Below are 144,179 nucleotides of genomic sequence, written 5' to 3'. Positions count from 1 at the left end.
AGTATGGGTAGAAACGTCCGGACAGACGGACGAACAGACGGACAGACGGACATGGCTAGATCAAACTCTCCTAGTGATGCTGATCAAGAATATATATACCTTATAGGGTCGGAGATGTCTCCTTTACTGCGTTGCAAACTTCTGACTGAAATTATAATAGTCTCTGCAAGGGTATAAAAATCCAAATTATGAGTTAAAATCTACTCAATATATATAATTATTTAAAAGGTTATATATATAAAAAGATAGAAATATATATTTTGTATATATATAAAGCAGATATCTGTAAATATATAAAGAAGATATATATTATATATTTTTATATGTATGTATGCAAGCAACGTATTACTAAATACTCTAGACATCAAGCCTAACACCCAGCCTGTATATCCCGAGATACCCATTACTTCATTTGTCAAACATAACATTAACACCCAGCCTGTATATCCCGATATACCCATTACTTCATTTGACAAACATACCGTTTCAGAGCCTACTATAGGAGTTATTCAAATTAATCAGACATAAACATTTCCCGTTAGACATAAACATTTCCCACGCCTGTTATCAACAGTCCCCTTATTATAAACATTTCACACGCCTTTACCGACGACAGCAGACATAATCAAGAGGTAAACTTTTAAACAAAGGGTCCAGCATGAGAACCCATTCATCAGCATAAAAGCTTTGAACAATCCAAATTTAATAAACAAAAGATGCAGCCTGACAACCCATTCATCAGGCCACCATTTCAACCAATCGAAATCTTCTGATCGAATTCCACTTTCGCTGTCACCGATAAAAGACATAGTTATACGAATAATACAATTGTAAAATCAGTTAAAAATTGGGAATCTAATTATAAAGACTTAACCAATAAAACTCCACTGTATATTAAAATAAAAATCGCTTTTATTATACTTTTGCAGAGGGTTAATTAATTTCAGTCAGAATTTTGCAACGCAGTGAAGGAGACGTTTCCGACCCTATAAAGTATACATATTCTTGATCAGAATCACTAGGAGAGTCGATCTAGCCATGTCCGTCTGTCCGTCCGTTTCTACGCAAACTAGTCCCTCAGTTTTAAAGCTATCTGCTTGAAAAGTTGTCTTACTATTCCAGGTAGTATATAAGTCGGAACGAGCCGGATCGTGACGACTATATCATATAGCTCCCATAGGAACAATCGGTAAAAAATACCAAAAATAAGTTATAATATTTTGTTTTATAATTTTTTTTTTTAGTTTTCCGACATTTAGAAATGGTTAAATATTTTAGAATTACGGTTAAATTTCATTAAAATCGGACGACTATATCATATAGCTCCCATAGAAATAATACAAATATATAAAATAACTATCTAATAGCTTCAATGTTTTTTAGACATATACGCAAGTAAATCATAATTTTAATGTTTTTAAAAATGTTTAATTCTTGCAATAGCTGCAAGGGTATATGAACTTTGGCTTGCCGAAGTTTGCTTTCATTCTTGTTTAATATATTTTAAAGTGAAAAAAACTAATTGGCGCAGCCGGTACGATACAAGTATTATCCTCGCGATTGACTACCTAAAAAGGACTTCAAAAATATATTTATTTGTATTTATTTATTTATTTTTAATTTATTTTGCACCCTAGCACTATGAGTAATTTAATTCTTAGTTTAATGTGCTAGTCACGTTGTGTTGTGATACGGAGTTATAATATTCTTATTCTAGATTACAATTTCTTTTAATATACAATTAACATAGATTTAAATTTGCGTTAAAATTGAGTTAAGTTAGATAGAGTTTGTGGTGAAGTGTGCGGTTAGGCTTAATTTGTACGTTTGGGCGTTTTTTATTGATTTTATGGGTGCAGGAGTTGAGTTCCAGAGACGAGCAGAATTTACAAAAAAATTTGCCTGAACTGGACAACCTGGTCCGATTTACAATTAGATTGTTAGTTCTTTGAGATGCACTAGAGCTCAACTCAGAAAACAGGAACGTCGGTTCCCTAGTGTGGATAATTTTGTGGAGCATTGTCAGAGTTCTGCGCTTTATTACAGATTTAAAATCCAAATTATAAATTTTATTTGCGTATTCAGAAACTTGTCACAGGGTATCGCTTAAATACATATCGTGCGATGTTATTAAATGCTACATTCATTTTTCAGATAGGTCTTTGCGACTAATAGTCTTAATTCAGGAGGAAGATACTGCTGGTTATCATTAGTTGTCTTAAAAGTCCGTACGTTTTCCCCTACTGCTCTGTTATGTGGTCGGTCCAGGTTAGGGTATTGTTGAATGTTGGGTTAGCTGCGTTGTCGACATAGGGAAGTGTCGTGTGGTCAATTCGAATATGTTGTAAATTATCTGTTTTAATTTTCTTCTTATAATTCATCATGCATTTAGACTTTTTGGGGTTTAATGCTAGACCATTAGCTCTTGCCCACTGACTAATGCTTTGAAGGTCAGAGTTTCAAGCACAAACACAGTCATTAATACGACAAAGAGAACAATTTACGTACAATTGCACATCGTCAGCATATTTGTGGACTTTACAATGGGGCACTACAGTCGTAAGATCATTTATATACATTGAAAACAACATTGGCCCCAGAACAGATCCCTGCGGTAGTCGGTAGAAGTCGTAGTCGGTAAAAACAAAGACGAAATAGACGCTGACACTACACATTGATGACGATAACTTAGGTAGGGCGATATAAGTTTAATAGAGGAGTCGGAAAATTAAGTTCGTCAAATTACTGCAGAGAAACGCATGGTTAACTGTATCGAACGCTTTACTAAAATCGTGAAGTTTTAAGAGTGTAGCCTGGCTGTTATCAAGTTTATTCCTGATATTCTTTTGAAATCTTTAGTATGGCTGTTCTGCATTGTACATTAAATTGTTTTGCTGCATAAATTGTTCTATCTGGGATGCCAATATTTGCTCAAATGTTTTGGAGAGAGATGGAAGAATAGCTGGCCTATATTCATTCATTCCCGTAGGTGTTGGAATTATCTTCGTTATTTTCCATAGTCCAGGGAAGGTTGAAAATGTTATTGCAGAGTTAAATATATGTGTTATAGAATTTTTACTTATTTCGGATTGATATCGTCCAAGCCAGTGGCGTTGGATTTCACTTTTAATATTGCGTCAAGGACATCACATTGAGTAAAGCTAAACCTATTATCACAGTTGGCAGGAGTTGTCATGTTCAGGTACAAGTTAGAGACTGATCCAGGTACGGGGTTTTTAACAAAGATATTATTGAGGCTGCCAACATCAATGTGTGGTTGATGGGATTCCTCCTTGTTCCTAGGGTTTACAAGACTGGCCAAGTTTGCATGGTATTAACAGCTTCATCGAATTTTGACCTGAAATGTACATTTTTAGCCTGAGTTATTGACGTATAAACTTTCGTACGCAACTTCCTGAATTTTTCATACAAAGCATTTGTCTTACATCGCTTCCACTTCTTGTATGCCACATTTCCCATCTTTATAATTTTATTAATTTGTAGGAATTAATGGTAGGAAGGACTTCTTTCGTAAGGGAAATAAACTATTAAAAATTTGGACTATTTGGATTAGAATTTGTCAAGCTGAGAGTCGACCGAGGACATGGAGTAGATTGAGTTCCAATCATACAAATAAAACTCAGTTGACTGATTGGTCATATCTATGATTTTAAAGTCCCTATAAACTATGGAAAGGTCATTATACTGCACGTCAAGATTCTAGGTTAGAAATATGAGGTCATGTTTTGAGAATACCAGAACTGAAATTTTGATATAAAAGGATCTTGGAGTTGTTATTAACAAACAAGAAAGGAAGCAAACTTCGGCAAGCCGGAGTTCATATACCCTTGCAGCTATTGCAAAAATTAAATATTCTTGAAAACATTTAAAATTACCATTTACTTGCGTATATGTTTAAAAACTTTGAAGCTATGATGATCTGCAGCTTAATTATTCGATAGTTCCTATGGCAGCTAATTTATATCGTTTTCCGATTTTAATAAAATTATTAGCGTTATTCTAAACTGTCAAATTATTAACAGGTCAAAAAAATTTTTACAAAATAGAAAACACATAAACCGGACCACACATTAAAATCTATATACAACAGAACAAAATCAAAGATAAATGAAATTGACAAAAAAGACGTAATATATAAAATACCGTGCAACGGCAACAACAACAAAATATGCAACATGATATATATAGGAACAACAAAATCTAAACTAAAAACTAGACTAGCACAACATAAATCGGACTTCAAAGCTAGACATCATACGAGCGCGCAAAAAACAGCACTCATGTCCCACTGTGCCAAGAGTAATCACTCACCGAACTTCAAAGAGGCGAGTATTTTATCACAAGAACAACACTATGCCAAACGATTCACCATAGAAATGCTACATATCATAAAAACACCTACACACGGATGAACTACAAAACGGACACTGACAATTGCGCTCATTTATATAGACACTTGCTAGGGAAAGAAAAAATTAGTTAACAACTCCACGTCACCGGACGCAGACGTGTAAATTAAATGTATGTCAAATGTAAATTGTTTTCTTTTTGTTAAAAATATTAAAATCGTTGCAATTATTTTATAGTTGTCCTGAAGACGGTTGCCGAAGAGCAACCGAAATATATTGACAAAATTACCAAAATTGAAATAATTTTGTGTTTTTTTCAACATCCTGACCTCGAGCCGGCTAACAATTAATATAAAATAGAAAACTTAAATTTGTTTCAATTTAATTTTTTTCTAATTTTTCCCTTGTTTCCATGGGATCTTTATGTTATAGACGTCCGATTTTAATGAAATTTAGACCGAAATTCTGAAATATTTAACCATTACTATAAGTCAAAGAACTCAAAATTAAAAAACTGCAAAGTTATAAACGGACGGACAAACAGACGGACGGACAGACGGAGAGAGCATCCTAGTGATGCTGATCAAGAATATATATACTTTATAGGGTCGGAAATGTCTCCTTCACTGCGTTGCAAACTTCTGACTGAAATTATAATACCCTCTGCAAGGGTATAATGTCTAAAATTATAATACCCTTTTCAAGGGTATAATGACTAAAATCGTAATACCCTCTGCAAGGGTATAAAAATACGTCCAATAGTGTTTCAGTAGTACTCGAGAAATGAGTCGCGTGTCTTGAGTTAACTAATTGTAGTCCTAGCGCTGCCATGTTATCCGAGTGGTGATGCTCGATTAACGTGTTGCTGTTTAAATCACCTGCTAGAATTATATTAGGGTATTGCAGACTTAAATTTGGCAACAGATCAATTTTATCAGAGTAGGGAAAAGTTCTATTCGGTCTGTACAGACAGCCAATTAAGATTTTGGATGCAGTTTAAGCACTAGTAATTTAAAGGTAAATGTAATCAATAGCACTGCCATCCTGTTGGCTACAAATAAAATTTGTGTTAATTCTTTTATGAATATAAATTGCAACTCCCCCTCCATGGCCATCACGATCAGATCTAAATAAATTATATCCACAACACTCAACAATAAGATCAGACATATCCGTAAGAAACCATGTTTCTGAAACACAAATGACATCCACATTAGATTGAACAAACATATTTCTAAATTCATAAATTTTCTTAGTTAAACTTTGGGCACTGATGTGATATGCCCTAAGCCCCTTATGGCGATTACTAAGGATGTTTATCATTGCATGGCTGCTAGACCCTGATAATTCTAAGTTGAGTTCAGCGCTTATCTTAAAACTGGTATAGCAAACTAAAATTGAAGCCTATACACCACACCTAGAATTTCTAGAAATTTACTACTAATTAAAAAAAATTAAAGATCATTAGATTCGATTACATGTCACGAATGGAGTTTTCGGGTACTGCGTCTTGCTGAGTAGTGGCAACAGACTGGTTGGAGATAGAACTCTTTTGTGGAGCCATATCGATAAGTTTTTGAAGACATTCGATGGGGATGGCTTCCCTTCCGGCTTGATGTTTAATATGCACCAGACCCCTACGGGAAAAGACTGCTGCTAGCCGCCAAAGTTTTTTGAGATGCATCGCTCTTTGAAATTGGAGTAGTTTTGAAGAGTAAGTTGCTCATAGACATAGAACGGCGTAGCAACCTCAAAGCCCAAAAGCTGGAGATTTAGGGGTTGCTTATAAGCACGACGATATATCTTGTCGCTAATATTTTCCATCTTTACAAGGACAACAGGGTACACAACAGTATTTGGAATTTGGCTTCGAACTCTAAATATAGATTTTTTCCTTAGCGCTGGTGTGATTCCAAGTGAAAAACAAAGCGTGTTCAAAGGGTCCGAAGATTCTCATTATCTACAAATGGAATACCATGTATTCGTTGATCGCCTGCGACATCGTTTTTGGCTTGGATCTGAAGACTGTTTGCAATCTCGCTGGATAAGTTTTCGAACTTGGAGGTAAGCTCTTTTACAACCAGCATCTCACATTGAAGAGCCAGAACTCGCTGATTTAGTTCAGCTGTTAATGCATTAGCAGCAGCTAATTCTTCTTGGAGAACGATTTGATTCGTCCCTCGGATTCTTTTCATCTGAAGAGCCTGCTCATCTAAACGCTGGTTAATGAGGACCATGAGAATTGAGGATGGTGCGTTGAGAGTTGAGGTGGGTACATATGATTCTCGGACCTTTCTTATCAGTTCAGTAATGTTTGAAATTCCAGCTTCCATTTTGGCTTTTTTTGCATGTCCACCCATATTTATGTAAATTAGTTAGGCGGTTAACAGTAGCACTGCTTTATCTGCGTTGAACTGCTTGCAGTCGAAGGGGTACAACTGCTTCAACAGCCAATCGTACTGTAAACCGACAGCGCTAAACTCTCATTAACTCCGAAGACGCAACTAGATATAATCTCTCACCAAACAGTTGCACAAACAACAAACCAAGCGTTTCCAGGTTATTTTAAATTGATTTTAGGCCGTCGGTAACGGGTCAATTGCAAGAGTTGCAAGTTATTCGCGTGGCGACTGATTTCACAAACACAGTATCACTCAAATTGACTTATAGGTTGTTTTGTTTACACGGCTTAGGTGAAAAGCTTGACGGGGGGTTTTCTTGACGTCTGCTCTCTTCGACTCTCTTCTATCCGCAAAACGAACTTTTTTAAAATTATTGTGAAAAAAAAAGTCAAATCACGAATGAGGATTTCTACTGTCTAATCCATCGATAATAATCTAATAACTGATATAATTAGTTTAAACAAATATTTAAATTTTTTAAACAAAAAATTTAAGTGTAAAAATGTAACTGCCATCAAAATCAGCCGCAGCCGCAAAAGCAACACAAAATCTTACAGACGTGAACATGAACCATTTTCTTCTGCAACTTAAACTGATAAACAAATTTAATAAAGGAAGTCGACGAATTAGTTTACCATTATCCGACAACATCAGAAGCCCAACATCAAATTATACAAGCAGCCATCAGAAATCTTCTAATAGGACGAGCCCGAACACTGTTGATGAGAAATGTACAACAGGACTGGAAGGAATTAAGGACTTTACAACAGCGCCACACCTCCCCATCGAATGATTGTGGAATTACGTGAGACTTAATAAAAAAAAAATTTACGTAGATTTGTTGAAGAATTAGAAGAACAAATAAGTAGATATGTTTGTAAACTTAGCTAAGATAACAATGCATCAAACACGGGTTTTGATGTGATTCGCGAAAAATTGCCAGTACAAACGTATATTACGTTGAGCAAATTTGATATATCAACTCCTTTTAAGTTAAAGCAAGCTGCCCAAACTGGAGGATTGTTTGTAAATAAACATCCCAAAACTCTAATGATGAAGACGAATATCCATATTTTAGATCATCAATAAACTTAAACCCAAATAACCAGTCAGACAATATTCAAGGAGATAGATTCCAAAATAGTAGATACCAAAGTCGATATAACAACAATTAACAAAAACAGATAGGAACTGGGGCAATAATAGCAGTTATAATAATAATTTCTCTGGTAAACAATATTATCCTAGATCCTTCCAAAATAATCAAGTAAAAAATACCCAGACTACTCAGAGTACTAATATTCCCCAAAAACGTGCCCGAACCTCAGATTCTGGTCAACAACGTAAGATTGAGCCAATAGACACAATTGAAAAATTTCAGATAACAGCCTCGGAAGAAACATTACCTCAATAAAAATTAAAATTGATAACAAACTATTCTTCTGTCTTCTTATTGATACAGACTCAAGTATAAATTTAATAAATGAAAACTTTTTAAAATATCCAGCTAAAAATATTTTGACAAAAGTCCAAACGATAGGAGAACTAGTAACTTTAGATATCGAATTTAGTATTCCAAAATTATTTTCGTCTTTTCAAATCATTATGATATTCTTATAGGAAGAAAAATGCTAACAGAAACCTCAGCCAAAAATAGATTTTATGAAAATCACTGTTAATCTAAATAATATAGAATTCCCAATGGTAAATATAAAGAGGAACGTAATCAAACTTTTTCAAGTATATTAAATGATGACGAATATATTTATACCATGCAAACTGACTTAACGAATAATTAATTAAGAGACGATCACTTTAATAATGAAGAAAAAAATGAACTTCATTATTTAATGTCCAAATATTTTGATATTCAGTATGGCGAAGGTGACAATATGACTTTCACGAACGAAATCATACACGTAATAAAAACAAAACAGACCATATAGTTATCCCTACATTTATGACACAGAAGTAGAAAAACAAATTGAGGAAATGATAAATCAAGGTATTTTCAGAAAATCAAAATCTCCTTATTGTAGTCCTATTGTACCAAAGAAAAAGGATGCATCGGGCATTCCCAAATTACAACTGAAGGAATCAAGGCAAATTCAAATATGATTCAAGCTATTCAAGGTTTTAAAATTCCAAACTCTCCGGAACAAATTAAATCGTTTCTAGGCCTTTATAACAGACTTAGCAAAAATCGCAAAACCAATGACTCTTTGTTTAAAGAAAGAAGCCAAAATAAATGTTAAATATCCCAGTTATAACGAAGCATTTGAAAAATTATAGCTATATGCTATAGTCGTCCGATTTTGATGAAATTTAAACCGTAAATCGGAAATATTTTACCATTACTATATCTCGAAGAACTAAACAAAAATTAAAAAACAGCAAAATTATAATTTTTTTTCATTTATTTTTCCGATTGTTCCTATGAGAGCTATATGGTATAGTCGTTTGATCCGGCTAGTTCCGACTTATATACTACCTGCAATAGAAAGACAACTTTTGGAAAGTTTCATGCAGATAGCTTAAAAACTGAGAGACTAGTTTGCATATAAACGGACGGACAGACGGACAGACGGACGGACAGACGGACATGGCTAGATCGACTCTACTAGTGATGCTGATCAAGAATATATATACTTTATAGGGTCGGAAACGTCTTCTTCACTGCGTTGCAAACTTCTGACTGAAATTATAATACCCTCTGCAAGGGTATAAAAAGCATTACTAAAAATTTTTAGTACCGAAAACTATTAAAATGGATCAAGATCCTGGCCTAGTATCCAAGTCATAACAAAACTGGCTACAGAAAGAAAATATCAATATTGAAATCACTAGTAGTAAAAATCGTATAGCTGATATAGAAAGGGTTCATAAAACAATCACCGAAAAACTTAGAATCATAAATACACTCTCAGATGCTGAAGACAAATTAATAAATATATAAAAAGCAACGTATAAAAGCAAATATATTTACAATCAAAAAATAACCCATAATGACACAGGTAAATCCCCTGCTCAAATCTTTTTTTATGGTATGGAACCAAGCAAAAATATGCAAAAACAAAAAGAACATAAAATAAATAAAATTAATAATAACCGCGAAGAACACGAAGTGGATCTTAGATATACCAATGTTGAAAATGAAATGAAACGTGAAGCAATTAGTAAACCCATTCAAAAAGACAGAAAGACGAAAAGTATTGCCAAAAAACCAATAGGGGTCGTAAAGTAATAAATCTCTCTAATCATTTCAGGGAATCTAACAATACTGACACTGATAATGACGTGGACGAATATAACAAACGACCGGCCGGCAGCGCGCACATAAAGTGTTCGTGTGTTTGTGACTGAGATGCATCAAACGACAGCGAAAATAAGTTATTGCTTAAACGATATTAAACAATGTTAAAAACCGACTTGCAGACTCCGATTAAACGAATATCACGTCGGGGTCACCAAAATGACGGTCTGCTCTAAACAGACATAAAGGGCGACTTTTTTTTTTAAGTTTATTATTTCATTTTCTCTTATTATTTTTATTTGTAAGCATGATTTAGAATTTCTTGCAAAATTCCAGGAAGTAAAGAACTTATAAGAATTGATATGAATCCAGATTTTGAATTAAGTGTAAGAAAGATAGCGTAATGCATTTTTATACTTTTTGGGTTTTCTGGCTAAATTTGTCTTGATAAACATTGAAATTGTTTCATATTTAGACGATTTTTAAAAGCATCAATGTATTTTGAAATAACTCTGGTATGATTGCATTAATGAAAATTATTTTGTGTTATTACTATAACTGCTAATTCTTAGGCTGTGATCCTTTTGTAAACAAATCACACATCCAATATTAAAAGAATCAGTGTGATACATTGTTAAAATTAGGCTAAGCACTATCCTCTCCATAACACCAAATAATTCGATTGATTGAAATATTAGAAGATGTTTTCTTTTGTTTATTCGATTTTCTAAAAATGTGGTTTTTCCCGATTCGGATGGTCCACAAATTAACATTGTGAAAGGATGTATAAATTGACCATATATTTGTAGTTAATAAAATAATTTATTCTTTCAGGTTTTTTTATGTGTATAAACTTTATAATATTATCCTAAACTAAACTTCGATTACTTTTATTTCTTCTGATCGCACTTTATTTCGAAGCTCTTTTCGAGATAATTATCAAAACTACAATAATTACAATAAATGAGTTGAGTTGCAATAAATTAGTTAATTTCTCCCTTTTTTAGAGATCATTTCCAAAAACCAATTAAAGGAATCTATTGTATAAGACAACCTGATCGTTCAACTTATTATTTTTTACTGAAGTTTAAACATATGTGTCACCATTACTGCATACTTCGTAATTTGTATTTTCTAAGATGACAAAAGCTGAAACAAATTACTTAATGAACATCAAAGTCGAAATTGTTATACCCTTGCAGAGGGTTTTATAATTAAAAAAAGACGTTTCCGACCCTATATATATTATATATAGGTATATATATATATAGGCGTATATATATTCTTGATCAGCATCACTGACGAGTCGATCTCGCCATGTCCGTCTGTCCGTCTGTCCGGCCCTTTCTATGCAAACTAGTCTCTCAGTTTTAAAGCTATCTACATGAAACTTTCCCAAAAGCTGTCTTTCTATTGCAGGTAGTATATAAGTCGGAACGAGCCGGATTGGACGACTATAGCATATAGCTCCCATAGGAACAATCGAAAAAATAAATAAAATAAAATTATAACTTTGCTGTTTTTAAATTTTTCTATTAGTTCTTCGACATATAGTAATGGTTAACTATTTCAGAATTACGTTTTAAATTCCATCAAAATCGGAGGACTATATCATATAGCTCCCATAGAAATAATAAAAATATATAAAATAACTATCTAATAATTGAGCTGCAAAGCAACATTGCTTCAATGCTTCTAGACATATACGCAAGTAAATCACAATTTTAATGTTTTCAAAAATATTTAATTCTTGCAATAGCTGCAAGGGTATATGAACTTCGGCTTGCGAAAGTTTGCTTTCTTTCTTGTTGTTTCTATAATAGAAATGAGTTTTGAATTAATGTCAATACATGTCGAAAATCGTCGTCTTTTTAAGGCCTTGATGTATCTTTTTATGTATTTCTAATATTTTTTCGTGGAAGTCTGCATATGTGGGCAAGTTTGGAAGTATTACTGAAGTTTTAATTAATTTTTAACCAGTGTTTGGTTTAATTAAGTCCATATAAGCTCGTTGAAAGATAGCAAAGTCTTCGTCATTATTAATCAGCATAACAAAATTGTGTCCACATATGAATTTTATAATAATATCTTTTGCTAAACGGTCAGTCATGTCACTGTAAATTATTTTGTTGATACTTTTGTCAAAGTAGTGAGTAAGTTCGTTAGTGTCTTGGTTTCCTTTTTTAAATTTTAGTTGCTGATTAAAAACGTTAATAGGTCGTTCAGTTATCTGTATGCAATTACCATTATCTTCTTGTGCACTATGCTCTGTGGCTGCTGTAGTTTCTAATTCATCATCATTTTGAAAAACTTCTTCAATTTGTTTCTTTTTTTGTAATTCTTAATAAAGCATTTGCTACGTGATTCTCTTTTCCCTAAATGTATTTTATTTCATAATTAAACTCTCTAAGTTTTATTTTCCAACGTTGTAACTTCATATTAGGTTCATTTATGTTATGTAACCAAACAAGCGGCTTACGGTCTGAGCATATTTTAAAACCTCTTCCAAAAAGGTAGGGGCGGAAATATTTGGTTGCCCATATAACTAGTAATTCTGTTTGATTAGCTGCGTAATTTAACTTATGTTCATTGAAAGTTCTACTGCCGAAACAAATAAACTTACCTTTTGTGATAAAACAGCACCTAATGCATAATTGCTTGCATCTCTAGTTAAATCAAACTTTTTTTCAAAATATGTGAGAATTGGGTCGTTACTTATTAAAGTTTTTAATTTTTCAAATGCTTCGTTATAACTGGGATATTTAACATTTATTTTGGCTTCTTTCTTTAAACAAAGAGTCATTGGTTTTGCGATTTTTGCTAAGTCTGTTATAAAGGCCTAGAAACGATTTAATTTGTTCCGGAGAGTTTGGAATTTTAAAACCTTGAATAGCTTGAATCATATTTGAATTTGCCTTGATTCCTTCAGTTGTAATTTGGGAATGCCCGATGCATCCTTTTTCTTTGGTACAATAGGACTACAATAAGGAGATTTTGATTTTCTGAAAATACCTTGATTTATCATTTCCTCAATTTGTTTTTCTACTTCTGTGTCATAAATGTAGGGATAACTATATGGTCTGTTTTGTTTTTATTACGTGTATGATTTCGTTCGTGAAAGTCATATTGTCACCTTCGCCATACTGAATATCAAAATATTTGGACATTAAATAATGAAGTTCATTTTTTTCTTCATTATTAAAGTGATCGTCTCTTAATTAATTATTCGTTAAGTCAGTTTGCATGGTATAAATATATTCGTCATCATTTAATATACTTGAAAAAGTTTGATTACGTTCCTCTTTTATATTTACCATTGGGAATTCTATATTATTTAGATTAACAGTGTTTCTCATAAAATCTATTTTTGGCTGAGGTTTCTGTTAGCATTTTTCTTCCTATAAGAATATCATAATGATTTGAAAAGACGAAAATAATTTTGGAATACTAAATTCGATATCTAAAGTTACTGGTTCTCCTATCGTTTGGACTTTTGTCAAAATATTTTTAGCTGGATATTTTAAAAAGTTTTCATTTATTAAATTTATACTTGAGTCTGTATCAATAAGAAGACAGAAGAATAGTTTGTTATCAATTTTAATTTTTATTGAGGTAATGTTTCTTCCGAGGCTGTTATCTGAAATTTTTCAATTGTGTCTATTGGCTCAATCTTACGTTGTTGACCAGAATCTGAGGTTCGGGCACGTTTTTGGGGAATATTAGTACTCTGAGTAGTCTAGGTATTTTTTACTTGATTATTTTGGAAGGATCTAGGATAATATTGTTTACCAGAGAAATTATTATTATAACTGCTATTATTGCCCCAGTTCCTATCTGTTTTTGTTAATTGTTGTTATATCGACTTTGGTATCTACTATTTTGGAATCTATCTCCTTGAATATTGTCTGACTGGTTATTTGGGTTTAAGTTTATTGATGATCTAAAATATGGATATTCGTCTTCATCATTAGAGTTTTGGGATGTTTATTTACAAACAATCCTCCAGTTTGGGCAGCTTGCTTTAACTTAAAAGGAGTTGATATATCAAATTTGCTCAACGTAATATACGTTTGTACTGGCAATTTTTCGCGAATCACATCAAAACCGTGTTTGATGCATTGTTATCTTAGCTAAGTTTACAAACATATATACTTATTTGTTCTTCTAATTCTTCAACAAATCTACGTAAATTTTTTTTTATTAAGTCTCACGTAATTCCACAATCATTCGATGGGGAGGTGTGGCGCTGTTGTAAAGTCCTTAATTCCTTCCAGTCCTGTTGTACATTTCTCATCAACAGTGTTCGGGCTCGTCCTATTAGAAGATTTCTGATGGCTGCTTGTATAATTTGATGTTGGGCTTCTGATGTTGTCGGATAATGGTAAACTAATTCGTCGACTTCCTTTATTAAATTTGTTTATCAGTTTAAGTTGCAGAAGAAAATGGTTCATGTTCACGTCTGTAAGATTTTGTGTTGCTTTTGCGGCTGCGGCTGATTTTGATGGCAGTTACATTTTTACACTTAAATTTTTTGTTTAAAAAATTTAAATATTTGTTTAAACTAATTATATCAGTTATTAGATTATTATCGATGGATTAGACAGTAGAAATCCTCATTCGTGATTTGACTTTTTTTTCACAATAATTTTAAAAAAGTTCGTTTTGCGGATAGAAGAGAGTCGAAGAGAGCAGACGTCAAGAAAACCCCCCGTCGAGCTTTTCACCTAAGCCGTGTAAACAAAACAACCTATAAGTCAATTTGAGTGATACTGTGTTTGTGAAATCAGTCGCCACGCGAATAACTTGCAACTCTTGCAATTGACCCGTTACCGACGGCCTAAAATCAATTTAAAATAACCTGGAAACGCTTGGTTTGTTGTTTGTGCAACTGTTTGGTGAGAGATTATATCTAGTTGCGTCTTCGGAGTTAATGAGAGTTTAGCGATGTCGGTTTACAGTACGATTGGCTGTTGAAGCAGTTGTACCCCTTCGACTGCAAGCAGTTCAACGCAGATAAAGCAGTGCTACTGTTAACCGCCTAACTAATTTACATAAATATGGGTGGACATGCAAAAAAAGCCAAAATGGAAGCTGGAATTTCAAACATTACTGAACTGATAAGAAAGGTCCGAGAATCATATGTACCCACCTCAACTCTCAACGCACCATCCTCAATTCTCATGGTTCTCATTAACCAGCGTTTAGATGAGCAGGCTCTTCAGATGAAAGAATCCGAGGGACGAATCAAATCGTTCTCCAAGAAGAATTAGCTGCTGCTAATGCATTAACAGCTGAACTAAATCAGCGAGTTCTGGCTCTTCAATGTGAGATGCTGGTTGTAAAAGAGCTTACCTCCAAGTTCGAAAACTTATCCAGCGAGATTGCAAACAGTCTTCAGATCCAAGCCAAAAACGATGTCGCAGGCGATCAACGAATACATGGTATTCCATTTGTAGATAATGAGAATCTTCGGACCCTTTGAACACGCTTTGTTTTTCACTTGGAATCACACCAGCGCTAAGGAAAAAATCTATATTTAGAGTTCGAAGCCAAATTCCAAATACTGTTGTGTACCCTGTTGTCCTTGTAAAGATGGAAAATATTAGCGACAAGATATATCGTCGTGCTTATAAGCAACCCCTAAATCTCCAGCTTTTGGGCTTTGAGGTTGCTACGCCGTTCTATGTCTATGAGCAACTTACTCTTCAAAACTACTCCAATTTCAAAGAGCGATGCATCTCAAAAAACTTTGGCGGCTAGCAGCAGTCTTTTCCCGTAGGGGTCTGGTGCATATTAAACATCAAGCCGGAAGGGAAGCCATCCCCATCGAATGTCTTCAAAAACTTATCGATATGGCTCCACAAAAGAGTTCTATCTCCAACCAGTCTGTTGCCACTACTCAGCAAGACGCAGTACCCGAAAACTCCATTCGTGACATGTAATCGAATCTAATGATCTTTAATTTTTTTTTAATTAGTAGTAAATTTCTAGAAATTCTAGGTGTGGTGTATAGGCTTCAATTTTAGTTTGCTATACCAGTTTTAAGATAAGCGCTGAACTCAACTTAGAATTATCAGGGTCTAGCAGTCATGCAATGATAAACATCCTTAGTAATCGCCATAAGGGGCTTAGGGCATATCACATCAGTGCCCAAAGTTTAACTAAGAAAATTTATGAATTTAGAAATATGTTTGTTCAATCTAATGTGGATGTCATTTGTGTTTCAGAAACATGGTTTCTTACGGATATGTCTGATCTTATTGTTGAGTGTTGTGGATATAATTTATTTAGATCTGATCGTGATGGCCATGGAGGGGGAGTTGCAATTTATATTCATAAAAGAATTAACACAAATTTTATTTGTAGCCAACAGGATGGCAGTGCTATTGATTACATTTACCTTTAAATTACTAGTGCTTAAACTGCATCCAAAATCTTAATTGGCTGTCTGTACAGACCGAATAGAACTTTTCCCTACTCTGATAAAATTGATCTGTTGCCAAATTTAAGTCTGCAATACCCTAATATAATTCTAGCAGGTGATTTAAACAGCAACACGTTAATCGAGCATCACCACTCGGATAACATGGCAGCGCTAGGACTACAATTAGTTAACTCAAGACACGCGACTCATTTCTCGAGTACTACTGAAACGTATTTTTATACCCTTGCAGAGGGTATTACGATTTTAGTCATTATACCCTTGAAAAGGGTATTATAATTTTAGACATTATACCCTTGCAGAGGGTATTATAATTTCAGTCAGAAGTTTGCAACGCAGTGAAGGAGACATTTCCGACCCTATAAAGTATATATTCTTGATCAGCATCACTAGTAGAGTCGATCTAGCCATGTCCGTCTGTCCGTCCGTCTGTCTCTCCGTCTGTCCGTCCGTCTGTTTGTCCGTCCGTTTATAACTTTGCAGTTTTTTAATTTTGAGTTCTTTGACTTATAGTAATGGTTAAATATTTCAGAATTTCGGTCTAAATTTCATTAAAATCGGACGTCTATAACATAAAGATCCCATGGAAACAAGGGAAAAATTAGAAAAAAATTAAATTGAAACAAATTTAAGTTTTCTATTTTATATTAATTGTTAGCCGGCTCGAGGTCAGGATGTTGAAAAAAACACAAAATTATTTCAATTTTGGTAATTTTGTCAATATATTTCGGTTGCTCTTCGGCAACCGTCTTCAGGACAACTATAAAATAATTGCAACGATTTTAATATTTTTAACAAAAAGAAAACAATTTACATTTGACATACATTTAATTTACACGTCTGCGTCCGGTGACGTGGAGTTGTTAACTAATTTTTTCTTTCCCTAGCAAGTGTCTATATAAATGAGCGCAATTGTCAGTGTCCGTTTTGTAGTTCATCCGTGTGTAGGTGTTTTTATGATATGTAGCATTTCTATGGTGAATCGTTTGGCATAGTGTTGTTCTTGTGATAAAATACTCGCCTCTTCGAAGTTCGGTGAGTGATTACTCTTGGCACAGTGGGACATGAGTGCTGTTTTTTGCGCGCTCGTATGATGTCTAGCTTTGAAGTCCGATTTATGTTGTGCTAGTCTAGTTTTTAGTTTAGATTTTGTTGTTCCTATATATATCATGTTGCATATTTTGTTGTTGTTGCCGTTGCACGGTATTTATATATTACGTCTTTTTTGTCAATTTCATTTATCTTTGATTTAACGCTAATAATTTTATTAAAATCGGAAAACGATATAAATTAGCTGCCATAGGAACTATCGAATAATTAAGCTGCAGATCATCATAGCTTCAAAGTTTTTAAACATATACGCAAGTAAATGGTAATTTTAAATGTTTTCAAGAATATTTAATTTTTGCAATAGCTGCAAGGGTATATGAACTCCGGCTTGCCGAAGTTTGCTTCCTTTCTTGTTTGTTAATAACAACTCCAAGATCCTTTTATATGACAAAATTTCAGTTCTGGTATTCTCAAAACATGACCTCATATTTCTAACCTAGAATCTTGACGTGCAGTATAATGACCTTTCCATCCATTACTTTAGCCTTAAGGTATTCTTGTTGATATTTGCCTTGGCTAATGTGAAATGGCAATTTGCATTTGTACAATGCAAATCCTCTGGCATTTGTATTGAACATATTTCTCGGTTATTATTTTCATGTTATATATATATATGACTGTCTTAAGTGCTTGTTGATCCTATTTGCATAATATATTTTCCATTTATTCGATGGAATTATTTGCTTAAATCTTAGGAAGAAATTTGTTACACTTTCCTCAATATTTGTTAAGATAATAATAATGTAATGTTAACACATATCAAATAAATATAACGTTTAAAGCAACCCAATAACAACCCACAAAATTTAATTAAAACAATTTTATATGAACCAAGTGTGTCAAAAATTAATTAATTACTCTTGTTCATTTAATAGAGTAATTTTTTTAATATTACTAATTAAGATGCGAAGTGTTAATCATAAATCTCCGTATGTGTCCAGTTTATTTGAAGTAAACCTTCACTTATTGCACCTCGTAGTGCAATTAAATTGAATATCAGAAAAACGAATACAAATACAGCCATCAGAGTGATTGATTGATTGATTGATGGTTTGATTGCCTAACGAAGAATTCATGGCCGGGTCAAAGGAAACAAAGGCGCCATGACCACGACAATAACGGCCAAGATTGCGCAGCAGCAACAGCAACAGCATCAGCAGCAGCAACTGCAACACCAGCAGCAACAACAACAGCAGCAGGCAGCGAGCAACATGAATGGTTTTCGCATCACAGGCTATCCAGCTGCTGCCAGCTGCTGACTTTAAAATCATAGATATGACCAATCAGTCAACTGAGTTTTATTTGTATGATTGGAACTCAATCTACTCCATGTCCTCGGTCGACTCTCAGCTTGACAAATTCTAATCCAAATAGTCCAAATTTTTAATAGTTTATTTCCCTTACGAAAGAAGTCCTTCCTACCATTAATTCCTACAAATTAATAAAATTATAAAGATGGGAAATGTGGCATACAAGAAGTAAAAGCGATGTAAGACAAATGCTTTGTATGAAAAATTCAGGAAGTTGCGTACGAAAGTTTATACGTCAATAACTCAGGCTAAAAATATACATTTCAGGTCAAAATTCGATGAAGCTGTTAATACCATGCAAACTTGGCCAGTCTTGTAAACCCTAGGAACAGGGAGGAATCCCATCAACCACACATTGATGTTGGCAGCCTCAATAATATCTTTGTTAAAAACCTCGTACCTGGATCAGTCTCTAACTTGTACCTGAACATGACAACTCCTGCCAACTGTGATAATAGGTTTAGCTTTACTCAATGTGATGTCCTTGACGCAATATTAAAAGTGAAATCCAACGCCACTGGCTTGGACGATATCAATCCGAAATAAGTAAAAATTCTATAACACATATATTTAACTCTGCAATAACATTTTCAACCTTCCCTGGACTATGGAAAATAACGAAGATAATTCCAACACCTACGGGAATGAATGAATATAGGCCAGCTATTCTTCCATCTCTCTCCAAAACATTTGAGCAAATATTGGCATCCCAGATAGAACAATTTATGCAGCAAAACAATTTAATGTACAATGCAGAACAGCCATACTAAAGATTTCAAAAGAATATCAGGAATAAACTTGATAACAGCCAGGCTACACTCTTAAAACTTCACGATTTTAGTAAAGCGTTCGATACAGTTAACCATGCGTTTCTCTGCAGTAATTTGACGAACTTAATTTTCCGACTCCTCTATTAAACTTATATCGCCCTACCTAAGTTATCGTCATCAATGTGTAGTGTCAGCGTCTATTTCGTCTTTGTTTTTACCGACTACGACTTCTACCGACTACCGCAGGGATCTGTTCTGGGGCCAATGTTGTTTTCAATGTATATAAATGATCTTACGACTGTAGTGCCCCATTGTAAAGTCCACAATATGCTGACGATGTGCAATTGTACGTAAATTGTTCTCTTTGTCGTATTAATGACTGTGTTTGTGCTTGAAACTCTGACCTTCAAAGCATTAGTCAGTGGGCAAGAGCTAATGGTCTAGCATTAAACCCCAAAAAGTCTAAATGCATGATGAATTATAAGAAGAAAATTAAAACAGATAATTTACAACATATTCGAATTGACCACACGACACTTCCCTATGTCGACAACGCAGCTAACCCAACATTCAACAATACCCTAACCTGGAACGACCACATAAACAGAGCAGTAGGGAAAACGTACGGACTTTTAAGACAACTTAATGATAACCAGCAGTATCTTCCTCCTGAATTAAGACTATTAGTCGCAAAGACCTATCTGAAAAATGAATGTAGCATTTAATAACATCGCACGATATGTATTTAAGCTGATACCCTGTGACAATGTTTCTGAATACGCAAATAAAATTTATAATTTGGATTTTAAATCTGTAATAAAGCGCAGAACTCTGACAATGCTCCACAAAATTATCCACACTAGGGAACCGACGTTCCTGTTTTCTGAGTTGAGCTCTAGTGCATCTCAAAGAACTAACAATCTAATTGTAAATCGGACCAGGTTGTCCAGTTCAGCAAATTTTTTTGTAAATTCTGCTCGTCTCTGGAATCAACTCCTGCACCCCATAAAATCAATAAAAAACGCCCAAACGTACAAATTAAGCCTAACCGCACACTTCACCACAAACTCTATCTAACTTAACTCAATTTTAACGCAAATTTAAATCTATGTTAATTGTATATTAAAAGAAATTGTAATCTAGAATAAGAATATTATAACTCCGTATCACAACACAACGTGACTAGCACATTAAACTAAGAATTAAATTACTCATAGTGCTAGGGTGCAAAATAAATTAAAAATAAAATAAATAAATACAAATAAATATATTTTTGAAGTCCTTTTTAGGTAGTCAATCGCGAGGATAATACTTGTATCGTACCGGCTGCGCCAATTAGTTTTTTCACTTTAAAATATATTTAAACAAGAATGAAAGCAAACTTCGGCAAGCCGAAGTTCATATACCCTTGCAGCTATTGCAAGAATTAAACATTTTTAAAAACATTAAAATTATGATTTACTTGCGTATATGTCTAAAAACATTGAAGCTATTAGATAGTTATTTTATATATTTGTATTATTTCTATGGGAGCTATATGATATAGTCGTCCGATTTTAATGAAATTTAAACCGTAATTCTAAAATATTTAACCATTACTAAATGTCGAAAAAAAAATTATAAAACAAAATATTATAACTCTATTTTTTGTATTTTTTACCGATTGTTCCTATGGGAGCTATATGATATAGTCGTCCGATCCGGCTCGTTCCGACTTATATACTACCTGGAATAGTAAGACAACTTTTCAAGCAGATAGCTTTAAAACTGAGGGACTAGTTTGCGTAGAAACGGACGGACAGACGGACATGGCTAGATCGACTCTCCTAGTGATTCTGATCAAGAATATGTATACTTTATAGGGTCGGAAACGTTTCCTTCACTGCGTTGCAAAATTCTGACTGAAATTATTAACCCTCTGCAAAAGTATAATAAAAGCGATTTTTATTTTAATATACAGTGGAGTTTTATTGGTTAAGTCTTTATAATTAGATTCCCAATTTTTAACTGATTTTACAATTGTATTATTCGTATAACTATGTCTTTTGTCGGTGACAGCGAAAGTGGAATTCAATCAGAAGATTTCGATTGGTTGAAATGGTGGCCTGATGAATGGGTTGTCAGGCTGCATCTTTTGTTTATTAAATTTGGATTGTTCAAAGCTTTTATGCTGATGAATGGGTTCTCATGCTGGACCCTTTGTTAAAAGTTTACCTCTTGTTTATGTCTGCTGTCGTCGGTAAAGGCGTGTGAAATGTTTATAATAAGGGGACTGTTGATAACAGGCGTGGGAAATGTTTATGTCTAACGGGAAATGTTTATGTCTGATTAATTTGAATAACTCCTATAGTAGGCTCTGAAACGGTATGTTTGTCAAATGAAGTAATGGGTATATCAGGATATACAGGCTGGGTGTTAATGTTATGTTTGACAAATGAAGTAATGGGTATCTCGGGATATACAGGCTGGGTGTTAGGCTTGATGTCTAGAGTATTTAGTAATACGTGCTTGCATACATACATATAAAAATATATAATATATATCTTCTTTATATATTTACAGATATCTGCTTTATATATATACAAAATATATATTTCTATCTTTTTTATATATATAACCTTTTAAATAATTATATATTGAGTAGATTTTAACTCATAATTTGGATTTTTTATACCCTTGCAGAGACTATTATAATTTCAGTCAGAAGTTTGCAACGCAGTAAAGGAGACATCTCCGACCCTATAAGGTATATATATTCTTGATCAGCATCACTAGGAGAGTTGATCTAGCCATGTCCGTCTGTCCGTCTGTTCGTCCGTCTGTCCGGACGTTTCTACCCATACTAGTCTCTCAGTTTTAAATCTAACTGAATGAAACCTTGCCAAAAGTTGTCTTTCTATTGCATGTAGTGTATAAGTCGAAACGAGCCAGATCGGACGACTATAGCATATAGCTCCCATAGGAACAATCGGAAAAATAAATGAAAAAAAATTATAACTTTTCTGTTTTTTAATTTTTTGTTTAGTTCCTCGACATATAGCAATGTTTAATTATTTCAGAATTATGGTATAAATTTTATTAAAATCGGACGTCTATAGCATATAGCTCCCATAGAAATAATAAAATTATATAAAATAACTACCTAATAATGAGCTGCAAATCATCATTGCTTCAATGTTTTTAGACATATACGCAAGAAAATCATAATTTTAATGTTTTCAAAAATATTTAATTCTTGCAATAGCTGCAAGGGTATATAAACTTCGGCTTGCCGAAGTTTGCTTCTTTTCTTGTTTTAAATTCTTTTTGACTTATTAATAATTTGACAGTTCAGAAATACGGTTTTAATTTTATTGAAATCGGAAAACGATATAGCTGGCCGTAGGAACTATTGAATAATTAAGCTGCAAATCATCATAGCTTCAATGATTTTAAACATATACGCAAGTAAATCATAATTTAATGTTTTCAAAAGTATTTAATTAATGCAATAGCTGCAAGGGTATATGAACTTCGGCTTGCCGAAGTTTGTTTTCCTTCTTGTTATTGTATGCATTTAGTTGAGTTCTATCAACTTTAGAAATTGGCTGTTCTGCATTCCCACGATCGCTGACCAAAAGGTGGAAGCTCAGCGCACGTGGCTAAGTGGCAATCAATGCATACTCTTTTCTTCTGTATTTTGTATTATTTTGGGTGTTAACTTATTTATTAAAAGAAAGTAAATATAATATAATGCACACTAGATGTTATAATACGTAATATAAAAGTAAAATTCATTTAATGAATATGATGCAAGTGTTGAATATTTGTATTTTGTTTTAAAAAAGAAGAAGCTGTTGTTCGTATTCAGCAGAACAACCTTATCACTGAACACTGATGGATTTCTTACGACAGTTCTGCTGAACGCGTATGATCACTGATGATCATAGACAAATCATCAATTATTCCATCATGATCAGCAAAAAGTAGCGTAAAAATACATATAACCTATCTGCCAGTCTATATCGATGGTGTAATTATCGATAAGAATAAACAGAAAAATCAGAATGCAAACAATACAAAAATAAAAAACCAACAAAACAAGCATCATAAGCGTTCAGCAGAACAAACTTGATCATGTTGTTCTGCTGAATACGACCATTGTTTTTCATAAATAAAGAAATCCAAATATGTTGAAGCCTTTAATATTTCGAATTGAAATTTACTCAATATATATAATTATATATATATATATATAAATAACATAAACAATTCTTGCAATGACTAAGTCCCGCTCCCTGAGTGGCACTCTTAAATTATTATGTACAATCAATATCCCAAGAGGGCGATTTCGCTCTCAAACTTATGTAAACAAAGTGCAGCACAAGTGTAATTTTTGTCACAAGAATGTAGTCTTAAACTGAGATCAATCGAATAAAGACGTAAAACTAATTTAATTTATTTATTCCCCTTGGCGTTGTCCTTAGTCAACTGACGGGACATTAGTTCGACTGATTAAAATATAAACATTCAACTGGTGCAGTCGGTAGGCTACAAAAAGTATCCGAAAAAAAGAACCTCGAGTGGAAAATAAATTAAATTTTATAGTTCAGTTCTCAAAAAATAATATTTACGCAACACATTTCAAAACCCTTCAACTTGAATTATAATTCCAATTTGGTTGTTCAACAAAAAGTGGAAGATTTAATAACAACATATTAATTTTAAGAAAAATTAATTTATACAAACACATAAACATTAATAGGTAAAATTAAAAATAAACTAAAATAAAATTTGTAATTTACTATAACAAAAAAAAATTACTATAACAATGGCACAACCAGCTATCGCCGCACCCCAAATCGTTGCGCTAAGCGACGACAATATTGGTGAAACTCGTCGGCAGCTAAAAGACATCATGCCATTTAAGGCTGATTCAGAAACTCTCAACACCTTCGTCAGCAGAGTGGACTATGTAATTTCACTCTACTAAACTAATGATGTGCGACAAGAGAGGATTCTTCTGGGAGCCTTCGAAAGGAACTTGGACGGACACGTAACACGTAACATTGGGCCTTCCGAACATTGAAGATTGGCCTACCCTTAGATCGAGACTAGTTGCAGCATTTAAGCCCCAAACACCGAACTACAAACTACTGGAGAACTTCAGGGAGACAATAGAAATCTGAGAGCATTATGCGAATAAGCAGGAAGACGACGTCAAGTACTGATTTCGAAATTGCATCTGGAAGATAACCAGCCAGATTTTCTTATTTATATTCAGGCGATTAAAGATTCCATTAAAATATTGATGAGAAAATTACCAATACAATTATTCACTATTTTGGTTCATCATGATATTACAGGCTTAAGATCGTTAATCACTATTGCACAAAATGAGGGAATATATGAAGAGCATGTTAATTTTGAATTAAATAAAAATCCAGAAAACCGTAATAAAAACTCAAACCCTAATCATAATTCTAAATCACACATATTCATTTCAAATACCCAACCCAATATCGACCAAGTTACCCACAATATTCTCAACCATTCCCATCTAATTTTAATCAATACACGCAATCAGTTAGACCCACCTATAGACAGCAGATGTCTAACAACCAAGCTATGTGGCACGCACCAAATCATTTCGGACCCAACCATTTCATGAATACACAACCATTTACTCACAAAAATCCTTTCCCATAATATTCCAATAAAATTCAAAATCCTCAAACAGCATATTTTAAAGGAAATACATACCCTCAACAACAACAACACTCCACATCTCAAAATACTAACTTCCTGGTTACCAAACGACTAAGACCATCGGGCAGTGAACAAATGAAAATGACTGTTGACGAATTGAAATTTCAAGACGCGCACTTTAACTACAGGTGCCAGGAATCTAGCCCTTGAGGCCGTACTTTCTCAAAATTGTCATTCTATATCCTTTATAAGCATAACACTTAATGCACATGAATTAAATTAGAGTGCTATCGAAAAAGAATTACTCGCCATATTTTGGGCCACTAAAACTTTTCGACATTATTTACTAGGGCGACATTTTCTCATTGCTAGTGACCATCAACCTCTTAGATGAATGCATACCTTAACAGTACCGAATGCCAAGTCACAAAGATGGAGAGCCAAGTTAAACGAATACCAATTTAAAATCGAATATGTTAAAGGGAAAAACAATTCAGTTGCCAATGCATTATCAAGAATTAAAATTGAAGAAAATCATCACAGTGAAGTTACTCAGCATAGTGCAGAAGAAGGTAATAGTAACCTAATAAATTTAACAGAAAAACCAATAAACTATTTCAAAAAACAAATAATTTTTATTAAATCCGATAAAAATAAAGTAGAGCATTCAACAATATTCGGTAACGCCATTACCACAATCCAATATAATGTAATGACACTGGAAAGGGCCAAATAAATTTTACTTGATCATTTTATTCATAAAACATTACCATTCGATAAAGATTTTGAAATCATTTAATGAGCATACCGAGAAATTATTAATACCACTTCTACTAACGTAATTCGCAGCCTCCACCTATTAAAGAATGTATGTTCATACGCCAAACTCAAAGAAATTATACTTCAATCACAGGAAAACTTTTACATCCAGGTATACAAAAAATGACTAAATTATTCAAAGAACATCACTTCTTTCCAAATAGCCAACTATTAATTTAGAAAATAATAAATGAATGCAGCATATGTAATTTGGCTAAAACAGAACACAGAAATACCAAAATGCCTTTTAAAATCACACCCAACCCTGAACCCTTTTCGAGACAAATATGTGGTAAATATTTATTCATCTGAGGGAAAGCATTAGATCAGTTGCATTGACAAACAAAGGATTGGATAGAATGCAGGAACGCGTTAATGCGCATTTTTAATCAGTTAGGTAAACCCAAATTACTAAAGCAGACAGAGACGGAGCTTTCACCATCCTGACTCTTAAACGATGGCTTGAAGCAGATGGAATTGAATTACAACTCAAAACGGCAAAAACCGGTGTTGAAAACGTCGAAAGACTACATAAGACAATAAATGAAAAAATCCGAATAATCAACTCAAACAATGATGAAGAAGTAAAATTAGGCAAGATAAAGACAATTCTTTACACATAAAACCATAAAATAAAACATGACACGACTGAATAAACACCTGCTCAAATATTCTAATACGCTGGGCATCCAATATTAGACACTCAAAATATTAAAGAAAGGAAAATAGATAAAATAAATGAAGATCGACAGGATCATTGACACTAGATACAGAAAATGTGCACTTCAAAATGGAAAATTAGAAAATCCATTTAAGACAAATAAAAATGTATTCACCACTGGCCACACTCAACAAATTCAAATAACCAACACAGATTCCGATCTTGGCTATTTACTCATCTCAAGTATTCCAATTCATGAGAATAAAATTTATAATCAAGACAATGAAGAAGTTAATAATGAATGCATTAAATATATAACAAGGCGAAAAAATCCAATTAGTAATTTCATACCAACACTTTCAAAAGAAATTATTCAATACGTTAAACCAAATACTCTACTAAAATGGAATCCAAATGAAACTACAATCGAACAAAATTGTAAAGAACTAAATGGCGATATAAAAATAAATGAAAGCAAAATTGTTAGAATAAAACACTGAAAAGTGAAAAACTGACGGGACGACTCATTTAAATACAAACATTCAACTACATTTGTATATATAAAGCAGATATTTGTATATACATAGGTGGCCCACGAAAGATTTGAGTTTTAAAATCGCTTCGGCCCAGAGCTCTGCCCAAAATTCTACTGATTCTATATGTATATGTATATATATGTATATATATATATGTATATATATAATATATATATATATATATATATATATATATATATATATATATATATATATATATATGTAAATATATATGTATAAATATGTGTGTAATGCACTCTTATGTCACTTTAAAACGACATAAGTCCGCCACAAGTTATTTTTACACGACAAAATCTCAAGCGATCTTATAACGTTTAGCAGCGACATAATTTCGCCAGTTAATAACGACATACGTACATGGACGGACGGACAGACGTACATGGCTAGATCGACACTCCTAGTGATACTGATCAAGAATATATACTTTATGGGGTTAGAGAAGTCTCCTTAACTACGTTGCAAACTTCTGCATGAAATTTTAATACCGTCTGCAAGGGTATAAAAAGTTTCCTTAAATTAAAATTAGTTTTAAATTTAAATTTAAAACAATTATTAATATTACAGTTATTTAACAAAATAGGAGGAAATTCTTGCCTAAGAAGTTTTAACTTCTCCAAACTGAAAAAGTAGCCGTTTTCGTTGCTTAATAACTTTCCAAAACATTCATGCATGTTATACACCAAGAGTTGAGGAATCTCAAGAGCTATAAAAGTAAAACAAAAATCGGCTCTAACAATTTTTAATAACTTGCAATCTAGTAAAAATAAAAAATAATACAAATTAAATAATTTATTTAGATCAATTATGTTTGGGATTCGTGATTAGCATTTGACAATACCTTTTTAATAATTATATCACTTAAATTTATCACTTGTCTTTAGTTTAACTAGTTTAGAAGTTATAGGCGTGCTGTTTTTAGCGATTTCCCGTTAAAAAAGCTAGTTTTTCAATAAGTCGTAGAACACACTTCTTGTAACGACCAACAAAAAAAAACTAATTTTAGAAATCCAAAGAAGTCCTTAAAATTTGTTGAAATTGAGAAACGATGTACAAAACTCTTGTACTTTATAAATATACCAAAATAAAGGATTTTTTGAATAACTGACAAAATTCGACGCGTATTTTGAATAAATTTGAACTGTGTTAAAAAAGTGTAATATTTATTAAAATTTTTAGTATGCCACTTTCACCGCTCTTTCTCCTCAACCAATCAATTTTCCTAAAGTCTTGGTATGCAATTCTTATTCATTTAGCGATACCTTTCGATTAGTGTTTAACCTGTTACGATCGGACTATGACAGCAGATTTTCAACTCTGCGGCTATTTATAGTAGTCTCTTGTGTATACGCTCTTGGTGCGCATCGTCACAACATGTACTGACCCTTTAATGTATATAAATTATCAAATGCACGTAGTCCCACGACGCCGTCCCTGAGGTCAGCAGCAGGGGGAATGTTTGAGCTCCCCTACGAATTCTTTCGTGGCAAGGAAAAAGCCTGGCAGGTTGCTGCAGGGTTGTCTTCCTTCTGTAGAAGATTATGTAAGCCCGCTAACGAATTATTTCGTGGCAAGGGGGGGACCTGGCAGGTTGTTGGAAGGAACTTTCCTCCGTTGGTACCGGCCCTTAAGGCGCGATAACCTAATTCAATGAATAAGTTGACGGCGTAGCAGGAGTTTCAGTTAGTGTTTAATAAATGCATAACAGAACTGACTTAAAGCTAACAAGAAATGATACTTCATAGCGGCCACGCAAATGTGCTGTGTTTGCCGGCTATGTTCGAACTTTTGGTAAAACGGGAAGCGTTTTCTCTGGCTCTGAGTGCGGTTTGCGCACTTCTGATTTTGTTTTGAATGTCTATCTGTGGATCCGGATGCGATTGCGATTGCACGACGTCTGTTGGTCGCTTGCCAATTACTGAGTACTTTGTCACGGCTAAAAAGACTATCTCCACGGTGTCGGTTATTTTACTGCCGGCTTTTAAGCATCGACTGAGTTCCAATAGGGTGCTATAAAACCTCAATGGTCCTTGAGTGGACATGTTGCACGACGGAGAAATTCAAAAATTTGTCGAGGCAATTGAGGAAACATTTATTGTCGGTATTTCCTGTATGTATAGTATTCCTCCTACATGAGAGGGGATTGGTGTTTCGCCCAGCTCATGTTTTTTCGGATCTCGGGCACGTCTTACAGTTCGCGAAAATTTCGCGAAAATTTTGCAACCTTTGGGATGGATACTTGGAAAGTACTTGTTTTAAATTCTCCTCAGCCGATCAATGGGCCCTATTATGCTTGGCTGTGAGGATTTCTCGCCTCTCAGCGACTGCAAAAATGTCTGTTACTTGATTTTTGCAGTGCCAGAGCTTTGTGGCAGGAAATTTGCGAACCAGCTCGTCCTGTACCATGGCCAACGTGGCCTTTAAGAACGATAATGTCTGTGAGTTCTCTAAGCAATAATTCCTTGCAGTGACTTTGTTTTCAAACAGTATGAATCTGCGATTCAATGCGCTTCTTCGAGAACTAATTGGTTCTGGAAGCAATCCAGCGGCTTGTCCGTAGAATCAATGGTGTGGGTCAGGGATAGCTCGCTGTGTTTCGTAACTATTCTTCCATTGCTTTAAGTTTTGTCTAGACAACGCTTCCACGACCAAGAAAATTCGATACGCGCATTCCACCTTTTGATTTTGAGCGTTCGATTTTAAGGTTGGTGATAGATAGATAGTGCCGTAATTTGGCCAATGCCCAAATATGGCCAACAATTCCCTTTCATTTGTAGCCCAGTTAATTTCCCTGTCCTTCAATGTCCTCCAGATCATTGTGGTTGGACGTCCTGCTGATATCCTGACTTAAGGTCCAATGTTGCAAAATGTTTGCCCTTGCCCAAGATTCCCAATATCATGGAGGTATTGGGCATGGGATACTTGACAGATACTGTTCTTTCATTAAGCTTGAGAATATCAATTACTAGTCGCATGTTTTTGTTGCCCATTTCATCGGTGCCCTTCTTGTCTACTACCCATATTGGGTTGTATGGAGACACCGATTTTGGATTGTGCCGTTACCCAAAAGATTCTGAATTTCTATGCTAACAAAATCGGCTGCCCCCATGGGGTATGGATAAAGTTTTGCAAAAATTTCTTTATCTACTGTTCTAATAGTAGCTACTACCGAGGTAAAGCCTCGGTGGAGTCTGCAAGGGCCCTTTTTCTGCTTCTAAGCATTTTCATAATAAGAGGACGTGCATCAGAGCAATCCACGTAAGTGAATTTAACACCAGCACAAGTGTGGAAAGAAAATTTCTTCGACTTTCGTGCCCCATTTAAGACTCCCAGATTTTAAACAAAGCGATGCTTCAGCCTGTGTTAAGAGGTCGAGGCCGATTATACCCCGAACGTTGATAGGTAGGACAAAATAAAGAATGTTGCTGTTATATTGAAAATTGGGACAAAGCATTTCTGTGTTATTTGGGTCGCGCCATGGATTGAGTGAATATTAAAAGGGGCTTCTACTGCACGGACACCCCTTAGCCCCTTGTAAGGTCTAATGAAGTTTTTAGAGGCGCCCCTGTCTATAAGGAATTTCAAAGCAGCCTCCGATACTCTTCGTCTGAGGACGGGTAGCAGGGATTTCCCTCTAAAAAATTGATGACATTTGAATCGTTTTCTTCAATGGCATCGTCATCGACTTTTGCAGCTGCACTGGAGGCTGAGCTCATCTGCCTGCTCACCGCTCTGGGCGACATGATTAACCCTCTGTTTTTTCTGAATGTTTGTTCGATCAGATGTGGCTGGTCTTCTATTCTGATAAGCAGGGGGATGCTGTAACAACTTGGAGAAGGATGGGTCAACATGTATGCTCTCCTGTGAATTGTTTTGAGGCTTACAGTAACGCGGTTCGGAATGGACTCTTGCTGACGCACCGGCGCCTTTTGTCTTGCTCTACGATTCTTATCCTCTTGACTTTTTGCAAACGTGGTTGCGAAGATATACCGTTCATGGTTTGACTCGACTTCTTGTGCCAAGGCTATTGGCATGTCTTTAGGTTCAGCCGAGAAAAGCACATTCGTGAGGCTGCGATTTAGGCCGGAGATAAGTACAATCGAACAATTTTTCTCAACCTCATCGTAATTCTGTAACAAAGTCAGGCCACCTGAGCCTTCTGTCTTAGAGTGCCTAACTCTTGCTCGATGACATGTATGTGAAGTCAAATTCAACACAGTCCTATACGAAGATAACACATAGCCGCTTGATAGTAGGGGAGCTGCACATATGACTCTTGTGTCCCCGCAAATTCCTGTAGGCATTTGACGGCGACTAAACGCTCGCTTCATGGTATATTGTCCACTATTTCTATGGCCACATATGTTTTTATCTGAGGGCCTGGGCTGGGGCTGAGACAACGATTACTGCTGCCACTCGCTCGGCCAACTCTTCGATTTGTCGCCAAAGCTCTTGCTCTTGGTTTTGGTCGGACTGTTCTGCAAGGGCATTACTAACGGCGGCCTGTATCAGGGTATTGAGCTGGTCGGGAGCCATGTCTGTAGCCGTGGGGCTGAAGGCTTGCGTATTGGGGTTGAGGTTGTGACTTGCCCTTCGCTTTCGTATTGTTTCGTATTATTTATACAGAAATCCGTGCGCGTAAGCAAACAAAAACAAAGTCGACCGACTGCCTGGGTCGTATTTACTTGCCATAAGTGGACAATAATCACTGCATTCAAATAAGTGAAAATAGCATTTATGAAAATAATATTTATGAAAATAATTTCAAGTGCGGCTTGCAGCAAGATAAGTAAATGTTTTTTCTCACTAAGCACTAGTAACGGTGAAGTCAACTGAGATTTCAATCAAATTCTAAAACAATCCGTGAACCTCTTTTAACTTCATTATGTTTATTTATTAATATTTATTTAATTACGGATCGTTGAGCGCCAATTATCAAATGCACGTAGTCTCACGTCGCCGTCCGTGTCGTCAGCAGCAGGGGGAATGTTTGAGCTCCCCTACGAATTCTTTCGTGGCAAGGAGAAAGTCTGTTAGATTGCTGCAGGGTTGTCTTCCTTCTGTAGAAGATTATGAAAGCTTACCAACGAATTCTTTCGTGGCAAGCGGAGGACCTGGCAGGTTGTTGTCGTGTTGTCTTCACTCTGTAGAAGAATTTGTAAGCTCGCCTGCGAATTCTTTCGTGGCAAGCGGGGGTCCTGGCAGGTTGTTCCCGGGTTGTCTTCCTTCTGTAGAAGATTATGTTGGAAGGGACGATAACCTAATTCAATGAATAAGTAGATTCTCTGTCTGATTAACTTTAGTTAACTTATAGCCGGATTTCATTGGCACATTAAAACGCATTTAGCCTAATGCGCATTTGTTTACACAGGGGATCCCATAAGGCTAAATGCAGCATTTAAAGTAAATGCCATAAATTAATGCGATTAAAAATCATTCGCCTCATTGCTTTCTTTCCTGCTTCTTCATAATTTAAGTGATCGTCCCTTAAATAATTACTGTTTAACTTTATATAAAAGGCCGAAGGAAAAATAATTTTTTAAAATTTTTTTTAAGAAAACTAATAAATTAAATTATCTGATATTTTGTACACATATTATGTTTAAAGACAAAGTATTGGTACAAATATTTTATTTGAAAGCAGCTACAGCTAATTTCCGTGAGCACTTCTCAAAAAAAAGCGTTTTGCGGTGACTAAAAAATGATACTCAAAATTTTTTGTATAATACCATTTATTTTTTAAGTGTAAATAATGTTTTTTTTACTGGTTTTCATGCCAATGTTATTTTTATCTCCAGTTCTGCTTAACCAATTTCGGTCATCGAAAGCTTATTTCACTAGAAATGGATCATTCTTCAACTTTCCCATACATCTTATAAGGAGGTATCCTATTATAGATGCTAGGACTCGACAATGAATAAATGGCTAAAACTAAATGTTCCATCTTCAAGATAAAGTGATAAAATTATTTTCGGTTTCCAGGTGTGTACTTTTTAAGAATTAATTTTAGCAATTTTAGCAAACTTTATCCAGCTCTATCATCTATATTAGGAAACTTATCCTTATAACATGTATGGGAAAGTTGAAAAATAATCTACTTCTAGGAATATTATATCGATGACCGAAATTGATCAAGCAGAACTGGAGATAAAAAATAGCATAACAACAAATAACGAATCAAAAAATTTGAGTGTCGTTTTGAATCAGGGAGTCCATCTGAACAAATCTCTGCAGGATTTCATCGATTTCAATTTATAAACCATGGTAACAGGCGTGGGAAATGTTTATGTCTTATGTTATGTCTGATTGATTTGAATAACTCCTATAGTAGGCTCTGGAATGTTATGTTTGACAAATGAAGTAATGGGAATCTCGGGATATACAGGCTGGGTGTTAGGCTTGATGTCTAGAATATTTGGTAATAAGTCACTTATATATATATATCTAAACTAAAACGTTTATATTAAAAAAAAAAACTATGAGGCTACTCCGAAATATGTAAATTTTATAGATATTTTAGGATTTGATTTTAAATTTAAAAAAATATTGTATTACTGTCGACATACTTATCTTTGTGATTTTTGAACATTTACGCATATATCTCTAGAAAAAATTTTATTTAACGATTTCAAAAATTAGTTAAATTTAAAAAAACTAAAAGGTTTTATTGAAAAATTATTGGAAAATCGACAAAATTTAATTTTTTTAACTATTTGCTTTTTTTTTGTTTTTGCTTAAAGCATATATGTAGCACTGTTTTAAAAATTTAAATCCGAAATATGTAAATTTTTTAGATATTTTAAAAATATTTAAAATAAATTTTAAAATTAATAAAATTTTATTTTAAAAAATATTGTTTTACTGTCGACATATGTACTTAGCTTTGTGATTTTTGAACATTTATTTCAAAAATTAATTAAATTTATAAAACCTTTATATTGAAAAATTATTGGAAAATCGACCAAATTTAATTTTTTAACTAGTTGCTATTTTTTTGTTGTTGCGTAAAGCATATATATAGCACTGTCTTGAAACTATAAATCGCCATAATCCTGGAAAAATCCAGTGCAGTTGGACACAAGAAAAAATTTGGAGTGTCATTTTCAGAATAAGGTCGTTCAAATGCACCGAAAAATCAAGGTTTAATCTCTGGACGATGGTGTCGATTTAAATTGTGTAAGCCAGTGTAACCTTCGTCTTGCCGAATTTTGCTTGCTTGTTCTGGCAATGCCAGTTTTATACATATTGTATCTTTTGCAGCCTCACTCTGATATAAAACGAGAGAGACGGTGCAGTCGAGTTTCCCCGACTTTTAGATACCCGTTACTCAGCCAACAAACTTCAAGCTAAGTATTCCCCCTACAAAACAATCGAAGTTTAGTTGGCGCCATCTATCGAACTTCATAGAGAACACTAGAAGCTAAGTGTGTGCAGCACCCCCACCCCCCCGCTTACAGTTCTTTCGTTTTGTCTCTCTACTGCAGCGATAACCGGCAAGCAGCGGCCGAACAGTGGCAGAGGGGCGGCAGAGGGTCGGCAGAGGGTCGGCAGAGGCACGGCAGAAGGGCGGCAGGGGGCGGCAGAGGGGCGGCAGAGGGGCGGCAGAGGGTGGCAGAGGGGCGGCAGAGGGGCGGCAGACCCCTATTTTCAACGATTAAAATGTACTCTCTCGAAATTAACAAGATCAAGATAAGTAAGTAAAGAGGTATATTGTATCCGTTAAAAAGTAAATACATATGTAACAGGTAGAAGGTATAAAATATATATATTTTTGATCAGGATCAATAGCTGAGTCGATCTTGCCATGTCCGTCTATCTGTCCGTCTGTATGAACGTCGAGATCTCGGAAACTATAAAAACTAAAGACTTGTGACTTGGCATGCATTTTATAGTAGTTCCTACGAAGTGCAAATTATTTATTTTTTATTTTCAAAATGGAGCCACGCCCACTCTAACGACCACAAATCAGGTAAGTAGGAACTTTCACTCTGAGACATGTGAGAACGTACGACGCTGTGTGTGTGTTTCGGTCATATCATCGGTAATCACAAAAATTTTGAAAATCGAGCTAATATTTTAGAAGTTATGGGGTTTTGAAGTCCTCTGCCGCCGCTCTGCCGCGAATCTGCCGTCCCTCTGCTGCTCTCAGCCGCTGCTTGTCCGCAAATCGCTGCAGTAGAGAGACAAAACCAAATGAACTTAGTTTGAAATTTGTTGGCTGAGTAACGGGTATCTAAAAGTCGGGAGTCTCGACTATAGCGTTCTCTGTTGTTTTTCACTTTGATTCCAATGTAGTCTCGATTGAGCCGCTTACATGTTAGGTACTAGTATCTGTGAGCGGATGAGCTTAGTTTTAATGGTCAAGCTTATTTGAGTAAGTTTATATGGGCAACAAATAATAATCTTATTTGCTTTGATATAAATTCCAGAGTGCGTAGTTCGCACAACCATTAAAATATACAAAGTTTATTAGTCAACAACAATGCAAAAAGTAAATGGATATGATAAAATTACCATTTTCCTAATATGGACTACACAAATAAGTTGACGGTACAAACCAAAGGTGGCAGAATGCGTAGTTCGTACAAACATTAAGGTATACAAAAAAAGTATGTACAAATTTAAACTACTCAAAGTTTACAGTTATGATGAAGTGTTTTTAGTGATTTCTTGCTTATTTTAGTGTGTGCACAATTTGTGTTCGTAAAATGTCACCAAGTATATGCCATAATATAAAGCCATAAAAGCTTTACAGTCAACAATTATAAATATGTGAATAAAAGCTTCAAGTTAAATAGAGGTAATAAGTGTTAATGTTTGTAGAATATCAATTAGAACGCAACTGCCCATATCGATTAGTATATTTCATAAATTAAGAATGTAACTATATTGAAGGCCATTTGTTGGTATACCTATAAATAAAAAAAAAGCAGTGACAATTTGATTATTAAACAAGAAAGGAAGCAAACTTCGGCAAGCCGAAGTTTATATACCCTTGCAGCTATTGCAAGAATTAAATATTTTTGAAAACATTAAAATTATAATTTACTTGCGTATATGTCTAAAAACATTGAAGCAATGATGATTTGCAGCTCAATTATTAGGTAGTTATTTTATATAATTTTATTATTTCTATGGGAGCTATATGATATAGTCGTCCTATTTTGATGAAATTTTAACCGTAATTCTGAAATATTTATCCATTACTATATGTCGAAGAACTTATAGAAAAATTTAAAAACACCAAAGTTATAATTTTTTTTTATTTACTTTTATGATTGTTCCTATGGGAGCTATATGCTATAGTAGTCCGATTTTGATGAAATTTAAGCCGTAATTCTGAAATATTTATCCATTACTATATCTCGAAGAACTAAAAAAAAATTAAAAACAGAAAAGTTATAATTTTTTTTCATTTATTTTTATGATTGTTCCTATGGGAGCTATATGCTATAGTCGTCCGATTTTGATGAAATTTAAACCGTAATTCTGAAATATTTAACCATTACTATATCTCGAAGAACTAAAAAAAAAATTAAAAAACAGAAAAGTTATAATTTTGTTTCATTTATTTTTCCGATTGTTCCTATGGGAGCTATATGCTATAGTCGTCCGATCCGGCTCGTTCCGACTTATATACTACCTGCAATAGAAAGACAACTTTTGGGAAAGTTTCATGCAGATAGCTTAAAAACTGAGAGACTAGTTTGCATATAAACGGACGGACAGACGGACGGACAGACGGACGGACAGACGGACATGGCTAGATCGACTCTACTAGTTATGCTGATCAAGAATATATATACTTTATAGGGTTGGAAACGTCTCCTTCACTGCGTTGCAAACTTCTGACTGAAATTATAATACCCTCTGCAAGGGTATAATAATAATATAACTGGTTTGAGGGCATTTAACCTTGGTCAAAAGTTTGAAACGAAGCAACCAAATGACTTATATTATTTCCTTATATGAATATTCATAAACGCCAGGCAAATCGAAAAGACATGTCCCTCTTTTTCAAAAAAATTGGCGAAATAAGCTTAAAAGCTTGTTTTTAAAGAAATTCGTTTAACAGCGCAGTGAAAGAAAAGCAAAAACATTTAAAATCGCGAGTTTACCGATACATACTTTTTATGTCTGAATCAATTCTTTAATGAATTGAATTTTCATTCCGGGCCTTCTTTAAGAAGGCCTTATTGTAAACTTTATAAAAAATTGGTACGATGATAAAAGCGTTGCTATTTATAATAAATATATATTTTAATGACTGTTTTTAAACGCCCGTATTTGCCAGGGGGAAATCAAAGCTAAATCGAATCTTAAATTCAGATTTGTATTTTGCATAAGTATATGACAGGAAAATAAAGCGTTTCCGGCATAGTATAGTATTGGATAAGTGTCTTTAGATTAGTCTATATGTCTGTCTTACATATGTCATATGTGTACATGTATGTAGCAACTCCTCGATACCCTTGCAAAAAGAAATATAATTTCTGTCAGAGTTTTGCAACGCAGTGAAGGACACATTTCACTAGAAGAGTCGTTCTGCTCATGTCCGTCTGTCCGTTCGTCTGTCCGTTCGTCTGTTCGTACGTCTGTCCGTTTTAACGGAAACTAGTCTCTCAGTTTCAAAGCTATCCGCATAAAACTGCATCGGATAAATATACACCCAGAGAAAACCCCATAGTAAAATTTAACAATAAAATATTTTAATGTATTGTTTTTCAAAATATAAACTTACTTAAAATTAACTAAAAACATAATAATGTATTTATTAACATATTTAATTGGCTTATCCAAAAGGAAAATTGTATATTTAAATTTTTTTTAATTTAAGACTACATCTTTCCATACTTAAAAATAAAAATGAAAGTGTAACATATTTTGATTTAATTACAACACCCATCGGGGCTAAGTCAGAACCGAAAATATTTAGTTTAAAGTGAAAATATTTGGATTTACCATGATGTTTCTCTGAGTGTATATAAGTTTCCATAAGAACATTCGGAAAAAAATAAAAACACAAATATTATTTCTGTTTTTTAATTTATTATTTAATTCTTCGCGATATATTCTTAGGTTTAATATTTCCGACTATATCGTATAGCTCCCATGGAATAAATCGGAATATTAAAAAATATAAATGAAAATGTAACTTCTCTACTTTTAATTCTACCCTTGCAGTATTAAAATTTTGGTCAGAAGTTGGTAACGCATTGAATAAGAAGTTTCCGACCCCGTAAAGTATATGTATTCTTGATCAGGATCTTAATATAATAATATTTCGCGCAGTGTAAAAGCTGTTGACCTTTTTCCTCAAGTCGTATTTATTTTATGCATACCTTGATCAGGACGTCTATATCCTATATCTCCTTTAGAAACAATAGGGTAAAATCGTTTAATATTTTATACTTTTCAGGATATTTTGCGCAGTATATAAGCTATTTCGGCAAAGTCTGCAAGGGTATTGAAATTCCGGCTTGCCGAAGTTAACTTCCGTCCTCGTTTTTTTCAATTCTATTACACAAAGTAATGGGAACAATTAAATATTTCAGATAAAAATCGTCATATCAAATGTTTTCTAGCATATACGCATTTAAATCACAATGTTTTTATACCCTTGCAGAGGGTATTATAATTTCAGTCAGAAGTTTGCAACGCAGTGAAGGAGACGTTTCCGACCCTATAAAGTATATATATTCTTGATCAGCATCACTAGGCGAGTCGATCTAGCCATGTCCGTCCGTCTGTCCGTCCGTTTCTACGCAAACTAGTCTCTCAGTTTTAAAGCTATCTGCATGAAACTTTCCCAAAAGTTGTCTTTCTATTGCAGGTAGTATATAAGTCGGAACGAGGCGGATCGGACGATTATAGCATATAGCTCCCATAGGAACAATCGAAAAAATAAATAAAATAAAATTATAACTTTGCTGTTTTTTAATTTTTTTTTTATTTCTTCGAGATATAGTAATGGATAAATATTTCATAATTACGTTTTAAATTTCATCAAAATCGGACGACTATATCATATAGCTCCCATAGAAATAATAAAATATATAAAATAACTATCTAATAATTGAGCTGAAAATCATCATAGCTTCAATGTTTTTAAACATATACGCAAGTAAATCATAATTTTAATGTTTTCAAAAATTTAATTATAGCAATAGCTGAAAGGGTATATGAACTTCGGCTTGCCGAAGTTTGTTTCCTTTCTTGTTTACTTTCAATTAAACAAGCAAATGAAATTAATGGCATCTAACCTATTTAATGTAATCCGTCATAACAAAATAAAGTACCGAATGATATCTTAAATCAAAACGTTAAATGGTTTTTTTTTTTTTTTAAACTAAGTATACAGACGTGCTTTGATAAATCTAATCTAGAGCCTTTGTCTCTACTAACATTTTTTGTACGGATATGTCTTGTTTTATTATAAAACTTATTTCTTAATTAAATATATAAAAGATAAAAGATGAAAGTAAATAAAATGTTTTTTATCCGCCAGATCTCGGAAACAATTAAAGCTAGAGCAGATTTGCTTTTGGTTTTTTTCGTTCTCAAATTTTCTCGATGTATGTAAGAACGGGCTAGATCGACAATTAGATTACATTTATGTTTGTGGAAAAAATAAAATTGTTTGTATGTACAAAGAAAAAGATAATCCCCTAACTTTGACTTTAAAGCGAACGGTCGTGTTTTTGTACGCTCCAAATTTTTATTTAGTAATAGACCCACGGTGGCATTTAAAAAATTTATGTTTATCGGTATTTCAACATTCCAGCTATAATTTTTCGATCGCTTCGCGAGTGAAAACTTTCTGTTTATTTTAAGCATTTGTGTTTCTTTTCTGTTCTTGGGTTTTGCGGTGTTTCTTTTGTGCTTTGTCCGCCCACCCTGTAGTGTTGTTTTTGGTGTTGGGCTTGCATGCACTTACTGCACAGTGCTGCAACTTTTAATCATGAAAAAAGATGTTTTTGACTGGACAAAAGAAAAAAAATATACAACAGAAAGTTTTAAAAATCCATTTTTTTATACGATTTTTTTTTTATTGGTAACAAAGTCTCTCTTGATTTTTAGCCACACATCAGATAGTATCGATAAACAAAATAGAGTGCATCTGTCTATCGTGAAACTGCCTCTTTTTCATAATTTGAACTCTAAAATCGGCATCTCTAAAAAAAGCTAAAAAAAAACCAAACCATTCTTAAAATTTGCGCTTCCCGCAGTTTAAACATTTTTCCCGCCGTCGGTCTTAAAAAACTCCCCCTCTCGAAAGTTTTGAGCGTGTAGTTTCTGCGCTCTTACGGTGCTTTTAACTGCTCGCTTAAAAATTTCAGTTCCCATTTCCTGGTACAGTAGTCGTCCGATTAATTATTAACATAAATAATAATTTTCCGTGTTTCTGCAAGAAATGCAGTCTGATGGTCAGCGCTGACCAGTCAAATTTATACTTGCTGGCTTTGTGAAAACTTGGTGCACACTAAGTGCTCCGCTTTTACAGGCCGAACAAGAGATGACATTTCTAAGGGGCACTATCTGCGGTTTGGTTGAGATGCCCATGTTGGCTCTGCAGAAACTCAATCTGCACTGCCAAAACCCCTCGGCTTTCCCCTACTCAAACATCTTCTGATGTGATCTTCAAAACTAAAGCCGATCACGTCAATGTGAAGGTGGAAAAATTCAACTTCTCTTACGCTAGTTACATTTCATATTTTAAGATTATGTCCCAAACGAGCTTTTTGCATTTATATGCTCTGGTGGCCGGAAAATATGGCCAGTGTGCCAGCTTCCTCTTCAGATCCCGCTAAAAACTAACCTGTAAACTCTTTCCTATCGGAATACAAGAGGCTTGCATAGCAAGCTTACTAAATTGTAATCTGATAGCTTTTACTTTGCTTCCTTTGCTTATTATTGTGTTTACAGAAATCTTGTTAAAGACGGAGATTCTAAGCTCCGAAGTTTTTCCAGGTGGAGCCTATAAGTTGTGTACTTACAACTTATAGGCTTAACCGTCCTTTTAGTTGGGGTGGTGGAGTATAAGATTTGAGGAATTTAAAAGTATTGAATTTATTGGCATAAAGTTATCGTTCCCTGGTTGCTTTATTTATACAATAATCGCTTTCAAGATCTTGTTTTGTAACAAATCCTGAAGGCGTGTTTGTCTCCACAGAAGCACTACTTATGCAACCTGAAGATCCATTTTATCCTAATTTCGATGTGATAATCGACACGGGTACCGTAATTGAAGAAAAAACAGGAGAGCCTACTACATAGTTGATTACATTGTTTTCGCAAGGCATACTTTCTGAGGCTAAATCATTTATATTTTTCGTTAATTGGTCCGATCTCTACTCATGCAATACAATGGCTGATGCCCTAGTTTAGGCGGATTGTAATTACTTGAAATTGATTACTGATAAAATGTATGCAGCATAACTGTAGGCGTTCAATTCCACGCATTTTATAAGAAGTAAATTTGCCCCAGGGCAAAAAATCTAGAAAATTGTTATAAATATATAGGACAAGAATTGGCCGGATCGTACCACTATATCCTATAGCTTTCATAGGAACAATCGGGAATAAAATTGAAAAAATAATAATTATTGGTTTTTTACCTTTTTTCTTTAGTTCTTTAAGATTTAGTAATAGTTTAATATTCCCGAGTTTCGGTTTTAATATTTTTGAAATCGGACAACTATACCATTAAGCTGTCATTGATACGACACAGAACAAAAAAGTGCTTTGCTTCTGCAAGAGTTGCTGAAAGAAAAATGAGGTAAGGTTGCGTTTTGCGATGGCACAAGTGCATCTGCAGGTTTATGCAGGTGCAGAAATTTTCCCAGGGAAAATTATTGTATATAACCTGGGAGATTATAGTAAAAATCTGGATATAGTATTACAGCTGCCAAAGAAATAATCAGTGAAAAATGAGTTTTTGCCGGAAAAACTATTTAGCCTTAATGATACATGTATTTACCAAAAACATCTCCACACCAAATCTCAAAAGCACGCAAACGTGAAAATTGGCACTAATTAGTGGCTCCTAAGAATAATAAGCTATTATAGAAAAGCTATTATAGAAAGAATAGAAACACAAAACATAACACAAAAATAACAACAAACGACGAATACAAACCAACAAACGGAAACAAACTACAGCACACAGTAAAACACGTCTTTTTTTAAATTAAGGTAACCTAACCTTTTCGTATAATTGCAAGCCGCACGGCAGCTTATTCTTAAAATGCTTAAGAATATTATACTAAAAGATTTGTTTGTCCCCAAGAATGCCATCACAACTAAAACTCGAACCAAACACAGAAAAGGCAAACCAAGAAAAATCACAATTATGTACTAAATACAATATTAATTTACACAAAACACAATACATACGATTTAAAATATTAAGCACTTCCATTGCACAAACACTTGTTTTTAATAAGCATAAAAAATTTTTTTAAAGATAGCTGCGTACGCTGAAATACCCAATGAATATCATGCTTTCTCTTTCGATGCTATTCTTGAAGAGGACAGAAAGAGCAAAACAAAAAAATGAAAAATTCAAATAGTTAGACCAATTATAAAAAGAATTGGTACATTTAAAGTCAAATTTTGTATTTTGATTTTATTATTTTTGGCCTATGGACCACTGTGCATGGGTGTGGCGCAATTGCCTCACTATGATTAAAATGTCAATGATTTTTGTCTTTTGTTGTTTCAATTTTTAGAAATCGCAACGTTTATTTTAAAATAAACGAACAAAGGAATTTAAAAGTTTAGTTCTAACCGCATCCAATGATAAAAAGGATGTTAATCAAAATATTTATTTAATGGACAATAAATGATTTTGATAAAACCCTGCCGGTACAGCCAAAATCCCCACTACTCATGTGCAAGTATGACGATTCCCGCTGGCAAAAATAAAATAAATCTAAAAAACAAAAAATTTAAATATGTTTGTCTTCAATGGTATAGCACAAACAAGTTACATTTTAGGAAAACATTTCAAGATTTAAGAAAAGAATTAAGGGTTAATTTTCTTTTGAGTGCAGGACAAATTAAATCAATTTGTACATAAATGTTAGATGACCCTTTGGTGGTGGTCAAAAACAATTTTAAAGCAATATCTTTTCCTTCAGTTAAAGGCTCCGCCATGCACGGACTTGTTTTGTGTTTTTTATAAATACAATTTCCGAAAAATTCAAAATCAACAACTTTCTTTTTTTTAAATATATTCTAAGTAAGTCTTTTTTAGATCTTTTGCAGTAAAAAAAATCGTATCATAGAAATGCACAAGAAAGAAAGCTATAGGCGTGTTTCCGACTATCAGACACCAGTTACTCAATAAACGAATATTTTATTTTATTTTACTGTATTTTTTAGGTGTTATTTTATTTATAAAACTATTCGGTTTAAAAATTCTTTGATTTAATTGAGATTACTAGAATCTGCGTATAATATCCCGAATCCCTAGCTTTTATATATCTCGACGTTTATACAGAAGGATAGGCAGATGGACATGGCTAGATTGACTGGGCTATTGATCTTGATCAAGAATATATGAATTTGTATATGTACCCTACGGTTTCATGCAAAGTGGCAAAAAAAAACAATTTTCGGTATATAAATCATTTATGTCATTTAACAGCGGCTGGTATATGAAATGCAATGGAAAATCGTAGTTCTTACTTTATGTATTTTTAACCATATGTTTAAGCTATCGTGTTCTTAAATAATGAAATATTTTTCGTTAAGCTGGAAGGGTATATAAATTTTGGCTAGCTGAAGTAAGCTATGTTCTATATATTTTAGCTTTTTAATGTTTTTTATATAAATTTTTAGACAATTGTAATTATAATTAGTAAAAACATATATATAATAATGTTTTCACATTTATTATTTTTTTATAGAACATCTATACTTGGAGTAGAAAATAAGTTGAAAACGCAAATTATATTACTGGCTTATGAAAATGTATGTGATTGGACTATTAATGTGCATCTCGAATGTGCCCGCTTTGTTTACTGTTGCTACGTCAAGTAATGAGACAGAGCAGGTAGAATTATTCAGGTAATTGTTGATGCGTTGCCCGTTTTTTTCCATTGGCGCAATAGAAACAAACTAATTATTGTTTACCCATATGTACTAGAAGCTTCGCATGCGCTTAGTTTAAGTATATGTACTAAAATAAACAAAAACACCTTTAACCTACAAATTATCTGGTATTCAATTTGGGACGTAGAAAGACAACGTTTGGGAAAGTTGTAAAACTGAGTTTGCGTAGAAACGAGTGGACAAACAAACTGATCAAGAGTATGGGGTCAGGGATTGTCTTTTATTATTGAAATTTTAATAGCATTTGCATGGATATAAAAATTAACAAGAAAGTTGTTATAAAATTTGCAAGCTTCGTTGTTTTTAGGATATTGACTTACATATTGTTTTTAATTTTGTAAAATATCTGATAAAGAATAGTTTTAAATTTAAAATTTAAAAATTTATTAGTTTTTTTTGCTTTCTTTAACTTGAAACAATTTTTTCATAACTTTGTCTCCACCAAATTGGTGATGCATTCTTTTAGTAGGTAATTCAGGGCGAGGAGTGATTACCACTCTGAGCTGAGAAAAGTTGTTGTTGTTTGTGCCTAAAACCTTAAAAAACTTTGTTTCAGAATCACGTAGTATATACCAAAAGTTGAGGAATCCCACTGGTTATATCCGTTTAAAGAACAAAAAAATGTCGTTAGAGCCGTTTGAAAATAATTTGCAAATAAGTATAAAACAAAAATAACAAATCAAATAATTCTAAAACTATTCTATTAAGACCAATTAAATTAAGAAAGCGCGATTACCATTTCAAATTCCTTTTTATTGGCGCGAAAAGTTTAGCTATTTATTTAAAAGTCGTTATAGACCCTGTTTTTTGTAAGGAAACTTTTTCCAGGATTCTAAACAAGTCCTTGTTTAATTTTAATTTTGAGATACACAAAAAAATTATCTTTTTAATAACTTTTGTACAGGAGCATGGGATCTAAACAAATTGGGTGTCATTCGACGCGTATTTTTAACATAATTTAATCTGTGCTAAAAATATGGATTATATTATTAGAACGGCCCAAGAGCTCCACATAAAAAAAGTTGGATGTCACTTTCACCGCGCTTTCTCCTGAACCAATTAATTTTCCTAAAGTCTACTCGTTACGATCGGACTATCAAAACAGATTTTAAATTCTGCAGCTATATATAGTAGTCTGCTATGGCTCTCGCTCTTGGTCCATAGTGATAAATTATAATATTTGACGCTGTTTTATGATTTTACTCTGACTTAAATATTGTAAAACAACGTTAATTATTAACTTTTCGAGGGATCTTTATACCCTTGCAGATGCTATTATAATTTCAGTCAGAAGTTCGCAACGCAGTGAAGGAGACAGTTTCCGACCCTATAAAGTATATATATTCTTGATCAGCATCACTAGGCGAGTCGATCTAGCCATGTCCGTCTGCTTCCGTCTGTCCTTCCGTTTCTACGCAAACTAGTCTCTCCGTTTTAAAGCTATTGTATGAAATTTTCCCAAAAGTTGTCTTTCTATTGCAGGTAGTATATAAGTCGAAACGAGCCGTATCGGACGACTATAGCATAATAAATAAAAAAATATAAGTTTGCTGTTTTTCATTTTTTTAGTCCTTCGACATCGAAAAATCGGACGACTGTATCACATAGCTTCCATAGAAATATTAAAAATATATGAAATAACTATCTAATAATTGAGCTGCAAATCATCATAGCTTCAATGTTTTTCAACGTGTACGCAAGTAAATCATAATTTTAATGTTTTCAAAAGTATTTAATTTTTGCAATAGCTGCAAGGGTATATGAACTTCGGCTTGCCGAAGTTTGCTTTCTTTCTTGTTTAATTTATTTTTAGTCCTTCGACATATAGTAATGGTTATATATTTCAGAATTACGGTTTAAATTTAATCAAAATCGGACGACTATATCATATAGCTCCCATAGGAACAATCGGAAAAAAAAATGAAAAAAAATTATAGCTTAGCTGTTTTTTAATTTTTTTCTTAGTTCTTCGACATATAGTATTGGGTAATTATTTCAGAATTACGTTTTCAATTTCATCGAAATCGGACGACTGTATCACATAGCTTCCATAGAAATAATAAATATATATAAAATAACTCAGTACCACTTCAACCTCCGAAGAGACAAGTCGTATTAGAACAGCATCGATCCCGCGTCTGCAAAAAACCCATTGAGCTTATCAGCAAAACTTGAAAAACAAATATTAAGCACAAAACAAAACAAAAAAGACAAAAACAAAAAACACACCATTTCTTACCACTCGGGCGTAAGCCCTTTACAAGCAACCATGCACGAGCCACCAGACATAGCAAAATACACTACGAGATCGTATCAACTAGGAGAACCCAAATTTATCGTTATTAAAAGTAAAAATGAATCCTCATTTAAAACCGTTTCACCTTTCATCATTGAGAAATCTGTGGACTTTGCCTGCGGAGGAAGAGTTGATTCTGAAAAAAACCAGAGACGGCGGACTTTTGATAAAAACAAAAAACAACACACAAGCCACAAAACTACTAAAACTTACCAAAATCGGAGATATGGAAATAACAGCAACCGAACACAAAACACTTAATTTTTCAAAAGGCGTTATCTACTGTAATGACCTTAGATACATAGACGAAGAAACAATCCTCCGCGAACTAAAACCACAGAAAGTAATTGAAGTCAAAAAAATAATGAAGAGACAAAACACCAACAATAACACCAACACCAACAACTACAGCAACACCAACAACAACAACAACAACACCAACAACAACAACAACCTAACAGAAACCGGACTCATAATAATTACGTTTGAAACCCATCAACTCCCTGAAATACTGCGAGTCGGGTATGAATCCGTTCGCGTACGCAACTACATCCCTCTCCCAATGCGTTGCAGAAAGTGCCTCCGCTTCGGACACCCTGCACCCATATGCAAGAGCACCGAAAAATGTTTAAACTGCTCAGATGAAAAACACACCAGCGAAGGAGAACTTTGCAAAAACGACAAAAAATGCCTAAATTGCGCAAACAATCCGGAAATTGACTCACAACACAGCCCTTTGGACCGCAAATGCCCCACATTCCTTAAACAACAAGAACTCACTGCCATAAAAACCACCGAAAAAGTCGATCATAGAACTGCTCTGGGTATATACTTTGAGCGACACGGATACAAAACAAGAAACTCTTATGCAAACACACTTACAAACACCACAACCACAATAGGAACCCGATCCCCAAATACACTCACATCAACATCTTCAAATGCACAAACTACATCCACATCCTGCGATCACAACCAAGCAAACACACCAACCTCATCTGCATCAATCAAAACAACACCGGCACCGAAAAAAACTCTCCAAAACCACAACCAACACGACCAAGACGACACCGAAGACATGGAAACGGACAACATGAACCCCACCAAAATAACAACCGCATACGGATCTCAACTCACAAAGGACCTTAAACTAAAACTCTTCCCTAAAGATAAGTCAAACCCTCTATGTACTAACTTTAAACCAACTAAATCAAAAGCCAAATCCTCTAACAAAAACAAACATACCACTAACAGCGACAGCGAATCGGTTTAAAAACCACAGATCTCCCCTACTTTAAGGTTCAACCTTAGAACTTCTTACACTACTAGAATGTCACTAATTTTAATTCAATGGAATATCCAAGGATATTCAAACAACTATAATAATCTCCTAATTCTGATTAAAAAATACTCCCCGCATATCATTACACTTCAAGAAACACACATACAATACACTAAAAATATTCCAACTCCAATAAATTACACACTACTAACAAACATAGCCACCAATAGATTTGGAGGCGTAGCGCTATTAATACACAAGTCAATTCAATATTCAATAGTAAACATTCCAAACGACCTTGAAGCTCTAGCAATACACATAAAATCTAAGAAGAACATGCACATAAAGACAACATACATTGCACCAAACAGAACCGTCACAAACCAAATGCTTGAAGACACTTTGTACAACAACCAAACACCATCACTAATTCTAGGAGACTTTAACGGATGGCACCCTGCCTGGGGTTCCCCGAAAACTAATTCTCGAGGAAAAACAATACAACAATTTATTGACAACACACAGCTAATCTTACTAAATGACAAATCCCCCACACACTTCTCAACACACAACACATACACGCATATCGACCTTTCTCTTTGCTCAGCAACACTTGCCCCACACGCCAAGTGGGAAATACTTCATGATCTCCACGGCAGCGACCATTTTCCGATAGTTATCTCTATATTCCCTCCAAACACGATTAACAAATTTTCAAAACCATTTTTTATATTAAAAAAAGCCAACTGGGAGCAATACGAGACTCTCACACACAATAATAACGAATTATTCCCCACTTCACTAAACGTCAACAAAGAAGCCGCACAACTTAACAAAATTATATTACATAGCGCAAACATTTCCATCCCACAAACCTCAGTAAACACAAAGCCCTACAAGGTTCCCTGGTGGAACAAAAGGCTAGCACAGTTTAAAAAAGAAAAACAATTAGCTTGGAAAGCACTTAATCGCAACATTAACCTTACAAATGTTATAAACTACAGACGCTTAAACGCCAAGTACAGGTTTGAAATTAAAAAAAGAAAAAGCGAAGCTTCCATCTCCTTTACATCCACCATTCAACCAGAAACTCCTTCATCCAAAATATGGAGCAACATAAGGCGCTTCTGCGGTCTTAACCCAAGCAAACAAATTCACGCCATACTTAATCCCAAAAACGACATAACAACAACAGATACTCTCGAAATAGCCAACTCCTTCTCGCAACACTTCTCAGAGCTCTCAAGCGACCTAAACTTCTCAGACGAATTCCGTAATAACAAATATAAAATCAACACAACCAACTATACACCGACCACAACAGCCAAAACTATCGATGAAAACATAACTCACCTTGAACTAATTGCAGCACTACAAACACTTAGAGGACCCACTCCAGGATTAAACAGAATTTCTTACGAAATGATTCGCAACAGCTCTCTTACCACAAAAAACAGAATAAAAAACCTCTTTAACCAAATTTTCGACAGCCACATACCTCAAGCCTATAAAATAAGCTTAGTCATACCGATTCTTAAACCAAAAACTGACAAAACGAACATCTCGTCATACAGACCCATTTCCCTCAACTGCTGTCTAGCAAAAACACTAGACAAAATCATAGCGAAAAGACTATGGTGGTTTGTGACCCACAACCAACTTTTAAATACAAACCAATTCGGCTTTAAAAAAGGCAAATCGACTTCGGATAGTCTCCTATACGTAGACCATCTTATAACGAAGTCGAAGAGGCACACCTCCCTCGTCACTCTGGACTTTTCAAGAGCCTTTGATCGAGTAGGTGTGCACACTATAATTGATCAACTCCAGGAATGGAAAACAGGCCCAAAAATAATCAATTATGTAAAAAATTTCATGCTCAAACGAAAAATAATTGTCAGAGTCGGTCCGCACATGTCTAATTCACTCCCATTATCCAATGGTATCCCACAAGGATCACCTATATCGGTAATCCTATTTCTCATCGCATACAATAAGCTCTCAAACGTAATATCTTTACACAGAGAAATTAAATTTAGCGCATACGCCGATGATTTTTTCCTGATAATAAATTTCAAAAACAACAAAAACCTTAATTTCAACCTAGACAATTTATTACATGACATAAGCAGCTGGTGCTCATACTCAGGAGCATCTCTATCCTTAGCTAAATGCCAACACCTCCATATTTGCAAAAAACACAACTGCACTAGCACCATAAGCTGTAGCAACACACCAATACAACAAGTACCTGCACTCAAAATCTTAGGGATAACCATAAACAGTAAATACAAATGGGACACACACATAAAATCACTTCTTCCATCACTACACCAAAAATTGAATATTATAAAATGCCTCTCCAACCTCAAATTCAATTGTAACACACAAACACTACTCCACGTCGCGAAAGCAACAGTCATAGCAAAAATGGAATATGGCCTGTTCTTATACGGACAGGCTCCGAAAAGCGTGCTAAACAAATTAAAAACACCCTTTAACACTGCAATTCGTCTAGCCCTTGGCGCCTACCGAACCACGCCCATAAATAACTTACTATACGAAGCCAACATCCTCCCATTAGAGCGAAAACGAGACCTTCAAACAGCCAAACTTACAAAAAACCTTATTTTCTCGAAAGATACACCAATACACAAACTTGTCAAACAAAGAAAATCAAAAAAGAACCCATCAACCATAGACCGCACAATAAACCTTTGTCAAGCACTAAACCTACCGTACGAACCAGTTAAACTACACAAATACCAGCCACCTTGGGATCTCCCAAACCTCATAGACACAACATTTAGAGCGCACAAGAAACAAACCACACCACCAGATAAATACAGGAAACTATACGAACACACCAAAGACAGCCATAAAACACACAAATTCATATTTACGGACGGATCAAAAATGAACTCCACTATATCATATGCAATCACAACAGATACTTATATTATTAAATATGGTATCCTACCCCCATACTCATCAGTACTCTCCGCAGAAATAATAGCCATATTAGTAGCAATCGACCAAATCAAAAACACAAGGGGAAAGTTCATGATCTGCTCTGACTCTCTCTCAGCAATTGACGCCATAAGAAACCCAAACAACAACAATTTTTACTCCAACAAAATCAGATCAATTCTTACAAAACTAGACCCAAAAATTAAAATATTGTGGATCCCTGGTCATGTAGGCATAGCAGGCAACGAGCTAGCCGACCAAACAGCCAAATCGACAAGCAACATGCCCCTTATTTACACCCCAAACATTAATTTAACAGACATAAACAGACACCTAAAACTAGAATTCCTAACAAGAAACAAACTAAACATAGAACACTGCAATCAATGGTACAAAAACATTAACAAAGACAAGTCAAACATCGACAATTATTGCAGAGCCTTCCATCCCAAATCGAGCAGACTCGATCAAATTAAAATAACACGCCTTAGACTAGGCCACACAAAACTAACACACGAGCACTACTTTAATCAAAACCAAACCTCACCCTGCCCCTTCTGCCAAGGCGACAATACCATACCCCACCTATTAAACTCATGCTCATCACTCCTCCCTACTAAACTATCTATCTTCAAAAATGCAAACCCACTAAATCTCCTTAGCGAACTCAACCCTGATAACTTAGAAAAAATCCTAATTTTCTTAAAAACTTCAAACCTATACCACAAAATTTAAAAATACACAAAATGTACATAAATAAAATTTACCAACTAAATAGCCTAAATGCAACGAACAACATGTAATTAAATAGACCTAATATCGCTAACCTTAAAAGCCGAAGACCTTGCTGCCAGCGCTTTACCAACTAAGTTAGTCTAGTTTTGTAAACTTCTCTATCTTTAATAATAATAATAATAATAATATAAATAACTATCTAATAATTGAGCTGCAAATCATCATAGCTTCAATGTTTTTCAACGTATACGCAAGTAAATCATAATTTTAATGTTTTCAAAAGTATTTAATTCTTGCAATAGCTGCAAGGGTATATGAAATTCGGCTTGCCGAAGTTTGCTCTCTTTCTTGTTTAATTTATTTTTAGTTCTTCGACATATAGTAATTATCTACTTTAACTTGTAATTTTTTTTTAGAAATTCTTTTGATTATTGAATTATTTGACAGTTCAGAATTACGCTTTTAATTTTATTAAATTCGGAAAACGATATCATATAGCTGCCATAAAACTCAAATAATTGAGCTGCAAATCATCATAGCTTCAATGCTTTTAAACATACACGCAAGAAAATCATATTTTAAATGTCTTCAAGAATATTTAATTTTTGCAAAGCTGCAAGGGTATATGAACTTCGGCTTGCCGAAGTTTGCTTCCTTTCTTGTTTAAGTTTTACTTTTTTTGCATGAAAAAAAGCTCAACAAAAAAAATAACATTTAATGAAATTAAATTTGTAGCTTATATTAATTTAAAAACAAAAATCTAAAGCTCCTTTATATGACATTTTGTATGATTTTGTAAAGATTGCTTAAAAATATGTTATTCATTTATTTGAGGACAACCAGAACTCCGCCTTAGCTTAGCTCCTTCCGAAAGTTTACCTGTTTTGCTTTAACGCTTTATGACTTCATTGCATAACAACAAATAATTAACTGGAAATGGTTTTACTTGTGAGCAACCTTACAACTTTACAAAAAAAACTACCTTGCAATCCCAGCTGATTAAATTTTAATATATTTTAGTTTTGAATTAACAGCGTTTTGAGCAAAACAGCTTAAAAGATTTTTCTTACAGCTGGGAAAACAAACTCAAATTATTGACATCATGAAATTTTTTTAGCTATGTAAAAACAATCAAACATAGATCAATTATGAAAAATAACAGAGCAGATCGCTAAGCGATGTTCTCTTTAGGGCAAGATCTTCCGATCTTCTTTTCGCTATAGCATTAGCCAAGTCGACGCTAACAAGCGAAATATACCTGCAAGTAACTTTGCCCGAAGCATAAAGGAAAAACTCCAAGGGACCGAATAAAGACAGAACAGAGAAATAAATGCAATAACAGATTTAAGATTTAACCTGGATGGTTAAGCTTAAGACAGCCAATCTCTTGCGTTCCGACGAGCATCAAGGAAACATTAGAAAAGGAGGAATATCCGAGTAAGTGTTCTGGTAGCTAGTATTGGAAGTGGTGGATTCGTAAGTGTTCGGTTAAGATCGCCGACGCCGGGTGTGGATTACGAATCAACCCTGGCCCGGTCATGATCATTGAGCCCGGCCGTTTATGGAATACAGACCCAGCTCAGTGAGTTCCCCCAATTACCGGCTTAATGGCAGTTCGAAAACTAATGTAGCCCGACAGGTCTCATTTACGATGCCCTACACTCCCAATTCCCACTACAAAACCAAGCATATCGTTTTGACGGACCAGAGCATACCTGACATTCTCGACCGTCGAGACTCGCCTTATTAAGTAAGCAGTGCTCGGTCCTCTGCAGCACCGAAAGATCGCCTCAACAACGTTGAAGCAGTCGAGTCATCAAGCCTAAAGAAAAACTTCGCCGAGACGCCCACACACTGAAATTACTTATTGTACTAAGCTATTACGAATCTTTAAAATAAAGGGTTTTTCAATAGGTGCGCTTCACCTTTTTCCGATAGGGACGGCGAACGACGCTATGTTTTTTCTTTGTTCTCTTGACATATGAAACTTCATTAGCATACATTTCATCATGGAACGCTACACACTTGAACATCGATTGCAAATTGTGCAAATTTTTTATCAAAATAATCGTTCTGTTGCTGTTAACAAGCCAGCCCGTTCGACAATCGACCGTCTAGTGGCAAAATTTGAGTCTACGTTTTCGCTACATAATGTTCCAGTGCCTGTGAGAGCAAGAAGTGCTCGAAGTGATGCTCAACAGGACGGGGCCACATGCCACACAGAACACGCTACAATCGCAATATTGAAAACTAAGTTCGATGAGCGTGTTATTTCGCGAAATGGACCGGTCGTGTGATTTGACACCTCTAGACTATTTTCTTTGGGGTTACGTGAAGTCATTGGTCTATGCCAATAAGCCGGCGACGTTGCAAGAGCTCAGAGCCAATATTGAACGCGAAAATGCTGGAATTTCGACCGATTTATGCGAAAAAGTGGTTGAAAATTGGGTTCAACGATTGGACTTCGTAAACGTGCACGCGGTGGTCATGCGAAAGAAATCGAGTTTCATAATTAATTGTATATGTTCAAATTCGATAATAAAAAAAAAGTTAGTTGAAAAGTCAAACCGTTTGTGTTTTAGTCAAAAAAAAAATTGAAGCGTTCCTATTGAAAAACCCTTTATAAGCATACTCCAAAGCGTTCTCTCTCTTGTATCACTATTGGGGAAAGGGAGGTAAGACAAAAAAAAAATAGTAGCCTCGAATAGAAACACAAAAGATCGTTTACTCCCTTCTGAAACAAACCATAGATAACACCAATAAAGACCAACTGGAAGCCTATGTGATAGAATTCGATATCAAGCCAGAAACACTGTACGAGGACACGCGAAGGCAGATGTCGGAGTTCATAACCACAGAAATATTATCACAGCGAGGAACCATCAAACGCCCCCCAAAAATGGCATAAAAACACACAGAGCCACAAATCGAGAAGGAGAACCCAAAATGCCTGCGTTACTAAACACAACAGCTAGGAACGAGAAAACACCAGCACCCGAACCCACAAAGAACGATGTGAATAAGGTGGCCACAATGGGAGTAACTTGTTGCTGGAGAGAAGAATACGACGGCACTGGCGATCCGGCAGAGTTCATAAGCAGAACGGAGGAATTAGCAGAGGCTTATGGGATAGAACTCAATCACGCAGCAGAACCTATGGTTATACTACTCAGAGGCTATGGCTTGAACTGGTGCCATACCCACCTAACTTCCGATGCTATCCAGGTAAACCTTCAAAAAAGAATTCCAAGAGTACTGCAAACCAGCTGACCCCGAGGAAAAAGCAATGGAAAGCATCACACATAGCCACACATAGCCACCAGGGTAAGGATGAGCCGGAAAAAGGAATACGCACGAGAACTCCGGAAAATCATGAGATTTACTATGGTCATAGAAGAGAAAAAATCAGAGTGGGTTTACAGAACCAGTCGAGTAGAATTTACACGGTACGCTAAACGTGGAGAATGCCGAACACTAGCGGAATACCACCGATTAGCCGAGGAATTCGAGGCCCTCCAAACGAACGGAAACACAAAGCAACTCGGGGACCACAACAACAACCGGGAACTCACTCTGGACCTCTACAACCACCCGAGAGTTACTGGAGACCACTAAGAAACCAGTAGAGACCCAAGAGCCACCACCAGCAATAAAAAGAGGCATTACAAGATCGTTCGACATGAATAATTGATGTTCAAGGTGCAAGGCAGTGGTACACATGGAAAGGGGATGCATCAATCAGCCTAGACTGTTTTGCTGGGTATGTGGACAAAATGGAACTTGCACGATTCACTGCTGCTGCCAAAACGAGACCGGGGGAAACGGCAGAGGCCCATACGAACAGAGCGGGTACCACGGACCTACACCACACCCGCAAAAGGAATAAAATTAAATAGACGAAGCTTGCTCGCACAAGTCAACATAGGTAACACGGGAGTTTGCGATGCCATTGACACTGGAGCCACATGGACTTTCGTCTGCAGAGAACTAACCAACAGAATAGCCAGACACGGGAGAAAAAAGCGAGCTACTAGGAGTAGATTTCTTGAAACAGAATAATGCCAATGCGGAGGCATCACAGCAAGAATAAAGAAGAACAATAGAAACCAACGCAGAATAAAAAGCACAATAGATACGGCATCGGATCCCTAGCAACAGGCGATTCGACAGAGGCAGAGATCCAAGAAACTCTCAAAAGTGAATTGGAGATAATGAGCCAAATCGAGGGAATCTGTCACATTGAAAGCTAAAAATCTTCATGAAGCACGACCGCCCAATCAAACAGAGATTCTACCCTCGAAACCCGGCAATGTTATCAATCATAAATAAACAAGTGGACTAAACTTCTGGCACAAGACCTCATAGAACCCTCGCATTCCGCTTACATCTCGACAGTAATGGAGACTATGGATAGACCTCAAGCAGCTGAACGAGCACTCAGAACGAGATGGATACCCAGTACCTCGAATGGATCACAAACTCAACCAAACTCAGCCAAATTATATTAGCACACTAGATCTGTCAAGTGGCTACTGGCAGATAGCGATGGACGAAAGTACCAGAGATGAAACCATTCGCATTCGCATACGAAAGAGGCATACACATCGATCCTCAACTTGCCAGGCCCACAGACAACAAAGCAGTATTAAATATGTAATTGTCCAGCAGAATCTTTGCTATCATTTAGCCTAATGCGCATTTATTTACAGCCGGATTCCATTAAAACGCATTTAGCCTAATGCGCATTTATTTACACAGGGAATCCCATAAAATATCGGTGTTTAACACTACAACAGCAGTTTTCTATATGCAAGGTTGACCTAATTTTTGATTTCTTTCGAAAATAAAATCTTTTTTGTATAAAAATGACTGAAAACAAGAGAGGCAAGAGAGGAGTAAATAATAATTAATTTGTATAAATTTTAAAAACACTCGTAGCCTTGTTAACAGTAGACTTTTTGTGACAGTCGAATTTAATTTTTGGTAAATAGTAAAGAGCCAAATGATCACCCTGAGGCACTACAGATGTTACTTAAACTTGTTGGAAACAACGATTTAAAAACAACCGCCTTCCGTTCAATAACTTGAAATCCAAGTTAACAGATTATTCGGAAACCTGAGCTGATCTTATTATAGGAAGTAGGGTTTTTTTTTTAAATTTTTTTTTTCCTGAATCAACAATATATTTACAATATTCTATACAAATTTCAATCCGAGTAAAACTACCGGAATTACAACGTTTCAAACGACCGGTCGTGCTACCAGATTATTCACGAAAACTTGAACATAACTTCTTCAATAAAATCAGCTGGTAATCCCGATTTTTTAAAAATATTTTTTAATAAAAAGTTTACCGCTTTTTTTTTTTAGCTAAAATCGCGTTGATCACTCTAAAAGGTAAAAAAAAAAAACGGATACAAATTTTTTTTTTGATAATCCGGTCACGAGTTATTATGTTCTCCGCAAACCAACTTTTTTTCCAGGCGCCTTGAAAGATTTACAGTCGCCGGCTTTTTTTTCATCATTTTTTTTTAAATATTTTTTCTTACATTTTTTATAAGTTGTATAAAAATATGTAAATAAATTAAAAAAAATAATATTGTTGGAGTCGCCGCAAATTATCATAAAACAAGAAGGGAAGCATGCTTCGGCAAGCCGAAGTTTATATACACTTGCAGCTATTGCAAAAATAATATATTCTTGAAAACATTAATATTATGATTGACTTGCGTATATGTTTAAAAACATTGAAGCTATGATGTTTTGTTGCTCAATTATTTGACAGTTCCCATGGCAGCTATATGATATCGTTTTCCGATTTTAATAAAAATAAACGCGTAATTTTGAACTGCCAAATTGTTAATTAATCAAAAAGAATTTCTAAAAAAAAATTAAAAATAGAAAAGTTAAATTTTTTTTAAATTTTTTTGTAAATATTTTTTTTGTTCCCATGGGAGCTATATGATATAGTCGTCCGATTTGCATGTAATTTAAACCGTAATTCTGAATTATTTAACCATTACTATATGTCGAAAAACTAAAAAAAAAAATTAAAAAACAGAAAGTAACATTTTTTTTTATTATTTTTCCGAATATTCCTTTGGGAGCTATATGCTATAATCGTCCGATTTTGATGAAATTTAAACCGTAATTCTGAAATATTTAACCATTACTATATGTCGAAGAACTAAAAAAAAAATTAAAAACAGCAAAGTTATAATTTTTTATCATTTTTTTTCCCGATTGTTCCAATGGGAGCTATATGCTATAGTCGTCCGATCCGGCTCGTACCGACTCATATACTACCTGCAATAGGAAGACAACGTTTCATGCAAATAGATTTAAAATTGATAGACTAGTTTGCGTAGAAGCGGACGGACAGACGGACATGGCTAGATCGAAGGGCAGTATATAAAAGCCAGCAATAAGTCACCCAAGTCTGTGCTTAATATATAGTTGCAGCGGCCTGTAATTTCGACCTTAAATTTGTACTGAAAATAGAATATGATGGATGGTTGGCTGTAAAAAGCTTATACCTAAAATTCCATAGATGTAAATTACAGGGGAAATATAGTGCTCTACCTTAAGACTTTTGCCAGAGAGACTATTGGCATTTCATTTGGTAACCGTACCAAGATTAGACAGGCCTCCCCTTCCTATTGAACGAAACCATTTGGAGAAGTTTATTTAGCGAAACCATTTGCAGAAGTTTATTTAGCCCATTGTTAAAACTTTTTTCCGCAGATTAATTTTTTTTTTTTGTTTGTATGTATGATGTTTATATTTCAGGAAACTGTTTCTTTTTAGATCATTGTTCATATCTTTTAAATATTAAAATAACTTTATTTTAAATGAACTTGTATAAGCACATTTTTTCGGTCGTCACATTCACATTTTTTTCTAATTAATTTAATGCCTATTCGCACTTACTAGGCAAACTAAAAATATCTTCTTGCACCTACCATTTGATGCAGCTACAAACTCAACAGCGTTTAGTCTGGCCGTCCATCTGTCCGTCGGACGAATATATAATATCCCATAGGAACAATCGGAAAAAGATATGAAATATTATTACTTAGCTGTTTTTGAATTTTTTTTTAGTTCTTCGATATATAGTAATGGTTTATTATTTTCAAATAATAATTTAAATTTGATTAAAATCTGAAGACCATATAATAACCTAAATTATATTTCATGGAAACAATCAAAATATAAAAAAAGGATAAAAGTTTAAGTTTGACGCAGCTAAAGACAAAATTAATTACAAGAATTAAATTTTACATAAAATAAAACATAGCGACCCTAGCTTTAACTATACTATAGGAGAATTAAAATACTTATTAAGTAATCTAAGCCTATCGTTTTTAAAAAGCTAAGTTATGTACTTGTTGCGTTAAAAAAAACTTTTAAACAAACTAAAATTAAAATGAGAGTTCCGATTGTTCTAATTGGAGCTTTAAATTAAATTTAAGCCGTTATTCTGAAATAATAAACGATTATTATATATGAAAGAAGTAAAAACTAAAACTAAAAACAGCAAAATTATCATATTTTTTCTCTCTTTTCTCGAATTATCCTATGGGAGCTATATGATGTACTTCCTGCAACAGGAAGACAACTTTGGGAAAGTTTCATACAGACGGCTTTAAAACTGAGGGACTATTTTGCGTAGAAACGGACGGACAGAGGGACGGGCGAACAGACAGACGGGTCAAGAAAATATGTATTTTATAGGGTCGAAAATGTGTTCCTCATTGCATTGCAAACTTCTGGTCGAAATTATAATAACCTCTGCAAGGGTATACAAATATGGGACCTATATAAGGTCATATAAAAAGTAATCCATTATTAGAACAACTGATGACTTAAGAAATCTGTATCTCGCGTTGTATTAGTCCGATTTAATTTTAGTATGTGTAGTTAGACAGTTGAGCTTTGATACTATAAAAACTTCTTGTGATCGATAACACAAACGCTTTGAGAGCTCGATAAGTATGGAGATCGGAAAGGAAAAACTTCGCTATATTTTAGAATTTTTCTTTGACAAGCCGAACCCGCAAGCCAGGCAGCTGAAATGTAAATGGAGTATATGGCCCTATTACTATAACTGTAAAATGGAAATTGATGAGTCTGACCGTCATTCAAGCAGTAAATCAATTGCCCAGGAGCTAAACATTGCTCAAAAACCAGTTTGGAACCATTTAACAAAGGCTAGATTCACAAAAAAGCTCAATGTATGGGTTGAAAAAATCGAAAAATTCGATTATTTCTAACCATAAGAAAAAGCTTTGAAGTTCATGTACAAATAAAGGAATACTTTTTACTTGTCCATATATAAATGCATGTTGGTCGCTGTTTCGGACGTCGAGGACTCAAAACCTGGAAACCTGGCTTATCATGGGTTTCCTGGTGTTCCTGGAAAGTAAATTTCGCCTAAAGGAAAGAAAAACATAATTGAGAACAAGAACTTCGAAATGGCACAAACAAATATTGACTTTATTAACACTGCATCAAAGCTTATACCAGTTTTCGATGGTAAAACAGAAAATTTAACCAGTTAACCAGTTAATAAAAGGCGAACACGAAAGCCTAGCTGTCTCTATAATAAAGACAAAGCTAAAGGGTGTAGCCAGAAATCTGATTGGAAATGAAACAACGGACGGACAGACGGACATGGCTAGATCTACTCTCCTAGTGATGCTGATCAAGAATATATATACTTTATAGGGTCGGAAACGTCTCCTTCACTGTGTTGCAAACTTCTGACTAAAATTATAATACCCTCTGCAAGGGTATAAAAGTAACGTCAAAGGCGAGACTGTAGAATTATTGCCAGCAAAGCTAATGAAACTACAGCAACGCAATAACACACCAATCAATACACAGATGACGAAGGCTTTAGAAAGTGCGTACATAACAGACGGCTTAACACTAGAGCTAGCAAGAAGTTATTCCACACAGCACGCAGTAAAAGCATTGACTAAAACTGCACGATTGATAAGGTAAAACTTATCATGCAAGCCGGCAATTTCAACACAGTGAATGACGCCGTTTCAAAATTAATACACAACTGGACAACCAAACCCGGTCCTTTACTACAACAACTATACACAGCGCGGCAGAAACCGCGGACCCGGAAGTTATAGAGGTAATTTTCGTGGGCGTGGTAATAATTATAGTTGCTACAACAATACCAACCATAAAAATGGTCGCGGCACCTAAGAGGAAATACAAGAACCGTAGCAACTCGAGCAGAGGCTACAATAACAACAATACAAATAATGTAAGAGTAGCCAATGACACTTCGGGAAACTCCCAAACCCCTTTAAATACTCAACAGTAGAGAACGTAACAGTTCATACTATTAATCTCAGCCAGACTTGTCTTTTTGGTACACAGGTGCCGAAATCTCTACAGTAAAAGAAAATTCCAAAATATATTATCCACCCTTCCATTGGTCGCTCTATCCACCTGCTCAATAGCCTGAGCGACCCCTTATATCAAGTGCTTCCCTACATTTGCATATCGCTAGCTGCGGCCAATCCCATGTTTTTTAGAACATTATAAAAGTTTATTAAAAGCTAAAATCATTCTTAACACTAGACATAATAAAAGGTTTAATTATAGACATGTATATATACGACATAAAAATAAGTAAATTCGAGTTGGGGTTATATATATTAGAGTTTATAAATATTAAATGCATGAGGTGCGTAAATAACTATTCATAATTTTCTTTCTTTTTCTCAACAAAATCAAAATTTAGGCAAATGGGGAAGGGAATTTAATTAGCATCTAAAAAGAATTATTTTAAAGGAATAAACAGTGCAATTTTAGAACAAGTACTTCGTGCGATTGAGTCGGAACAGAATTGAGTCTTTTTCTCTACACTAGTGCGCTTTGGATTTCACTCATTTATTTTGTTCCTCTTCTATTGTCGTTTGAGGTTAAATCATTTTAATTTTTATTTTACTTTTCTTTTTGAACCTGATTATACTTTTTTTCATGTTTGGCATAGAATTTAAATTGGATTTTTCTCACTCACCAATAATTTGTGCAATCCATCGAAAGCGCTTTCTTCGGGATGCGATGAGCTAGAGTGGGGTTAAGAATTATGCACTAGTTAAAAGGAAACCAAATTCAACTGTGCTGCTACACATCGTCACACCACACTGCACTTTTTGTTATTATTTTGGGCTTTTCTAGACCAATTTTCGCCCCGCCGTTGCCATTTGAAACAATTAACAAAAAACCTTAATCAACTTATAATTTAACCTATAAACAAAATCATCACTTGTATTTTCTTAATTTCACTTCGCCTTGTTAGGTCATCACTTTGGCCTCTTGGGAGTGTTTTCGCGGCCAATCCTTCCGAGTATTATACTTATTTGGCCAAAACGAAATGCCAAAATCCGGGTCATCTAGCTTTGCTCAGAGCATTTCGCGCGCTGACGTCATTAGCGAATTAGAGGGGAAACGAAACTGAAGCTGCTGCTCGATCGTGTTGCGCGCAGGTTCGAGCTGATGAACTGGTTGCGCTTGCGCCGACTGACGATTTCTTTTGCCTTGCATCCGCCTCTTGGGCCTTAAAAAAACCACTAAGGAACTGTTGGGATTTTTCCTACTTTTTCTCTTTTAAGACTCACCCCCAAACCTCTGCACAAAAAATTGGGAATCCATATTTTCTCCCTTGGCGGTTGAAGTTCTGCACTCGCGGTTACTTTTCACTTCAAACAAATTGCACCTTAGATAACTAAACTCTTCTGCTGCCAAAATGGAAAAGTGCTACCCACGCCGGAAAGTTAGCGCTAACCTATAAAGCGGTCTAAGGTGAATTATAGGGAAAGTTGGCACATGCCACTGTTGCTCTTTTCACCCCGGTCAGAAACGTCCACTGCCAAGCTCTAGATGGCGCTAATAGTACCTCAAATTCGATCCCTAGATGGAGCCAAAAAAAACGTATATTTTCCTCTCTTGTAAGAGCAAGCGCTACATCTGCGAGCGCAGCAACAACAATAACATAAAATAAATCCAAATCGATCGAATAGCCATGCGATGTTAAGGGTTTTCGGAAAGAAGAGAGCTGGTCTTAATGTGTGTCATATAAATGCCCAAAGTCTCACACGAAAAATTAAAGAATTCAGATACCTCTTAATCAATTCAAGCGTGATGTTATATGTGTTTATGAAACTTGGTTTGTTTCTAATTTAATGTGATGTTTTAGTTGAATGTGATGGCTATAATTACATCGCTCTGATCGTGATAGTCATGGGGGTGGGGTTGCATTATATGTAAGTAAAAAGTTTAGTTCCACGTTTGTATGTAAACACTCAACCAGTAGTGCAATTGAATACTTATTTATAGAAATTAGATGCCAAAGATATGCTGATTAGCTACTAATTGGGTGTATATACCGACCTAACTGCCGGATTGACTATGAACAATTTTTAAATATCCTTCCTGACGTGTCATTAAATTATTTAGACGTCATTATAACAGGCGATTTTAATAGCGATATTTTAAGGGAATCCCACCTTGCAGAGGACATGAAATCGCTGGGGATGAAGTTGCTTAACTTCGTGTCCCCTACGCATCTTACCAAAACCCGCAACTCGCTTTAAGATTTATTTTTTGTGTCTGATACAGACAGAGTAGCTACATATGACCAACTTATTGTCCCATCCTTTTCAAAACATGACCTCATATTCTTGACTTATGCACTTGACCTACAATACCCTTACCATCCGATAGTTTTTAGGGACTTTAGAGATATCAACTATAACCTTTTGGACTCCACCTTTAATTCGTGCAATTGGAATAACATATATTCCCTTTCCGAAGTAGACGAACAAGTTAACCTTTTACAAAACCATATTTGTTGTTTATAAAACTGTCTAGTGCCTGTCCGTAGCAAAGTCATTCGTTTTTCTGAAAAACCATGGATTCAAAGAAACATTAAAATCGCAATATTACAGCGTGACGGGGCGTACAATAAGTGGAGGAGGTACAGGATACCTCAAGCTTACGCGGTGTTCAAGTCATTTTTTTTTAAATGAATGGATAAAAATGCGAGTCTTAATTTTTCTGCAAAAAATTAACCTTCGTATCTTTTCGAAAAACTGCAGTTTACATCCTCTAGAAGAGCAAACAATCTAACTTGCATAACACCTAGATCACTGACATACGAAAGACAATTTTTAATTAATGCTATTCGATCATGGAATCAGCTACCCAACAGTGCCACGCAATTCAAGATAAAATTGTTAACACACCTTAAAAATACTATGACGTAAATTAAAAAAAATAGACGGCGACTTTGGTTAGTTTTTATAAAAATTAGTTTATGTATAATGTAAAATTAAATATTTGCAACTCTTAGTGACTAGCGCATAAACTTATAAGTTCTAAACTTGTAGCGTTAGGATGAAATTTTATAATAAAATACAAAAGTACAAATATTTAATGTATATTTTATATTATATAAGAAAATTATTCTTTTGAAGCGGTTTTTATACAATATAATTTTAGGTAATAATTTATACACGATTAAAAGAATTTTTTCCTCCTCCACTGTAATCACAAGGAGTAACCCAACAAAACGGTACTCTTAAAAGCAAACGACAAAAAGAAAAAGGGAAAATGAAAGAAAGCGCGCGGTCTTTTTCGGTTCATTTGATTTTCTTGGAGACAATCTCGTGTGCTGTGTTTTTGATAAATCGATGCAGTTGAAATTTTCAAGTAAGTATAGTGTTGATATTAACTTTGTTCCTTAAACCGTGTGTGGCTGAGAACTAGAATTATTTTTTTTTGAGCGTACACTGCAATGAGATTTGAGTTTTATTTTATAATAAATACATATTCATAAATTGTGTTAATATAATTAATGCGATTTTAAATATTAGTTTCGTTTAATTAGAGAAAACTATTTCAAAACAGAGCGTAATTTGTATATATTTCATAAATTTAAATGTTGTGTTTTGTGAACTCGTTTCGTTTATTTGAGTGCTCCCTTTTTTCTCTTTTCCTTTTCCTACCTAGGGTGGACTTATGTATATCTACATCTTTATTTTTCAGATTTCAATGTTAAAAACTCTTTTGCAGGAAAACTTGCCAAGGAATATTAGTAATGCTTAAGTCCCAGTTAATAATGGAGCTAAGCTACGGAGGTACTAGGGACAATGAAGGTCCTACATTCATTTAAATGTAAATTCATTTCGGTAAGGGTTTTACAAACTTACAATCATATTTCCTTCTTTGTGATATCGTTTAATTTTTGCTCAATCAATTGTCCATTTTTTAATTTTTTAGTGCTTTACACTTTTTGAGTAAAAACAGAAATGTCATTTATTTATACATAGTGTGTTAAATGATAAGCATTATAATCTTGTAATAATTATATTTCAGAGTCACAAAGGAGGGACGGCTACCGCTTCACCGACCACATCAAAGAGCTTCGACTGGTCTTCACTAGGGCTAAGAATAAAATTTATAAGGTTAAAGGTATGGAAGAAGAGAGAGAGGAAGTAAACGACCCGGAGCAAAACAAAAAATTTAAAAGCAAATGTTTATATAAAAAAATTAAATAAATAAAAATGGAAATTTAAAAATAAAACGGTTCCCAAAAGCTTTTTTGGGAACAATAATATTTGCATTCTTGGGTAAGACTATTAGAACGCATGTTTTGGAATCATTCTAAATGTGATCTTGTGGAATGGATGAATATTCATTCTTTAAATGTGTTACGCAATGCTTGCTTGGTAAGGTTCCCGAGGAACGTTTCTGAGGGCATCCTTACAGTGCGCTGTAGAATGCTTCCTTCGTAAAGTACAAATGGATGGGAAAGTCGAGCGTTTCCGAAGTTGAAACTACCTTCCAATGGAACGTATTAAGATACGTTCTTAGATCGGTTCTAAAAGAAGGCGTGCTTCTTGTCCCGTCTCGAACAATGGAAAGGGAGCTTTCAGGGATCTGGAATGCGTTTTTCGCATGCAAAGATAGCGTAAAAGAAACCATCCTGGAAGCGTGTTATTTCCGACTGGTATGTTACAAAAACAAATACTAGGAGCACTGGCAAAGCATGCACAGTAGAATAAAATTACAATAACAATGCACAGGGATTAGACAATTTAAAATAAAATTATTAAAACTCTAAAGGGGAGTACAGAGTTATATGATAAGCTTAGTTCCAAATACACCAAACTTGACAAAATAAGAGCACAAGATAAACACAACCGAGCACAAACGACGCTAAGTCGAATCTGTGTCAGAAACATAAGGTCATGTTTAGAAATGCACGGTACAATAAGTTGATAATATAAAGCTATTTGGTCAGTGACAAAAAAAACACATCTAATAACGAGCTGCATGTGTTGGTAAAATGCGTAAAGAGCGCTAACCGCTTTTACTCCCAGCGATTTCATGTTTTTTTTTAGGTGGGACTACCTGCTAATATCACTATTAATGTCGCCTTCGACAATTTTATCTGTATTTGCTATCGATAGAAGAGATAGAAGAGTCAGAACTTTTTTATAATTAATCCGACAGTTATGACAATCACATTTAACAATGACACATACATTTGGGACGAACCAGGTTTCTGATATACATGCAACATCTATATTTCAAATGATAAAAAGGTGTCTAAATCATAATTTTTTCTTGTGGGGCTTTGGACACTTATGTGGAAAATTCTAAAACCAGATCTCTGCGCAGTAACGCATGATTATTATTGTGTTGATTTAATCTACTGCTATTACCCATATCTAACAATTATTTTCAAAAGAAAGAGAAATAACTGATTTGCAAAGGTGCTGCAAATGTGGAGTCACAATATTTTTCATATTTTCAAAAAGCTTTGGAATAGCCGACAACTTCGATATGTAAGCTCTATTAAAAGGTAATACATTATTTGAACAATAGAAGATTAGTGATCTGTATCTCGCGTTGTGTAAGTCCGATTTAATTTTACTAAATGGCGTTAGAATATTGAGCTTTCGTACTATAAAAGCTTCTTAGAAAAGTTTTGTGATCGAGCTTTGAGAGCTCGATAAATATGGAGACCGGCAAAGAAAAAATTCGCTGTATTTTAAAATAATTCTTTGACGAAGGCGAAAACGCAAGCCAGGCAACTGAAAATGTAAATGTAGTATATGGCCCTACCATGCACAATTCTGGTTTCGTTCTGGGAATTTTGATGTAAATGGTGAGGCACGCTGCGGAAGCCCATTCGTTAAAAATGCCGAAAAAATAATGGAAATCGTTGGGACTGACCATCATTCAAGCAGTAAATCAATTGCCCAGGAGCTAAAATTTGCTCAAAAACAGTTTGGAACCATTTAACAAAGGCTGGGTACACAAAAAAGCTCGATGTATGGGTGCCGCATGAGCTATAAAAAAAACCGACCTGTTTTTTAAGCGGATTGTGGCCGGTGATGAAAAGTGGGTCACTTAAGACAACCTGAAGCGAAACGGTAGTGGTCGAAAAAGGATGAGCCCACAGAAGAGCCTACCACTTTTTCCTGTCAATTTTGATAGTGTTAAATTAGCTGAGAGGTGTATCATGAAAAACTTGAAACGAAACGTATCATTAAAAAACCAATCGATTGTAGAAAAAAATTGTGCTTATTTGAAATAAATCGGTTAGTTCTAACCATAAAAAAATTGAATTTCATGTACATAATGAATTACTTTTTACTTGACCTTACAGCTCAATAATTCTTGGCATCCAGTTTACTGCCTTTCTTGTGAAGAAGAAGTAGGCACTAATGACTTTTTCCGAATAGGAAGGTTTCAAGAGATATGTTTAACTGTTTAAGAAAGGGTTTGCACATAGCGCAATATCTAAGCACGCAGCCGGAATTCCATCGGGCCTGGCGAACAAACAGGCTTTACACGTTGAAGATCTAATAGCAGAGAACTTTCGTTTAAGATGGCTCAGAAAATAAGGTTCGACTTGAAAACGGCGGAAGAATGAGCTGAGGTCGAAAAAGACCTTTGAAAAAACTAGGCAACTAATCGCTTATTGCCTGATAGCAAGGAAGGAAAAGTATTAGATTTACGCTTACTGTCAACAAAATTATAAAACTGCCTAGGTTCCTACGAGAAATGCACCCTACAACGGTTTTGAAAAATTTGTATGTCACTGAGCATTAGGAACGGTAAATCTGGAAAAAACAGATTAAGATTCGGTTTGTTTATAATTATTATAAAGTCTGGACTTTATATTTCTTAGGTGTGTAAGCTTTTTGCTAAACCAAGGTGGTTTGGTGGTGATAGACGGATAGCCAGAATCAAAATGCCTAACCGAGCCGAATGTCACTTCGAAAGTAGGATGAGATGAATCTTCATAGAAATACGCCATCAGGATTTGTTACAAAGATCTATTAGGCGATTAAGTGAATTTTAAACATGTTCAAGCAACTCATCAATAAAGACATGTTGTGATATAGGTACTAAGACAATCAATTTTTCTTCTGTGTATCACGTAACTCCAGGTAAGCTAAAATCTCCTACAACAACCAGCTCCTAGAAAGCTGATTAAAATAATCCTCCAGGGAGCGATAACTATTTGCAAATAAATTCAATATTATTATATTATTCGAAATATATTTCTTCTGACGTTAGATTGGAGTCCACGACAATTAGTACTACACCGCCCCGTCTAGAAGTTGTGGAAAAACTTTTCAGCTGTCGATCATAGCTGCCTTGGCGGGGTTGCCGCGTTCTGCTGTGCGCCTGATATGGGCTGCGGGGCCTTTGGCTACCTACCACTACCAGCGGCCTTTTTGAGCTCAGGGACTCCGCAAACTCTCTCAAGCAACGTCAAAACAGCTGATAAACCCTGTAGTTTATAGCAAGAAAGTTTTCATATCGTTCACAACCTCAATACAGGCGTCACAGCATAACTGCACGTTGGGTCCCTTGAAAGGTCATAACTTGTCCGGCCTGTAAAATCAGCGCAAAATTTTTGCAATAGCTGCAATGGTAAACAAACGTCGGCACGCCAAAAATTGCTTCTTTTCCTGTTATAAATTGATGTATTTTATTTTAGCAAACAACAACATCAAGTTTTTGTAATACTCTAACATTTAAAACGAGTATTTATTTAGTCGAATGCTTATTCATTTTTCGTCACAAAATTTGAAATGTATATTATATGTTATATGTCACCTCGTTTAGAGTTTTTTTTTTGATATCAGAAGTTTTTGTTTGCAATATAGTCAAAGTACCCCAATATTGTGACCATGGTTTTCACAAAAATAACTTTTACTTTAGTACTAATTTTGTTTTAACAAACTACGTTCGATAAGACTTTAAAGCTTAACTAACAAGAAAGTAAGCAAACTTCGGCAAGTCCCAGCCTATATATCCTTGCAAATATTCCAAAAATTAAAATTTTGTAATACAACAATATTTTGATATTTTTGCTTTTATGTTTTACAATCAGTTATTTTATGTCGCACTTTCAACATATAAAATATCTGATATAAAATTTTTTGACGAAAATGAATAAGCTTCCGACTAAATTTTAAATGTTTCCATTCGGACCATTCATCCAGGTTTTCGCCAACACAGGCATTTTTTATATCAGCGTGACGAATGAGGACATTTAAAAATTTTTTTATTTAGTCGAATTCTTTTTTATTTTTCGTCAAAAAACTTGACATCAGATATTTTATATGTTGAAGGTGCGATCGTATTTTATATGTTGAAAGTGCGACATAAAATATTGGTGTACTTTTTTTACCTCGTAAAGAGGTGTTTTTGTTTGATATCAGAAGTTTTGGTTTGAAATAGTTTGTTAAAACAAAATTAGACTGAAGTATAGGTAAACGTTTTTTTTTTTATTTTATATGTTGAAAGTGCGACATAAAATATTGGTGTACTTTTTTTACCTCGTAAAGAGGTGTTTTTGTTTGATATCAGAAGTTTTGTTTGAAATAGTTTCATAGTGCGACATAAAATATTGGTGTACTTTTTTTACCTCGTAAAGAGGTGTTTTTGTTTGATATCAGAAGTTTTGGTTTGAAATAGTTTCAAATCAAAACTTCTGATATCAAACAAAAACACCTCTTTACGAGGTAAAAAAAAAGTACACCAATATTTTATGGCGCACTTTCAACATATAAAATACAAAAAAAAAACGTTTACCTATACTTCAGTCTAATTTTGTTTTAACAAACTGCGTTCGACAAGAATTTAAAGCTTTACTAACAAGAAATGAAGCGAACTTCGGCAAGTCCCAGCCTTTATACCCTGGAAACTATTCCAAAAATTAATCATTTTTTAAAACAACAATATGTTGATTTTTATGCTTTTTTTTAATCAGCTATTTGATATCGTGGTCTGATTTAAATAAAATAAGAACCGTAATTCTGAAACAATGAACCATTACTTTGTATCGAAGTATATTAATATCAATTTAAAACAGCCAAATTTAATTTTTTCGTATGTTTTCCCGATTGCTCAAATGGGAGCTGTATGATATAGTTGTTTGATCCGGCTCGCTTTAACTTCTACTAATAGATTTAAAACTGATGGGCTAGTTTACGTTGAAACAAGTGGACAAACAATCGGACATGGCTAGATCGACTCTCCTAGTGATGGTGACAGGTTCGGGAACGTGTTCCTTCTGACTGAAATCATAATAATAATACTATTTTTAAGGACAAGAAAGAAAGTTGTCAATTTTTGGTATTTTAAAGTATCTGATTTCATATAAGTTCATATTTTTTATATAAGTTTGTTTTAAATTTAATTTTTAAATAATAATTAATATTTTACAAATATTTAGTGAAAATGTTTCTTCGTTTAACCTGAAAATATTTTTTTATAACATTTACCTCAACAGCGGTTACTGCTCTGAACTAAGAAAAGTTGCCGTTTTTTATGTTTTATAACTTTCGAAAACATTAATTTGTAATATACCAAAAGTGGAAGAAGCTCAAGGGGCATAAACGTAAAACTATCGGCTCTAACAAATTTTAAACAATTGCAGAAAAATAAAAAAAGCTTAAATTTTTGCTGTTTCATTTGGACCAATTATGTTAAGGTATCGTGAGTAGCTTTAGTACTTTAGAAGTTATATCCGTGCAAAGCGATTTCCCGCTTAAAAAGCTAGTTTTTCAAAAAGTCGTAGAGCAAACTTTTTTTTTAACGACTTGCCCAACACATGAAAATATATTCCAGAATTCTAAAAAAAAGTCCTTAAAATTGTTGAAACTGACAAACAGACACGGAAAATTTTGTATTTTTTTAAAAATAAAAAATAAATTTATTTTTTTAATAACGTTAATAACGCGTATTTTGAATTAAATTTAAACTGTGTTGAAAATGTGTAATATTTTACCAACCTAAGCTTAAGAACTCAACTTAAAAACATATTAGTATGTCATTTTCAACGCCCTTACTCCTGAACCAATTAATTTTCCTAAAGTCTTGGTATGCAATCCTTACATTTGGTTAAATAGTTGCATATTTTTTACTTTTTTCGTTGAAAGCCATCAACTACGTTTTGAAACGCCTGAGCTTGGTCCTTTGTCAAGGTATCTGCCAAAATCAGAATCCTTAAAAAGTTTTCGTTTATCAGGACTCATATCCTTAACAATAGATGCTTTTAAAAAGTTATGCATTAACCCTAATTAAGTGAAGAGGCTTAAGAATTTTCTCCTTTGGGACCAACTGTTCACATTGTTTTTACCAATGACATAAATCTGTCTTGTAGACTACTTTTTCTTTTATAATGCTGAAATCGCGTTAGAGCCAAAGGAAACATGGAATTAAAGCACTGATCCCAAACAATGCTTATGGCTGAGCAAACAATCATACCAATTCAATAAAACACAAATACATTTGAGAAAGAGTTTAAAAAAAATTGTTTAATTAAAATTAAATTTGCATCCAAATGAAATTTTTTCGTCCCACTAAATCCCATTAAGTACATAGAAAATTTTCTGTAAAAAATAAATTTATTTTCGGCAATCCAACAACGGAATGCACTTGGGGGAGGCAAAATGCCTTCGGATAAGCGCAATAAACTATGACCGCAAAACCTTGATATCACCGTAGACTTTCGAACTGGATTGTTGTAATTAATTTTTGTAGCAAGAAAGCCATTGTTGTGACACACGTTTCCTTGGTGTGAACTGCATGGGCTATTGGCACTAACGTTTTTTGACTGTTATTGTGCAGAAGAACATGTTTCATGACATCCTTGCTTTTATCGACAAACAGTCGCCATTCTTTTGCGTCGTATTCGATTAATAAACTTTTAATGACAACACAACAGTAACTGCACGTTCCTTGCTCGTTGTAAAAAAAAACTTCTCAAAGCGCTTTCTGGAGATAGAATACCAAACTACCGACAATGCGACGCATTGCAGAGGTTATTATAATTTCAGTCAGAAGTTTACAACGCAGTGAAGGAGACATCTCCGACCCTATAAAGTATATATATTCTTGATCAGCATCACTAGGAGGAGTCGGTCTAGCCATGTCCGTCCGTCTAGTCTAGTCTAGTCTCTCAGTTTTAAAGCTATCTGCATGAAACTTTTCCAAATGTTGTCTTTCTATTGCAGGTAGTATATAAGTCGGAACGAGCCGGATCGGACGACTACATCATATAGCTCCCATAGGAACAATCGAAAAAATAAATTTAAAAAAAATTATAACTTTACTGTTTATACCCTTGCAGAGGGTATTATAATTTCAGTCAAAAGTTTGCAGTGATGGAGACGTTTCCGACCCTATAAAGTATATATGATCAGCATCACTAGGAGAGTCGATCTAGCCATGTTCGTCTGTCCGTCCGTCTGTCCTTCCGTTTGTGATCAGCATCACTAGGAGAGTCGATCTAGCCACGTCCCTCCGTCTGTCCGTCCGTCTGTCCGCCCGCCTGTCCGTCCATCTGTCCGTCCGTCTGTTTGTCCGTATGTCTGTCCGTCCGTCTGGTCTCTCACTTTTAAAGATATCTGCATGTAACTTTCCAAAATTTGTCTTTCTATCCCAGGTAGTATATAAGTCGGAACAAGCCGGATCGAAAGATTATACTATGTATCTCCCATAGGAAAAATTGGTGTACTTTAATACAAACTTAATTTTAGGACTCCTTTAGAATTTAATGACAACACCTAACAAACTGTTGGGCTAGTTTGCGTAGAAGCGAGTGGACAAACAATCGGACATGGCTAGATCGACTCTCCTAATGATGCTGTTAGGGTAGGGAATGTGTCCTTCTGACTCAAACTAAAATACCATTTGTAAGGATATAAAAATAAACGAGAAAGTTATCTGGCCCCATAAAACATTAAAATTTAATAACTTCGTTGTTTTTAAAATAATTGCTTACATCTTGCTCATTTATTTGCCAAGTATCTGATTTGAAATAAGTTAGCTTAAATTAAGATAAGTTTTAAATTTAAATTAAAAACAATAATTAATTTTTTACAATTATTTTATGAAAATGTTTCTTCCTTTTTTTCTACCATTTGTATACTTTTAGGAGGAAATTCTTGCCTAAGCAGCGTTAATTTCTCCAAACTGAGAAAAGTAGCCGTTTTCGTTGCTTATTAACTTTCATGCAGAATTTTATGTACCACAAGTTCAGGAATCACAAGGACTATAAACGTAAAAAAATAAACAAAAAACGACTCTAACAACACTAGTTTACAGCCAAAATACCCCCAAGCCAAACATATTTTTTTTTCATTTTGTGAGCTAGTGCAATTGTTAAAAATGTTCAAAAAAGAAACAAAATTAAATAATTTTTTAATTTATTTATTTAGACAAATTATCTTCGTGATTAGCATTTTACAATACCTTTTTAATGTCATATATCTCTTGTATGTACCTTTACTAGTTTAGAAGTTGCAGCCGTGCAAAGTTTAGATATTTCCCGCGAAAAAAGCTAGTTTTTCAAAAAGTCGTAGAACAACTTTTTATTTTTAACGACGTGCCCAAAACAAAATAATTATTCCAGAATTATTAAACAAGTCCTTAAAATTTTTTGAAACTGTCAAGCGACGAGGAAAACTTTTGTATTTTTTAAATACATTTGAGCATCAGATCCTAGCTAATTTGGTCTCATTCGAGGCGTATTTTAAAAAAGTGTAAGCATAAAAACTCTACTTAAAACGAGAAAAAAAGCAAACTTCGGCAAGCCGAAGTTCATATACCCTTGCAGCTATTGCAAGAATTAAATATTTTTGAAAACATTAAAATTATTATTTACTAGCGTATATGTCTAAAACATTGAAGCTATAAAAATTTGCAGTTCAATTATCAGATAGTTATTTTATATATTTTTATTATTTTTATGGGAGCTACATGATATAGTAGTCCGATTTTGATGAAATTTAAACCGTAATTCTAAAATATCTAACCATTACTATATGTCGAAGAACTAAAAAAAAAATTAAAAAACAGCAAAGTTATAATTTTTTTTATTTATTTTTTCTATTGTTTCTATGGGAGTTATATGCTATAGTCGTCCGATCCGGCTCGTTCCGACTGATATACTACCTGCAATAGAAAGACAACTTTTGGGAAAGTTTCATGCAGATAGTTCTAAAACTGAGAGACTAGTTTACGTAGAAACGGACGGACAGACGGACAGACGGACATGGCTAGATCGACTCGCCTAGTGATGCTGATCAAAAATGTATATACTTTTTAGGGTCGGAGAGGTCTTCTTCACTGCGTTGCAAACTTCTGACTGAAATTATAATTCTCTCTGCAAGAGTATAAACATGTTTGTCACTTTCACCGCCCATTCTCCATAATCCGATTAATTTTCCTAATGTCTTGGTATGCAATCCATATAACTCCATGTATTACTCGTTACGATCAGGCCATCACAGCAGATTTGCAATTGTACGGCTATATATAGTAGTCTTCTATGCACACGCTCTTGGTGCGCATCGTATCCACATGTACTGTCGTCCATTGTGATTTGCTTCCCTTGTCCGTTCTTATTTCGAATATTGCGCACCCGTTTGGAGTACCCTATGTCGAGTACACATTGATCGTATTCAGTCGGTACAAAAAAAATGTCTTTTTTTCGACCTTCGTGGTCTGAACTGGGATCAAAACGTAAGGTTGCCTTCTTCTTCTAGTAGATTACTATTGCTTAATTTACCTACTCCTGTAAGTCGTAGAATCATGCTTGGAACTATTTTTATGCACAATCTTGTCAGAGATATTATTGACTCCATAGAATTGTTAAGCCGATTAACTCTTAACTCTTAATTTTTTTTAGACCAACTCGCAACTTCCTATCTTAAGTTGCCAAGATGTACCTCAAATTTTGGCCTGCATGAATCCTTTCGTGTTCTTTGTAATAATTATTATAATCTATATACTCAAATTTGCATTTCAACCTCTACCCCAGTCTTAATAACTATAATTTTAACATATTGGCACCGTTCTTAGTTTTAGTTATTTTTATAAATGTCACCATATTATGTTATTTGTGCTAAAATAACAAGCTCGTGCTTGGTTTCGTCAACGTTCAACAAATATTAAGAACAAGAGAACCGTGTCCGGAAGGGACGTGTTCTTAATATAATGCTATGGTATAAATGGTAAATACAAATTTCAAATAAACTTTTTTTGTGCCGCCCCAAATGTTGTTGTATTAAACTAAAAAGTTACACTAGTATTTTGGTTTCTGCGTATAAATACTTTGCCTTTCTGTTGAGGGTAGCGCTATGTAAGTGGAGTTACGGGTATCTCGTTGTCGGAAATCTTGACTATATCAAATGGTTTCTTAATTTGGTTTGCATTTCTAAGCAACCGAAACACTGTAATACTTAATTGATAATAAAAATAATTACTATGTTTGGGGAATGGTTTAGGTCAAACAATGGTGTTAAGGCAGCTGACTTGGGAGAGGATGATGTTGGATGGACTAACATTAACGAGGAGGTGGATGTGGTAACACCATTGGTCATTTTACACCTGCAAAAACTTGGAATCGAACATTTTCAACTGCCTGATATGAAAGAGAGCATTTCGATAGTAAGTTTGAAGTTTCTTGCACATTTAAGCAACTAATGATTTTTTTTAGAAGCCCTTTTTTATTACGTATGATGCTGGACTATACCTCTCAAATGGGATAGTATATAATCTCTCTGGCATAGCTCGACATGGGAATGCATATATGACGTATCAAGGGAAATCATTTTTAAGCCGGTTTTATTTAAGAATAAAACATTTACAGGTAAATTTCACGTTTATCTATAAAATTTTATCTATAAAATATTAGGACTAGCTTGTAATTACTCGCAATGAGCACGCTTTGCCAATGGTTGTGGTGTTGTTCTTCAAAGATTGCACGAATAACTCTATGAAATATTTTATTTTCTCTCTCCTGCTCTTTTACTTGCGCCTTGTCTAACTTACTACATAGTATCTGTATGTGTTTCACAAGCCACGCTTAATCGATAGAAAAATTGTGCTTATTAAAAAGAAATAAAATAATAAAAATGTCGAAAAAAATTAAACAATTTATTATACGTATAAGCTGAAGAGACTCCGAACAAGAAGACATGTCTGAGACTGTTATATTTACCACAAAGAACACGGAAAGGGTCATAACAGGGCATGTTGTCAGCATCCATCTGCATCAAAATATATATTTTTATTTTTCTGCTGGCTCTGCGATATAATCTTGAATTCTCAATGCAGGGGATTAGTTGGCAGAGCTAGAGCTCACATTGATCTGTGGGTTGGGCTCAAGCGGTCCTGTGAGTCCTGCAGGGAAGATTAGTTGCTTTAGAGGGCAGGTGTACTTAAACAACTTACTGAAGGGTTCAATGCGTTAAGTCATCAATTTAGTAGCAAAAAACTGCTGAGTGAGTCACCTTATCGTAACACGTGGGTGCCCCAGTTCCTTTCAATTCTGTTTCTCAATAGAGAAAAACACTTTTTAAGGGATGACGCCAATGCATCTAGCATCGCGATTGTACAAGATTTTACCTAACCACAGTCGTTATTCGAGAATTTATAAAGGAACAGAACGGGAGAAACCTTGGCTTAGCCAACAAGAAAGTATCATATAAGGATTTTAGCAAAGTGATCATACAGAGCTATGTTCTGCAGATTTAAAAACAATCAACAAATTTGACGAAATGTCCTTGTATATATCAAAATCAATTGCAGTTGGTTTACCCCGGCATTAGAAGAAAGTGTGTACTGTAGTATGCTCACACATCGGGTACACACTGTACCAGTTATATCATTGCAACAATGTGGCATTTGTTTATGTCCTAATATTCCCAGCACTTCAAGTTCGGAGTAACTCGACTCACACAACAATGTTATGAACATCCTAAATGCTGAGCCGGCATGTCCGCATGCGCGGCCGAACATTCGGTTACCATGTGAGCATAACACTCTCTCTCATGCGCGGCCGCTGCATTCGCCGCGTCGGCCGCGGTGATGCTCGCGCAGCTATGCGAATTGTAAGCCAAGCCAATTTATTCTTAAGAGAAGCGGGACATTCAAGAAATGACTCCCGATCGAAATAGACGGAATAATAAAACCCAATATATATATCATAACTTTACATGGCGACCGTGACATGTGCACATGTGAAGTGAACAATTTATAAAGCGAAATGGTTAAAGAGACAAAAATAATAAATAAATAAAAGAAGGCAGCAAACAACCCTCAAACATGGTGTGCAAAATCATCGATAAAACCTTGTGTATGAAAAAACATTACAAAACTCGTATAAGAAATTTATAAACCAAAAGCCAATCGGCAAAAATAAGAAACAACACACGAAATCAACATTTTAAGTCAGCCTGTGCGATGACCAGCACAAGCACCGCCTGAGCCCAAAAGGCCCGGACAACAGAAAAAATAATAAAAACCAACTTAGAAAAGGAGAAGGAGATAGAATAATTGACCAGGACATGTGTGGAAAACATTGCAAATCCTTCTACACCAACGAAGGAAACTAAAGTGTGGAAGGAAGGCAGTCCGCCCTCTGCACCATCGTGGGAGTCACCTGCTCCTGTTGAGCAAAGGGACGCACCAAGCCTACTAGAGTTGTGTCCCAACGAAGGACCAATATCTGAGTACAGGGAACGACAAAAGTCCAGCAAACCCATCCACAAACGAAAAAGAAGTGCAAAAAGGGTAAAACTCCTGCAACAAAGAAGACAACTGAAGGACTACAGGAATATTGCAACGACCTCGTAGGAGAAGGAAGTACATGAAAGGAATATTAAAGAACAGGACAAAATACTTTGCAAACGAGCAAAGTATCGCAACAAAGGCTGCATGTATGCCAATGCCTAAGTTGCCCTTAATTTGAAACTTCTAGCCCGAGCCGATGCGCGAAAGCGCTGTTTGAAAAATACTAATCACTGTTAGGCTATATACTAGCAACATATAACTGATTTTGGTTTATATAGAGCAAAATATTGTAAATCAGGTATATAAAGATAACACAAAAAAGAAAAAAAAATTTCAGTTTTATTGAAAGGAAATTTATGCGATTATGCCAGCAGACATTTTATTACATTTATTTAATTAATCAAATTTGAATTCATAATTGATGACTTTATTTTGCTGAGTGGTTCTAAGGCCCTAAAATCAATAAGAAAGCAAGGCAGGGAAAAATGCAAAAACAGGACTAATAACGTATATCTATTTAAAATTTCTTTAAATGAATGAATAACAATAAAATAAATAAATTCTCTACAGAAAATCATAGTAATTATAATAATACCTACATATTAGAAGTATATCTACCCAAAATGGGAATTGTAGACGTTAAGTCAGTGGACTCCACTGCTAACGTTATTAATAAAGTAGAACCAAACAATATTGACCTATATTGGGTGCATATACTCTTAATAATAATCATTGTCATCTTGAGCGCAAATTTTGTTTAGAAAATATACAAGTTGCAGAATAAATGTTTAAGGAAGTATTTAAGTAGAACAGACGATCTAGATAAGATCTAAGAAAAAAAAAGGCTAGAGTATTCAGTTTCTCTAAATATGAATATCCAAGAGAGTATTTAGACGTTCGGTTTATGTAACTGATTGAACACCTGGTAACTGTAACACCATAAATAACACTATTAAGAATCATTCCAGGCATTCGGGTAGAATCAATTGAAACGGACTTCAGTATTTTTGGTAAGAAATGATTTTAACAAGATCTAAATCAGAACAATCGTTAAAAAAAATAAAAAAAAAATTTAATACTATAGAATTGGATAGCTGTCTTGATGAAACAATTTAGAAAGCGTGCAATAACCATTTTCATTGTCATAAAACCTTCGTTACCATTACTAATTTTGAATATGACTATATGAAAAAATAAAGGGTTTAATCCTAGATAATTTGCCATACGTCTCAGTAAAGGTGATCGTGGATTACCATCCTATACTCGGTGAAACCACGATCCTTATGGTAAAATTACATAGATAATATTGCCATGGAATGCAACGATACCAAATTTTTGAAAAGGCTCAGAGAAAATCTAATATCGATTAAAGAAAAATTCAATTTAGTTATCTATGTACCTACCACTCTTAATACCGCAATAACAGTTGAAAACGATGACGAATCAACATTGGAAGAGCCAACTGGCGTCGATCAGACAGAATCAGAAGAGTTCAACGCGAAAATAAATACTATCCCAGCCGTTTTATTATCAAACGTAGATAATACAACATAATCGGACTCAGACTCAAGCATAACTAAGAACAAGAACTTCAAAATGGCACAAACAAACATTGACTTTATTAACACTGCATCAAAGCTTATACCAGTTTTCGATGGTAAAACAGAAACTTTAACCAGTTTCATTGATGCATTGCATATAATAGAGTTAATATAAGTCGAACACGAAAGCCTAGCTGTCTCTTTAATAAAGACAAAGCTAAAGGGTGTAACCAGAAATCTGATTGGAAACGAAACAACGGACGGACAGACGGACATGGCTAGATCGACTCTCCTAGTGATGCTGATCAAGAATAAATATACTTTATAGGGTCGGAAACGTCTCCTTCACTGCGTTGCAAACTTCTGACTGAAATTAAAATACCCTCTGCAAGGGTTTAAAAAGTAACGTCAAAGGCGCGACTGTAGAATTATTGTCAGCAAAGCTAATGAAACTACAGCAACGCAATAACACACCAATCAATACACAGATGACGACGGCTTTAGAAAGTGCGTACATAACAGACGGCTTAACACTAGAGCTAGTAAGAAGTTATTCCACACAGCAAGCAGTAAAAGCATTGACTAAAAACTGCACGATTGATAAGGTAAGACTTATCATGCAAGCCGGCAATTTCAACACAATGAATGACGCCGTTTCAAAATTAATAAACAACTGGACAACCAAACCCGGTCCTTTACTACAACAACTATACTATAGAGGTAATTTTCGTGGTCGTGGTAATAATTATAGTTGCTACAACAATACCAACCATACCTTGGTCGCGGCAACTACAGAGGAAACTCAAGGGGCCGTGGCAACTCGAGCAGAGGCTACAATAAAAACAATACAAATAATGTAAGAATAGCCAATGACACTTCGGGAAACTCCCAAACCCCTTTAAATACTCAACACTAGAGAACGTAACAGTTCATACTATTAATCTCAGCCAGACTTGTCTTTTTGGTAGACACAGGTGCCGAAATCTCTACAGTAAAAGAAAATTCCAAAATATATTTCAAAACGTACAAGATAATCACATAATAGATATAAGGGGAATAAGCCAAGAAATTACTAAATCCAAAGGCTTAACATTAATTGAAATACAGACAACCAAGTACATAATTCAACACGATTTTCATATCGTAGACTTACGCTTAGCTATTCCTTGATTTGGAATTGATTTCATTAAAAAATACAACTATCAATTAGACTTTCAGCCATCTGAAGATTGGCTTATAATAAGACCAAACAATCAAAAATTTCCAATTTATGTTCCATTAGAATACAGTTCTGGCAATAGCTCAATTCTTTTGCCAGCAAGATCACAAGTCATTAAAAAAATAAAATTAAATTCAAAAGAGGACAGTGTTTTAATCCCAACTCAAGAAATTTAGCACGGAATTTATATAGCAAGTACCATAGCTACAACGCAAAATGCCTTCATAAGACTACTGAAAACAACAGACGAAGATAAAGTGTTCAGTGCGAATAATTTAGAATATAAATCACTGTTGAACTACGATAAAGTCGAAGGAAACAAAGAAACTAGAGAAAAGTCTGTTTTATCCCAATTGTCAAAAAAATTTCTCCCCCACAATTCAAATTTATGTAAAAAACATAAAGACACATTCGGATAAGAATCCGAACGAATAAGCGCAAATAATTTATACAAACAAAAACTGAGATTAAAAGATTATAAACCCGTATACATAAAAAACTATTGAAACCCACATAGTCAGGTGAACGAAATTGAAAAGCAAGTCGGAAAATTAATCACCGACGGGATAGTCGAACCCTCTGTATCTGAATAGAATAGCCCATTATTGCTTGTCTCAAATAATCAGCTCCAGATTCCGAAGAAAAGAAGCGGCGATTAGTAATTGACTATCGTCAGATGAATAAAAAATTACTATCCGATAAATTTCCACTTCCTAGAATTGATGATATTTTAGATCAACTAAGTCGAGCAAAATACTTTTTATGTCTTGTTTTAATGTCAGTATTTCACCAAATAGAACTCGAAAAAAGCTCAAGAGATATAACTTCCCTTTCAACGAGCAATGGCTCGTATCGCTTCTCGCGATTACCTTTTGGTTTAAAAATAGCGCCAAATAAATTTGGATAATGACTAATGCATTCTCTGGACTTGAACCTTTAAAGTTATAGGTTGCTCCGAAAAACATATGCTAAAAAGTTTAACAGACGTTTTTGAGAAATGTAGGAAATACAACCTAAAGTTACATCCTCAAAAATGTTCATTCTTTATGCATGATGTGTCTATTCTAGGTCATAAGTGCACAGATAAGGGAATACTACCAGACGACAAGAAATATGTTGTCATACTGAATTATCCAGCCCCACACGATGCAGACAGCGCAAGACATTTTTTAACATTCTCCAATTACTACATTATAATTTCAGTCAGAAGTTTGCAACGCAGTTAAGGAGACTTTTCCGACCCTATAAAGTATATATATTCTTGATCAGCGTCAGGAGAGTCGATCTAGCCACGTCCGTCTGTCCGTCTGTTTGTCCGTCTGTCCATCCGTTTCTACGCAAACTATTCCCACAGTTTTATAGCTATCTGCTTGAAACTTTCCCAAAAGTTGTCTTTCTATTACTATAGTCGTCCGATTTTGATGAAATTTAAATCGTAATTCTGAAATATTTAACCATTACTAAATGTCGAAGAACAAAACAAAAAATTAAAAAATAGCAAAGTTATAATTTTATTTCATTTATTTTTCCTATTGTTCCAATGGGAGCTATATGCTATAGTCGTCCGATCCGGCTCGTACCGACTTTTATACTACCTGCAATAGAAAGACAACTTTTGGCAAAGCTTCATGCAGATCGCTTTAAAACTGAGAGACTAGTTTGCGTAGAAACGGACGGACAGACGGACATGGCTAGATCGACTCTGCTAGTGATGCTGATCAAGAATATATACACTTTATAGGGTCGGAAACGTCTCCTTCACTGCGTTGCAAACTTCTGACTGAAATTATAATACCCTCTGCAAGGGTATAATGAAACTGGCCATAAGATAGAGCCTAATAATAATATAACAATTTTCAATACAAAAAAAATAATAAAAATAAGGAACTGTCTCCTAAGAATAGATTAAAAAAAAATTTAATAGAATAGATTTTGTACGAATTTTAGGCCATTTATAAGAGAAAAATAAAATTACATCAAATATTTCTTTTCTAAAATATTTAATTTTTTTACTGTAATAATAAAAAAATACGAAAAATATATATGATAATAAATAATAAGAAATAGTCGCATAAATTTTTAAGTTTTGATTTTACTAACTTTTCCAATATTTACTATATTAACTAACAAAATATATATATTTAATACAAATTTAATTTATATATAATATATAATATTTACTCATATAACACAATATTTAACAAAATAACTCCATAGATTACGTTATTTTTCAAAAGAAGGGAGATGTAGTATGCTCACATATCGGGTACACACTGTACCACTTATATCACTGCAACATTGTGGCATTTGTTTATGTCCTAATATTCCCAGCACTTCAAGTGCGGAGTAACTCGACCCACACAGCATTGTTATGAACATCCTAAATGCTGAGCCGGCTACCATGTGACATTCAAGAAATGATTCCCAATCTAAATAGACGGAATAATAAAACCCAATATATATATCATAACTTTACAGTATTACAGTAGTCTCCAGAAGTTTAACTTGCAGTCTAGCCAAAAGTCCTCAGCAGACCATGAAAACGACGATGGGCAGTATATAAAAGCCAGCAATAAGTCACCCAAGTCTGTGCTCAATATTATTGCAGCGGCCTGTAATTTCGACCTTGAATTTGAACTAAAAATAGAATATGATGGATGGTTGGCTGTAAAAACCTTATACCTAAAATTCCATAGATGTAATAATTACAGTTATAATGTGTTTTTTGTTAACTTAAACAGGATAAAGTCAATTGAGTTAGGGGAAATATAGTGCTCTACCTCAAGACTTTTGCCAGAGAGACCATTGGCATTTCAAAACGACATCCGGTTACCAAGATTAGACAGGCCTCCCCTTCCTATTGAGCGAAACCATTTGCAGAAGTTTATTTAGCGAAACCATTTGCAGAAGTTTATTTAGCCCATTGTTAAAACTTTTTCCACAGATTATTATTTTTTTTTTGTTTGTATGTATGATTTTTACATTTCAGGAAAGTGTTTTTTTTTAGATCATTGTTCATATAGCTTTTAAATATTAAAATAACTTTATTTTAAATGAATTTGTATAAGCACATTTTTTCGGTCGTCACATTCACATTTTTTCTAATTAATTTAATGCCTATTCGCACTTACTAGGCAAACTATAAAATAGCTTCTTGCACCTACCATTTGATGCTGCTACAAACTCAACAGCGTTCAGTCTGGCCGTCCATCTGTCCGTCGGACGAATATATAATATCCCATAGGAACAATCGGAAAAAGATATGAAATATTATTACTTAGCTGTTTTTGAATTTTTTTTTAGTTCTTCGATATATAGTAATGGTATATTATTTTCAAATTATGATTTAAATTTGATTAAAATCTGAAGACCATATAATAACCTAAATGATATATAGTATTCATGGAAACAATCAAAATATAAAAAAAAAGGATAAAAGTTTAAATTTGACGCAGCTTAAGACAAAATTAATTACAAGAATTAAATTTTACATAAAATAAAACTTAGCGACCCTAGCTTTAACTATACTATAAGGAGAATTAAAATGCTTATTAAGTTATCTTAACCAATCGTTTCTAAAAAGCTAAGTTTCGTACTTGTAGCGTTAAAAACACTTTGAAATAAACTAAAATTAAAATGAGAGTTACGATTGTTATAATTGAAGCTTTAAATCAAATTTAAACCGTTATATGAATGAAGTAAAAACTAAAACTAAAAACAGCAAAATTATCATTTTTTTCTCTCTTTTCTCGAATTATCCTATGGGAGCTATATGATGTACTTCCTGCAACAGGCAGACAACTTTGGAAGAGTTTCATACAGTCGGCTTTAAAAATGAGGGACTAGTTTGCGTAGAAACGGACGGACAGACGGACGGGCGAACAGATAGACGGGTCAAGAAAATATGTATTTATAGGGTCGAAAATGTGTTTCTCACTGCATTGCAAACTTCTGGTCGAAATTATAAGAACCACTGCAAGGGTATACAAATATGGGACCTATATATAAGGTCAAGTAAAAAGTAATCCATTATTAGAACAACTAATGACTTTAGAAATCTGTATCTCGCGTTGTATTAGTCCGATTTAATTTTAGTATGTGTAGTTAGACAGTTGAGCTTTGATACTATAAAACTTCTTGTGATCGATAACACAAACGCTTTGAGAGCTCGATAAGTATGGAGATCGGTAAGGAAAAACTTCGCTATATTTTAGAATTTTTCTTTGACAAGCCGAACCCGCAAGCCAGGCAGCTGAAAATGTAAATGGAGTATATGGCCCTATTACTATAAGTGTCATTCAAGCAGTAAATCAATTGCCCAGGAGCTAAACATTGCTCAAAATACAGTTTGGAACCATTTAACAAAGGCTGGATTCACAAAAAAGCGCGATTATGGGTTGTAGAAAAAATTGTGCTTATTTGAAAAAATTCGATTATTTCTAACCATAAGAAAAAGCTTTGAAGTTCATATACAAATAAAGGAATACTTTTTACTTGTCCATATATAAATGCATGTTGGTCGCTGTTTCGGACGTCGAGGACTCAAAACCTGGAAACCTGGCTTATCATGGGTTCCCTGGTGTTCCTGGAAAAGTAAATTTCGCCTAAAGGAAAGAAAAACATAATTGAGAACAAGAACTTCGAAATGGCACAAACAAATATTGACTTTATTAACACTGCATCAAAGCTTATACCAGTTTTCGATGGTAAAACAGAAAATTTAACCAGTTAACCAGTTAATAAAAGGCGAACACGAAAGCCTAGCTGTCTCTATAATAAAGACAAAGCTAAAGGGTGTAGCCAGAAATCTGATTGGAAACGAAACAACGGACGGACAGACGGACGGACGGACAGCCGGACATGGCTAGATCTACTCTCCTAGTGATGCTGATCAAGAATATATATACTTTATAGGGAAGGAAACGTCTCCTTCACTGCGTTGCAAACTTCTGACTGAAATTATAATACCCTCTGCAAGGGTATAAACATACATATATATATATTACACATATAACACAATAATTAACAAAATAACTCCATAGATTACGTTATTTTTCAAAAGGAGGGAGATGTAGTATGCTCACATATCGGGTACACACTGTACCACTTATATCACTGCAACATTGTTGCATTTGTTTATGTCGTAATATTCACAGCACTTCAAGTGCGAAGTAACTCGACCAACACAACAATGTTATGAACGTCCTAAATGCTGAGCCGGCATGTCTGCATGCTCGGCCGATCATTCGGTTACCATGTGAGCGGGACATTCAAGAAATGACTCCCGATCTAAATAAACGGAATAATAAAACCCAATATATATATCATAACTTAACAGTACAGTCTAAAGAAGTTTAACTTGCAGTCTAGCCAAAAGTCCTCAGCAGACCATAAAAACGACGAAGGGCAGTCTGTGCTTAATATAATTGCAGCGGCCTGTAATTTCGACCTTGATGGTCATCCATATGATGGATGGTTGGCTGTAAAAACCTTATACCTAAAATTCCATAGATGTAATAAATTACAGTTATAATGTGTTTTTTGTTAACTTAAACAGGATAAAGTCAATTGAGTTAGGGGAAATATAGTGCTCTACCTCAAGACTTTTGCCAGAGAGACCATTGGCATTTCAAAACGACATACGGTTACCAAGATTAGACAGGCCTCCCCTTCCTATTGAGCGAAACCGTTAGCAGAAGTTTATTTAGCCCATTATTAAACCTTTTTTCCGCAGATTAATATTTTTTTGTTTGTATATATGATTTTTATATTTCAGGAAAGTGTTTTTTTTTAGATCATTGTTCATATAGCTTTTAAATATTAAAATAACTTTATTTTAAATGAATTTGTATAAGCACATTTTTTCGGTCGTCACATTCACATTTTTTCTAATTAATTTAATGCCTATTCGCACTTACTAGGCAAACTATAAAATAGCTTCTTGCACCTACCATTTGATGCTGCTACAAACTCAACAGCGTTCAGTCTGGCCGTCCATCTGTCCGTTGGACGAATATATAATATCCCATAGGAACAATCGGAAAAAGATATGAAATATTATTACTTAGCTGTTTTTGAATTTTTTTTTAGTTCTTCGATGTATAGTAATGGTTTATTATTTTCAAATTATGATTTAAATTTGATTAAAATCTGAAGACCATATAATAACCTGAATGATATTTCATGAAAACAATCAAAACATAAAAAAAAAATTATAAAAGTTTAAATTTGACGCAGCTTAAGACAAAACTAATTACAAGAATTTAATTTTACATAAAATAAAACATAGCGACCCTAGCTTTAACTATACTATAGGAGAATTAAAATGCTTATTAAATAATCTAAGCCTATCGTTTCTAAAAGCTAAGTTTTGTACTTGTAGCGTTAAAAAAAACTTTGAAATAAACTAAAATTAATATTAGAGTTTCGATTGTTCCCATTGGAGCTTTAAATCAAATTTAAACCGTTATTCTGAAATAATAAACGATTACTATATATGAAAGAAGTAAAAACTAAAACTCAAATCAGCAAAATTTTCATTTTTTTCTCTCTTTTCTCGAATTATCCTATGGGAGCTATATGATGTCATTCCTGCAACAGGAAGACAACTTTGGGAAAGTTTCATACAGACGGCTTTTAAACTGAGGGACTAGTTTGCGTAGAAACGGACGAACAGATTGACGGGTCAAGAAAATATGTACTTAATAGGGTCGAAAATGTGTTCCTCACTGCATTGCAAACTTCTGGTCGAAATTATAATAACCTCTGCAAGGGTATACAAATATGGGACCTATATATAAGGTCAAGTAAAATGTAATCCATTATTAGAACAACTGATGACTTTAGAAATCTGTATCTCGCGTTGTATTAGTCCGATTTAATTTTTGTAGGTGGCGTTAGAAAGTTGAGCTTTGATACTATAAAGTCATGTGATCGATAACACAAACGCTTTGAGAGCTCTATAAATATAGAGATCGGTAAAGAAAAACTTCGCTATATTTTAGAATTTTTCTTTGACAAGCCGAACCCGCAAGCCAGGCAGCTGAAAATGTAAATGGAGTATAGGCCCTTTTACTATAAGTGTAAAATGGAAATCGATGAGTCTGACCGTCATTCAAGCAGTAAAGCTAAACATTGCTCAAAAACCAGTTTGGAACCATTTAACAAAGGCTGGATTCACAAAAAAGCTCGATGGAAGGGTTTTATAAAAAATTCAGCTTATTTAAAAAAAATCGATTGTTTTTAACCATAAGAAAAAGCTTTGAAGTTCATGTACAAATATTGGTCGCTGTTTCGGACGTCGAGGACTCAAAACCTGGAAACCTGGCTTAACATCGGTTTCCTGGTGTTCCTGGAAAAGTGGAGAACGCCCAAAGGAATGAAAAACAACGACTTGCACTTTTCAATATTAAAAACAGTTACGCACGGCACTTATATTTACTTTCGGGGTTGATGTACTGCTGTGGGTAAAAAGTAAGGTGCATTTTCAATTTAAGCTTCGCGGGCCTAACATTTTGGGCTAGTTATTTTTTCTTGGATTGGCAGGACTGTTAATAACATCTTGGTTTAATTTAATGTCATTGTTATTATCATTACTATATTTACGCTTGTGTTTACTTAACGACCAAGATTGGGTTTTTCGATTCTTACAATGTCTGATTTAATTGAGCAGAGAAGTGCCATCAAATTTTGTTTGCGGAATGAATAATCGGCTGCGGAAACGTTGAGAATGTTGCAGAAAGCCTTTTGTCATTCTACCATGTCGCAGAAAACTGATTATAGTCGAGAACGTGTTGATAGCTTGGACCGCTCCTGACGACCATCGACTTCAACAGATGACCAAAACGTCAATGAAGTAAAGGAATTAGTGCACAAAAACCATCTGTTGACTGTTAGAGACCTTACTGATACGATCGGAATATCAGAAAGATCTGTGAAAACCATTTTGAAAGTCCATGCTCAATTTATTCGTCACCATTTCGCCAAAAACTCGACGCATATCGTTCCGCAACCACCGATTCGCCTGATTTGGCTCCGTGTGACGTCTGGTTTTTACCTAGACTCAAGAGACCACTCCGGGGTACAAGTTTTGAGTTGATTGCGAAGATAAAAACTGAATGGAAGAAGGCGCTTATGGCTATACCGGGACGAAATTTATATATAAGATTTTCATTTTACAAACAAATTTATCTTTATTTTTGCCCACAGTAGTAGAACTACTTAGTCTAGCTTACTTTAATGCTCTTCAAAGAACTGTGGAGACCACAAATTCGGAGCGTTTAGCTTCGCTGAGATCAGAGAGGGAAGGTGGACTGAATATTCCGACCCCCTTGCAAACGCTAGCGTTGCAATACAAACAAAAAAAAAAAATAATAATTTTCTATGTTGTTGGGGGTTGTCGACAAGCCCCTGAGATAATACACCGGAACGGATTTTTTGGGCGACCGCTAATCGCTTTTCGATGGAAAGAAATCCGAGCTTGATCACTTTGGAACACACGTCAGCCCCGACGATCAACGAAATGGGGAATGGGGAGTGGAAAGGTTTGTTCAGCTTCGCTGAGTGGCTGAATCAATATGCGGATCCGAATATTGCGCTCGATTTTGAGAACACCGTTGCTGTGTACACCTTTTCATCTTGCTTCCGGTGTCCACGGACACCAAGGAATGCGAGAAAAGCGCTGGAGCGGTTGTCGAGGAAGCAAGCGATGGACGATTTGCTGAGAAGCGGAAGGGTCATGCAGGTGGAGTGGTGGTCCTGGTCTCATTTCTTGCAGCTATCTCCACTACGACAGTCGCCTTTCGAATGTTCGTGGGCGAGGCAGTTGCGGCAGTACTAGTTTACCAGAAATGCAGTAAGCCGATTCTCAGCGCTCAGCTTTAGGAAACCCTGACCCTTGCGGAGAGAGTGGATGCCCGGGCAGACTGGGCAGCATTTTATACCACTGGTACGTCTCTGCAGAGATTCAGTGTTGCCTGGACGTGGAGCCATATTTACGCTGATCTGGGAAGGATTAATGAAGAAAAGATATATTATAATTGTGTGGGCTACAACTAGGTGCTATATGAGGCGACTTTGTTCGACAAGATTGGAAGATTCCACTGGATGAAGGACGACTTTAGTGTTAAGTCGTTTTATGAACATGGATGTCTACTATGCGAACGTGGCCATCGGCTCCGGGGAAGACAGAATTATTTCTGCCAAGCCGCTATTCGTTGGAGGGCAGATTCTCGTCTTTGATTACCACCATGTCACCAATGTGACGATTTCGATTTTCACTTATTGCGCTTGAAGTGTGCATAAAGTTATTCTTTTTTACATCGCACACAAAATTGCTGAAGGCCGTCCTTACAGTGCTGCCAGCGGTTAATAATGGATTTTGTTTCCCTTCGCTTTAACCTTCGCTAGAAGCGTAGAGAATTTCTCGAAAGTATATTACCGAATGGCTGTGGCCTTATAGAACAACGATTTGACACTTTTAACACCAGCTTCCCGCAGGCCTTCCATATCGGGGGCTTCTGGTGCGAAAAACTACCAATTGAGCTGCTGATGGCTGTAGGCCACAGACTCCCTTACGGCCAACGAAGGTTTTGCTCTAATGTCGTTACAAAGTCCTTTATGCCTCAACATACAGTGTCTATCTAGGAGCGGGTTCATGCTCAGTGTTAAAGTCCCAAATTAAAGGGGTAATTTTAACAACTTATCCACTTATCCAACGTATCGTCCACGCGCCACAAATCCCATAAATGTTGTTGTGTTGTTGCTGTAACGCGTTGATGCTGCGTCAAGGTTGACATTTTCGCATTGCTAAGACACTTATCTGGCAATGCGAGTAAGGACGAGCCAATATTCCAACCAGCGCCCTTGGCCCAGCTTGCATGTGTTTTCTATGTAAGTGTTCCATATGAGGCAAGTTATTCAATGACTCTTCGATAGTAACACTGGGAACATTGAATTAAAGCTAATTGAAGCGTTTGATAATCTTCCTGCTACACTTATGAGAATGCATCCTCCAGATTGAATATCAGCTGTATGTAAGAGCGGTGTCAATTTTTGTAATTCAAGTCTCAAAATATTGTTTAATAGGACAATCTCCTTGCCGTATTCTTGGTGCTGTATCATCGATACCATACGAAGAAGTATCTTGACTCTCGACCACAAGGACAGGCTTAAGCTTTTGAGCTGTTAGATTTGTATTAGCACTAATGCGGTTGAACACGCGAAATATCAATAGCTAAAACCTTTAAAATTTATTTGAGGACATTCTGTTGATTAACTCATCGATAAGGGTTTCACTACAGCTCTGCTTAGTACAACAACTGCTCAAAACAACCACTTTACGCTGCTCAATATTCGTTGTTACCTTATTGGCGACAAAAGTTGTCCAACGGCATGCTGGCTTGTTTAACCACGGGCACACAATGATGGAGTCTGTCCAGCAGTAGATTTCAGAGGTGAGCATTGGCATAATTGGAAGAACCCAACGCGGACTAGCTCTGTATAAAACTCTGCCATCTCAAACACAGTTCACTTAGCAGATCACCGTCCCACCCTAGGTTCTGAAGCCAAATCTCGAGCATGAAGATTTTGGTGCGCACTACAAAAGGCGCGAGCCATCCTGCAGTATCGAACAATTTGGTAATTTGGAAAAGAAGCTGGCGCTTTGTAAGGGACGAAAGTCTTCGCAGTGCTCTCTGCGTCGAAAAAAAAATCGTTACGCAAATGATGGTCACTCGGAATATGACCCATAATATCCTTTTGGTTCGCCTTCCATATTCTCAACGCTAACCCGAAGGAGTTTAGGGCACTTTGTAACTCTTGGACCGAGAGCTGGGCGTCTTTTCTGGAATGAGCCTTCGCTAGTACATCATCCACATACATAAATTGACAAATCACATTAATCGCTTTTGGATGTCTGGGTTGTGTGTCAGTTGACAGTGGTTGAAGCTCACACCAAAATTTTCGCCCTCGTGATTACGGAATAATATCCGCTGAAAAGGGGTGTGCGTCGGATGTACCCAGATCTGCTGATACATCTACGCGATATCAATGCTGAATAGTTGGATGGACTGTACGATTGGGCCAGCATGGAGGAAATCATTTAAAATCGTAAAACTACGCGAAGTGGAAGATAATTGCTCGTGGAATCGTAGGGAAGACTTCTCTCAACAGCCACTTTCATTCTTGGTGGTTGGTTCTCCTCGCAGACGGAATCGGCTTCGTTTGCAACTTCGACGGTCACCTCCCAGAATTTGGTGAGAAGTTTATCCATCGCATGGTCGCATCAGCTTGGACACTTAGGAATGGCAACTTAACGAGGTAAAACCGGTATGACATTATATTGCCGAATTCATTGAAGCTCAGAGACAGAGACAACTATATGGATACTGCGTGAGATTTTTTTGGCTATAAAATCACGGTCACATCGTGTTTCGCTTGCCGATCCCTGCGCAAACATCAGGAGCCCACTGTTGCTCCAATATCAGCAGCCACATATCCATGTGCGGATCCCTGCACGTCGACATTTTGTGAGGAAACCAACGATACCTTGCCGAGCCTGTTGGACTACAGCCGAGAATTTGTCCACTGCCGCCGCCATTGATTTTATTATGATTTTATGGGGTGCGGGAGTTGATTCCAGAGACGAACATAATCTACAAAAAATTATCTGCTGAACTGAACAACCTGGTCCGGTTTACAATTAGATTGTTAGTTCTTTAAGATGCACTAAAGCTCATCTCAGAAAACAGGTAAGACGGTTCCCTAGTGTGGATAATTTTGTGGAGCATTGTCAGAGTTCTGCGCTTTATTACAGATTTAAAATCCAAATTATACATTTTATTTGCGTATTCAGAAACATGGTCACGGGGTCTCATGTTATTATATGCTACTGTAGTATGCTCATACACATTGTACCGCTTATATCACTGTAACATTGTAGCATTTGTTTATGTCCGAATAGTCCCAGCACTTCAAGTGCAAAGCAATTCGACCCACACAACAATGTCATGCACATCCTAAATGCTGAGTCGGCATGTCTGCATGCGCGGCCGACCATTCGGTTACCATGTGAGCATAACACTCTCCCTCTCATGCGCGGCCGCTGCTTGCGCCGCCTAAATACACTTACGTATACATTAACATATATATTCAGATATATAAGCGTTGGCCGCGGCGCTGCTCGTACAGATATATAAATTGTAAGCCAAGCCAACATTAGTCTTAAGTGAGCATTCTTAAAATGAGTCCCGATCTAAACGGACGGAATAATAAAGCCCAATATAAATTATAACATTACAGTGCACTCTTTTCTTGTGTTTATAAAATAAAGTCTAATATACATACAACCAACTTTACATGGCGACCGTGACATGTGCGCGAGTAGAAAGTGAGACGGTTTAATTTTTGTGTCTGCGAGCTGTGTAATTTTCGTTATTTTGGCCCCAAAATGCGTAAATCGACGAGTTTGGCTAATTAAAGCCAGTGCTTAACAAGTGTGGCCGTCCAATGTGGACGATGCAAGCCGATCCCTAATCCTCGGCTGTCCAAAATTAGGTTCTCCAGAGCCGCCCTCGAAAATCGTCAATCAAAATCTCCAGCCAAATAAAAAAAAAAAAAAATATAACAGTAATTAGCCTGTGCGATGACCAGCACCGGCGCCGCCTGAGCCCAGAAGGCCCGGACTACAATTAAAAAAAAAAAAAAAAAACAACAAACAACAAAATCAACACAAAAAAAAAAGGAAAGGAAAAAATTGACCAGGACATGTGTGGAAGGAATGGCAAATCCTTCTGCACCAACGATGGAAACTGAAGTGTGGTAGGCAGACCGCCGGCTACACCAACGAAGGAAGCATATGAGTGCGAAGGCAGTCCGCCCTCTGCACCGTCGTGGGAGACACCTGCTCCTGTTGAGCAAAGGGACGCACCAACATTACAAGAGGCCCTCGAATTGTGTCCCAACGATGGACCTCGCCCCCTCACAATAGCTGAGTACAGGGCACGACAGGAGTCCAGCAAACCCATCCACAAAAGAAAAAGGAGTGGAAAAAGGGTAAAACTCCTGCAACAGAGACGATTACTGAAGGACTTCAGGAAAATAGCAACAACCCCACAGGAGAAGGAAGCACACGAAAAAAATATCAAAGAACTGGACAAAATACTTTGTAAACGAGCAAAGTAACGCAACAAGGGCTGCATTTATGCCAATGCCTAAGTTGCGCAAAAGCGCTGCTCGAAAAATACAACCACTGTTAGGCTATATACTATATATATATATATATAGAGCAAAATATTGTAAATAAGTTATATGAATATTAACACAAAATTTTTTTTTTCTTCCAATTTTCAATTTTAATAAAATGAAATTTATGCGATTATGCCACAAGACAATAATTTAATCAATCAGATTTGAACAACTAAATTCCTACATTTTTGTTTGATGACGTTATTTTGCTGAGTGCTCCTAAGACTTCATATGAATGAATAACAATAGAATAGATAAATTCTCTGATGAATATCATATTAATTATAATAATACCGATATATTGGAAGTACATCTACCCAAAATGGGAATCGTAGAAATAAAATAGAATGCGTGCATTACATATTCTCCATTGTCATAAAAACTTCATTACAATCACGGAATTGGAATTTAGCCTTTTGTTTACTTACAACAAAAAAATAAAAGGTTTAGTCCTAAATACTTTGCCATACGTCTCAGTAAAAGAGATCGTGGATTACCATTCTATACTCGGTGAAACCACGATCCTCATGGTAAAATTACATAGATAATATTGCCATGGAATGGAACGATTTGTATGCGAAATTGAACAAAAAAAAAACAGAGTTCGATAAATCCTACAAATCCCTTAATCAAAACAGACCAATTCAAGGGAGCACAATAAAAAAACACGCAGAAATAGTAGTAAATTGTTTTAACGAGGCGCGCATATTAATACATGGGCAACGGGGAAAATTAAATGACGACCATTGGTCAAGGGTATCAAAATTTTTGCAAAGACTTAGAGAAAACCTAATATTGATAAAAGAAAAATTCAATTTGGATATCTCTGTACCTACCATTCTTAATACCGCAATAACCGTTGAAACCGATGAAGAATCAACATTGGAAGAGTCAACTGGTTTAGATCAAACGGAACAAGAACATTTTAACGCGGAAATTAAGGAAGAAGATTTAAATAATCTTACTATCCCAGCCGTTATATTATCAAACGCAGATAATAAAACAGATTCAGAATCAGATTCAAGCGCAAACATACTAAAAACAATAACTTCGAAATGGCGCAAACAAATATCGACTTCATTAACACTGCATCAAAGCTTATACCAGTTTTCGATGGTAAAGCAGAAAACTTAACCAGTTTCATTGATGCATTGCATATTATAGAGTCAATAAAAGGCGAACACGAAAGTCTAGCTGTCTCTTTAATAAAGACAAAGCTAAAGGGTGTAACCAGAAATCTGATTGGAAACGAAACAACGGACGGACAGACGGACATGGCTAGATCGACTCTCCTAGTGATGCTGATCAAGAATAAATATACTTTATAGGGTCGGAAATGTCTCCTTCACTGCGTTGCAAACTTCTGACTGAAAATATAATACCCTCTGCAAAGGTTTAAAAAGTAACGTCAGCAAAGCTAATGAAACTACAGCAACGCAATAACACACCAATCAATACACAGTTGACGAAGGCTTTAGAAAGTGCGTACAAAACAGACGGCTTAACACTAGAGCTATCAAGAAGTTATTCCACACAGCACGCAGTAAAAGCAATGACTAAAACTGCACGGTTGATAAGGTAAAACTTATCATGCAAGCCGGCAATTTCAACACAATGAATGACGCCGTTTTAAAATTAGTAAACAACTGGACAACAAAACCCGGTCCTTACTACAACAACTATACACAGCGCGGCGGAAACCGCGGACCCGGAAGTTATAGTGGTAATTTTCGTGGTCGTGGTAATAATTATAGTTGCTACAACAATACCAACCATAAAAATGGTCGCGGCAACTACAGAGGAAACTCAAGGGGCCGTGGCAACTCGAGCAGAGACTACAATAACAACAATACAAATAATGTAAGAGTAACCAATGACTCTTCGGGAAACTCCCAAACCCCTTTAAATACTCAACAGTAGAGAACGTAACAGTTCATACTATTAATCTCAGCCAGACTTGTCTTTTTGGTAGACACAGGTGCCGAAATCTCTACAGTAAAAGAAAATTCCAAAATATATTTCAAAACGTAAAAGATAATCACATAATAGATATACGGGGAATAACCAATTACTAAATCCAAAGGCTTAACATTAATTAAAATACAGACAACCAAGTACATAATTCAACACGATTTTCATATCGTAGACTTACGCTTAGCTATCCCTTTTGGTGGCATATTAGGAATTGATTTTATTAAAAAATACAACTGTCAATTAGACTTTCAGCCATCTGAAGATTGGCTTATAATAAGACCAAACAATTCAAAATTTCCAATTTATGTTCCAATAGAATACAGTTCTGGCAATAACTCAATTCTTTTGCCAGCAAGATCACAAGTCATTAAAAAAATAAAATTAAATTCAAAAGAGGACAGTGTTTTAATCCCAACTCAAGAAATTTAGCACGGAATTTATATAGCAAGTACCATAGCTACAACGTAAAATGCCTTCATAAGACTACTGAATACAACAGACGAAGATAAAGTGTTCAGTGCGAATAATTTAGAATATGAATCACTGTTGAACTACGATAAAGTCGAAGGAAACAAAGAAACTAGAGAAAAGTCTGTTTTATCCCAATTGTCAAAAAAATTTCTTGATCAGCGTCACTAGGAGAGTCGGTCTAGCCATGTCCGTCTATCCGTCCGTTTCTACGCAAACTAGTCTCTCACCTTGAAAGCTATCTGCTTGAAACTTTCCCAAAAAGTTCTCTGTCTGCAGGTATTATATAAGTCGGAGCGAGCCGGACCGGACGACTATAGCATATAGCTCCCATAGGAACAATCGGAAAAATAAATAAAAAAAATTATAACTTTGCTATTTTCTAAATTTTTTTTTAGTTTTTCGACATATAGTAATGGTTAAATTTTTCAGAATTACGGTTTAAATTTCATCAAAATCAGACGACTTTAACATTAAGCTCCCATGGGAACAATAAAAATATTTTAAAAAAAATTATTTAAATGTAATTTTTTTATTTTGTAATTTTTCTTAGAAATTCTTTTTGATTAATTAATTATTTGACAGTTCAGAATTACGCTTTTAATTTTATTAAAATCGGAAAACGATATCATATATCTGCCATAGGAACTCAAATACTTCAGCTATAAATCATCATAGCTTCAATGCTTTTAAACATACACGCAAGTAAATATAATTTTAATGTCTTCAAGAATATTTAATTTTTCCATTAGCTGCAAGGGTATATGAACTTCGGCTTGCCGAAGTTTGCTTCCTTTCTTGTTTTTCATTTATTTTTCCGATTGTTACTATGGGAACTCTATGCTATAGTCGTCCGATTTTGATGAAATTTAAATCGTAATTCGTAAATCGTAATATTAAACCATTACTAAATGTGGAAGAACTAGAAAAAATTAAAAAAGAGAAAAGTTAAATTTTTTTCCGATTGTTCCTATGGGAGCTATATACTATACCGACTTATATACTACCTGCAATAAAAAGACAACTTTTGGGAAGGTTTCCTTCACTGCGTTGCAAACTTCTGACTGAAATTATAATACCCTCTGCAAGGGTATAAAAATCGCTTCTTAATTAATCCACAATTTTAAGTGCAACAACAAACCATTAAAGAAACAGTGCATAGCATAACACAAGAACACACAGACAAAACACTCAACACATCAAAACACTCAACCGAAAAACTCTCGTCACCAACACAAATATGTCTTCAGCAGCAAAGCGACTTTGGAAGGAAACTCACTCAGATCTGAAGGGAGCCAGTGACTCCGATGTTCAACTGCTTTACACGATCGACTTCAGATTTTCCGAGCTAAAGGAAAGTCTTGCAGGGGAGATCCGTGATGGCGAGGCACGAGTAACCGGCACTCTGGAAGAAAAATTTAAGTTAATAGCAGCTGACTGCAACAAACTTTCACTGAGAGAGATGGGGATGTTGAGGCAGCGGGTCCAGGAGCTGGAGACGAAACTGTCCAAAAACTGCCAGGATCAGCTCGTTGACGAGTTGGAGGCAAAGAGCCACCCTCTTTGCCTCCTGCAGTCGCCTGTGACTTGCGTTGGCATGGGGTGAAATCACTTTTCCAAGCACTGTGCTTCTCTCTCAAACTGACCCCGCCGCCTAAAGTACGTTTGAATTTTCCAATGCGACCGCGAAAATCGACCCTTACAGTAGTGAATCCAATTATAATTATTAAAATGGAACACGTGCACGATAAGGCGACACTGCTGCGTGCGAATTGGGCATACCGAAGAGGAAATAAAAATAAAACATTTACAGGTAAATTTCACGTAGCCATTATCTGTTTATCTATAAAATATTAGGACTAGCTCGTAATGACACGCAATGAGCATGCTTTGCCAATGCTTGTGGTGTTGTTCTTCAAAGACTGCACGAATAACTTTATGAAATATTTTATTTTCTCTCTCCTGCTCTTTTACTTGCGCCTTATCTAACTAACTGCATAGTATCTGTATGTGTTTCACAAGCCACGCTTAATCGATAGAAAAATTGTGCGGAAACCGCGGACGTGGAAGTTATAGAGGTAATTTTCGTGGTCGTGGTAACAATTATGGTTACTACAATAATACCAACCAAAACAATGGTCGCGGCAACTACAGAGGAAACTCAAGGGGCCGTGCCAACTCGAGCGGAGGCTACAATAACAACAATACAAGCAATGTAAGAGTAGCCAATGACACGTCGGGAAACTCCGAACCCCCTTTAAATGTTCAACAGTAGAAAAAGTAACGGTCCATACTATTAATCTCAGTCAGAATATATTCGTCTCATTCACCCATGTGGCTACCGGAAAAGAACTTGTCTTTTTGGTAGACACAGGTGCCGAAATCTCTATAGTAAAAGAAAATTCAGATACATTTCAAAACGTACAAAATAATAACATAATAGATATACGGGGAATAAGCCAAGAAATTACTAAATCCAAAGGCTTAACATCAATTGAAATACAGACTACCAAGTACATAATTCCACACGATTTTCATATCGTAGATTTACACTTAGCCGTCCCTTGTTATGGCATTTTAGGGATTGATTTTATTAAAAAATACAACTGTCAATTAGATTTTCAGCCATCTGAAGATTGGCTTATAATAAGACCAAACAATTTAAAATTTCCAATTTATGTTCCAATAGAATACAGTTCTGGCAATAACTCAATTCTTCTGCCAGCAAGATCACAAGTCATTAGAAAAATAAAATTAAATTCAAAAGAGGACAGTGTATTAATTCCAACTCAAGAAATTGAGCAAGGAAATTATATAGCAAGTACAATAGCTACAACACAAAATGCCTTCATAAGACTACTGAATACAACAAACGAAGATAAAGTGGTCAGTGCAGACAATTTAAAATATGAATCACTGTTGAACTATGAAGTAGTCGAAGGAAACAAAGAAAATAGTGAAAAGTCTGTTTTATCCCAATTGTCAGAAAATTTTCCCCCACAATTCAAATTCCAACTCACAAATTTATGTAAAAAATATAATGACATATTCGGATTAGAATCCGAACCAATTAGCACAAATAATTTCTACAAACAAAAACTGAGATTGAAAGATGATGAACCCGTTTACATAAAAAACTATAGAAGCCCTCATGGTCAGGTGAACGAAATTCAAAAGCAAGTCGGAAAATTAATCACCGACGGGATAGTCGAACCTTCAGTATCGGAATACAATAGCCCATTATTGCTTGTCCCTAAAAATCAGCTCCAGGTTCCGAAGAAAAAAAGTGGCGATTAGTAATTGACTATCGTCAGATTAATAAAAAATTACTGTCCGATAAATTTCCACTCCCTAGAATTGATGATATTTTAGACCAACTAGGTCGAGCAAAATACTTTTCATGTCTTGATTTAATGTCAGGATTTCGTCAAATAGAACTTGAAAAAAGCTCAAGGGACATAACTTCCTTTTCAACGAGCAATGGCTCGTATCGATTCACACGATTACCTTTTGGCTTAAAAATAGCGCCAAATTCATTTCAGAGAATGATGACTATTGCACTGGACTTGGACTGGACTTGAACTTTCACAAGCATTCCTTTATATGGATGACTTAATAGTTATAGGTTGCTCCGAAAAACATATGCTTAAAAACTTAACAGACGTTTTTGAGAAATGTAGGAAATACAACCTAAAGTTACATCCACAAAAATGTTCATTCTTTATGCATGAGGTGACTTTTCTAGGTCATAAAAGCACAGATAAAGGAATACTTCCAGATGACAAGAAATATGACGTCATACTGAATTATCCAGTCCCACACGATGCAGACAGCGCAAGACGTTTTGTAGCATTCTGCAATTACTACAGAAGATTCATAAAAAATTTCGCCGATTATTCACGGCACATAACACGATTATGTAAAAAGAATGTTCCTTTTGAATGGACATCTGAATGCCAAAATGCATTCGAATATTTAAAAACAAAACTTATGGAACCTACATTGCTACAATATCCAGATTTTAGTAAAGAATTTTGTATAATTACTGATGCAAGTAAGCAAGCATGTGGAGCGGTTTTAACTCAAAACCATAACGGACTCCAACTCCCCATTGCATATGCATCAAGAGCTTTTACCAAGGGAGAAAGTAATAAGTGTACTACCGAGCAGGAACTAGCTGCAATACATTGGGCAATATTACATTTTCGACCATACATTTATGGCAAACATTTCATTATCAAAACCGATCACAGACCGTTAACATACTTATTTTCAATGACTAACCCAAGTTCCAAACTGACACGTATGAGGCTAGAATTAGAAGAATACAACTTCACCGTTAATTATTTAAAGGGAAAAGACAATTACGTAGCTGATGCGTTATCAAGAATAACCATCAAAGAACTACAAAATATAACCGGAAATAGATGTTAGCGATTTATATACCAATGGAGTCCTTGACTTAGGTCAGTTTTTCCTAAGGCTTAAGAAGCAAGCCGGTATACATCAAATCAGCTAACTCAAAGTGGCACCGTGGGAAAATATCTTTGAATACGTTTCAATAGATAATTTCAAGGAAATGGGCAATAAAACATTAAAATCATTGAGAGTAACGCTACTCAACCCGGTGACCCTAATAAATTCTGAAAAAGAAAAAGAAGCAATTATGTCTACATAGCATGATGAACCAATTCAAGGAGGTCATACTGGCATTTCTAAAACCTTGGCCAAGGTCAAAATACATTACTTTTGGTAAGGTATGACTCGATACATTACAGAGTACGTACGAAAATGTCTAAAATGTCAAAAAGCGAAAATAATCACGCATACGAAGACCCCATTAACAATTACGGAAACACCACAAACAGCTTTCGACAGGGTAATCGTGGACACGATCGGTCCACTACCTAGGTCTGAACAAGGGAATGAATACGCAGTTACTTTAATCTGCGATTTAACAAAATACCTTGTAGCAATACCAATTCAAAATAAAAGTGCAAAAACAATAGCAAAAGCTATATTCGAAGATTTTATTCTGAAGTACGGTCCAATGAAGACGTTCATTACGGACATGGGAACAGAATATAAAAATTCAATAATTGAAGATTTATGTAAAAATTTAAATATCTAAAACATAAATTCTACTGCACACCATCACCAGACCGTCGAAACAGTGGAGCGAAGCCACAGAACACTTAACGAGTTCATACGCTCATACATCTCAGTTGATAAAACAGATTGGGATCTATGGCTACAATACATCGTATACTGCTTTAACACAACACCCTCTATGGCACATAATTATTGTCCATATGAACTAGTTTTTGGGAAAACTCCAAACTTATCAAAACATTTCAATAGCATAGATAGAATAGAACCATTATATAATATAGAAGATTATGCTAAGGAATCTAAATTTAGATTAGAACAGGCATATAAAAGAGCCAGAATAATGCTAGAAACTAATAAACAAAAACAAAAAGATAGATACGACAAAAATAGCTTAGACTTTGAATTAAAAATAGGAGACCAGGTTTTATTAAAAAATGAAACTGGCCATAAGCTAGACTTTAAATATTCAGGACCATATATAGTAAAGAGGATAGAATCCAATAATAATATAACTATTTTAAATGCAAAAAACAAAACACAGTTCATAAAGATAGATTAAAAATTTTTATAGAACAGATTTTGTAGGATGGCCATTCATAAAAAAAAAAGAAATAAAATAACATCAAAATTTTCTCTTCAAAAAAAAAAAAAACCAACAAAAAAAAAAAAAATTTTTTTTGTTACTTTACTATAATAAAAATATAGGAATACAAATACACAAAATTTTTATAATAAATAATAGGAAATAGTACGCATAAATTTTTAAAGTTTCAACTTCACTAAGTTTTTCAATATTTACTATATTAAACAAAAAAGAATAATAATAATAACAAAAAAAAAAAAGGTTTTACTAATTTTTATAAACATATATATATATATACTTAACACAATAATTAACAAAATAACTCCATAAATTACGTTATATATATATATTACTGTAACATTGTAGCATTTGTTTATGTCCGAATAGTCCCAGCACTTCAAGTGCAAAGCAATTCGACCCACACAACAATGTCATGCACATCCTAAATGCTGAGTCGGCATGTCTGCATGCGCGGCCGACCATTCGGTTACCATGTGAGCATAACACTCTCCCTCTCATGCGCGGCCGCTGCTTGCGCCGCCTAAATACACTTACGTATACATTAACATATATATTCAGATACATAAGCGTTGGCCGCGGCGCTGCTCGTACAGATATATGAATTGTAAGCCAAGCCAACATTAGTCTTAAGTGAGCATTCTAAAAATGAGTCCCGATCTAAGCGGACGGAATAATAAAGCCCAATATAAATTATAACATTACAGTGCACTCTTTTCTTGTGTTTATAAAATAAAGTCTAATATACATACAACCAACTTTACACTACATTCATTTTTCTAACGATAGTAGCATCACAGCTACCAAAAACTGCCATGCAGTAGAGATGGGTTCAGATAGGTCTTTGCGACTAATAGTCTTATTTAAGGAGGAGGAATATTGGTAGTACTAGTACTAGTTAGAGACTGATTCAGGTACTGGGGCTTTAACGAAGATAGTATTGAGGCTGTCAACATCAATGTGTGGTTGATGGGTACTGGGTTTCGTCCCTATTCCTAGGGGTTTCAAGACTGACCAAGTTTGCTTGGTATAACAGCTTCATCGAATTTGACCTGAAATGTATTTTTTAGCGTGAGTTATTGACGTATGAACCTTCCTACGTAACTTACTGAATTTTTCATAGAAAGCATTTGTTTTATATCGCTTCCACTTCTTGTATGCCACATTTCTCATTTTTATAATATTATTAATTTTATCGTCAAACCAGGATTGCTGGTTTGGTAGGAAGGAATTCTTACGTAAGGGAACTAAACTATTAAAAATATCGACTATTTTGGATTGGAATTAGTCAAGCTGGACATGAAGTAGATTGAGTTCCAATCATACGAATAAAACTCAGTTGACTGATTGGTCATATCTTTGTTTTTAAAGTCCCTATAAACTATGGAAAGGTCATTATACTGCACGTCAAGATAGTAGATTTTGAGAATACCGGAACTGAAATTTATGTACTTATGTACATATTCAAAACTTGGAAGCTATGATGATTTGCAGCTCAATTATTCGAAAGTTCCTATGACAGCTATATGATATCGTTTTCCGATTTTAATAAAATTAAAAGAGTAATTCTGAACTGTCAAATTATTAACAAGTCAAAAAGAATTTTTACAAAATAGAAAACTTAATTTTTTTAAAATTTTATTTTTTCTAATTTTTTTCTTGGGAGCTTTATGTTATAGTCGTCCGATTGTAATGAAATTTAAACCGCAATTCTAAAATATTTAACCGTTACTATATGGATACCCTGTAAGACAGTCATGACATCTTGTGACGCGATCGGTTGGGAGAGGCTGGGCCCAGCCTAACTCCCGCAGACTAATTTCTTGCATCAACATTTTTGCCTGAACGACGAAAGTCGATAGCCATCCTTCCATATCAACCAGTTTAGCTAACTGGGATAAAACCTCTCGTTTGGTGTAATCTGTTTGGGGAGATATGTCCACCGGCAGAAACATGAAACTCTCAGTGGTCGCTTGCCAGCGGATTCCTAGAGCTTTTGCCATGCTTGCGTCCTTCAACTCAAGGAAGTCAGTTTCTTCACGTTTGAGGTCCATAAGCTCAGTGGAAAGTCTGCACCCTCGAAGGCCAGACGGAGCTCTTTGATTGTTATAACAGCGGACTGCTGCGCTTGGTTGCCAGCCAGAACATCGTCGACATACATAAACTTGGAAATTATGTCACTTGCCAAAGGATATTGATCAAGTACATCCTGGGTCTGCTGTTGGAGCTCGCGTACGGCCAGCCAGGGCGCACAGCTGACGCCGAAAGTAACGGTTTCGAGCTCTTAGTCACAGAACTTCCCTTCTTTATCGCGGAACAGGATTCTTTGGAAGCTTGTAAGATCGAAATGGACGAGAATTTTCCGATACAGTATAATGATTTTAAAAAAGCCATTATTTTCACACACCGAGCTGGATTCCTCAACCAGCTTCACTGGAACATCCTCCAGATCCCAAAACTTGGTGATTATGCTGTCTAGTTGAGATTTAGTGACTGACAACAGTCAAATTCGAAAATTCGGATCTGCTAATTGGAGTAGTTAAACATATGTGGAGGCTTCGACTTGGATATGTGGCTTAATGGGAGAGCCCATGTTGAACTGACAACGCTTACGAGGCTGCCCAGACAAGTTAGGTAGTACCTAATGTCTAAGTGGCAGATTTCTAAAAGCGCCGTGCTCAGGAGAACCCCTTGCGTATTCACGGCGAGGTACATTTGAACGTTTCGGGCTGGAGGACAGGTGCGAGTGCTGACTGGAATTGTGGAGGGCCTCCACGGTGCATGAGAGTATTTATTGTACTGTTCCCGGTCGCGACCAACATTGGGGTCGCAAACAAATAGGATGGACAAAGCTTACACGCCTGTGGATTTACTGTGACCCTACTTTCAAAGTTATAATCCTCGTCTCACTTTTAGGACGTAGGGCTCTGGATAGGGCAGTACGTTTAAATTCTTCAATCGCTCCAATGGTTCGATGATTACCTTGTAAGAATTCTTTCTACCCTGGAATCTCAGATGGTTGGAGGAGGGACTGCTGCCAACGTACATTTCGGCCATTTTGAGAAGCACAGGAAGACGAGAAGGCAATCCCAAGTGGTCGTGTCTACTTTAATTATTTCTAAGGCGGTCATACAACCTTGGATTGCCACATTCTTTGAAAACAGAGGGAAGATTGAACAGGATCTTTACCCTCACCGCTCTTTTTCGAATTGAAAAACCCGAAAGAGAAGGGTTTTGGACATAAAAGGCGGAAAAAAAAGTCTCGAAACGTCGGCCGCTAAAATTTCACAGTCAATTGTAGGTACGCGGCACCCAATAGTAAGATGCGCCGGTGTGAAAGGACTGAGGAAGCTATAGAACGCTAGGTTTTTCGATCGTTTTGTTAAGGTTGCAGCGCATCGCTCGAAGATCAAGTAACAGTAATCATACTTGGATGCATAACTTTAATCGTGTCTGAACATTTTCATGCGGAAAGCACATCAAGCACGTCTCGTACTCTTTCTTCACCTTGTACCAAAGAGCCCGTATCTGCTCAAGTCGGACCTTATAAGTGAGAACGGACGGATATTGGTCTGTTGGTGTATTGACTCTGGCTTTAAAACAGTTACAGTCTCGAATTTCGTCAAAGCTGTGTCAGCTTCAGCGTGAGCCATTTTTGCCTTTGCTCTTGTATTTTGCAGTGATCCAAGGGGAGGTGTAGACTGTGGACTGTCGAAAGACGCAGACGTTCTCTTGGGCTTAAGCGGAATTTAGGACTTTTTACACCAAATGGTGGACAAGCATATTTTTACACCAAATGGTGGTCAAGTATATTTTTACACCAAATGGTGGCCAATTCGGTGGAGGTGGGCAAACGTTTATTGTTGCAAAAACATATTTTTAAGAGGTAGGAAATCGTTTTTTTAATGGGTGGACATTTTTTCGAAAATACTATTTTTAATTGGTGGGCAAACGACTTTTGTCGAAAAGAGCTTTTGCCGCCCGCAAAATTTTTTTTTTAAAGTCATATATTTAAGAATTTGTTAATCGAATTTTTTTTTAAATTCTTACATACTAAGAGGTGTGCAAAAATGGGCATTCTTTGTTTTTTGGAAAACAAATTGTTTTTAATGGGTAAGCAAACGACTTTTGTCAGAAAAATGGCGAACGATTTTTTTTTTTAATTCTTAAATTTTAAGAAATGGGCAGGTGAGCAGTCTTTATTTTTTTGAAAAAACTATTTTTATGCCGGCAAATGATTTTTTTATTGGTAAATAATGCTACAGAATGCATATTTTCTAAAGTTTTTGCTTTTTCAAAATTCTAAAAGGTGGGCAGACAATTCTCTTGTAATAAAAAAAAATTTTAAAAGGTCAACTGTTAGGTTATTAAATATTTTCAAAAATTTTCAAACTTTCCGTAATTTTAAAACTGGAGGTACAGCAAAAAAAATCTAATTGGTGGGCAAAAGTGGGCAAAAAATGGGCCAACGATTCCACGTTTCAAATATCCAAAATTCGATTTTAGTTGACCCAACTTCTTTGAGCTTGGTGAAGCGGCGGTATGTGGTATATATTGAAATTGAGTTGTTGAGCTTTTTGGCTGCTTTTTTTTTTAAGTGGCGTATATATATGAGTTGTTGAGCTTTTTGGTTGCTTTTATTTATTTTAATAATAGCTCAAAAATCTAATCGTTTTAATAGATATTTATTTTGGGTTTAAAAATTGCAGGTGAACGTCACGATGATGTATTTTTCTTGAGATCCAACGATTGCTTACATATACATTTTCATTTGACTGTAAAAACGACTTCCAAAACGAGGTTCTTGCCTAGCTTAAGTCCTCCCAAGTTATCAAAATGCGATTAAGAACGGCAGCGGGTTGATTTTCCCAATGTGGTTTCTTCCACTACTTTTTTCAGAGTGCCATTTCTAATGTGGCGTACGTACTTAAGGCTATATCGAGAGTGCAACCGGATGGGAAACATTACACACCAGTGATGCCAACACAGCAATGTTGCAAACCTTGTTCAACCTGAACAGGAACCATTGAATCTTTCGTTAGCTGCGGATCCGACCTCATCCTTATCCTGCTAATAACAGGATCGATCACGGAAGCCCTGCGAAGACGTAGGTCAACGGAAAATGCATCAGCGTGCCAGAAACGCAAGAAAAGCCCCCGCATTCCTGACCTGAGGACAGTCGGAAGACAAAAGGAAGAGTAAGCATTGATTTCACAGCCAACAGCAATGCAATGCCCTCAATAAGGGTTACAAAAACTAAACCGGTCAATTATAATTAAGTTTGGCCAATGGCTACGACGACCAAGAGCAGCATCCAATGATAACGAAGAACGTCAGCAGAAACGACAACAGCGGCAGAGACGGTGGCAGCGATGGAGCGACGCGTAGCTATAATCAAAAATTGGTTAACATAAGTAAAATCAGTTCCTAATAAAACTCAATAAAGTAAAGTTTGATTTTTTTACAACAAAATTATTATCAATGTTTTAACGTATATATCGAAATGAGCCAGATCGGACGACTGTAGAAAAATTATTCCTTTGGTTTTTTTAAATTTTTTTTAAGTCCTTCAAGATATAGTCGTGCAAATTATTTCAAAACTATGGTTTTAATTTGGTTAAAATCGAAAGACTATACCATTGTTTCCATTAGAACAACCGGAATATTACAAAAATAAATTTACAACAAACTTTAACTAGTAGCTTATACATAGCTCCTATAAAAAAAATATGAAAAATATATGAGAAATATTATAACTTCGCTGTATTTCCATCGATTTATATATATACTTCGATACATAGTGTGTCATGTAGACCATGTAAACTTCGGGTGGCCGAAGCTAGCTAACTTTTCAAATGTAGTATTTTACTTACACAAATTTAAAATTTTTTTATTTATCAGTTTGAATACGATTTCTTGCTGAAAGTAATGGCTATCGAAGGATTTGGAAAGATTATTGGGTCATTGGATAATACAATCGTTTACGCTGAGCTAGCTGTAAATATTGTCAACTTCAAGCTCAACCTTCACGATTTTCGTATAATGCGATTCAGGTAAGTAAAGTTGTTTGGATATTATTTGGAAACGTTTGTTGTTAACGGCGAAAACAGCACTAGTATTTTTAAAAATATACTAGTTCTCGCAACTCGAGTAAAAGGGTATATTTTATTTGTTGAAAAGAACGCAATAGGTAGAAGGAAGCGTATCAGACCCTATAAAGTATGGTGTATGTATTCTTGATCAAGACCAATAGCCGTTTGGTGACAGATCCGAACGCTGTCGTCAAAGATGTGGAGAAGCTTGCTCAGGGGTTTTTCACACACGTAATTAATAAGACCGATTATTAACTTTATGTGACCAGACCTGTTCTTTACAAGAGCCAAAGGTGGCGCGTAAGGTGAGACACTAGAACGAATAACATTCTTTTTAAGTAAGTGGTTTCCGCAACTTTCGCTCTCTCAAACTCAGACAAACGCCTTGGAGTATATAAGTATAGTAATGTAATCAAATTATAAGCCACTTAAGTCAAACCAAATATATATACACAAAACACCTAAAATGACCTCCTGCGAGCGCTCATAGAATGTCTTTGACTATAAGTGATATCAGGGTCCCTTATCGCATGAATGTTTTCCCAAGTTAGGGATACACAAGGCACTCCTTGGGATATTAGAAATATGATAATAATCCCGATTATAAGATTTTATGAGCTCTGTGCATATCACTTTGTCAATCGATCCAGAGCCATAATATACGATCTGTTTAGGTTTAGGAAAACCACGCAAAAGAACAGTTGTTAGCACTTGTAATCTTTAAGTGCAGGCCACTTGAGCCTCCAAATAGTGTCACTTCAAATGTTTCCCACACTTGTGGGAATCGAAATATAGCTCTCCCGCTCAGGGCAAACAGATACTCGATTTTGTGCTGCGAAACGCCATTTGCATTCCAGAAAGGAGATCCTTTTCGTTTGTGAGGTTCCTCAATGGTGATTCTGTGGGGCAGTAGGTATTGAAGTGCATTTTTTCAGGCTCAAGTTCTACCTTGAACATTTTATTTGTATTTATTATATTCAATATTATTATATTCACGACAAAGCCCTTTTCTTTAAGTCCCGCTTTTGTCTCATCGATCGGAACTGTTGATTCTATTCCTTTAATTACCTTTTTAATTACCTTATAGTCCCTTGCTAATTTTCAGTTGGTAGGTGTAGTAATTTATTTTCCCATTGTCCAAGAATGTAGCCACTGTTCGATGGTCCTGATCATCATTTACATGAATCTTGGTTTCATTTATATTGCCCCTTTTAATGGACGCGACGAAAAATTTTTTTACACCAATTTGATCACTTATTTTTTAAACCAATTATGCACAATTTGTCTGGCGAACATACTAGGGTTGCCCATATTCGACGGACCCATCTGACGACGCCATAACTTTTGACAGAGATGCCAGATCGCTTAATGACATACCGCGTTTGAAGCGTCAGTCCAAGCAGATTTTACCATGAACAATACACGCCCCGCGAGAGTCATCGAAATGGCCGAAGATGACGATCAATTTTGGAACAAAATTATCATGTCCGATGAAGCCCATTTCACATTGAATGGGACCGTAAATAAGCAAAAAAAAGCCACCGCGTTCGCCCGATTTGACGCCGCCTGACTTCTTCTTGTGGGGATATTTGAAGTCAAAGGTTTACGTTAACAAGCCAAGGAACCTAGAAGAGCTCAAGGACAACATTCGTGAAGAAATAGCCGCTATTCCGGCCGAAATGTTGGCGAAAACGATGGAAAATGCTGCAAAAAGGGCACCATACGCCATCAACGCCAGAGGCGGCCATTTGAAAGATATCATATTCAAAAATTGATGTAAACAAATCTACTTGGAACAAATTAAATGATTAAGATTGCCAACCGCCCCTGTATAGGGGTGGCGGACTTAGGTGTGTGCGTATTACTTGTGGTAGTCGGCGAATTTTATTAGAGGACAAAACAAAATAAATAATAAGTCTGGCTATTCCGTACCTATATAACATAGCTCAATTCAGTGCTGTTAAGCGCGTCCCTATCAAAATCCCTTTGCTATCGCGAGGATCGGATCTTGACTGAATACCAGAATAAACAATAAATACCGTCTCCTTTTCTGAAAGCTTGCTGCGAGCTAGTTGATTTGCTCCTAAAAACTGTTTACAAAGTGATTAAATCAGTGTTCATCCCAACGATCAAATACAATATTCAAGAAGAGTTGACGAATTATTAAAACTAGAATTGTGCCTTATCTTGTTGTGGTAAGCTCTTGATTCTGTTAATTTGGCAAGATATTATTTATTGCTTCCTCAAAATAGCATACAGCGTCACACGCGTATTTCATAGCCTCAAACATATTCCTAGAACACGTGTAAAGTAAATTGTCAGCAGAGACACAACTTGGCTTGTAGCCTGCCATCGTCGGAATTTACAGCCATAGGATTGGGTTTTCCACGTGTAGCGCAGAAAGTTTCTGTATACTTACAGTATATTCCACCTGCGAATCATAGATTTAATAACCGTACGTAGGTGATCGCAATTTCTTTGCCCCCTCACCCCGCGTGGCGTGCAGCCAGGGTTGATGTTACATACGCGAGTGAGCGCTTTTTCATTATCCTCAATCAGTACTCAGCCAGGGCTTACAACGCATACATCGGAACGTTCTACCCGTGTAAACTACATCGATCAAAGTCGATTTTGGTAATTTTGACTAGTTTTCGGTGATCGTTATCATAACGAAAAGTTTTGATTGCAAAAATACAGTGACTTATTCGTAATTTGCATTATTAAATTAACTGAAAACGTTTTGCGTGTTTGCTTTGTTGCTCTACACCATTCTCGAGTTTACCGCAAACTTGTACACTTGTGTTGTTGGTACATTTGCTTGCTCATCGTTTTCGTCGCGAACACTCTCACGCGCGTAAAGCTTATCACCGACCCAACTGCAAGCCCCAGTTGCCATCATATTAAAATCAATATTATGGCTGTCATAAGGCAAACCGATCAGGAGTACCTTTCTTTATTGGCCGGACTTAAGAACTTATTCACTCAGTTTGAAAAGGCTGAATACAACTTTAAAAGCCGTTTGGCTACCATGATGACCTCTACTGATGTTGCTGACGGCCGCATGGCAGGCGCTTCCTCTGGACCTTCACCCGCCGCTGCATATTCTTGACCGCCCGATCGATTCGCACCTTCTGATCCGCAACTCTTCAGCATTGACCAGGAATCTACGTCGTGTGCTGCTGCAGTTGGTTCTGGCATAATTATCTTGAGTCGCTCATATCGAACCTAAGCCCTTATTGGGCGTTGCACTAAAAAAGCTTATTTTTGTCTCCCGCCTTAATCCTGATGCTTCTGAAGATGACGTCAAAAAATACCTGAGCAGTAAACTTAATGTTTCTCGAGCCGAACTAACTGTCTTTAGTTCAAGTTTAAGCAGTGACGTGAACTCGTGAATGTTCGCAGCTTATTGGGCAAACTTAGTAAACTGCACGTCAACAGTGTCTCCTTCGATGCCAATGTGATTGCTTTTACCGAATCGTGGCCTTAAACCTCTGTGTCTGACTGCGAAATATTTGCTGGAAATTATTTATATATAGATGTGACCGCACCGTCTTGGCGGTGGTGTTCTTATTGCTGTCAAGTCCGATCTTGTCCCTCAACGCATTCCGATAATTGCTACGGACAGCATATTAGAGTTTGTTGCAGTTTGGATTAAGCTTCATGATTATTTCGTTTTTATTTCATGCTCGTATATTTTCCCTTGTTCTGATCTTAGCCTCTATCTTTATCATTTGACTTAAATACAGAGTTATAATTCAACCTTCGGCGATAACGATCATCTTATTGTTATGGGCGACTTTAACCTCCCTGCCATATCTTGGATGTCATTAACTGATTCAATTGCTCTCGTTCCCACCACAGCCCATAAGTTTGGGCTCCAGAAAAGTTTCAGACATTATTTTTGTCTCGGAGTGCGCCAATGCATACGTAACTCGAATAACCCTCTCTCCAATCCTGAAGACGCCTACTATCCTCCACTTTAGGTTACTTTAGTAGCATCAGCTCCATTACTGTCATGTCCCGAAATCGAACCAGCATCTTTTCACTGTTTTCGAAGAGCTAAATTCGCAGAAATGAATAGGCATTTATCGGAACTCGATTGGTCTTTTATGGATTCAAACGATGGTCCCTTTATAACATTTTATGGTATACTCGCGTCTCACAAGAACCCGTTGTTCTCTCAGTAGAGTCTCTTTCCTGAAATACTCCATATCCAGATTTTTAAGAAATTTAAGAGAACCGGGCTGCAAGTTGACCATTCGAGTTAACTAATTGCTTGCTTATATTTCTTAGTCCTCCATTCCGAATGTAAAAATAGTTATCAAAACCGTTGCAGAATAGAATTCCAAGACAACCCCAAGCAATTCTACGCATTTGTTAATTCAAAACGAAAATCTCAACAATTTCCATCTTGCCTTCACCTTGATACGACATTCGTCTCCAGTGACTCCGACATTGCGAACTTAATTGCCAAATTTTTCCAGTCCACATACTCGTCTTTTAGTTACAATAACACTTCACCCTACCCATACCCTCTTCCTCACTCCAACTATACTTTCACGCCCTTAATTAGTGAGGATGATTTTTTACAAAATCTGCAAACAATCAAGACTTCTTTCTCTTCGGGTCCTGGTCTTGTACCGAGCTGTGTTATAAAAAAATGTGCCGATGCTTTGTGTAAACCATTTCCTAAACTACACTTTTTCAGATATCCCTCCGACATTAGTATTTCCCTGAAGTTTGGAAGAAATCTTTTATCATTCGACTTCATAAAAAGGGAAGCGAATAGGACATTAAAAACTACCGCGGTATTGCAAAACTGAGCGCGATCCCTAAGCTCCCTACGATGTAAAACATTGTTTGCCGTTTTCGAACCCCAATTCATTCTTGCATTCTTGGTTCATCCAGAATTTGCTGTTCTTTTATCGGAAGAAGCTTCTACTCACTTCATGTTCTATTTGGTAGAATGATCTTGAACCCATAAATTTCGTATCAGACCTTGGAGTGTTATTTAACTAAAACTTAAACTTCTCTGATCACATTGGCATTATAGTAAGTAAAGCAAATGGGTTTTTGCCTTTGTTAAACGTTGGTCTAAGGAATTTGGGGACCCCTACATCACGAAACACTTATACATTTCCTTGGTTCGTCCAATTCTTGAATACCGGTCTCCTCAATATACCAATTATCAACACCTTATAGAATCGGTACATAAACAGTTCATTTTGTTTGCTTAACGTGGTTTAAACTGGGACACACATCGTCACCTACCATTTTACGTGGATAGACTGCCTCTACTAAAGCCGCCCTCCCTCAAGGATCGTCGGACCTGCCATGGTGTCATGTTAATTTATAACATTTATGTATACATTTAAGCTACCTACTGGGTCAAATACGGTTCTCCATCCCTGTAAGGTCTACTCGTCACTTTCGACTTATTTTGTAACACGAATTTCGATCCAAATGGTTCATGTTCGCAATATAACAAACTGTATTTTTTGATATTTTCTGAATGCTCTGTTCATTTAATTGTAACAAACATCCTAACTCACCTGTCCTTCCTCCTCCCACTTGATGTGACTCGGGTACTATGTTTATGTTGGCAGATATTTGCTAAATTAATAAATAAATAAGGAAATAAGGTAGTCCCTAACGACCATCGGCAACATAAATCAAATTTTTGTTTCTTTATTTCTTAGTAACCTGCTGAAAATATAATCTCATATAAAAAGACGCCGTTGAAAACAAGGAAAGTTAACTATGTTTAAGATTTAAGTGATAGGAACTTTAATATTTAAGCAACATGAACCCGAATTTCGTTTTTACTGAAGTGAATGATGTTTAAAATAAATTAATTCATAATTTCTTTGAGGGCACTTTTGGGTATGTAGCGAAGTGGGTGGAATCTAATTAGATTTCACAGGTAGGGTGGGCTTAGAACGAGGCCAATAACATCTGGTCCTCAAAATCGATAGGTGCACTGTTTTTGTCCGATTTTAGCTATTGAGCTGGTTATCTTTTGCTATCGTTTCTCTGTCTACTAATGATAGTTCTGTGACACATCTTGTATTTTCTTAACAAAAACCTACCACCACTCTCCGTGAGCATGCTGGTCAAATGTGTGGACAGAGCGTGTTAGGAAGGAGTAGTTGTTTCAGTAGCTTTATTTACTTTCCATGCTTTATTTTTCTGCACAAAGCGATCGAATCCAATTTGAAAAACGCTCACTTGTAAGAAAGAACTGACGTTACCGGGCGCGGAGTTTTTGCAGTGGTTGTTGTTAAATTTGAGGTCGTTATTAGTCGATGTCACTGTTTAAAATAAGGGCATTGTGCTGGTAGTTGTTGTAACTAGCAAATTGTTGGTAAGGTTGTACGGATCGAGGGACGGGCATTGGGCACTCCATGGCTCATTTTGTATTTTGCCGCTTGGGCATAAAAATTCTGGTGAGTGTGATTTAGCTCGCTGAGAGTCCGCCTGCAGCGTCGCAGATTTTTTTGGTACTGATAACTCATTCGCTCTTACAGAAAAGTAAGCGTTAATTCTGATGGACGAGAGCCGACGTTTGTCTTGTTGATGTTGCCGAGCGTTGCTAATTTTTTTTTACTTTGTGTTTTGAGATTGCGCTCATATTTTTTTTTTACTCTATCGTTTGAATATTTTTATTCAAAAACTCGAAAATTATCATGGGGGACACGAGCACACATACTATCATGAGCGTCTTTTCGAGAGTTAAATTTCGGCTATTTTCACTATATTTTAATCACACGGTGGAGTGACACAAAATACGTCCTTTGTCGTTCATTAGAAGTAACATTTTTTTGTTTATTTGTTTTAACATTTCAATTGTTGGGATCTATACGCTATAGTCGGTCGATTTTAGTGAAGTTTATAATTCTGAAATATTATACTTTCTCTCAAAAACCAAAAAAAAATAAAAAACAGTAAAGATATAATTTTTTTTTGTTTTTCCGATTGTTCCAATGGGTGCTGTCGTCCAATCAGGCGCGTTCCGACTTATATACTACCTGCAACTGAAATACGTCTAGGGGGAAAGATTCATGCAGATAATTTGAAAACTGGGAGACGACAGAAAGACATCTTCTGAAGAGGATGAAATAAAAGAAGAAGTTGATAATCTTTCAATAATACTTGATTAAATCAATAAAAAAAATCGTTAAAATACTCTAGCGTCTTCTTTAGCTATCATCAAAGTTTTTTTTTACTTTTTCTATCTTTTTTCAACGGCTAGATTAGCTTTTTTGACCCAAAGGGTTGGCAACGTTGTGTGGGTTTTGCAGAGTGCTAGGCATCAAGCTAAATGCATCCGGATCCTGTCACTACACTAAGGAGGACAAGTTGAAATCTCTGAAAGCACAGAAATGCTTGTAGTTGTAGTCGGTTGTTGTTTAAATTGGGTATATTCCGCAAATGGTCCTTGTAGATCAAAAGCTACTATTCGGGGGTATATACGATGCCACAATAAGAAGAGCATCTGATAATCCGCTTATATAAAGTGCAACTTGGTCCAGAAGGGTATTTTCAATCAAGAGGTCAATTGATAAGCAGCACAAGCTACGACGCACAGCAACAATTACGCGGTCTCCTCTAGTGCAGTGTGTTTTTGTGCAATCCCTGTCCTTCCGAAACACTTGATATAAGTTGAAGTCGAAAAACTCATCTCAGTAAAAGTTCGCGTTAAACCAGGTTTCAACTAGAACTAGGACACCAAACTCACATTGAGAAGTGACCAAATAAACTTGTTCTGCTTTGTTTGTATGCCCGATATGTTTTGAACCTAATTATCTAGCGAAGATATACTCACAATAGCAGGAGCAACATCTAACGAGTCTGTCACCAACTGAATCGGGCGCAGACTGCCATAATCCACGCAGGTCAATGCTATGGAGGCAACGATCTTAAAACACGGATCCCAGAAATCGCCTTCAGCAGCATAAGTGGGCGCCACCATCCGCCACGGAGCAGAGACAAGCGTTAGAAAGAGATAGCAATCGTTTTACTTTCGCACGTTTGACAAACGACTGGAAACAATAAAGTCATCAAATAAAAGCAGCTCTTGCGTTGAGACCACCTTGTATAGTTGTACCATGCGCTTCACTGTTGGCAAAGTAGACTCACAACCGCTCTTCTATCCCCCCTCGCCATGACGCTGCTAGGCATTTGAAATAGCGAAGTCATCAGCTGTAATTCAACTACGGCCGAGCGAATATTGCAGTATACTAAGAACACTACAGTCAATGTATGTTGTTGTGCTGTAATTTGAAGATGAGCCGTTCGCAGACGCTGGGACTTAAGGCTTAAAGAGTGATGATGATGGAGAGGGGTTTTTTGGAAGATTGGTTGGGCTTCAAGTTTGTGCTAGATCCACCAGAATTAGACCCGCATTGGCCTTTTCTCTATGCACAAAAGTTTTGACCTTCACTGAAAGCGGACAAATATAATTTTTGAACACAGTTTCGTTTAACTGCTCAGGAACCCTAAGTTTGATGTTCCCGAACTTTACGGATTCAACATTACAAGCTTAAAGCAAGTAAAATTTTCAGAGTCTGCATTAAGCTTAGCAACTACACATTTTAAATTAGCATTTCTGTCCGTAGTTGCTGAGAACTTTCCAATTTGCAAATATTTATTGCTCTGCAACACCTGTAGAAGGCCCAGCTCCAACAACTTGTCTGTTGTTTTTGTTATTGTTCCTCTTTTTATTTTTACGAGCTTGAAGTAACATAGAAGTTTAAGGCTGCTAAAACGGCAGCCCTTGGATGGCGAAGTTTAAAGTTAATATTTGGATTCGGCAGAGCAACATTCCTTTGTTGGGGGAATGCCTCCAGAAATTTTGAATTAAGTCTCTATATATGCTCTGGAGGTTTTCCATTTTGGCACCCAGTTCGTCAATTTTGGAAAGCGAATCATTCGCTACCACACAACTGTCGCAATGCCAGAAATATACGGAGAGTTTGTTAGAAGTTTGACCGCCTTTGCCTGTAGGGCAACACAAGCGACATGATAGGCGCGATGGAAAAACAAGGAACAGCGGTCAAAGCAGCGAAGTTGAGCAGCTGTAACTTTTGTTTTGGACTTAGCACAGCACAGTAGGGAAGCGACATTGCGATAACTAGCATAGAATCAAAGAATCATACTTTGTAGAATTGGTAAGTCGCTTTACTTTTAATGTGGCTTTTAGACCAATTCCGAATTTCCTTCCCCTAAACTTCCAAAGTTGTACATGAAATTTTAGCCTATATGAACCCTTTCGTGTTTTTTGTAAACATTATGATAATCTATAAATCAATTTTGTACCTTAAAATCTATACATGTTCTTAATTCTAGATATTCTATTATTCGGCAAGCCGAAGCTTGCTTTCTTTCTTCTCTTAATATCTTATTTATTAATTTTAATACGTCTATCTCAACAAAAAAATTCCCTTTTATATCAGTGACCTTTGTTTACATAAAAATGCTTCTGATTTAAGTGATTTTCCATAATTTAAACGCACCTGTAAACAGGGAAAATAGGAATAGAACAGTTAAAAAAAACATTATTTTATTTATGAAAAACAAATATCATTTTTCTAAGAATACTTGTATAAAACATAGAAAATATATAATATATTTTATAAATTTTTCTTAATTATAATTTCAGTCAGAAGTAGAAGGAGACATTTCTGACCCTATAAAGTATATATATTCTTGATCAGCATCACTAGGGGAGTCGATCTAGCCATGTCCGGCTGTCCATCCGAATCTACGCAAACTAGTCTCTCAGTTTCAAAGCTATCTGCTTGAAACTTTCCCAAAAGTTGTCTTTCTATTGCAGGTAGTACATGTGTCGGAATGAGCCGGATCGGACGACTATAGCATATAGCTCCCATAGGAACAATCGGAAAAATAAATACAAAATAATTTTAACGTTGCTGTTTTTTAATTTTTTTTTTAGTCCCTGACATATAGTAAATATGTAAATTTCATTAAAATCGGATACTTATTGATAATTTGAAAGTTCAGAATTACGCTTTTAATTCGGAAAAAATCGGAAAACGATATCGTATAGCTGTCATAGGAACTATCGAACAATTGAGATCATCATAGCTTTAATGCTTTAAAAATAGAGTATACGCAAGTAAATCATAATATTGATGTTTTCAAGAATATTTAATTTTTGACATAGCTACAAGGGTATATGAGCTTCGGCTTGCCAAAGCTTGCTTTCTTTCTTCTTTTAATATCTTTTTTATTAATTTTAATACGTCTAACTCAACAAAAAAAATTCTCTTTTATATCAGTAACCTTTAATTACATAAAAATGCTTCTGATTTAAAGTGATTTTCCATAATTTAAAGGGAAACAGGGAAAATAAGAATAGAACAGTTAAAAAAAACATTATGTTATTTATGAAAAACAAGTATCATTTTTCTAAGAATACTTGTATAAAATATAGAAAATATATAATATATTTTATATATTTTTTTTAAATTTATGAAAAAATGTTTTTTTGTGTTTTAAATGCTTGAGTCTAGTAATATTATGTCATAAATTTATTGTCGTAGGTGCAATGTACATAGGGACCTGCTGAGAAGGGCTTTTAGTCGAACATAGCTAAAAACAACAATAGCAACAAAACCTCGTCAACATATTTAATCGTATTAAAGTATCGCTTTAAGCTATATACTGAATGCACTTGGTCAAGTCTCTGTCAACACAACTCAACCAACTCATCTCACAAAAAACCTGCAAAAATCTAATAAGCCGGTTCTTCGAAAACAATTCTAAAATAAATATTTTTTTTTTCTTATTAAAACATTGAAATTAATCCGCTACATGACTGAGCCGGAGTAATTTTGTTTTCGTACCTGACTTATATGACCAATTTGGCACCCATTGTATCACACTAAACTAGAGAGACCACATTACACGAAACACTTATACCAAAAAATCTTAAAATGCTCGCAGTACCTCGCACAGGGTTCAATAGCTAAGGTCTAACATGTGGTAGAGTGACGTGACAGACTTTCGCGATTAGTGGGCACAAGAGTGGGCGTTGCTCCGTTTTAAAATAAATAAATTTAAATTTAAAATCTTCCTTTTTAAATACCAAATCTTTAGCTTTTATAGCTTCCGAGATCTCTACGTTCATACGGACGGACAGTCGGACAGGCTGACAGACAGACAGACAAGACTAGATCGACTCGGCTACTGAACCTGATCAAAAATACATACAGTTTATAGGGTCGGAAACGCTTTATTTTAAAGTGTTACTTACTCTACGAGTAACGGGTATAAAAATATATGGAAAGCCAATGTCCAAATCTCCAGCTCTCTGGAGTTCTCTATGACCGTTAACTTTTCCTGATCAAAACTAACTTTCCTTCTATTGCGTTTCCTTTCATGCGTATAACAAATAAAATTTTTATTCTTTTAAAATAATTATTAATTTTAAATTATATATATTTTTTGACAGTGACATTCAAGTTCAATTGGACCAAGCTCGACTAATTAAACAGCTGACTGGCTTTATTTTAAGCCCAATCACAAGTCTGTTTAAAGACCGCATAACAACATCCATAGCCGATGGTCTAAAGGAACAAATGCAATCTGTGATGGATGATTTCAATAATGAGGACCCCTTACAATTGCGCGAATTCACAAATAAGTTAGTATCTGGAATGACATAATATATAACTATATAAAGCCATAAACTTAAATAATAATTAAACTATTTAAACGATTTGGTTTTTTATAATAATAAATTAATTTTTAACAAATCTTCGAAGTGTTATAATAAAAATTTTAAAAATTAAGCTACTTAAAAACTTAACACAAGATAGCACTACACACCATACTAAGAATGAAATGTGAATATAATTCTTATTAAATGTATTCATAACTATATTTTATTAATTTAAAAGTCGATATATCATTCAATTTTATGCTCACGATAACACGATAACGGGCAACTTTAGCAATTTTGGTGGAGACGATTATGTAGTTTTTGAAGGAAAACAAATTTTGCATTTTAGCTTGAGCCAATTCAAAACAAACAATAAAACGAAGCCTACGAAGTCCACTAAGTTTATAAAGACTGTTACATTTGTCCCAGTGTGACACCAAGAATGCTGACTTAATAATTGTACGGGCAACAGGTGGTCAGACCAGGCCCTCTTACGTAAGAGCATGAAATTTTACACGAATTTTGCCCGAATTTCACAACTTCTAGAAATTGGAGTTACCCATCCAAGATCGCTGATAACGCAGAACTCGGAAATCGGGAAATGATAAGAACAGATTTGGGGCATAACGGTCATTTCATAGGAACGAAACAATTCACCTCTTAGAACCCTATATATGGGAACTAGAGGTCAAGAAATAGGAAGAACAAGTGTAAACCGTAGTAGTACCGGAGTGACAACGCGCCGTGAAAAGTGTAGTGATTTATTTAAAAAGGACCTCAAAGGTCCTTAGTAGAAAACAAATATAAGGACCAAATGGCCTTCCTTATATACCCTAGCACCCTGTATAAGATTCCGAGAATTTCTTTGTACCCTGTTGGCGCGCTATTTGCAACATGTCGGCAAATTTTAATGCCACATCATCGGTCAATGAATTTAAATTATCCTATTCTGTCCAAAACAAAGAAAATACGGTGAAAATCCTGTACTCCTGTGAACGCTCGTTCTCAACGATGCGCTTATCGCGTCGATGGTTAAGTCCCAACTCGTATGGTCAGCGCCTACCTAAGCTCTGATTGCTGCTGAAATGGACCTATTTACTCGCGTTAGCCTATGGCAAATAGATAGCTGTTCAAACGATATTCATCGAGTAAGAAATGCTCTAAAATATTCTGATTAAAACTGTGAGCCATTATCTGTCAGTATGTATTCTGGTGCCCCGAAAGTATAAAATACATGCCTTTCCATAGCCACAAATCTTCTCGGAAGTACATTTCAAGAAACTTTGTATTGTGGTCAAGTAGACCTATATTTCCTTTCTTGGACCTCGGATATGGGCTAAGAAGATCCGTATAGAGCTTCTGGAAAGGTCGATAGAGCGCACAAGAGCTAAGTATAAGGCTAGCCTGGTGTAAGGATAAGTGAACTACTCTGAGTTCCGCTTTACAAACCCAAAGAAAAGTTTATTTAAGCATCAAACATAATCCCAAGGTTAAAGGATTACTGTTGACTTAACAAGAACTTAACGGCAATATGATACCTGGTAGACAAGTTGTAAGTACATTTACTGTAACTTACGAATTAGGCACCACAAGCTCAAGGAATCTAAATCCTGTTTTGAATATTTTCAAGTCGTCAGCAAAAAGAAATCACTCTGAGGATTAATAGAAATTAATATTATTAATGAATATAATAAACAGAAAATAACCCTGAGCGCTATCCTGAGTTAGTCCGTTAGAAATTCGAATTTTCCATTATTATTTACCATGTACTTAATACATTTGTACCAGTGTGGCAACAATAATGCTGACTTTACTATAAGAATGGCAACGGGTGATCAGACGAAATACTGTGGAATGTCACAAGGCAAGAGCAAGGGGGATGGCTCACAAAGGTTAACGACCGAATTTCACAACTTCTAGAAATTACAGCACGAGCCAAGTTCATCAGTAGTGCATGCAGTTGCTATTCGTGTGGGAATGCATCTGGGTGCATTGATGAGAACAGATTTGGGGCGGAACGGGCATTTAAATAGGAACGAAAGTATTGACCTCTTACCATTCTTGGCACACAGAACCCTATATCAGGGGACGACCGATCAAGAAAGGCATAAAACAGCTCAGTGTGAACCGCAGTAATATCGCAGTAACCGAGTGCAGTGAAAAGCATAGAGATTTTTTTTTTTTGACAAGGACCTTAATGGACCTTATTAACAAAACCAAAAACCAAAAAGCTTACTTAAAAAGATCCTACGAAAATGAAGCTGCCAATGTAGTGAATAATGTGCAAGTGATCGATCATTCCAACCAAATCGACAACTTATATAAAATCCTACTGCTGATAGCATTCTTCTTCTTTCTTAATTATCTGATGAACGCATATGAGTTGCATAAGCGAAATCTGCTCAAAAAGAATTCGGCCGCGAACAATGACTTCGAACACCTCGGCCTGAGGTGACTATTGTCCAATAAAATACAGTAAACATAAAAAAACAGACAGTTGATAAATACAAGAAGAACAATAGAACCATCAACATAAACAGAACTCAAATAGATATATATAACGCGAAAAATAAAAAATAATTAGCAAAGTCTCTTGATGTGAAAATGCTGGTACAACAAGTGAGGTAGGTCGGGAATGATGACAAAGATCAGTTCGTATGGCTAACGCTGGTCCAACGGCACATGCATATGTGGAAGGGGAGGATAACAGCCACACGCTGACGATCGTTTTCCGATCAAGCGCTCGAGATTGCAACTCGATTAGATTGTTGGCAGCAAAGACAGACGCATAAGATGGATTTAATTATTTTCCCAGGTACATTTAATATTTTTTCAGGCTATGTTGCAGAGGAAGGAAGCAATCAAGACCCACTCCCAAATAAGACGACGCCTACGCCTGATCATCGGACGCTTCTTCCTCGGCCCATGTTCTTTGGACTGGGCACTAATCGGCCTACGAAATAGAAACCGCGCCCCATGTGGGGCTTATAGTTTATCGGTCACAGGTAAAATCGACAGCAGTACTCGACCGCTACTAAACCAGTTTTATAGGTATTGGAGGAGTCAGCTTGACTTCCGACGACGGGTAGGCTCTCTAAACAGGAAAACAGGAGCGGCAAGTTAAGAGAAACCACATGCGTAGAAGCTTAACTTACACTCCAAAGGGATTAATTTTAATTACCATTACAAAATCTAAAAATACATATATACTTATGTATATATATATATCAAATCTGATAGACGGACTGATCTCATCGTGTTCGCCACATCAATCAGTGCATGAAAGATACTTTGATGAGCTTCAAGGAGATCCAGCTAGAGCTTAGCGAAAGAATGAAGGAAACAGAGGCTGCCAAAGGTCGCGCAGCCACGCAGAAAGGCAAACCAACCAGAGCCAGAAGCAACAAAGTCATCCCTGCTGGAGAATAGGGCGCGGCCGAGAATTTGCGGGCAGACGGTTAATCTCATAACAGGTAGCAGGAGTTGTCCTATGAGCAGAAATTCGTGAAGTAAAAATCTTACAAGTAAACATTAACCACTGCGAAGCCTTGAATGACCTACTAAGCCAGACCGTGCTTGAAATCCAAGTTTATGTGGCGATAATCAGCGAGCCGTATAAAAAGACTCCCGGGCCGGACTATATACTGAATGGTACAACGTCTACGGAGGTCTTGACGGTCGGGTCATCCCGATCCATCTAAAGTTTCCATCTAAAGTTGCTACCTGCCACCTCGCATCACTCTCGAGGAATTCACGGTAGTCTTCGACGAATTGGTGGCTGAAGCAAGTGCAAGGCGAAACATAATCATCGGAGGCGATTTTAACGCGTGAGCCGTGGAGTCGGGATCAGTCTGCAACCACAGCTGAGGGAGAACACAGTTCGAAGCCATCGCGTCACTTGAAGTAGCTCTAATAAATTCCGGATCTGAGCATATATTTAGCAGAGCAGGAGCCGGCTCTTGGGAGCATGCAGAGCCAGCATGAAGGAAACAAGGAGCCACCACCGCAAACTAGAACCAGTCTACTAGTGGACTGGAGAAATCGCGGAAGCGCGCAGCGAATGCCTGCGTGTCAGAAGGCGGCAGCAGAGGGCGAGAGGTCATCCAAATCTCGAGCTTAGGAGGCAAGAGTACGCCGAGAGCCGCAGGATTCTAAAAATGCTCATTAAGCAATCCAAGAAGAACTGTTTCCTAGAACTTTGCGACTTAGCGGAGCAGGACCTGTGGGGTTCAGCCTACAAAGTTGTAGTGAAGAAGCTTTCCACACGAAGACGATCGTAAAGCACTTATAACCAACAGTGTCCTCAGTTCCACAGCGCGAGTTACCGTATCGGTACCACCGCCTAAACCTCCCCGAGCTACCTCGCATCTGGACGATGACCGTCAGCTAGCCGTTCATCGCTCCATATAACTTTCCGCGAGAATCACATTGTCAGCAAGAGGCAGGATGTTAGTTAACACTCGCTCGAGCAATGACACATAAAACCATTTGTTAGCATTTACACCCAGAAAAAAGTAAAACGAACAATTTCAGCACGAACGTTCTTGAAAATCGGCCGAATGATTCTTAAAATTTTTAGGACGAACGTGTACAGAATTAGTACGGGTCATACTTGATAATAATATTTTAAAATGTTTTTTTTTGAATACTTAGAGAAAACGATATTTTTCGCCTTTGGTTTGTCTCACAAATTAAAAAAAAAAGACGTTATAACTCAACGTTTTAAACTCTACTAGTTCTTCACTTTATTTTTTTTTGCTTTATGTTTATAACGAATCAATGTTAATTTGTTGACAAACGAAAAAATTTCTCGTTTCTTCCTTGCGGTCCAATTCGTTACTGCTAAGACCGAGGCAAGGCAACAACAATTTCATTGGACAGCTAAGTCAAATGAAATTTGTTTTTGTCTTTTTCTTGGCTCTACACTGAATCTACACTTTACTTGTGTTCGTGATTTTTTTTTAAATGTTACAAGTCAGTTTTGAGCACTCCTGATTTAAATAAAATTTGCTTCCGAGAGATTCAGATGGATTCAAATTTTCCAGACCTGTTCCAGTTTTCACTTCCGAAAGATTTACACGGAATCTAAATTCCCTCTGTTAATTCTCTGTTAACTTCCGTAAAAATCTCACGGAAACTTTTAGCCAAGCATTTGGCTGACGGATTCAGATCCGCAAGAACAGAAATTAATTCTTTTAAAACACTTTGCGATAATTTAAAGTGCAAATGAAATGTTTACCTTTATTAATTATTTTTGTCTACCAATGATTTTGACTGATTTTAGACAATAAATGTGTTAAGAGCAGTAGCGGCAGTCAGCTGTTTTATTTCCCCCCAAATAGTTATTTTCCTAGGAAATTTGCTAGCAAGCAAGGGAACTTTGATTGTGTTAAAGGGAAATCCGCCAATGTTAACGAATTCGCAGCCGAGTGAAAACTGGAACAGGCCTGATAGAATGCATTAAAAAAAATTAAAGGTGTAAAAAAACTCAGTTGTTATAAAACTAAATCATGAAGATTATATCGAATGTAATAGACATTAAAAAACATTTTATGGAGCACAGCGAGTTGTTCGTAGTAGGTCTCACATTCTTTATAATGAAATTGTAAATAAAATTGGTCTTATCTATAAGGATGATACGAGATATATATTAACTGATAATGTAAATACACTAGCCCACGGTCATTATAAAAAATTCCATATATTATGCAGTGATCAAACTAATAATTATAATACCAAAATGTGTTTCCATATTTGTATATTACAAGAATAAAATGAAAAAAAAAATAAATAATATGCAAATAAAAATGTAAAAAAATTAAATCAAATTAATTTTCTGTGTTTTATAACTTAAGCAGATTATTTACAGAGATCCATGACTTGTGGCTGGAATCAAAACCGCTCCACTTACGAGCACTCTGTTCTTTTTTCTTTTAGTATTTTCTCCACCAGGTAAGCATTTTTGTCGTTTACTTTTTGAAGTTCCACTTCATATAACGACCATTTAATAGGAACACTTATATAATCTTCTATATCGTTAGTTATTAGGGTCTGTTGACTTAACTTTTATAACTTTAAAAACATCGGTGGACAAATTGGTTTCATATTGCTTCATAAATACTCCCTTTTATTTACTTATTCCAACGTAATCCCCTACAGAAAATTTATGTTTTGGAAATATTTGGGAATATTATAAACTGGTTTTAAAATGAACTCCACATTTTTAGGGCATACATCTACCGGTTTCATTTTCATAGTTCGATGGTAAGAATTATTGTATTAATCTACAACTTGATATTAGGGCATACATCTACGTTTCATTTTTATAGTTCGATGGTAAGAATTATTCTATTGATCTACAAGAAATTTGATTTTATGAATCCATTTGTTTTTACCCTGCATACTAAACATTTTCACATAAGATTTTTAATGGTTCTATTAAACTGCTCACATAGAAGCCTTGAGATGTGTATATGTATGATATTTTATTCAATAATTCCCCAAAAGTGGAATTATAAATTATTTTCCTTGATGTGAATGGATGTTTTTTGGTGTACATTTACTATTTATAAAAACAGTTCTCATTGCATCTGCTACATCCGGTGCAGACTTTGTCTTAACTGGTTCGGCGAACGCGTACTTTGAAAACGTATCAATAATGGTCAGTAAATATCTAACTCCATATTCTTTACTAAACGGTATCATTTCGACTAAATTTGCCCCGTATCATTTATTCCTTTTTTTGAACAAATTTTCGGCGTTCAAAGTTTTTTCGAGCAGACTTATGAATTTCATTAACGACTTGTAGTTTACTCATCTTAAGGCGGTGGTTTGCTTGTATTTTTTGCTTAGTTTATAGTGATTGCTTATACACCCGTACATCCATTTTGATTTCAGCACGCATTTTTTTTAAATTTCAAAAAATAACCGAGTTAAATCTATTTGTACATCGGGATCATGGGACCATCTAAACCAGATAGTTGAATATTTATTCATTCCAAAGATGCACACTTAAGAATTATATGATTATGATAAAGATATATAATTTGCTTTCGTAATATGGAATTCCAACATAAAAATGTTGTAAAAAATATACCCAATTTTAAAAAGATCTCCATGACTCCGAATCGAACTCAATTTTAAGCAGTAGATTAATCAGTATGGTTTACTGAAGATATGCGTGGGTGATCAATAATTGAATTCGACATCAAAAGTCATACTGGTCAAGCTTCGATTGAATATATTCCTTACGTGTACTCAGTTGCATCAATTCGTCTTTATCAAATCCCACGAAACTGTTTTTACTTTGCTGCCTCCAAACCATGGGAGAAAAATTTCTGGAAGTTGACAAGCCACATTTCAACTTTAAGTTATGAACGTGTAGAAGGGCTTGTTCGAGCTCTCTTATAAAATAAAAAGAAAACAAAAATAAATCCCGAAAAGTAGGCAGTATAGCTTAGGTCTTATAGTCAGAATGCTAGCTCGTACCAAGTGCAGCCCATCATGATCAGGTGGCGCCCTCTAACGCGGGAACCCGAACTTTGTCGTACTGGCAACGCAACAAATGCAATCAGCTGAGTAGAAGACAGTGGTCTGTGGTCAATATCAATTTTGACAGAGCTATATTTCCGTTTTGGGGTAACCTGCTAAGCTCACGGCTTTAGCTTATTCTTTTCGATTTCCACCGCCAACGATACAAGTTGTCTGAAATAAATTTTCTCCAACAAGCAGACCGACCTCGTGGTTTGGCTACTTGGTTAGAAAAATAAACCGTGAGTAACCATCAACCAGCAGAAAAAGCAACGAAAACTTAGTGCTTTTATTTAATTTTGTTTAAAGAAATCTATTCGAATAACGCAACACGCGTTCAACGGTGGCTGAATACAGTGAACTATCAGAGGCCAATTCGGATGCTGGCTTAGCACCACCATATTCCTCCTGAGACCGCGCCTAACCCTAACCGCACTGGCTTACAATACTGCCCAGTGGCCATAACGTAGCACTGCCTAACAGCCGTAGCCCGATCAGCGGCTACACAGCAGCCTAATTCGGCCCAACAGCCAGTACAGCAGAGCAGGTGCAGCAACAGCAGGCTACCCAGCAGCCCAAATTAGCCCCAATACCCAGTGGAAATAGAGCAGAGCAGTTGCAGCAAACCCAGGGCTATCTTCAGCAGTTATACTAAAGCCTAAATAGGCCCAACAAGCTGTCAAATGTAAAGCAGCAGCCGCGGCAGCATCAGCAGTAGCTGTTGCTACTCATCCTAACCCTACCTCAACATAAATCTAATGCACGTTGTTGCAATATTTTTCTCAGTTTTATAAGAAAAAAAATCTACCTAGTATGAATATAAATATTCGATAAAAAAATGTAATAATTAAAATTAGAGTTCTTAATTTGCTGTGGTTATGAGATATTAGAGAGAAAAATGATAGGCAAAGAGATCAACGTTGCTGCTGCGAACCGGTAAAAATTTACAGTGAAAAAAAAAATATATAAAAAAAAACTTGGCGAAATAAATGATATGTGAATGTGCTAGTAAATGTGTAATCCCGCAGTTTAAACGCGCAAATTTTATAAAATCCATATCTAAAAAAAATAATTCACAAAATTAAAAGTAAACAATGTTGCCGAGTCAAAACTAATACATTGTTAACTAAAAATAAACTTTACGACCATATAACTAAATAAACATGTACAAGAAGTCGCCGCTGCAAAAGATCTTTCGCCGCCGGAGTTAATCGACTGTAAGTTACCTTTATCATACATTGTTTCATTATTTCCTTTATTTAGTTATTTCGTCACTGGTCAAACTGCATAAAATTTACGATGTTTTGTTTTGAATATACATATTTGAGCGTTTGCGCTGTATTGCTGACCGTTGCTCGCTAGTTCTAAAGCTTTGTTTTAATAAACGAGGGCCGCTACAAAAGTTCTCTCAAGATTTACACGCAAATGAATAGTACGCGAATTTTAATTTATTTCTACTAGCATACGAGCCTTATAACGTGGCGGTTTTCTTTTCTTCGTTAACCTACCCCATGCCGACCAGACATATGAAAAGCCGAGGATGTCGCGTACTCCGCAAAAACGTTAATTTTTCCACCAGCTCTTTCTTAATAGATCGTTATATGTTACAGAAATAATTATGGCGCCCAACGTGGGGCCCGAACTTGGCTGGCCCCGATATAGAATTAAATAGTCAACTTCATAAAACAGTGCGTAATTTTCATATACCACTGGAGACTAAAAATATGGTCAGATTTATTACTTTTCTTTAACTTTTCTAACCCAAACAGAAAATTAAACTAATTGCACCGTGATTTTGAGTTAAGATGTTTCTGGATTAGCGTACTATTAATATAGAAACGTTCCGAACAATTTTAATTTCGATGAGTCATTAAAGAGAAAACAGCTAAATCAAGTAGGAACCTGCGATTGGATGTGGATATTTTAGAAGATTTCTATCACCTGCCACGCAGCAAAATAAAAACTCTGATAGGCTTTTGAAGTACAAAAGGATTAGATACACTTTTACAAAAAGGGTTCTACCTTTACTTACAATATTCTCGCAAGGTGCTTAGGGTTTCCAAAACGCTGCTTTAAGATACGAACTAACCTCTTGCCAGGTCTATAAACTTGGATAAAGATGGATATTAGTTGCAGTTACCGCTTTGGAATTTTTGTTGTTTTGTTGTTCAATTTAGTTATTGCAGGCTTGCAAACAAGTAAACATCGTAACAGAGGTGTGCCAGAGTAGAAGCTTTGTTTAGTAGCTTTTAACGTTTTGGATCACACATTTGTACGAAGGTTGGAATGTCTGCAATAGTTAAAACTAATTTCTGTTGTTTACTTTTGATACACAATGCTTAAACAATTATGATTACCAGACACGAAGATTGTTCTGATTCCCGAAATTATTTGTAATTTCAAAGAAAAAAAAAAGCTTTTTAAGTATTGAGTTATCTTTTTGATTAATTATAAGAAAAATTAATGATTATTAAGAAATGTTAGGTGAAGACGAACCAGCAGAAGATATTTCCGTCACGGCAAACGGTGATTGCTTTATTTGTCTAAGAGGAATTGAATACGCTGCTCAGTTATTATCTGCTAACTGTGGTCATACTTTTCATAGAGTTTGCTTTAACACATAGGTCCGAAATCATAAAAATTGTCCTGTGTGTAAAGCAGATTTAAAATCCGGTAGTGAAAGTGCAAGTAGACCATCGAGTGCATTGGGTAGGTCTCAGATTGATTTGAGCAAGGAACTAGCAGGAAATCCTATTACAGACGACTTTAACATGGAAGAGTTACAGCAAGCCGTTAAGGAATCTAATAAAAGAACGGAAGCTTTAGCAGAAACTATTAGCGCTGGGTTTCAACGAATGTTAACTCTTTTGGAGAACCAACAGCAAGCCCCAGATGCTGGTAATAGGCTAATAGAGAGTGATGATCAGCTTCAGGAAAGAGGGAACTTCCCCTGCAGCAGGACATTCTTCGGCTACAGGAAATCTTCCTCCAATAGAAAGTAGGCCTGTAGCAGGAAATTCATCTCCAGTAGGAAATCGTTCTACAATAGGAAATGAGTCCGAAGCTAGGTTTTCGCAAATGAATACAGATTTAAGACCAGATCGTATTAGCCAGATAATGATAAACTGGAAACTGCGTTTCTCAGGCCGGTCAAACATGTCGATTGATGAATTTATATATCGACTTGAAGCTCTTACCTATCAAACTCTAAATGGTAACTTTGATCTAATATCTCGCTACATAAACAATATATTAGACGGAAGTGCTAATGACTGGTTTTGGCGTTATCACAAAAGCGTTCAACTAAGTCAGGGTACTAGATCATTGCAGTGGGTAAATTTGCGTGCCGCTATGAGGGCTCAGTTTAAAGATGAACTTACGGATCTCAACATTCGCTCAGCAATAAATCGACGTAAGCAGAGGGAAAACGAATCGTTTGATGAATTTATGAGTCGATCGTATTGTTGGCCGATAAACTTTCGGTTCCATTGTCAGACTTAGCATTGTTGGAAACTTTACGGGCTAATTTGCTGCCTCAAATTCAACATGAACTTCTTTATGAAAAAGTGACTAGCACAGCACACCTACGTCACTTAGTTAGAACTCGTGAGGTATTTATGCTGAGCTTGACAAAGGCCACAACCTCCTCTACGACGTACAATTTACGCTGTAGAGACACATGGCGATTGCGAAGAGGTTTTCAGCGATGAAGACGAGAGTCCTGAGTTAGCAGCAATTAATTTGACTTGCTGGAACTGTCGAGCGAAAGGCCATCGATACCAAGATTGTCTTTGCGAACGGCAGGTGTTTTGTTACGGCTGTGGTCAGCCCAACACTTATAAACCATCCTGTACGAAATGTCCTGGCTCAAAAAACTTAGTAGATCGTGCACCAGTGGCAAGTGCACGGAAGAAACAAACAGCAAGTACGACTCAGACGGATTTGTAGAGCCACCTCAATCTACAAAAACAATTCTACCAGACAGAACCACAAACCTGCCAATACCAAAACTTTTGCATTCACCACCAGCAAGAAGCAAAAGATCTTGCTTGCGAATCAGTGAATACTATAGGAAAATTAGAAATGATCTCAGCCATAGTCGGTCGCGACGTACGTCCTTATGCCGAAGTCACTATTTTTGGGAAACAGATGATAGGGTTGTTGGACACCGGCGCATCTATTAGTTGTATAGGAGGAAACTTCGCGAACGAACTGTCCTGCCGAAATGTAAATTTTAAGCATATGTCCTCAAATGTGCGCACGGCAGATGGTCAGTCACAGACTATAATTGGTAAACTTAATGTAGACGTCACTTATCGGGAGACAACAAAACGCCTAAATCGTTCCGTCACTTGTTCACTTTTGGACTGCATTTGATATGCTACCTTCTGGATTGTCAGTCCGCGAAGGTTTTGCTAGCTTAGCAAGTCCGGGTGTAGAAGAAGCTGTTGCTGTTTCGCAACGTAATTTAACAGAGCACTAGCGTACTTTATTGGAAAAAGCTATTCAATCATTTCCATCATTTTCTGAAAAGGGTCTGGGTAAAACAAATTTGTTGCATCACGAAATAGATGTTGGTAGTACAAAGCCCATTAAGCCACGACATTATCCAGTTTCTCCTGCTATCGAAAAACTTATGTATGAGGAAATAGATCGTATGATTGGTCTTGGAGTCATTGAAGAATCCAATAGTTCGTGGTCTTCGCCAGTAGTGATCGTAAGAAAGCCCGGCAAGGTGCGCCTCTGTATAGATTGTCGTAAAATCAATGAGGTGACACGAAAGGATGCTTATCCTATGCCACTAATAGAGGGTATCTTAAGTCGTCTACCAAAGGCTGAGTACATCACTAGCCTGGACTTAAAAGACGCGTATTGGCAAATACCACTCGACCTTGATTCTAAAGACAAAACCGCCTTAACCGTTCCCGGGAGACCGTTATATCAATTTAAAGTTATGCCTTTCGGCCTTACGAATGCCCCTTCAACAATGTCAAAGTTAATGGATCGCATAATCCCAGCCTACCTTCGAAATGAGGTATTTATTTATCTGGATGACCTCCTTATAATTTCTGACACTTTTGAGCGGCACATAAAGGTGTTGCGCGAAATTGCAGAAGCATTGGAAAAAGCAGGTCTTACCATAAACGTTCAAAAAAGTCGGAGTTGTGTACCTGAAGTTCATTATTTAGGCCACATTGTCGGTCATGGGACCATAGCCATGGACGTTGTGAAGATTGAAGCCATTAAAGAGTACCCCACACCGCAGTCATTAAAACAACTCCGAAGGTTTTTAGGTATGACCGGGTGGTACAGTAAGTTTATTGAGAATTATGCTTCAATAACTTCTCCGCTTACAGATTCCTTAAAAAAGAAGAAAACATTTACGTGGTCTAGTGCAGCGGAGCAAGCATTTCAGGATCTAAAAGCATCAATGTGTAAAGCTCCTGTTCTTCATATGCCAGATTATTCACAGCCATTTTATATACATTGTGATGCTAGTCACACTGGAGTTGGGGGAGTTTTGATGCAAGTTAACCAAGAAGGAGATGAAATTCCAATAGCATTTATGTCACGAAAACTTAATGAAAAAGAATGCTTAACGGCCATTCTGAGCATAAAAAAATTTCGAGCATACGTAGAAGGACATACCTTTACGGTAATAACCGACCACGCTTCACTAAAGTGGCTGATGTCGCAATCCGATCTAAGTAGCCGCTTAGCGAGATGGGCACTCAAGCTACAAGGATATAGTTTTACCATTCAGCACAGAAAGGGTACTAGGAACGTAGTTCCCGATGCTTTATCACGGGCGTTTACTGAGGATTTATCTAGTTTAGAAATCGAAAACTTCATAGATCTCTGTTCACCACAATTTCAATCAAAACAATATCAAGAACTAAGAGCAAAGCTAATGCAAGCTGAAAAGCAGTTTCCGGAAATCAAAGTCGTAAAGGATTGCATTTATAGAAGGACAGAGCATGCGTCGGCTGAAAGATTAGCGGATGATATGGTGTGGAAACTATGGTTGCCACAAGAACTAATCTCGGTTGCTTTACAAAAAGCTCACGATAGCCCGTTAGCCTCGCATTGTGGGATTAATAAGACACTAGAAAGTATTAGACGACACTATTTTTGGCCAAATTTAGTTAATGATTTTAAAGATTACGTCAACAATTGTGCAGTGTGCAAAACCACTAAGCTCTAAGATCTAGTTGGCATTCAGCTGTTAACAACACACCTTATTGCCTAGCTTTCGGTCAGCATATGATCACAGAAGGTTCTACATATAAACTACTAAGAGAACTGGATCTGTTAGAGGATCGGGCTATTCAAGTCAGTCGAGATGATTCAGTCGATATGTTTAGGGGAGATGCAGTGAAAGCTATGAGGCAACAGCAACGTCGGATTGAAAAATCGTATAATTTGAGAAGCCGAGAAGTGTCATATACTGTTGGCCAGGAGGTGTACAGAAGAAATTTCAACAAAGCAAGTTTGTAAAAGGTTTTAATGCCAAGCTAGCGCCAACTTTTGTGAAAGCTAGAATAAGAAGGAAGCTAGGTACAACCTATTACGAACTCGAAGACCTCCAAGGAAAATCAATAGGAAAGTACCACGCAAAAGACATAAAGCAGTGATAGAGTGTATCGCACATTGTGTGTTTACACCTCCCAAGTGCGATTTTAGCGGTGGGGACTTGTAGAAGGGCTTGTTCGAGCTCTCTTATAAAATAAAAAGAAAACAAAAATAAATCCCGAAAAGTAGGCAGTATAGCTTAGGTCTTATAGTCAGAATGCTAGCTCGTACCAAGTGCAGCCCATCATGATCAGGTGGCGCCCTCTAACGCGGGAACCCGAACTTTGTCGTACTGGCAACGCAACAAATGCAATCAGCTGAGTAGAAGACAGTGGTCTGTGGTCAATATCAATTTTGACAGAGCTATATTTCCGTTTTGGGGTAACCTGCTAAGCTCACGGCTTTAGCTTATTCTTTTCGATTTCCACCGCCAACGATACAAGTTGTCTGAAATAAATTTTCTACAACAAGCAGACCGACCTCGTGGTTTGGCTACTTGGCTACCGTGAGTAACCATCAACCAGCAGAAAAAGCAACGAAAACTTAGTGCTTTTATTTAATTTTGTTTAAAGAAATCTATTCGAATAACGCAACACGCGTTCAACGGTGGCTGAATACAGTGAACTATCAGAGGCCAATTCGGATGCTGGCTTAGCACCACCATATTCCTCCTGAGACCGCGCCTAACCCTAACCGCACTGGCTTACAATACTGCCCAGTGGCCATAACGTAGCACTGCCTAACAGCCGTAGCCCGATCAGCGGCTACACAGCAGCCTAATTCGGCCCAACAGCCAGTACAGCAGAGCAGGTGCAGCAACAGCAGGCTACCCAGCAGCCCAAATTAGCCCCAATACCCAGTGGAAATAGAGCAGAGCAGTTGCAGCAAACCCAGGGCTATCTTCAGCAGTTATACTAAAGCCTAAATAGGCCCAACAAGCTGTCAAATGTAAAGCAGCAGCCGCAGCAGCATCAGCAGTAGCTGTTGCTACTCATCCTAAACCTACCTCAACATAAATCTAATGCACGTTGTTGCAATATTTTTCTCAGTTTTATAAGAAAAAAAATCTACCTAGTATGAATATAAATATTCGATAAAAAAATGTAATAATTAAAATTAGAGTTCTTAATTTGCTGTGGTTATGAGATATTAGAGAGAAAAATGATAGGCAAAGAGATCAACGTTGCTGCTGCGAACCGGTGAAAATTTACAGTGAAAAAAAAAATATATATAAAAAAAACTTGGCGAAATAAATGATATGTGAATGTGCTAGTAAATGTGTAGTCCCGCAGTTTAAACGCGCAAATTTTATAAAATCCATATCTAAAAAAATAATTCACAAAATTAAAAGTAAACAATGTTGCCGAGTCAAAACTAATACATTGTTAACTAAAAATAAACTTTACGACCATATAACTAAATAAACATGTACAAGAAGTCGCCGCTGCAAAAGATCTTTCGCCGCCGGAGTTAATCGACTGTAAGTTACCTTTATCATAAATAAATTTATCCAGAAAACCCAACAGAGTTATTTAGAACATATATAAAGAAGTAACAGAGCAACCCCACGGATTTTTACTTATTGATCTCACTCAGCGAATTAACGATCTGCTCGGTTTAGATCAGAAATTTTAAGCTCTGAGTATGCGGTGTGCTATTCCGAAGAAAATGATTTACAACAAGAAGGAAAGCAAACTTCGGCAAGCCGAAGTTCATATACCCTTGCAGCTATTTCATTAATTAAATACTTTTGAAAACATTTAAATTATGATTTACTTAAGTATGTGCTAAAAAAAAACATTGAAACTATGATTATTTGCAGCTCAATTATTAGATAGTTATTTTATATATTTTTATTATTTCTATGGGAGCTATATGCTATAGACGTCCGATTTTGATAAAATTTATACCATAATTCTGAAATAATTAAACATTGCTATATGTCGAAGAACTAAACAAAAAATTAAAAAACAGAAAAGTTATAATTTTTTTCATTTATTTTTCCGATTGTTCCTATGGGAGCTATATGCTATAGTCGTCCGATTTTGATGAAATTAAAACCGTAATTCTGAAATATTAAACCATTACTATATCTCGAAGAACTAAACAAAAAATTAAAAAACAGCAAAGTTATAATTTTTTTTCATTTATTTTTCCGATTGTTCCTATGGGAGCTATATGCTATAGTCGTCCGATTTTGATGAAATTTAAACCGTAAATCGGAAATATTTTACCATTACTATATGTCGAAGAACTAAACAAAAAATTAAAAAACAGCAAAGTTATAATTTTTTTTCATTTATTTTTCCGATTGTTCCTATGGGAGCTATATGCTATAGTCGTCCGATCCGGCTCGTTCCGACTTATATACTACCTGCAATAGAAAGACAACTTTTGGGAAAGTTTCATGCAGATAGCTTAAAAACTGAGAGACTAGTTTGCATATAAACGGACGGACAGACGGACAGACGGACGGACAGACGGACATGGCTATATCGACTCTCCTAGTGATGCTGATCAAGAATATATATACTTTATAGGGTCGGAAACGTCTCCTTCACTGCGTTGCAAACTTCTGACTGAAATTATAATACCCTCTGCAAGGGTATAAAAAGAATCTAAATCGCTTGAAAGCGAATAAACATATATTGTATGTGCTCAAAAAGGCTGGCAATAAACTACGAAAGGTAATAATAAACAAAAGCGATAGTGAACCGGTAAAACAATAGTAGACTATTGTTATTGTTATTACTAACACGCATCTAAATTCCCTAAAAAAGTATAAAAGTGCATTGCGATACCTTTCATGTCCAAAGCGCACATTAAACTCTAAGAGAAAAGTTCTTATTCAAAAAGGTGGATTTTACCTATTCTACTAAGTTCGTTGCACTCAGTAGTTTTTGGAAAAATTTTAAAAAATGATTAAAAAAAGTAATTTTAATGAACCTCTACAACTTTCAAAAAAGAATAAACGACTCTCGAGGAAATGAATTGATAAGTACACATTTTTTATCAATTTTAAATAATAACAAAATAAGTGATTTTTATAAATGGCTTAAAATTAGACAAGAACTTAGTTTCTATCAAAATAAAAAACGTAATGAATCATGGAATATTCAAAATGAACAAAAATCGCCATTTATGCCAACCAAAACAACTGAATCGCAAACTACGACTTCTGAATTAAAACCAAAATCTGATGCGACACTTTCAAAACAGTCTAAGTTTCCTCATGTGTCACTTCCAAAAAAGATATAGCTCATAGACTTACCTACCGAGAGTGATGGAGAAGATTTTAAATCAACTAAAACATGAAATTTATTGAACGTTAAACGAGTAGTACCAAAAATAAAGCTTAGTGATCAACAACGCAAATTGAGAGTTATGCTACAAAAAATTAAAGCGGTTTCATTACCATTTCAAGATTTAAAATATATAACAGGACGAGAAAAGTTGTCTAGATCGGTTCGAACTAAGCCGGTGCAAATAGGGAAAAACTAAATTAATTTGATATCTTATCAATAACAGAAATTTCAATATAAAGATGTGATATTCAAATGAGTTGTTTGTCACATTGCTTAGTATGATTCAATGAATGTATTTCCTGATAATGTAAAATGCGCATTTACAAATATTCTAAATATACCACAAGACAAGAATGAATACTGGGAGGTAGGCATTACGGACATATATCCGAATAATTACATTTACAAAACAACTACTAAAGAAAGAAATATAGCTAAAGAAACTGAATTTGTTAGCTTAGTAAATGCTGGAACATTTAGGTATTCAAATGTTCCTGCTGAATCTAAAATACATGAAAATGGATTAGTTTTTATATATACTGACATAATCAAACCAAGGTCTTCGGTTGTAAAATACCTAGATGTCTTCGTGTAATGCATTATAACGGAAAAGAACGAAATATTCAATTTAAAAATATTGAATATTATCCTTAAGATATATGGTCTCCAAACGAAATCTCAATACTATTTACTGATTCAAATGAATACAAGGTTCCTTTTGATACTTCAGCTGTTCCGATTTTTGTAACTCTAAGCTTTAGAAAAAAATAAGGTAAGTCCTATAAATCATACATACCCCAACGAGGTTTAATTAGAACAAGAATAGTCATCATGGTGAAATCTTATCACGAATATTATGTGAATCAGTGCGGTGCCGGACTAAATAATATTGGCAGTCTGTATGTGTCTCCCCGAATTATTTAGCAAGGACGAGGAATTGAAAATTTTTAGCGGTCTTTTTAATTATATAAAACACCTTTTCCTTTCGGGTATAGCTGCTATAAAAAATCAGGCTGCAGAGACTGGTAAGGCAGTAATAAATGAATTTGGCCGAAAGCCTTTAAGAAATATTATTCAAAAACAGAGCAAGATTGCGTTAACAAATCTCTCAAATAAAGCAATAAATAAAATGACACGCTCTCAAAATGGTAGCGGAAAAAGAAATAAAAAGCGAGGGTCGAGAAAAATCGTTATCATTTAACTTCATTAACGACTTGTAGTTTACTCATCTTACGGCGGTGGTTTGCTTGTAATATTTTTTATTAGAACACAATAAATGCTTAGTTAATAGTGATTGCTTATACAACTGTACATCTCTTTTTATTTCACCACGCATTTATTTTTAAATTTCAAAACATAACCGTGTTAAATCTATTTGTACATCCGTATCGTAGGAACCATCTAATTCAGATAGTTGAATATCTAATATTTCCAAAGATGCACACTTAGGAATAATATGATTATGATAAAGATATATATCTTGCTGTCGTAATATGGAATTCCAACATAAAAACGTTGTAAAAAATATACCCAATCGTAACAAAGATCTCTATGTCTCCGAATCGAACTCAATTTTGTTACCATACTGATTAATTACAAAAACGAACTGCTTATCTGATTTCCTAAATCTAAAAGTACACTTTATTGAAGACATGCGTTGGTGATCAATAATTGAATCCGACATCAAAAAGTCATACTGGTCAAGCTTCTATTTAATATATTCCTTATATTTAAGCAGTTGCATCCTTTCGTATTTATCAAATCCCACGAAATTATTTTTACTTTGCTGCATCCAAACCATGGGAGAAAATTTTCTGGAAGTTGACAAGCCACATTTTAACTTTAAGTTATTAACAACATAATATTCGAATCCGAAAATTACGCCATGGTCCTGAGTCTTTCGGGAATTTTATTTCGTTTAGTTAGACACATGTCCATTGGGTTAGAGTACTTTATTTAAACTAAAAATTGGTTCTAGTCTTGCAAACTCACTCTCAGTTGATTAAAAAACTCATTCAATCATGAACACTCCAAGTCGAGATTCAAGCATTATAGTAGATTTTCAATATTTACTCGGAAAAAATAAAAAAGGTTTTGTTAAGGAACTAGCATTCATGCCGTCTGGAACTGTGACACCTAATTTCTTTCATTTTAAACCGCCGTTTAACAAAAAAAGAATTGAATAATGAGACTCCTAAGCAACAAAACATAAATCAGCGAAATATAAATGGATTGGATTGGTCAGCTGGTGATATACCGTATACATGTCTTGAAGATATACTTTCACCACTTTACAAGTATCAAACAGTTATTGTTCGGGGTGAACAAAGAAAAGCTTTTTAACTAATATTTATCAATTAACATAATCGATATATATATTGGAAAAAAGTTTAACTGAATTACCCAATTTTTTCACTAATTGTAGAATACATAAGAAAAAAACTTCCACTTCGATGTTCATTAAATAATTTGTTTAAGCTTTTTTTCTTAGAAAACTCTAATTAATGGTGACACATACGTTTAAGATTTAGTAGACAATAATTAGTGGACCCAACCTGATCGGTAACTATGGTTTCCTTTAAAAAAAATTAGTGGCAATGATCCCCGTTAAAGGGATACATGCACCTTATATATTTAATTATGCGCATCTGATACTTATTTCGAGAAGAACTGCGCCAAGGAACGCGATCAAGAAAAGCATAAAATAGCTTAGTGTAATAATAATAATAATATCCTATAATAACAATAATTAAGTAAATCACTGTTATATTAATCTTGAATAAAATAATTAAAAAATATATATATATATATCTGAAATTAAAAAAAAAATGTTTACACAATTTATACATCCATTCACAATGTTAATTTGCGGGCCTTCTGGATAAAAAAAAACATTTTTAGAATACCTGATTTCGAAGAAGAATGATCTTTTTAATATTTCAATTGATCGAATTATTTGGTGTTGTGGGAAGGAAAGTGATAAGCCAAATTTTTATAATATTGAATACTTTAAAGGAGTTCCTGAAACAAACGAAAACGAAATTAATGAGCCTATACTGTTGATTCTAGTCGACTTGATGATGGTGCCTTTTACAAAAATGTATGTGAACTGTTTACGAAAGGATAACACCACCGGAATTTATCAGTTGTTGTGGTTACTCAAAATATATTTCATAATTCATCGCATACCAGATTCAATTTCAATGTTTGGCAAGACAAATTTATCCAGAAAACCCAACAGAGTTATTTAGAATATATAAAGAAGTAACAGAGGCAACCCCACGGATATTTACTTATTGATCTCACTCAGGGAATTAACGATCTCTTACGGTTTAGATCAGACATTTTTTACTCTGAGTATACGGTGTGCTATTCCGAAGAAAATGGTTTACAAAAAGAATCTAAATCGCTTGAAAACGAAGAAACATATATTGTATGTGCTCAAAAGGCTAGCAATAAACTACGAAATGCCATAATAAGCAAAGAGATAGTGAACTGTTAAAAACAATAGTGAAAATAGAAAATCACAAGATTACTAAAACGCATCATATTTCCCTAAAAGAGTATAAAAGTGCATTGCGCTACCTTTCATGTACAAAGCGCACATTAAACTCTAAGAGAAAAGTTCCTATTCAACAATTTTGATTTTTATTTAATCTACTTAGTTCATTGCTTTCAGGAGTTTTGGAAAAATTTTTAAAAATGATTTAAAACAAATTTAGTTTAAACAGGGTAATTTTAATTCACCCCACACCTTCCAAATTTTTATAAACAACTCATGAGGAAATGAATTGATAAATACAAAATTTTTACCAATTTTAAGTAATAAAAATTTTAAATAGTGAGCTTTCAAATTTGAATTAAACCCAAAGTATGATGCAGCCCTTTCAAAGCAGTCTTAGTTCCTCGATTTGCCCCCTGAAAGTGATGACAAAGATTTTAAATCAAACAAAATTTCTTAAACGTTTAAAAAAAGTTTAAGTTGATGTATCACTTCAAAAAAATTGCATCTCACAAGCTTAGTAACGATTTAATGAATGTATTTCCTTAAAATGTTATAATCAAATGATCCTGCTGAATCTAAAATACCTTAAAATGGATGGATTTTTATTATTCTGATGTAATCAAATTAAGGTCTGTAGGTTGTAAAAAACCTAGATGTCTTCGTGTAATGCATTATAACGGAAAAGAAAGAAATATTCAATTTAAAAATATCGAATATTATCTTTTAGATATTTGTCTCCAAACGAAAACTCAATACTAATTACAGTTTCAAATGGATAGAAGGTTCCTTCTGAAAACTTCAGCTATTCCGATTTTTGTAACTCTACACTTTAGAAAAAAGAAGGTAAATCCTATAAATCATTCATACTCCAACAATGTTTACTTAGAGGAATTGAAAATTTTTAGCGGTCTTATTAATTATATAAAACCTCTTTTCCTTTAAACTATAACTGCTAAAAAATCAGGCAGCATTCCCATTTAAAGGTAACACTGAAGCTCTTTAAAACGTTAAGATTCGCGGGATAAACACAATAAATAATAATAATAAACAAAACAATAAAGTTTGAATTTAACGTTTAAAAGGCAGTGTGACCGTGAACATATTATCAAAAAATCTCAAGCAGTATCCATACAGTTGTCCCTGTCTCTGACCTTGAATGAATCCGTCAATGATTGAAGCGAACGATGTAATATCATACCCGTATTAATGGAGAACGACCAAATTCGGTGTTGCTGCTGGAAATAAAGTGTCGTCAGCTAGGACATATGATTAAAGGACTGTAATAAACCAATACGGCCGCCAAACAGTTGGTTCACATGCGGAGCCATGGACCATCAGTTTCGAAGCTGTTCGATAGCAGTGTCTGGAAAAGTGCAGCTAACATCTGGAGGAGCAACAATCGGTCGCTGATATAGTTGGTAAACATTTAGTAAGTTTCAATATGATGAACATAGATGCACCAAATTTTAAATTAATTGACACCCTTTTTATAAACAAATCTAACACTGTCAAAACCAATTACCAGTCAATAGTGGAATTATGATATGTCATACCCGTATAAACAATATTTAAATTCAATATTTAGAAGTTCCTCAGCTTATTTAAATACTCATTAGTATCGTAAAGTGATAAAATTATCACTATAAAGCGTATTTGCAAACAAGTTTTAAACTACGGGAGTGATGCCTCAGAAAACCACTGGGCTTCCCCAGATTTTTCTCCCGAATATTGGAAGATTAACAGCAGAAAAATACGTTTATACAGCCACCTAATGAAACTGTGAAAAATTATATTTCAAAATAGTAATAAGGTCAAATTATTCGGAAAAGTTCATGGTGATATTTTTTATCCAAAGCAAACTTAATAATGTGTATCTAAGAATTAATTTTAATATTGAAAAAAAAAACATTATTTATTTAATGGAAAATGGCACTGAATCAAATTTCAAGATACGACCCACAACTCTTGAAGTCAAAGTTTTAAAAATATATCCAGGTAACAATACACTATCGATAGACAACGCAGTTATTGGACAGCTACCAAATTTCTTGGCTTTAGTATTGTTAAAAACCGCTCATACTCAGGAAACCGAGGATTAAATCCATTTCACCTCGAATATTTAAGTTGCAACGCTGTAACCTAATTATTAACGAAGTTCAAATTCCTTCCCAGGCTCTAGAATTTGATTACCCGAAAGCTGAAAATGTTCAAAGCTCTAGAAGTTATAATATGTTATTCAAATCGAGTGGAATAAAGCATTATGATCGTGGTCTACAAATAACCAAGGGAAATGTTTGATACTAACAGTTTCATATAAGCCTTTGACCTAACTACTGATTATTTATCCGAAACTAAGGAAGATTTTCAGAGCCCCTAGGTGAATCAGCTACTTGTCTGGAATTCTGTGAATAAGAAAAATTTGGACGCTTTTTTAATATGAATACCTACAAATTCAACATTTGCATTTTATTTAATAGACGCAGATCAGCAGAATTTTCGGTTCATATGAACAATATCCTTAGAAAAACATTTTTAAGATCAAACGCTCATAATATTTTTGTAATAAGCAACACTACAGGGATATTTTTCTAATACCTGCGGTCATTATTAAAAGTAAAAAAAAATCAATATCAAAAATCAATATTTCAAGAAAAATGACTTCTGATACAATAACAAAATAATACTTGAAATGTTTAAGTCTAGTTTTAAAAATAAAATGCGAGTTTTGAAAAGATAATTAATTAAGGTAATTACATTTTTCAGTACGATTCAATCGTTGTCTTAAGTTATAATATTTAAGCATAAGACTAAGCGCCTATATTTTTAGTACAGGCAGCATATGACACTGGCATGTGTCTGGTCCAGACGTGGCATTGTCATCGGTCCAGGGACAAGGTTTGTAATGAAATCCAAATTAGAATGAATAAGCTACTTCTCTTTTAAATCTTTCAGAGTAGCCTTTAGGTATTTTAGCCTCGCCAAGTGTTGTTCAAAAAGCATGACTTCAAATTGCATAGAAGACTTCAATTTGTACGTACATTTTAAAGATGAAGTATTCGTTTTTTACGATTTATATTGAAAAATTCATTTATTTCTCTTTCTTATTTACAGATAAAATTCTATTTTTTGTACATTTTTTCCCTATACATCTTATTTATAATTCCGTCTCATTTAATTCTTATAAGATGTCTTAGTACAAAAGTTGCTTACATAACTTTTAGGTAAAAATATCCAAACATCTTTGCTGCCCTTGTCTATTAATAAAGAACTACTTTGCTTCCATATGGTGTCTTTTTTAACTTGCATCCAGTGATCTTATAATCGAATCCAATATAGATTTTCAATTTTGTATAACCAATCACAGGCTTCAATTCGTTCAGTATCTCTAAGAAGTCCTAAGAAATCA

General features: G+C 35.5%; 1 protein-coding gene across 8 annotated transcripts; it reads left to right on the top strand.

Moving 5' to 3' along the window:
- Positions 1-35,609: 35,609 nt before the first annotated feature.
- LOC128265602 (uncharacterized) lies at positions 35,610-119,986 on the top strand. 8 transcript variants are annotated; one of them, XM_053001746.1, is made up of 7 exons: positions 35,618-35,700; positions 35,809-35,988; positions 44,293-44,438; positions 75,633-75,795; positions 75,845-75,997; positions 107,984-108,135; positions 119,651-119,986. In XM_053001746.1, the coding sequence occupies exons 3-7, from the start codon at positions 44,389-44,391 to the stop codon at positions 119,862-119,864; spliced, it is 732 nt and encodes a 243-aa protein (XP_052857706.1). In that variant the 5' UTR covers positions 35,618-35,700; positions 35,809-35,988; positions 44,293-44,388; the 3' UTR covers positions 119,865-119,986. The 8 variants fall into 8 exon arrangements, with proteins under 8 accessions (XP_052857700.1, XP_052857704.1, XP_052857706.1 ...); XM_053001743.1 differs by having other exon boundaries at positions 35,625-35,700; positions 44,293-44,452; XM_053001740.1 differs by lacking the exon at positions 35,809-35,988 and having other exon boundaries at positions 35,610-35,753; positions 44,293-44,452.
- The last annotated feature ends 24,193 nt before the right edge of the window (positions 119,987-144,179 follow it).

Source organism: Drosophila gunungcola, unplaced genomic scaffold (genome assembly GCF_025200985.1).
Source record: "Drosophila gunungcola strain Sukarami unplaced genomic scaffold, Dgunungcola_SK_2 000138F, whole genome shotgun sequence".
Lineage (NCBI taxonomy): Eukaryota > Metazoa > Arthropoda > Insecta > Diptera > Drosophilidae > Drosophila > Drosophila gunungcola.
This window is presented reverse-complemented; position numbering and strand designations above follow the sequence as displayed.

Bases quoted from the DNA above. Each gene is read 5' to 3' on its own strand.
- LOC128265602 (XM_053001740.1), top strand. From the start codon at position 44,349: ATGAAAATGTATGTGATTGGACTATTAATGTGCATCTCGAATGTGCCC. The intron at 44,453-75,632 runs GTAATTGTTGAT...GGAATGGTTTAG, and splicing joins GAGCAGGTAGAATTATTCAG to GTCAAACAATGGTGTTAAGG. The intron at 75,998-107,983 runs GTAAATTTCACG...TTTATTTATCAG, and splicing joins TAAGAATAAAACATTTACAG to TTTGAATACGATTTCTTGCT.